Source organism: Nothobranchius furzeri, chromosome 4, assembly GCF_043380555.1.
Source record: "Nothobranchius furzeri strain GRZ-AD chromosome 4, NfurGRZ-RIMD1, whole genome shotgun sequence".
Taxonomy (NCBI): domain Eukaryota; kingdom Metazoa; phylum Chordata; class Actinopteri; order Cyprinodontiformes; family Nothobranchiidae; genus Nothobranchius; species Nothobranchius furzeri.
The window spans coordinates 71,832,348-71,966,916 of record NC_091744.1 but is presented as its reverse complement, the minus strand read 5'-3'; the positions used below and the strand labels follow the sequence as shown (position 1 = coordinate 71,966,916).

Genomic DNA, 134,569 nt, shown 5'->3' with positions numbered 1-134,569 from the left:
CAGACTGCACAAAGATGAATCCTCTTCTTCCAGTTCTTTGATCTTAAAGAAAATACCCCTCTTTCACTCCTTTTTTTCACTTTTAAAACACTCCCTGTAGTCCCTCCTCTCCAGACCCCTGCGACCGGCGCTCCTCTCCCTCTGTTGTTGCTCTCTGCTCTCTTTCCCAATCTACTATCTTCACAGCACAAAGCACGTGCAGTCATGCACGTGGTTTTCCAGCCTAGCTGCTTTCTTCCAAGGTTGCCCTTCACCACTTCAGAGGATGTAACCTGTCTGCATTAGTGATGCTGCTCTTGTTTCAGCGCGGTGGAAAGACAGACGCTTGCCTCAGATCCAGCACAGATCCCTATGTATCAATAACATGAAACATCGTCAGATGATGAAGCAAATGAAGGAGAGTGTAAAATACAGTTTTGACGAAGCAGCGAAAGATGGAAAAGACAGAGAGGAGAGGTGTGGTGCTGCGAGCAGCCTCTGGTGAAAGGTCCACGCTAAAGTGAGCGTAAATGAAGGTGGGTGGGGAAGAGGGAGGGGAGAGGGATGGAAATGCAGAGAGCAGACTGCGCCTATCGATGCCGGCTGAGGGAACAAGGCAGAATGAGATGTTCACAGGATTTTTAATGAAAGGCTTTTACAGCTTTCATTTTTACACCATAAATGCATGGTGTTAACTGGAAATGGGCTGTTTTCTTTTTTTTCAGGTCAGTTTTGACCTACGAGGCACAAAAAGAGACATTTAAATGGACACTGCAAAGATGCAATAAAAAATAACTCGTTAATTTCCTATTTTTAACCAGTCTAATAAAATATTTGTAATTCTTTCAAAGGATTATGAAAAAAATCTTAAAATGCACAATTAAAGATAATATTCTAAAATAAAACAGCACTATACTCCACGTTTAGTTTTTTAAGCTGCTTTTGGTGCAGATGTAACATTTACATTACCGTTAGGTCACTTTCTACAACAGTCAGTCATTTGTGCACATCATAGCCACTTCTGCAAATGCATCAGTCGCATCCATACAAATATTTACTGTTCTTTAACATTACTATTTGTCATGTTGTGAGGGTGGAGATGGTGGACCAAGTGTGGTGGAGGGTTCCAGGAGGCAGAAGAGCAGGCACGGATTAAATAAAAATGGATTTAATAGCAGGATACGGCAGGAACAACACAACAAACAACAACAATGATCTGACAAAGGACAGGGGCAAAACAGGTGGTATAAACACAGAGGGCTAATTAGGGAAACATGGGCAGGTTAACGAGGGACAGGTGAGAACACTAAGGGTGATCAAGGCAGGAGAGGAACACAGTCAGGAGGGCAGGGGCAGATCGTGACAGTACCCCCCCCCATCCCCTTAGGGGCGGATACCAGACGCCCACAAGGCTACACAACACAGGAGATGGGGACTCGAAGACTTGACAGGAGATGGGGACTGGACATGAGACTTGGACTGGACACGAGACTTGGACTGGAACGAGACTTGGACTGGACGTGAAGACTTGACGTGAAGACTGGACGTGAGCAGGCGTGGGACCCAGGCAGAGAACTGCAGGAGCAGGCGTGGGACCCAGGCAGAGAACTGCAGGAGCAGGCGTGGGACCCAGGCAGAGAACTGCAGGAGCAGGCGTGGGACCCAGCAGGGGCTGCAGCAGTAGGCGTGGGACCCAGGCAGAGAACTGCAGGAGCAGGCGTGGGACCCAGCAGGGGCTGCAGCAGTAGGCGTGGGACCCAGGCAGAGAACTGCAGGAGCAGGCATGGGACCCAGCAGGGGCTGCAGCAGTAGGCGTGGGACCCAGCAGAGGCTGCAGCAGCATGAGACCTGCAGGCATAAGCCCCACAGCGTGGACCAGGAAGTGGATGAACAGCAGGAGCGACGCGAGGAAACCCAGCTCGGCGGCAGGTACTCGACAATCGGTCTGAGCAGGTGCACAGCACGATTCGCTGGGTCTCAGGCAGAGGCTTGGGTGCAGGGAAGCAGGAGAAGAGCGGGGAGACCAGCCCTACCACCCCGGAGAATGATGGCGTGCGTAGGGGGTGTAACTCCCTCAAAGCTCCAGGATCCGCAGCTTCCATGAGAAAAACAGGACGGGGGCAGAAAGCAGGAGAGGAGAAGGGCTCGACCACCACAGGAAATGAACTGGATGCGCCGAAACCCACCCAGAGACTTGACCACCCCGGAGAACAGGTAGGATGCGCCAACAACCTGGGCCAGAATCTCCTTCTGCTAAAGGAAGAAAGTAAAAATAAATCCTCCAGGGAGATGTAGAAGTGCTCATCACAGGTCCAGGTTGAGGTCAGATCATTCTGTTACGTTGTAGGTGTGGATGACGGCGGACCATGTGTGGTAGAGCTGACCAGGAGGTAAACAATGCAGGCTTCAGTAAAAGTAAAATGGTTTTAATGGAGGACTGGGAACGACAGGAACCAACCACAAGGACTACAAGCAACAATTATCCAACAAAGGACAGCAACAAGGAGGGAGGTATAAATACACGGGGAAAATGAGGAACACATGGGCAGGCTAATGAGGGACAGGTGAGAACAATATGGGTAATCAAGGCAGGAGAGGAACACAGTCAGGAAGGAAGGGGCAGATCGTGACACTATTCAAAATGAACTACACGTGTGAGGGCTGAAGAGTTATTCCCAATAAAACTAACAGTTCTCATTTCATTGTTAAAGTCATTAACAATAAGTAAGTGGTCAAGATCTGTCAATTTTATGCATTTTCTCTTAATTTGTTTCTGAAAATGTCTCCCAAGTTAAGCATGCTGTACAACAATGTCATGTGAAAATGAAACGTGTAGAAAAATGTGACACTGGTAGTCAGTAATAAAGATGAGCAGATTCAGAACTGACTCGTTCTGCAGTTGCATTCAGGACATCAGTGAAAAGAAAATGTAAAAAGAATTCTCCTCACGGGATGGGTGTTACTGTAAGCGCAAAAAGGAAAGCAGGTCAGCTTTTACGACCAAACACGGTGGCAAAAATGGTGCAAAGTTCTTTTCTAGTTTATGATGTGAAGTCCATCCATCCATCCTTGGTCTGAACCCGCTTCGTCCATGTAGGGTCGCGGGGGGGGGGGGGGGGGGGGGCTATCTCCAGCGGTCAATGGGCAATCAGGTGGGGCACACCCTGGACAGAGAGCCAGTCCATCGCAGGGCAACACAGAGACACACAGGACAAACAACCATGCACACACACACTCACACCTAAGGACAATTTAGACAGACCAATTAACATAACAGTCATGTTTTTGGACTGTGGGAGGAAGCCGGAGTACCCGGAGAGAACCCACGCATGCACAGGGAGAACATGCTAACTCCATGCAGAAAGATCCCAGGCTGAGAAGCGAACCCAGGACCTTCTTGCTGCAAGGCAACAGCTCTAACCACTGCGCTACTGCGCAGCCTGATGTGAAGTCCTGTAGCTTTAAATTCTGTAAACAACCATTCCTTTCTAGACATTACAGCCTAACACGTGAGTCATATAACAGGAAGGAGGGGGAGGGATTTATTTTTTTTATGTTTGGTGTTCACTGATCTACATGACGGTTGAAGTCCCGCCCGTCTGCTACAACTTCAGTCTGCACACGGAACAGAAACAGGAAGCTGAGACTTGCAGCGTCTTTTTCTCTCATGTTTGGGCTCAACTTTTTAAACCTTCAGTGGTTTCATTTGAGTGGATATTAGGTAGGTAGAAGCCATGAAACTAAATTAAATACAAAGTGCATGTGGAGACTGTATACATACATACATACATATATATATATATATATATATATATATATATATATATATATATATATATATATATATACATGTACATATTTATTTTTTTATGTATTATTCACAGTCATAATCTTTGCATTGCAGAAATCAAGGAATTAAGCAATTTTATTAATGTTAAATGCAAAAATAAACCAAATGCTCCTTCATTTTCACTAGATTTTGAGGTTAAAAGCTGCCTCCTTAAGTGTAAAGGAGGATGTCACAGATGAGCAGTGAAGTGATTAAAGACACAGATTTGGACGAATGGAGACCGATCGGATCTGGTGGATTTGGAAGTGTCTGGAAGGTCAGACACAAAACATGGCGGCTTGATTTGGCCGTTAAGCTGCTTCATAATACTTCAAGGTAATTTAACAGTGTGTTGACCGTTGCTGAAGACTTGTGTCATTTTCCTGCTGGTTTAAATTTGTAACTTCAAGTTCTCGTTACAGCCCAGCTGAGATCAAGGATCTAAACACGGAGGCTAACCACATGAAAAGTTTATTTTTTGAGTTTGTGGTGAGACTTTATGGAACTTATGATGGAACGCCATCTTCTGAAGAGTACAGGCGGCGGGGTTTAGTCATGGAGTACATGAGAAGGGGATCGATTGAGACCCTGCAGAAGGAAATGGCCGGCCCTCCTCCTCTGCCTCTGGCGTTCCGTTTGGCTCATCAAGTGGCTCTAGGAATGAACTTCCTCCACTCCAAGGGAGTTTTGCACTGTGATCTAAAACCAAGCAATGTGCTGCTGACTGATGAATTCAACGCAAAGGTAAGGTGTTGCTTAAGTTCAGTCAGTTCCAAAACTCTAAACCCAGTGTATTGTTTGCTGTTGCAGCTGGCAGACTTTGGTCTGTCGAGGGTTTCCGCCAGTGTTTTGGACAAACGTAAAATCCCATCAGAAGAGGTTGGAGGCACTTATAAATACATGCCACCCGAAGCTTTTGATTTATCCTATGAACCAGTTCGTTCTTTTGACATATACAGGTAAACTAAACACTTGCATTGATGTAAATCCTAGTTCAAAAAAATTGAAATATTCTAAAATGTTCTCCTTTTTTAAGTTATGGCATCCTCCTCTGGTCCATCGTTACTGGTCAAGAACCATACAGAGGTAAAGTTGGGTTTATTGTGATCTGCTTACCCATAAGTGAAACTGCCACAACTGTTTGAGCTGTTTTCACAGGACTTTCCATTACATTTTATCTATATTTTACCTTCACATAAAGCTTCATTACTAAGTTTTAACTAAATCTCTTTTAGGCAAATTCTATTCCCTCGTAGAAATGTTGATTCGAAGAGGAGGAAGACCAAAAGTTGATTTTTTCCAGAAACAGGAACAAGGGATGAAGGAGCTAGTTACCCTTATGACACAGTGCTGGGATGGGAACCCAAAGAATAGGCCAAAATCTGAAGGTAAGAATGTTTAAGACCATTCCTGCTTTTTGCAAATAAAATGGACTTCGGTGATGTTTTTTGTCATGACCTAATCTCTGGAATAAAACTGTTGGGTCTCTTCCAGACATCACAAAAGACACTGAAGGGTTGTTCTTAAAGCACAAGTGCAAAGTTGATGTTGCTGTTCATAAAGTCTTATTAGAGTTGGTATGAAACATCTTTATGAAATCTGGGACAGCTGATTCCATTTTCTCCCTTTTATAAAGAAAATCTAATATTTGCTTCTCTCTATAGGATTCCCAAAGTGGAAATTCTCAGGCAAATGAAGCAGCAGGAGCCAGTCCACGTACTCCAGGTAGATTTTCTTAAGCATGTTTAATGAGCTGAATAATTAAGTAGCTAAGTATCATAATGCAAATAGTTTTTTTCTGTTTCAGAAAATGCATTGTTGAACGATGTTGTGGATAATTCAAGGGTTTTCACGCAGGTATTCTTGAAATTTTGGCTAATGAAATTTCAAAAGGTATGATAATCATTATTCATTAGCTTGTTTTTAGCATGTTCAGGGTTTTGGAGGAGCTAGCACCTTTCCTGGCTGTCAACCAATAAGAAATGTGATACGCTCTGAGCAGATGATTGGTCCGTCACAGGTCCAACACGTAGAAACTCTTGTTCAACCACCAGGCATGGACGCAGTCACTCCAATGGTCAGTTTAGACTCATGAAATTAGCTGACATTATTATATTTAACAGTTATTTTGATGCATATTTACTATGATAGGAATTGTTTGTCTGGTCACAGAGTAAAAATAAAACAAAAAAAAAAGTCAAATGTTTTTAACCCTAAAGTCTTTTTACCAACAGACATCTGACAGAGTTTGTCTGACACAGAGCGAGAAAGGTTTGTAATTTTAGTCACCTTTCAAATTTAATTGAACCCATGATTAACAAAGGGTCTTGTTCTATTAGTTTCTGTTTTTGTTCTTTTCCATTTAAATCAGCAAAGTTTGTTGATGACAAGAAGCCAGTGATAGTACAGCGAGCTTCCCGAGTGATGGCCGTGGTTGAAGTGCTTGGAAACAAAGTCCATCAAGAAAGTTACTCCGAGATTCGAGCTGAAATAACTTCCCAGGACCAAATGAGAGCTCTTTATGATGGGCCGCTGCGATCAGGCGGGGAGCCAGTCAAAGCTGCCTTCTATGATTTTCTTAAAATTCACGAGCAAAATTTGATGGAGGACCTTGGTACGGTTTGCCATTTTTACTCACACAAGTTTTCATACGTCATTCAGGATTTTAAGTTCATGTTCTTTCCCTTCAGGTGGCTAATTCCTGCAGAGGTCAACAAAGCCCTTTCCCTACCTATATTCTTTTTCGTCTGTCCCTCCGCCTGTCCATCCATCCATCTTTTGATCAATCCATTTTGTATTATCCAAGCTCAGAGGATAATACATGAGGATAACAGGCTCATGAGGGAAGCCCAGGCATTCATCCTCCCTGTGACATTCCCCAGCTTCCTCTGGGGATCCCCAGGCACTTCCAGGCTAGAGAGGATACATAATCCCACCAGCGGTCTTCCCAGAGGTCTCCTCCCAGTGGGACATGCCTGGAAAACCTCTAGAGGGAGGTGACCAAGCTTCCCAATCAGCCTCCTCAGCTAAATGGTGATATATTTATTTGATATAGTGCCTTCTAGAGTTCTAGAACCCCCCCAAGGAGCTTTACAACCCCCCCCCCCCCCCAACACACACACACACCCTGGTGTTGGTGAGCTACAGTGTAGCCACAGCTGCCCTGTACTGACAGAAGCAAGGCACATTGGTTCCTCTGACCACCACTAGCACGCAAGACGGGTGTCTCGCCTAATGACACAACAGTGACAGAATGAGTGGGGTTCAAACCTGAAACCTTTTGATAACAGGCAGACATTTAACTTCTCTGCCAGCATAGGATGCCAGACTCCCTAACTTTATCTCTGAGGCTCAACCCGGCCACCTTGTGAAGGAATCTCATTGTAGCTGCATGTATCCGCTACACAAATCATTTGTTGCCAAGTAGTTTTTTATTTATGGAGAATAATCAATGTTTCCAGGACTGGTTTAAAGAAACTTCCATTTCTCTGACCCTGAAAGACTACCTCCAGGACAGAGAGTAGAAGAGTATTTTTAGATCATTTTGGCCCAATCTCACATTTGGTCATTCAGTCAAGAACACAAAATTTTTGATTTTGCATATTTTATACTGCAGTTTCTGTCCATGGTGTTACAATACTTCATAATTATAAACAATGATCCATGTGTGTGACATATATTTTCATTTCTTTCATTTTGTCTTTAATTCCCAGTTTATTAGCCCTAATCCTCTTTTATTGTAAAGTTGGGGGACGCATGGATTCCACTCAGTAGCAGCAGATTCTGGAGACCAATGTCCAGGAATCCGTGACAAAACTGAAGCTGCACCGGGGCTGGATCTTTCAACAAGACAACGACTCTAAGCACTGCTCAGTATCGACTAAGGCATTTATGCAGAGGAACAAGTACAATGTTCTGGAATGGCCATCTCAGTCCCCAGACCTGAATATTATTGAAAATATGTGTGACATAAAGAGAGTTGTCCACGCGTGGAAGCCATCAAACCTGGATGAACCAGAGACGTTTTGTAAAGAAGAATGGTCCAAAATACCTTCAACCAGAATCCAGACTCTCATTGGAACCTATAGGAAGCATTTATAGGATGTTATTTTTGCAAAAGGAGGATCCAGGTTTCTGTCTTGGGGCCCCTTCTCTTCATTATCTACCTCATTCCACTTGGTCATATCCTTCACAAATTTAACATTAATTTTCACTGCTAAGCAGATGACACCTAGCTTTACTTTAACTTAAAACCCCAATCTCCACTTCCACTCCCCTCCCTCTCTTCCTGTCTAGCTGAAATTAAATCTTGGTTCACCACAAATTTTCTAAACCTTGACAGTGACAAAACAGAAATCCTTTTAATTGGCACCAAATCCACCTTATCCAAAGCTCCAAGATTTTCTCTTACTGTTGATTCCTCCTCTGTTTCTCTTTCCCTGCGGGTTAAGAGCCTGGTTGTCATCTTGACATCACTCTTTCATTTCAATCCCACATCAATAACATCACTTGGTCTGCCTACTTCCACCTCCTCAATATTAATCGCCGTCGCCCCTCTCTAACCCCCCACTCTGCTTCTATACTTGTTCACAGCCTTGTCACCTCAAGAATCGACTACAGCAATTCACTCCTATTTGGTTTACCACAAAAGTCCATCCATAAGTTCCAACTGGTCCAGAATTCTGCTGCACACATCATCCCTAAAACCCCTGTGAGTCACCATATCAGCCCTGTCCTGCAACAGCTTCAATGGCTTCCTGTTAGACAACGCATTGATTTCAAAATCCTTCTCCTCACATTTTAAGCTATCCATAACCTTCCCCCCCATACCTGTCTGACCTCATTCACATTATCTCTCCCATCCGTTCCCTCAGATCATCATCCTCTATCACTCTCTCTGTCCTACCTTTCCTTCTCAGCTCTATGGGGAGCAGAGCTTTCTGCAGCTCTGCTCGCCGTCTCTGGAATTCTCTCCCTCAAGCCATCCATAACTCTGACTTGCTCTCCTCCTTTAAATCTCGACTCAAAACCCAACTCTTTCAGACTGCATACTGCTAGTGTCACCTTTTCCATCTTCATTGATTTTATTATCGAGTTTGTATTTTTAGGCTTCTGTGTGTGATTTATGCTGTTTTTAACTTGGTTTCTTTGTTGTCATTTTATGGCTGTAACGTGTCCTTATTGTTATTATTATTATTATTATTATTATTATTATTATTATTATTATTATTATTAGTAGTAGTAGTAGTAGTAGTAGTAGTAGTAGTAGTAGTAGTAGTATTACATTTTTCGTATATTTGTATGCTTTCACTGAAGTGCCAGAATCAATCCATGCTTCTAAGACAGTTTCATGGTTAGTTTATGGAAAGTGTCCTTCTGATGATGTGGGCACTTCCGAGAAGAACATTCTTCTGGATTTCTTGGACTGCTGGGTTTCCAGGAATCTGTTTTGTTCTCTTTTCCAGTCCCTTCTTGATGAGGCCAAGTGCACCCACTACGACGGGTATTGTTGTTGTCTTCATCCCCCACATTCTTGTGACTTCTATTTCCAGGTCCTTGCACTTTGATAGCTTTTCAAGCTCCTTGGTGGTGACATATTTTTCAGATGGGATGGTCATGTCAATCATGAGGCAAGTCTTCTCTTCTTTGTTTTTGATGATTATGTCTGGTCTGTTGGCCATGATTTCTCTGTCTGTGTTGATTGGCATGTCCCACAACACTGTGATGTTGTTGTTTTCAGTCACTGTTGGTGGTTGGTGGACTTTCCTGCAGTTTATCCATGCTGTACTCAGGTTTTTCTTCTTCCCCTTGCTGTCTTCCAGTATCATCTTGTTGATCAGGAGTTGGTCTTTGCTTCCATAACTTCCTCTCTTACAGCCTTTTTGTTCTAGTGGTAGCATGTTGTTGTTGTTGTTGTCGAGGAAGGTGCATCTTCTCTCTGTGATGATAATTGTGAGGATCTTGCACATCGTTGGTAATGTAACAGAATGAAATGACTGTTTTCCACCAAAAGTCATTTTCCCCCTCTCCTTTGACACAGAACTAATCTGCACGAGACTGCCTCAAGGTCATGCATTTGCTTCAAAACTGCTTCTTTCCAGCTCAAGAGAAGAATGAAGACAAAGGACTCTCTCCTTTTAATAAATCAAAGAACTCTATTTTTAATAAAGCTACTCAAACAAAGTTTTAGTCATTAATAAGATGTGACTAATCTGTGAAATCAAAGTATTAATTACTTTATTATAATCCTATAGAATATAATAAGTAATATGACTTTAAATGATTCCACTAGGACTGATCTCACGCAGCATTAAGACATGACACATTGCTTTTACTGATCCAATCAGAATCTGCCAGATCTGACGGAGGCGTGGTTTTGGTGGTGCTTGGTAAATCTGTCATCTTTTCATTCGACCATAAACCAAAACATCTGAAGTATAAAATTATGCCCAGATCATCTTTAACGCCAGTCCAAGCGTTTGAGAGAAGTTGATGGAATGGCCAATCCGTAACTTTCATCTTCAGCCGAAAGAGCCAACGACAAGCTGGATAAACACTGTTGCTGTTCCAACTGCTGCAACGGTTCCTTTCAGAATAAAAGCTGAACTATCACGACCCCATTTTGGGTCTTGTTTGATGCCGATAAACTGTCATGACCCGGAAGTATCTCAAGACTCGTGGTCGGCTGCCGCGGCTGTTTCTACAGGCTTCGGCTCCACAAAGGTCAAGCTGGACCTCTACACCTCCTGATCTAGACGGGGACTTCCGCTAAAGGTACGTAGACTGACAGAATGGCATCGAATGTGTTTATGAATCTCCTAACCAACGCTTAGCGCGAAGACATCACCTTCATTTCCCACCAGAACTAATCGTTCCTTCAGATTTGCTGGTTCTGAGCAACGTTCCACACTACACCATTCTCCGTCTCATTCACCTTAGTTACACCATACATTTAGTGTTAAAGTTAGTCTAGTTTAATTTGTTTAGTAATAAATCTTTAAACTTTCAAAACTTGACTCTCTCTTCTGTTGTTTCTGAGTTAATACGGAGCTGTAATCTAATCTCTGCAATTAAAAGTTCCAATCTTCTGGTAAAAACAGTACCCACAGATCCATAAGGTTGATTTCATATTTACTATGGAATCTTATGTCTTATGGCTCATTAAATAAAATGTAAATTAAACCATTACAGTAAGCATGTGATTGGTCTGTAGTTCTTAGGGTTTTTTGTGTCATTGGTCTTGGGTAGCAGATACTGCATGTTAGACCCTGTGTTAGCCAGGTTGGGCTCTTTATTGGTGTTTTAATGATTTCTGTGTATTCTCTTGCAAGATCTTCATGTATGATTATTATTATTTATTATTATTATTATCTACTAAATACTGAGTAAATCTATTTTTTGTGGTGCCCACATTTATTCACCTGCCTAATTTTGGTTACACAATTATTGCACACTTTCTGTAAATCCTATAAACTTTGTTTCACTTCTCAACTATAAGTGTGTGTGTCTCCTATATGATATATTTAACACAGGCTGATGTAGTGTGAATATGATCAGCCACCACCAGCGGATCAAGGAACTCATACTCTTTACTAGCTGGGGTATGTATGTCGCTTAATGTGCTGACGTAAGTTAAAGACCCACCCTGGCAACTTGATCCTGCGCAGACTCAGAAACAGGAAACAGGAAGTCACCGTCTTTGTCACCGCTTTGGACAAAACTTAGTCTTCAAACCTCTGGTGGATACAGCCGAGTGGATTTACAGTGAGTGGAGTTTAATCATCTAACATACTTATGAAAAACATTATGTGAAATTGTTTCTTTTCAATTCAAATTCAAAGATACTTTTTTAATCCCAGAGGGAAATTAGAGTTTCAGTACACACAATTCTGAGATCAGACATACATACATAGACACATGACAAGAATTGGTGACTATGGTCATTCGCAACCGGAGTTGCACTACCTTAATAGAAATCAGAGAGGTTTTATATGAGGATTGAGGCAGGTGGATGAAAAAATTAAAACTTTACTCCAAAGAAGAAGATGAGCTAAAAGTTAAAGCTCTCAATTTATTTTTATGCCTGTTCCAATCCTCACCTGAGGTCATGATATTTGGATTGTGTCAGAAAAGAGGAGGTTCTCGACCCAAGTAGCTGAATTTAACCTCCTCTCTTGGCTGGTTAGGCTTAGCTTTAAATGTTAGATAAGGACCTCCATCGTACAAAATGGCCTCGAAGGAGAGTAAGTAGAAAGTAAATTTTATTTAGATAACACTTATCGCAGACATAGAATCACAAAGTGCTTCACATAGATGAGGAGTGCTGTAAAGTCACTGACACTAGTCAGTGACTTGATGCAATTTGCTGGGTTCCTTATATAGGAAACATTATTTCTGATTGGCTTAATGAACTGTGAATTGGAATGTTTATTATGTGAAGTGCCTTGAGACGACTTGTCGTGATTTGGCGCTATATAAATAAACTTGAATTGAATTTAATTGAATAGATCAAAACAGAAATAGGTTAACTTTGGAAAAAATAAAGTCATAAAATTATAAAATTTCATAAAACAAATGAAAGCTGATCACAAATTTGAGTTAAAAATAGGAAAAATAAAAGTAAAAGCAGCTTTGAATAAAAGGGTCTTTAGGTGTTTTTTAAAAGTATCCAGACTGTCAATGTTACGTAAGGATAAAGGAAGATAATTCCAAAGTCGGGGTGCAACAGTCTAGAAGGAGCGATCACCTCGACTTATATATCTGGTCTCTGGAACTTCTAGAAGGTTCTGGTGTGTGGACCTTAGGGCTCGGGTTGGAGCAGAAGGCTTTAACAGTTCAGTAATATAGGGAGGAGCTTGACCATGTAGAGCATGAAAGTTATAATCAGGATTCTAAAATGAACTCTAAAGTTAACGGGTAACCAGTGCAGAGACATTAGAATAGAAGTGATTTGTGCTCTTCTGTTTGCTCCAGTTAGAAGCCTCGCTGCAGAGTTCGGGGCCAACTGACGGTGATCAAGCGCTTTTGTTAAAACATGTTTCTTAGTTTATTACAGTAATCTAGATGGGAGGAGATAAAGGCATGGATAGCCATTTCAAAATCATATTTTGACACCAACCTTCAAAGTTTGGAGATATTTCTTAAATGACAAAAACTGTTTCGGACCAACATTTTTGAGTGACCTTCAAGAGACATTGATTGGTCAAAAACAAAACCCAAATTCCTTAAGTTTGTCTTGATGGCAGAGGATAAATGACCAAGTCTTAGACTAATCAGGGGAACCATGCTCTCAGGGGGAATGATCAGAAATTCAGTCTTTTCATGGTTTAACTGGAGGATGTCATCTTCTAGCCAGATGGTGATCGCTGATAGACACTCGAGTAGTTCAGACATTTTATAGAACTCAGAATCCTTAAAGGAGCAGTACAGCTGAATATCATCTGCATATAGGTGATAAGAGACATTATCTGTCCAACAGGGTATATGTGCAAAGTTGCTCAGTAAAACATAGAAGTAACAATTCAGCATTTTAACACATGTTGCTCTTTCTCTTGTTATAGATTTTGAGGTTGCTCACTTTCTGCTAGAGTTCAGCAAAAGATGGCTCAGGTAAGTTGTGATGAGTGACTCGGATTGCCTCTGACTGATGTGGAGTTGCCTGTAAGACACAATTACAGCAACTTGATGTAAACAATGATCGAAAACATTTTTAAAAACAGTTATGTTCTGCATTCAACAGCACTTCAATGATCAACAGAAAGGTGTGTATCTGTTTGTCTGCACCATTTCTTTCTGTTGTAAAAATAAGGCGAAAAGTGATAAAACATTTAATTTTGCTTTCTACCCATTTTTCTTCGCTCTCCTCAAAAACAGCAAAGTTTGTCGACGACATGAGAGCAACTTTAATACAAAGAAACACCGTGGTGATGCCGATTCTTGATGAGCTTGGAAACATGGTCCACCGAGAAACTTACTCAAGCATTAAAGCTGAAAAAACTCACCAGGGTCAAATGAGAAAGCTGTATGAGACAAGTTTATCTTCCACGGCGGTCAAAGCTGCTTTCTTTGATTCCCTTAAAAAAAATAATCCGTATTTACTAGAAGACCTTGGTAATTTTTGCATCTTCTTTTTTTTTAATAATACAAAGTTTAATTTGTGCCTTTTAAGTTTTGACATTTCATTTTCCTTCCCACTAGGTGGCTGATTTTGCTGCAATTGGAGCTCCTCACATTTTTATATTTCATAATCTCTTCACGTTTTATCAATTTGATGAAATTTTTGATCCTTTTTATCCCATTTGTGCACATAAAATCCAAACATGCTGTTGATTACTCAGATATATGTTGCATGACATTAAAATAAAAATTTAACCAGTCAAATTGATTTTGTTTTTATTTTGCATCTGAAACTCAGGTAATTAAAATTAATATTTGCACCCCAGAGCAGCTGTAGCTACATCATAGCTCATCCTCACCAGAGTGTGGATGTGTGTGTGAATGGGTGGATGACTGATTGTGTATTGAGGCACCTTGGGGGGTTGTAGAACTCTAAGAAGGTGCTATACAAATACAGGCCATCCAATGGTAAATGGCCTGTATTTGTATAGCGTCTTCTTAAAGTTCTACAACCCCCCAAGGCGCTTAAATAAATCTTGTTTTTTAAATTTTTGGTTTCACCAGAAGTGACACTAATTGTTTATCTTGTTATTTATCCACCTAAAGGGGGAGCCGTGGATCCAGAGAGACACAGAGACAGAATAAGAGGATTTTCTGGTTCAATCCCATAAACATAAACAGTCACCTGCACAAACTAAACCACTCTCCTGTACTATCAAATATATTAATCATTTATTGCAACACTGGAAAAAACACAACTTGTCCAATTGGTTCCTTGTGTTTCTCTTTCATGTTGCTAAAACTGATAATATATTGTGATTTTTAGCACTTTTTTTTCATAGTTAATAAATATAATCAAGCCTCCTTTGAGTTGCGGATTAGTTCCAGATGCCTCTTGTAAGAGTTTGTAAGCCATCTATGCTGTGTGACATCGTCCCAAGGTTTGACCTTTGTTCCATTCACAGCTCCGTGTCCTTGACACGCACACACTGACACTAACGTAATCCTTCGAGGTAAAAGTGTTTAAGTGTCATGTTGTGCCATCCCTTCTTCCGCAGCCCTACTTCCTCACTCCACCCTACACACCCATGTCACTCCACCCCTTCCTGCTTTAATGCTCCCAATCCTCTTTGTGAGATGGGAGAGTGACGTCTGCCACTGTCAGAAACAGAGTTAAGCCGAGCAGCCTGCAGGAGAACAGAGTGGAGAGAAGCACCTATGGGATGTGAGAATGTCGGGCAGGAAACAAATATCTGACAACTAAACTAGACCTCGCCAAAATCTTTATTTCTTTTTTATTTCAAGCTGAAGAAAAGGCAAATCTGACATTCAATCCTTTCCTTGACTTTAAGGATTAGAGTTTCAAACAGGAGCAGGATTTTCTCTTGAGGCGAATATTTTTAAAGCAACTTTTTATTGCTGCAGAATCTCCCTTTTTAAACAGGTGGTTCCTACCTTCAAGATTTTCCCTGCAAACCTAAGGTTGCCATGTTTTGTTCCTGACTATTTACTTTCAAGCATTTAAGAGACGTGAGGCTGAACTCCAAGCCTGAGCGTGTAAGTGAACAGCAAAGTGAGTGTGTCTCTCAGGACCTGCTGATCCCTGTGTTTACGTGGAGTGGAAGGTGTGATCCTGCTTGTTGATATGCAGTGAGATAAAAGTGCTTGATTGCTAGACAGAAAGGAGCCGGTGGAGGTCAGAATCCTGGATTCCCCAGAGATGGAAGGACAGGTTTATGACCGATTTGCAGACGGTGACAGGGACAGCTACCAGATTGACTACAGGAGGATCGTGGGAGACATGGAACCAGCACGGCCTTGCGTCCCAAACAGAGACGGGGAGCAGCCACTTCCCTTTCTGGGTCATGCCCACCCATCATCACACGGACATGGGCATGAGACGGCAGCCCAGCGTTACAGCGCCACGAGAATCCAAGCTGGATACGAACCAGAGAAGTTTGTCTCCTTATTCTGTAACATTTCTGCCTGGGTCACATGAAAACTCATAACTTTTAAACATTGTGGCCCTGGTACCAGCAAAGGTGTTTTTATTCTCTAGTAGCAACAACTGATGGTTTTTGAAAGCCCGTTTACTGGCAGCCTGGCAGCTGACCAAATCCTCTTAACGACTGTACTGCTGCAGACGTATATATAGTTTCCATTGATGCTCCTTTTGTTGGCAGTTGTCTGCTTTTCCGATCTGAACCCAGCAGATGTCAAACAGAGGTCAAAAGTGAGATAAACAACGTGATTTGCTCATCAAATTTAAGAAACTGACAAATCACATAACATGTGTTATTAAGACAACACATGTTCTATATGGACTCCAGCATTAAACACAAAGGGTTTGTTACTTGCAAAAAATAGATAAATATTTATGCAAGTATGAAAAATTGTCAAGATTCCCCTAAACCTCAAGTTTATAACAATATATTATTTTTATTGTTTACTTTATTCATTTGTTAAATATGTATGTACGCATTATACACACACTCACATGCACACACGTAGAAAAATAAAAAATAAAATGCTTAGCACACACATTTAGGAATGTATATACCTTAAATACTACATATATTATTACTTAGATCAGCCATTTTTATATTTTGCTTGTTTTTACGTTATTGTATTTTGCACAACTGTTGCTGTGAAGCTCGCACACAAGAATTTCACTCACATGTACTGTACCAGTGTACCTGCACATGTGACGTGACAATAAAAGCGATTTGATTTTATTTGATTTGAACAATTCTGAACTTTTGTTTCATTTCAGCATGGCTGACTACTTGATCAGTGGGGGCACAGGTTATGTTCCTGAAGATGGACTCACAGCACAGCAGCTGTTTGCTATCGGCGACGGACTGACGTACAAGTAAGAAAACTCATTGTAATTATCTGCTAAGCAGGAAAAGGTGTTTTTACATCATGCACAGTTTAATTTTCAAGAGAAAAGCAGCGTTGATTCCAACAACATCTCTCAATCTAAAATGGCATTGCTAACATGCTGTAACAGATTTAATTCATTTCAGTTTAGTGCCAATTAACAAGTCATCTCAAGATACTTTACAAGCACGCGTTCCAATCAAACCCACTAATCAATGCATTGAATTCAGTTCATTATTCAAATTAGTACAAAGTTTTGTAAGGAATACCAGCAGATTGTATCAAGTCACTGACTTTCAGTGACTTTACAACTATTCCCAAGCATGTAGCGACAGTGGAGAGGAAAACTCTTTTAACAGGAAGGGTTGGGGTTTGAAAAGACAGAGCAAAACACAAAATAAACAGATGAAATAGTAGTAGCAGTACTGTCTAAGTTGAAGATTTAAAAAAAATAATATTGATAGCTATGCTATGCTAGAACGTTGCTAGAGACAAGAAAAAATTGCCAGCTTGTTTTCAGTGTTCGGTAGCAGTAAAGCAGCCGAGGGCCACTTCCAGGAAGGTATCACAGCTCAGCAGAACTCTAGCCCTGGTGTAGCTTCTCTGGAGAGAAAAATACTAAAAGAGAACAAAAAGTTAGCAGCTGACATAACAGGAAATAATGTTATTGGAGAATAGTGGTAGAGTGGAAAACTGGTCAGTATGTCTTCCAGCAAATGCACGGATATCAGATGCGCACTTAAAAAAAACACTTTCATCTCTGTTGATAGTTACACCAAAGAGACATCACATCAGCTTAGCTTTTAAATGGAGGATTATTATGAGTAATACTTTCTACGAGTGTGTGTGTGTGTGTGTGTGTGTGTAGAAAGAGAGGGGTGGGGGTTGGATGAGCAACATAAGAGGGTGCTGTTAGTGTTAATAGGTGTCAAAGCAGTTTTCATAACAGATGGGATGTTTGGGGTTTATCTGGGTGAATTTCAGTTTGTTGAACTGCTGAGAGATAATTTAAAGGTGCAGTATGTAAGAATATATTGAGAATTTTACAGTGAGAAAATTCCAAAAGTGTTAGTGTTTCAGTCATTTCAAAAGGAAGGTTAAAATGAAACATGTTTAATGTCCAGCTGGCTTTGGGGATTCTCCTTTTTGATCCTTTAAAAACAAAAGAAGGAGGGACGCAACTATTGATTAACATCAGTGAGTGTGAGGTTGCCGTATCTGAAGCAAGTTAATACTGCAGTGCGGACAATTGTAATTTGACGACGGCCAGCAAAAAGCTCCAGATTTCTTTAAAAAGATTGCAGTGACCAAATTTTACCACAGGATGTCATTTTCACTTCATTTCTACACAATGCACCTTTAACCCCATCGTTGCAAAAGAACCACATCCCTCAGTAAAACTGTACTCATCTGAGAGTGTCATAGTAGTCGATTCAGATTTAGAAAAAAAGGACTGGCAGGATTTAGGAAGGACCCTTTCTTAGATTAAGAAAGTGTTGCCACAGCAAAACTTTTTTTTAAATATAGGTTTAGTTCTCTGTATAAAATGACAAATGTTAAGAATTTAGGACATCAAAAATGTTTGATAATTTAATTAAAAATTGGAAATCCATGAGATTTTAAAACCCATTTTAATCTTGAAAATAAAAATGTCCTAACTTTATCAAAATGCATGCATTCACATTTACTTTCAAATATCATGCTATAATATATATATATATATATATATATATATATATATATATATATATATATATATATATATGTGTGTGTGTGTGTGTGTGTGTGTGTGTGTGTGTGTGTGTGTGTGTGTGCGTTAATCTGTGGCACACTTTTTATTTCTGGCAAACACATACTTTATATTGTTTTCTGTGTTTAATAAATACAGTAATTTAAAGTTTTGGAAGGAAATTACATTCTTGTTTCCTCTCTCCTTCCAGTGACTTCCTTATTCTCCCTGGTTTCATAGATTTCACTTCTGAAGAAGTTGTAAGTATTACCACAATGCATGCTTGTGCGTGTGTGTGTGTGTGTGTGTGTGTGTGTGTGTGTGTGTGTGTGTGTGTGTGTGTGTGTGTTATATTTAAAGGAGACGTGTTATGGCTTTTTTTTCTTAAGTTATACTTGTTCTATAGTCGATACAAAACCTGTTTATGACATTTTTTCACACAAAATCCCTCTCACATAAAGCAGTCTCAGCTGTTTTATTCTTGACACTGTCAGTAACATCCAGAATGAGTGTTTCAGGGTTCTGTCACTTTAAGAAAAAAAGCTGGATCTGGCCACGCCCACCCCTCCCCCGCTCAGGCTGCTATGAGCTAAGAAGCTCTGATATCTGAGAGGGGCTCAGACTAGATCCGCTGCTCCTCCAGCAGCAGATCTCTGACACGTGAGAGGTGATTTTATTCTACTTTCCCCATTCGTGACATCACAAATGGGGACTTGTTGAAGAGGCTTGTTTAAGGCTCATAGTTCCTTAAACCAAACACTGACAGAAAGCAGACTGATGGATTTTTATTCACGTCTGGAGTGCTTAGAGACGCAGTAGAGATGCACATGGCAGCACAAAATATGCAAAAGGGGAATTTTGCACAATAAGTCCCCTTTAAACATTCATGGTATTTTTATTACAAGCCAAGTTAAAGCTACAATCTCATTCATGGCTGCAATTTTATTACCAAAAAATCACGAGACTTTTTGTGTCTTTTATGACATTGAAGAGAATGTTTTAGACCATACTTAAATGAGCAGAGGATTGTTTGTCTGCCTCGCTCTGCTTTTTAAACTCTGCTGGGACAATAAATTAATTTGTAGCCTTGGCCACATGGGTGTTTGCTTGTTAGCCGGTGTTCAAAAACAGACCTGCAGCTTTTACACTCAGCAGGCAAAGCCAGCCACTAATGCAGCCAAACTGGCTTTAAGATTTATTTGCATGGTATAGAATAAGAAAAACACTGTTAAGAACACTGCCTTCGCTTGGCTGTTTTTCGATTTATCTCGTTATGTTGCACCTTTTATAATAAATGATGTCGCCCAGCATTAGGCTGATGCTTTTATTTCCACCTGCATTCTGCTTCAAAGGATCTGACCTCTGCTCTGACAAGAAAAATCACCCTGAAAACCCCTCTCATTTCATCTCCCATGGACACAGTCACAGAGTCATCCATGGCGATCGCCATGGCAGTAAGTATAGAAATTTAACAGGCACACATCATTACTAATCAGCTCTGTAAAGTCTCAGTTAGATAAACTAGTTGGAGAAAAAGCCCCCTGTTAATGATATCTGTTGGGAAATATCTTTTTTTTATCATTTTGCTGACTTCAGTTGATGGGTGGGATTGGAATAATCCATCACAACTGCCCTGCTGAGTTTCAGGCCAATGAAGTGCGAAAAGTCAAGGTCAGATAGAAAAAGTCAAGATAATTACTAAGCTGAAATGTCTTCATCACTCATGGCTTCTGTTTTTGTTTTGGTCAGAAATTTGAGCAGGGCTTCATCACAGACCCCGTGGTAATGAGTCCTCATCACACAGTCAGGGACGTGTTTGAAGCCAAGAGACGCCATGGTTTCTCCGGAATCCCAGTGACCGAGACCGGGAAGATGGGCAGCAAACTGGTCGGCATCGTGACCTCCAGGGATATCGATTTTTTGTCTGAAAAGGACTATGATAGACCTCTAGAAGAGGTGTGTGGGGTGGTAACACTTATCTAGTAGAAAATCTGTCTGTAAAAACCAAAGCTGCGGAAATACCAAACTTTTAATCAGTTGTTTCTTAAAACAAAAAGTGCACTTTGTGTTACAGACCATGACCAGAAGAGACGACTTGGTGGTTGCACCAGCTGGAGTCACACTAAAGGAGGCTAATGATATACTGCAGCGAAGCAAAAAAGGTATTAATACTTCCAGAAGGCTCTGCTGTGGTTAAAAAAGTAAGTGTAATTTTCCGTATGATCTTTCCTTCGCTAGGTAAGCTCCCCATTGTTAATGATGATGATGAGCTCGTTGCCATCATTGCTAGAACTGACTTGAAGAAGAACAGGGATTATCCTCTGGCCTCCAAGGATTCTCGCAAACAGCTGCTGTGTGGAGCTGCCATCGGAACCAGGGAGGATGACAAGTACAGACTGGACCTCCTCATCCAGGCTGGGGTGGACGTAGTGGTCCTGGTGAGCTTCATGCGTGGCATGAACATGCTTTTTGATTTCTGTTGAACATCCTACCGTATTTACGCTCTGAGTCCATTAGCAACATTTTCTCAATGTGTCATCAAGTTTTTGTCTTTGTCTTCAAGACACTGTAAATGAAAGAAACCTGCAAACTCTTATTTAAATAATAAAAAAATTACACAGTGTTTCAGTTCAATTTATTCATAGAATGGTAAATTGATGTTTATTTCAGTGGAATCATGCATTTCGTTCTCAACACAGCTTATTCACATGACCAATTACTATTATTATTATTATTTATTAATTTTAAAATTATATAATGTACTCTTGATATCAGCCAAAAAGACCCTTTAATGAATAATTTATCAAATGTATTTGATTACAGGACTCTTCCCAAGGAAACTCTGTGTATCAAATCAACATGATAAACTGTATTAAACAGAAGTATCCTGATCTACAAGTGATTGGAGGTAACGGTGAGTCTGTGCCCTCCTTGAAAAACAAAAAAATGTTGTTGGACATAAAACATCCAATTGTCTTCATCACTCTACTCTTCTCTGTGCCTCTGTCACTCTCTAGTGGTGACAGCTGCTCAGGCTAAAAACCTCATAGATGCTGGTGTGGATGCACTAAGGGTTGGCATGGGCAGTGGCTCCATCTGCATCACTCAGGAAGGTATGAATAAGAAACCAATAGTTTTTACAAATTTGCCCAAAATAAATAAAAAAAAAAAACACCACAATTTTGTTTACATGGAATGAAATGGTGTGCAGGACAGTTTCATCCGGCTTTATTGTTCCATAGTGATGGCATGCGGACGGCCCCAAGGTACATCCGTTTACAAAGTTGCCGAGTATGCCAGACGTTTTGGAGTCCCAGTTATCGCTGACGGAGGCGTTCAGACAGTCGGGCACGTGGTCAAAGCTCTTGCTCTTGGGGCATCTACAGGTTTGAATACAGAGATACTCATTTTAATTTCAGTCATAAGAAATGGCCTTCCTTTATTAACAAATTTTAAAGTCGCTCTGAGATTTTCATGTAGGTTAAACATGAAACTAGTCCCCTACACCGATGTCTTGCAGCAGCTTCTGATAGAAAATTGACAGTGAAACTCTAGGATTTGAAAAGCCTGACAGATCTACGTCACACTGTTTAATAACATTCATGAACTCACCCATCTTGACGAATCTTGTTTTTTTTATGTCCGGGAATCTGCAGAGAACATCTTGGCTAGTCGATACTGACCGTTAGCATTAGCAATTCTACCACACAGCAGAAGCTCCTCCAGGCTTGTGTAATTTGTGGAGATAAAACATCAGCGTTGCAAGTCAGTGGTAGAGATGCATTGTTGTTATCAATCTGAGGTGAGATGTCGTAATATCAGGAAATAAGACTCCAAAACCTGCCATCTGAAGCTTAGCTGTGAAGTGGGCAACTTTTATGTCTGAGAAATGGTGCACCGGTATAGTCCCCCACCCCGAGAATGACTTACAAGACATTCATTCCTACTGGAGACCACTGCAAATGCAATAATTAAACAAGTCAACCACTACTTTAATAACAAAACTATTTCAACTGTTGTCTCATAACTATTTTCTTTTCAGTGATGATGGGTTCTTTGCTAGCTGCAACTACCGAGGCGCCAGGAGAATATTTCTTTTCAGATGGGGTGCGTCTCAAAAAGTACAGAGGAATGGGGTCTCTGGATGCCATGGAGAAGAACAACAGTCAAAAACGATATTTTAGGTATACATAAAGTCTGTATTGTTCTTTAAAAAAACATAACAAACTAAACATGGATTTTGTTTTTCTAGCGAGGGAGATAAAGTAAAAGTGGCTCAAGGAGTCTCAGGATCAGTACAAGATAAAGGCTCCATCCAAAAGTTTGTTCCTTACCTGATCGCTGGGATACAACATGGCTGCCAGGACATAGGAGCCAGGAGTTTGTCCATCTTGAGGTAAGTATGAACTATTGTATGTGTGTTTACTAAAAAGGCTTTTGAAGTTTGAGTTCTTTTGAAAGTCTGTAATTTTTGTTTGTCTCTAGGTCAATGATGTACTCAGGGGAGTTGAAGTTTGAGAAGAGAACCATGTCTGCACAAATGGAAGGGGGAATTCATGGTCTCCATTCGTAAGCATTACGTTTATATTTTAAAGGACCGAGTTCATGGAGAAACCAGTTTTACTTGCTATTTTCTAAATATATGTCCCTCTATGTTTAACATACAAGCTAAATGGAAAAACGGTCTTCTAACTCTTTTTCCGGCATTAGCTGCCGATAGAAAATGAGCAGGGAAATGCTCAGATTAGAAAAGCGACAGTAACAATTGAGCATCACATTGAAAAAAATTGCATTCATGGACTCACCCGTTTTGGCTTGTGATGGGGGAGGTTGTTGTTGATTTAGTGTCCAGGAGAGAGCAGAGCGCGTCTCAGCTAGTGGAAGCCAACTGTTAGCATTAGCAACTACACAACACAGCAGAACTCCTTAAAGCTTATGTTATTTGTGGAAATCAAACATCAACGTTGCAAACCAATCAGAGTCACTGGTAGAGTTGCATTGCTGTTAGCCAATCAGAGGTGAGATGTCCAAATTTCAGGAAATAGGAATTTTGTCTTTTGCTCATCTCTTCTTAGCTCAGGTCGAGTTCCTGAAACGGGAGCGCCAGTGCTTTTTTTCCCACAGAGATCAACTCACAGGTCATTAATTTTTACAAGAGACTTCTGCACAAGTGTTGAAAAAAAAATCAAGTGAACTTGGCCTTTTAATTTCCCATCACACCATCCTGTTGGGTATTTTTATTTAATCAATCCAGGTGTACCTCAAAACAAAGTCCAACACACGCAAAGGGGTTAGAGATATTAGGTTTTATTTGTCAATAAACAACCAATAATAAACAACCAGATTTTGCAAAACCGGAGAGAAAATAAAGACACGCACCAATGGGATAGCTGTATGGTCTCTCATGGAGCCGAAGCTCTCAAAAGGTTTTATTCACAAGTAACATAGCACACACACATTAAAGATAAACACACCCGCCCCCTTCAGAGAAAGCCAACTTTCCGAGGTTCCTGATATAACAGAGAAACGCTCCGTCTGGACGTAACTAGGGAGCTTTTTTGTGATAACAGGACTGCAGACTTACAAGGTCGAACTTCCCTGTCGGAGGTGCAGAATAATAACAAAATATGTACAAGGGATGAACCTTCGTTTGAATTAACAAACACCAGATGGTACCCAGACAAAATCATTTCCATACATCCAATACTGTTTTTATCCAACAGTCAGGACGAGTTCCTGAAACGGGAGCGCCAGTGCTTTTTTTCCCCCACAGAGATCAACTCACAGGTCATTCATTTTTACAAGAGACTGCTGCACAAGTGTTGAAAAAAAATCAAGTGAACTTGGCCTTTTAATTTCCCATCACACCATCCCATGTTATTTATAGTTTCCATTCTCCTATAAATGTTAGCATGTTTGTTAAAGTGATCAGTTCCTTATTGCCTATCCAGTCAGCATTTATTTAGTAAACAATTTGTTTTTCACTTGGAATTTATCTGCCTGTCCAAAGCATCAAATTTTTCCTTTTCCTCATTTTCCCACTCATGCTTTCATATTAGATATTCATTTGTGCCATGTAAGTACACTTGCTTTATCATCTTTTTTATTTGGCTGATCTCCGGTGAAAATTGCTCTTTTACTGATAAGATGACTCTCTCATTTCAAATGTAGTTACAAGAAGTGGCTTTACTGAAGCAGGAGGAAGAGGAAACACACGATCTGGACCTAACGTCCCATCTCCAGCTGCTATGAGCAGATGCAATGGACGCATGTGACCAAACTGCTAAGCACAACGCTGCTACCGGGTGGCAGAAGGCAGTCAAATTAACAGACACAATAACACAAACACTTGTTTATCATCTTACAGTAGGCGTGAGAATATATCATTCATTAAAGAGCAAGTCACCCCCTACAAGAAACTTACTTCACTCCCACTTCATGTTTGAAAAATGCAACAAATGCTGTTGCTTGGCAGACCGAGAGGGCGGAGCCGCTAACAAATACACACACACATAGGCTCACAATGGCATTATGACATCGTAATATACCAGATGACATCATAGCATACCTCTTAGCCAATAGCGGTGGCAGATTTAAATTCAAATACAGTGCAGAATTTTTCCCTGACGACGGTGCAACACTGACAGTTTTAGGCAGAATATTTTAATTTTAACCAAGATGCAATGAACTGCCAAATTATTGACTACACGTGTCTGTAGCATGATTAGACATTCCTTTATATAGTTTTATCAGCAAAAAAATGTGATTTGGGGGTGACTTGCTCTTTAAGCAGAACATTGATGAAGGAAAGGGTAGATTTTCTTTTTAATTTAACATTTTATACATATAGTTTAAATTTCTCCATGTGCATTTATTATAGATGCAATAATTCTAAATAATTCGTTTAAATTCTGTTAAGTTTCTATTTATTATCTCTGTGTTATTTCTACTCTTAAAACATTTGATTTTGCAAAGTCTGCATTTCTTAAGGATTCTTCCCTTTTTCCTAGGCACAATAAAAAGCAGGAGTCTTGTTCACACCTTCTAAAGAGAGCTTTTAGGCAACAACAAATCATCTCAACTTGAAATATAATTAGCTTTTGCCACTTCATTTAATCTAACAAAGTTTTATTCAGCTAAAGATCAATATCAACTTAATACAGGGGCACAGAATTAAATTGATTTAAAAAGAATGATTTAGTTTTTCTCCAAAGTGCTCATAGAGATGTTTGTAGTAGTCGTTTGTAAAATTTGGAGCAGCTGTAAAAAAGTCAAATGTGAGCTTTACAAAGATGCTAAGTGGACTTTTCCCTAACTTAGCCTCGTGTGTGTAAACAGCAGATTAAATAAAAAAAAACATGAAATTTGGAGTCTAACCTGAGCACATAGAAAGTCAAACGCCTTTCAGATCACAGATGTGGGAAGCTAGTGTCGATCTCAGTGAGGGGAAGAAACCCTGGACAAATCTCCAGTCCATCACAGGGGCACATGTAGAGACACTCACTCACTCACTCACTCACTCACTCACATCTAGAATCACAAAATAACCTAGTCATGCATGTATATTTTTAATTTATTTATTTGTGGTTTTAATGATCTTCTCTGGAAGATTTTGAGGTTTAGACCAAGAAGCATTTCCACAGCAGACGGGCACCTTAACTCACTGAAAACGTCCATGCCTTCCAGAGTGATTCTAGGTTGTCGGGGTCATGATTGGGTTCTGCACCTGCATGTTGAGATCCAAAGATACCAAGGCCCGTCTGTCATGCTCTTTTGAATGCTTTGGTCATCACTCTGACATAAAGTCAGACTGAATAACAAAGAAAGTGTTGTTGTAAGTTTTCAGAGTTTATTCCTCTTTTTCCAACGTCAGGTAATAAAAGTACAACTACTGTGACTGATTTACCTCAAAAAGTTCAAACATTAAATTTTGTGTAAATGATATTGTAACAAAAATGTTAATGTTCATGTTCGTACATTTGGCAAACGTTCAACTTACAGATGAGAATACATTTATTTTTATGACTAGCTATTGTTTACAGTGTTCATTATGTAAAGCATTTATAGAAATAAAGAAGGACAAACTGTCATTTTAATTCTGATGAAAGTTGTTTCTCTGGAAGCCAATGTTTCACAACAGGCTAAAAAAGTACCTTTGTTTTTATTTTCCACTTTTCTTGACCTTCACTTATTCAATGAGATGGTAGCGTTTCTACACTATTTGCAACCCACTGTAAAAACTTCAACAGGAAGTTTTTTCTAACTACAATGTAATTTAAAAAAGCAAAGGGTCATTATTGTTATTCAGTCCTAAAAAAGACCTTATTAATTTGAAAAGATCATCAAGGATTTAAAAGGTTTTTGTTGTCCATACATAAAACTGAGACAATTTCAGGAGAAAATTAGATGACGACTTTAAATCATCAGACTCGGGTTAACAATCAGCATTGGACTATTACTCTCCCCCAGCACTAAAAGTTTTTGCAGACAATTGATTTTAATACCCCCTTGATTCAGAATCGGGTAGAATACCTTCTCCAGGTCAGGGATGTGGTCCTGCCCCAAGTGGAGGAGTTTAAGTATCTCGGGGTCTTGTTCATGAGTGAGCGAAAACTGGAGCGTGAGATCGATCGGCGGATTGGTGCTGCATCTGCAGTGATGTGGGCGTTGTACGGTCGATCGACGTTCCTACCCTCACCTATGGTCATGAGATTTGGGTAGTGACCGAAAGAACGAGATCGCGGATACAAGCGTCCAAAATGAGTTTTCTCCGAAGAGTGGCTGGGCTCTCCCTTAGAGATAGAGTGAAAAGCTCAGTCATCCAGGAGGGGCTCGGAGTAGACCCGCTGCTCCTCCATATCGAGAGGAGCCAGTTGAGGTGGCTCGGGCATCTGGTCAGGGTGCCTCCTGGACGCCTCCATGGTGAGATTTTCGGGGTACATCCAACCGGGAGGAGACCTAAAGGTAGACCCAGGACACGGTGGAGGGACTATGTCTCTCACCTGCAGGGAACACCTTGGGATTCCCCTGGAGGAGCTGACCCAAGTGGCTGGGGAGATGGAAGTCTGGGCCTCTTACCTTAGGCTGCTGCCCCCGCGACCCGACTCCGGACAAGCGGATGAAAATGGATGGATGGACCCTGTTGAAAACTAGTGATTATAATCCTGAGAGAAATTAAAACTACCAACTTATTTTTATTGTTTATCATTGCTAACTAAAGTCCTCCAGTGACTTTGTGGCATATTTTTTCTATGTTGAGAGTCCCCTTAAAACTTGTGGTATAATTACTTACCGGTTATTCTAAACATCACAGTAGTCCATTCATAACAATATACCAGCTCTCTGAATTAGGAGCTGAACCTGTACCAGGATCACACAATCAGCCAGAGGAAAATGATTTTGAATTCCTTTGTTAATAATTAGGTTTAGTTCTCCTTTCAGGTGATTTCTTGTCTGTGATGTACGCTTTACTTCATCCATCAAAGTCCTGTGATCCAAATATTCTATTTTTCACCATTTTAGTTATATTCTTATTTTTTGACAAAAACATTTTCTACAAGTCAATGGTATCACTGCAAACACTCAGGGCATCAATTTGCTTGCACACATGAACAAACTCTGCTTGGACAGCCGTATCCCATTCCAGCTGCTTGCTTTCACTGAGGTGTTTAGTCCCTGCTAACCGGCAAGACCCCTGACTGTCCTTGGAGGCCAAGCTCAGGGTTCGGTATCGCCTATGGTAAGACAGGTGGGGGATTCCTCGCGGGAAGTTGCTTTGAGAAAAGTTTTGCCCCCTATTAGTCCATGAATTTGAACGCAACTTTCCAGTTTCTTTGGGGAAAGTGCACAAACCCTGGGTTGAGCCACTGATGCTCCCTTTCCAATCATGTTGCTCTGGTGGCATTGGTGGATTGGAACGAGAAGCCAAACTTCCATATGGTTTGGAGGCTCTGAAATTGGACATGCATTTCTCCTGATCCACTTTTCCACATGAAGAGGTTCTGAAAAGGGAATCTCCAACAGAGCTAGGTCCTTCTATCACTGTAGCTTTAGGAGAGCTCAAAGAGACACTTGATGAACCTTGGGACAGTCTTTGTGGACCAAATATACTGTGAGAAAATAAAGATTCATTGAACAGAGCTTGGTCAATACTGCGGGACAAATCTATTGGAGATGGAGGTCGAAAGTCGCTGGTTGAGTCTGCACCCACGCTATTCAGTGATTGCTGAGACACATCCATGGTTTTAGATTTTTTGGGGGGGTTTGGTGTAAGTGTGGGAATAGTACTTTGTTTTTCACCAAGCTTGTGATCAACGTTTATTCCATTTGCTGGAGGTTCCACCAGTGAACAAAGTGGAAGAACCTCTGATTGCCTCTTGGTGACATCTTCACAGACAACCAACTTCTCCTCCTTACTTTGGGGCCAGGTTTCATGAGAAGAAAGTACCGGAGAATGTGGTTCATCTTCAGAGGGAACATTGAGCTCTCGTAAAGGGGAACTGTAAGACAGACGGGACCATGATCCTGGTCGGGGATTGGTCAAGGTCTTGATAGAAGAGTTGTTGCTGCAGAATATTGGATATGTGCCAATAATGGACAAACCTAGACACACCCCAGCCTCACAGAATCTGCAACCTATCTGATAGCCCCACCAAGGCCATGGTTGGAACCCGTAACCATCTACCCCACCAAAACCAAGCACATGAAGAATCCCGTAAAGCTGAAGACCTCCACATCCAAGCAAGCACAGTGAGCTTCCTAATCCAGCTCCTGCTGCCCTTTCCCAGTCCTCTACTTTGGGAAAGGGACATCTTGTTTGTCGTGTTACTTCAGGGGATCCTCCAGTCTCTCCACTGTCATTCAGCCTATAAATATGCTTATTGTTTACAAGCCTTAAGCAATAGAAGATAAGGTAGGAGAATGATAAAAAGATGGTGAGGAAGACAAATATAACATGTGGGAAAAGAAGAATCACAATAGGGAGACCTTGGAAAAGCTGGAGAAGACCAAAACATCCAAGTGAAAGCATAAAATACAACAGACACATGAATAGTAAAAGGTAAGGTTTGGGCAAGGCTGAGCAAGAGGTAGAAATAGCATGTGGGAGTGAAAGATGGCTGCGTGTGTGCAAGGAAAGGAGAAGAAAGGCAAAGGAGAATGTTGAAATCAAACATGGCAATGGCAGTTCAGAAATCAGCTGAGTCGCCAGAAGTGGGAGTCGATCTTGAGAGCTGTAAGCATCGTAGACCAAAGTAAAAGCTTGGATCCCAGCAAACCCCAAAATGAAGAAGTGCAGCATTGTGAAATACTGAAATCCTGGAGGACACCGTATGGGTAAGCCCAACAGACAGATTCCAGAGTTTAGGCCAAACAGAGTGAAGATTGCCCCCAGACCATAGATGTGTGCTTCCCATGCAAACCCCCAAGTTGCAAAGGCAGAGTTCCAGTCTGAATAAAGAGGGACTAGAAGAGCAGGGTTGAGAGTCAGGGAGGGGCTCAAGGGCTCGCCGGGAGTAAAATCATCTGAGTAGGTGGGGGTCCAGGTCTGATCGGAGGTCTTGCAGGTTGTGGTGGACGTATCTGTGTTACTCCCAGATAAAGAGGTACCACTGGTCTTGGAGAAGTTCAGGCTGGTTTTCCTGGAGTCATCTGTAAAGCAAAACACACAAAACATTTTTATTTGGATTGTTTCATGAAGGAGATTAAAAGAACATCAGCATCATGAACTGACATTTAACCCTGTGTATGCTAATGGGCATTTAGCATTGCTTTCTCATATCACTGCTTGGGTCATTGAATTCTTATTGTTTTCATTCTTGCTATTGCAGGGGTGCCAAATCCTGGTCCCGCAAGGCCGGTATATAGCATGTTTTTGTTGTTTCAACACACCTGATTTCAATCAGCAGTTAATTGGCAGGCTTTTGCAGAACTTGATGAGCTGCTGAACAGGTGATTCAACCATCAAGTGTGTTGAAGCAGAGAAACAACTAAAACATGCTGGATAGGATACCTAAACCTTAAGCCACCCCTGTACCATTGCCAATCAGAAAAATTGTTGTTCTCATAAAATTAAGAAAGCTATCCAAGCAAATCAGGCTAACTGCAGTTTTTAGCTCTGAAAAGAGATCAGGATGGAAACGTGTGTGTGTGTGTGTGTGTGTGTGTGTGTGTGTGTGTGTGTGTGTGTGTGTGTGTGTGTGTGTGTGTGTGTGTGTGTGTGTGTGTGTGTGTGTGTGTGTGTGTGTGTGTGTGTGTGAAGTTAATCCATAATGAAACAGAGCTGGCTTGCAACTGGGAAGCTCTATCTGGGTCACACAGCGAAAAATGGGAGCAAGAACAAGTTGTGTGCATATGTGTTCATGTGAATGAGAGACAGAGAGACGGACAGAGAGAGAGAGAGAGAGAGAGAGAGAGAGAGAGAGAGAGAGAGAGAGAGAGAGATGTGCTGATTAGCCAGTGTTGACCCCATTGCTGTTTTTATTTTGTGATGCTCTTATGAAAACATAGCCAAAAGGTTAGCTTGGTTAAAAATGGAATGTGTCCTATTTCTGGACATTCATTTGAAGTGAAGCCCCATTGTCAATAAAGATTCAGCAAAGCTAAAAACAAACATGCGATGCTAAACTTGTTAAAATCATGGTGGTATGTACATTTACCTCTTTTGATCTGTCAACTAAACTTTCTTCACCTGTATCAACTCAACTGATCAACATGGTTGCAGTGGCATGTTCAGTAGCTCTGAAATGAAGGATAATCACTCCAGCTTTGTTAACATCGACCTCCTTCAACGTTTATGAACACAACACGGCTTGATTTTAAGACTTGTGATATGAATTGTAGCCAATAAAGCAAATCTGTTTGAAATCAGTGCCCAACTTTTTTTTAAATCTAGTGTGATGTCCTAATATTTTGGACAGTGCAGCATATGACTCGTACCTGTGGTTGTTTTTGTGTGTCTCTGATCTGTTCCATCATCTGATACATTTGGCTTTCCTCGTGTGGAAGCAGGTGAGCCTTTAGTCCATTCCCAGTTGTTGCTGACTGCTGTTGGGGAATGCTGCCCAGACTTACCCCCAGATCCAGCAGACTCTACAGGACTTGGAAATGATCCATGTAGAAGAAAAGGTAATTGACTCTCAATTATCTCATTTTGGAGTGTTGTGATTGCTGGCTCATTCTCTGTGCTCTGATTTAAATCAGATACATTGATCTTCTCGGACGATGGAAAATTAAATGTTTGCCAGTGATTAAGTTTCTGTGGCTGATTTCCTAATGAAGACTGTGATGTCTGGTCAATCTCCTTGAGGGTAGTATCCTCTCTCGTTGTCGATCCTCTGTCTGGGTAAGTCTCGGTGCTCTCCTCGCTGTATTCACCAAGCACGCCTTGTCTGTCCGTATCCTCAGATGACGATGAGGGCCAGCTCACAAGTTGACTCAGGAAGTCAGTGTTCTCCAGTCCAAACATAGCATTACCTTGAGCCAAGTTTGATTCCCGAGCTTTATGAGAGGGTGGTGTGAGGAACTGTGTTGTGTCTCTTTCACTGACATTTCCTACAGTCAAAGCCATGGCATGAAGTGACAGAGATGAAACAAGGAGTAAAATATTTCCCAGAAATCCCATGACGAGGGTCGACTCTCTTGATGGAAATGTCTGTAATCCAATCACATGTTTGGTAGTTCAAAAATATCCAGTTCCAAGGATTTTATTTGGGAACCAGCCTGGAAAAAATTGAAAGATTAACTATGTATTGGGACACAAATGATACCAACACTCTTTAATTACTGCGAGTTAAAGTCATTTGCAATGTGGAGGTTAAACAGCATGCAGAGCAAGTATATTTAGTACTCTGAAAGATTTACAGTGACTATACCCGAGGACAGTCTTGACATACATTCACTGTAAAATTAGAATGCAAACATCTATTAATATAACAGCAACGTAAAGAGACATTACTGCTCTCTTGTTGCACCAGTTTAGCTTTCTTACCTCATCAGTAGTCCATTCTGCTGCAGCTTTTTAACACATTCAAGTCGCTCTGTGCTGGATGTCTGCAGTCTCTAGACTGCACAGCACCGTGTCTTTTCATTCCCACCGTGCCGTTCCCCTCTTCTCTCCATCAGGCGGCCGACACATGGGACAGACCCCACCTCCTCCGGACAACCCCCACCATTCCACATGCTGCCACTGGACTGATCTGACAGTCAGCTTGTTTGCTGCAGCATGATTACAGATTTAGATAAAGTGACAGAAATGCTCAGATGAAGAAAGACAAAAGTCACGTAGAAACCTAAACGTGGTCCTTTAACCAACAGCTAACCTGCTATTGAGCAGCATTTAGAGCTACTGGTTAAAATAACTATTGCGGTTCAGCTCGTAAATGCAGTATATCAGAATAATTCATTTGAACAGCAGACATTCATTATATATCATGAAAACAAATGATTAATGCATGGAACTAAAACATGTCTAAAAATAGGTCACAGCAAATTTTGAATTCTTAGTTATCTAAGCATACTGCTTGCGCACCTTATTGCGTTTATCATGTGTATTATGTGCAAACATTACTTACAAAGGGAGAATTTAATTGTAAAACTGACATTTTTACATTTTCTAGTCATTTAATCTTTGTTTTATGAATTGTATAATTAGTCAGAAAAAGAAAAACACAAGTTATGCAGGGAATCTGTTCCCATACACCAAGTAACAAGTGACATGTTGGGTCTAAGTGGCTTTAAGATGACAATTTCTCATTTTCTTTTAAAACCACACCAATTCATTATTTTTCTATTTACCAAAAATTAGAAATGAAAATTATTTTATATCAAATTAATATAAAACACACAAAAGGATAATTTCCTCTTGAATGTGATTTGAAAAAAATCTGACCTTTAAATTTTAGTCAATAAATCAAGTCAATCAGTCAGACCAGAGTGGTTCAGGTGTGGCTGGAGGGAGCATTAGAATAGTTACAAGACTGCTTTGACAGTACCAACTGTTCCATTTTCAGAGATGAAAACATTCAGACCCACGCTTCCACGGTTCTCTCTTACATAAAACATTGCACAGATACTGCTACAACAACAAAGACCAGCAAGCCATGGATGACCAAAGACGTCAAGTTCCTCCTTAAGGCCCGTGACAAAGCTTTCAGGTCTGGCGATGCTCAACAATACAGCACTGCCAGGTCAGAGCAGAAGAGGGGCATCGGAGAGGCCAAGGTGGCTTACAGGAGAAGGATTGAGAGCCACTTTGACAACTCAGACCCAGGACGTGCATAGCAATGGATATGGCACATCACAAATCAGACCAGCACCAACTCACCATCCAACAACAACGCCAGAGTGGCTGAAGAGCTCAACAGCTTCTTTGGCCGTCATGAGGCGAAGACTGCTGGAACCATGACCCCAGCTCCAACACCAGCGAGCAACAGCTAAGTGATCATCCTGCAGATCGCTGAGGTAAAGTGTACACTCAGAGGAGTTAACAGGAGGAAAGCAGCTGGTCCAGATGGCATTCCAGGAAGGGAACTGGCTGAGGTTTTCAAAGAAATCTTCATTATGTTGCTGTCCCAGCGCTCTGTCCCCACCTGTCTAAAAATATCCACAATGGTACCTATACCCAAAAAGTCTTCAACAAGCCACAACAACTACATGCCTGTAGCAGTAAAACCTCTCATTTTGAAGTGCATGGAGAGATTAGTGCTGCAACACATCAACACCAGCGCCATCATTAAATTTGCTGATGACACAACCATGGTGGGCTTAACCTCGTTTTCACACTGGAAGCGTTGGCGGCACAAAATGGCAGCGGAACGATTTACTAGCAAACTTCAAAGCTGTCTTTTTCAAGCCGGGAGCGTCTTGGCAGCGGCACGACTTCCTCACTGTGCTTTTCGCTGGACTCGCAAGATCATATGATCCCTCGAGACTTCAGGTCACGATGTGTTTATGCAATTCGCCACTAAACCAAAAAGAAGGAAATATATATATCGCAGTTTGATGTCATATATGATGTTCCTCTCCACTGCTGGAAACTGTAAAACACACTTCTGTGAGTAAATAAACCATTGAGTCACACGTAAGCTTCATACCGTAAATCCTCTAATATTAGCCTGTATTTAATTAACTGCCGGGTATCGCATTTTGGCCAGTGTCGGAGTTGGCAGAGGTGAATAATGGCCGTTTTTTTATTGTGGCCGAGTGGAATGTGGTAACAAGCAAGTACGGGGGCGGTTGTGTCATCCATCTCACTTTTGATTTGCCAGTGACAGACCACGAGGGTAACTTTAAATGTGCGGAGACGAAGAGGAGGCGAAAATTTGATATCAAGTTCAAAGAGAGCGTGCTGATTATGCTGCAGAAAACTCTGGGGAGCAGTAGGGGTTGTATGAACTAGTCACTAGTCGACTTCACCGCTCTATAGTGACTTTTTATGCCTGTCATAGACTAGTCGCTGTCACGTGATAATGACAGGCAAGATGCAGTCCACGGAAAAGACAGCAGCCTGCTGTCAGCAGGTGACGAGCTCCTGCACGTCGGGAGGCAACGCGATGTGCCAGAGCGTCGGTACTGACACCCGCCGTAAAACGGACACTTAACCAAATTGTGACGTTTACCCTCTTGCAATTTAACCTTCCCCTCACCCCCATCCTAATCTTAACCAGCTTGCACATGCAAAGCTCTGATTGTTGACGCGCTCCAGACATCTGCGTCCTGAGCACGGCCACAGTAACATTATCAAATCAGGTGTCACCAACTCAAAAACTAATTTAACACGCAATCGTTCAAGTCGGCTCATTTCCTTTTATGTTTTCTGTCTTTTATTCTTTTATTTGTGCCTGATGCTTTTCACTGCTGTGGATCGGGCGCATCACCTGTTTTGTCCTCGGTGACGCACCTAACTGATGTGGCCGGCGAGCAGCGCGCACTCCGCTGTTTTCGCGGTCGGTAGATCTTTTAGAACTGCAGTTCAAAGGTAACTCATAAGGTGACAGTGTTGGGCAAGTTACTTCAAAACTGTAATGCATTATTTATTACTTATTACCCTCATTTTAAAGTAATTCATTACATTACAATATTACTGATTTTAAAATGTAAGGCATTACACTACTTTTGCATTACTTTGTTACTTTCACCAATACAACTTCAATATGAATCTGGTAATCTGACGCTCAGTGAGCTCATGACATATATGTGGAAGGTGATGTGGTGTCTGAGCTAGAATTGCTGTTAAAAACAGTCAGATATAATAACAGTGCTTTAAAATGATTGTTTATTAAATGAAAGCAACAACAATCTGTACTCTCAGCACGCAGCCATCTTATATTAACTGAGCAGGGAGTGAGGTGGTGGGGGCTCCAAGCCTATATTTGCCTTGGTTCCCAAATGCCTTGATACGGCCCTGGATGTGGGACTGACTTCTGGGGTGATCTGATTCTATCACATTTATTAATATTAAATGCTTATATATTATTGCTTTTCACTGGTAAAAATGTGTATTGGGGATAAATCTACCTACTTTATTTCTTTTTTTCTTGATTTTATTTGAATAATTTCCTGCCCTTTCTCTCTCTAACCTTCCTGCATGCTGCGTGTTTTCTCCATCTTCCAGAAAAACTGTTTCCTAGATTTCCTACTTTCTAACTAATCAGCCAAAGGGATCTACCGTTTGCAAAAAAATAAAAAATGAAAAGCTTAAGATGCGCTGCGCTCTGGCAGCAATGACTTGAAACCACTGGGGCACAGATTATGAACTCAGCTGAAAAGTACATGAAGTACCAGAGAATATGGGCTGATATAAATGATCGTAAACGAATTGCTTTGTTTTGGTGGAGCGATTTTGTGAATATAACAGCGGCCGCACGCAGGACACAGCTGGAGTATTTGAGCCAATACCGCTGCGTCCTCTCTGCTCATAGAATGCCCGCAAAGCTGAGTCCATAAATGACGTAATATATGTGGATACTGGATCTTTTTTCAGGCTTCCCGCAATTTGAATTTTTAGGAAACCCACATCTTGATTCTGGGTTTAAAAATGCATTGTAATTACCACGGTACTGACAATTGTACCGAGTAAATATTACCATTTTGTTTCCCTGCAATGCCTTACATTACCACATTACAGCAAAAAGCAATGCATTACAGTAATTAGTTACTTTTGTACCGCGTTACTCCCAACACTGTAAGGTGAATATATATGAACCCATGTAGAGTTTTTCTTTAGGATTGAGAGGAGACGCAGGACAGAAAAATAGTCAAATAAAAACAAGTTAGTTTTTGTACCTGGTGGTTGCAACAAACAGACACCATTGAAAGTAATCAGAAGTGAGGAACAGAAACTGAAATAATTATTTTAATGTTTAGAGCAGCAGGAACTCTGAGAGGCTGCAGGCGCATCAGTGAGTTTGCGGCCGCTGCGCAGGGGGAGGCGGGAGAGGGCTGAAGCAGAAACTACCATTGTTAAAAGAAATGTGTTTAACTTTGAAAATGTGGGCGCAATTTTAATTGTCAAAAACTCCAGCGAACCATTAGTTCATTTTGCTCAAATAGAAATTGAGGTTTGCCTCTAATTCTGGCCCTCCTTCCAATAAAGGCCTGGAGCTTGATGAGCTTAAGTAAAATACAGGCCCGGGCCTGTATTAGAGGATTTACGGTATACGTATATGAAATTGCATCACTGCAGTGCTTTTATTTTGAAAGTTACCAGGGATTTTACACTGAAACAGTGTGCGATTTCCTGTCTAGCTTTATGTTAACAGCAGAAAATTGACGTTTCCCAGAAGCAGCTTGCAGCAAAATGAGAACCCGATCCTATATTTAGCGGTGCGGCATGCCGCTTCTGGGACACGCCCGGAAATGTCCACGTCGCTGCTGGTTTGAAACAGTCCATAGACTATAATGGATTCTATTTGAAGCTGTTCTGTTCTGCACTGCTGATGCTTTCAGTGTGAAACCAGGGTAATCAGCCAGGGGAATGAGTCGGCGTATAGGAAAGAAGTGCAGTAGCTGGCGGACTGATGTACAGCTAACAATCTGACCCTGAACACCAATAAAACCAAAGAAATCATCATTCACCCAAGAAGGAAAAAGGTGGAGCACCAGAAAGCTCTCAGGAATATTCACCTGCCACAAGAACTGCTGATGTGGTTTTATCACTGCTCCATAGAGAGTGTCCTGACCAACAGTATCCTGGTGTGGTACAGCAGCAGCTCTGCAGCTGACAGGAAGGCCCTGCAGAGAGTAATCAAAACTGCAGAGAACATAACAAACACACATCTGCGTGCCCTGGATGACATTTTCACCACTCACTGCCTTTGAAAAACCACAAATATCCTAAAGGACTAAACCCACCCTGATAACCATGCCGTCAAACTTCTTCATCTGGTAAATGATACAGGGCAATAAAAACATCCACCACCAGGCTGTTGAACAGCTTTTATACAAGAGCCATCACTGAACTGAATGTTGCTGCTAGGAGGTCAGTAACAGTGATTCTGCTGGACAAAGCATTAAGCTAGTTCTTCCTGATACCTCAACATGTGACTGTTTATGTTTATATTATGTTTACTTTATATTTCACTTTATAGTTTTAGACTTGTCTCATTACCATGTATACATTTATACTTTTAATTTTTTTTGCACCTTAAACTGACTGTATGTGCGAATAAACATATGTGTGCGTATGCGTGCGTGTGTGTGAGTGTGTATGTGTGGGTGAGAGAAAGAGAAACTTCTATTTTAGCCTTGGTTTTTTTTTTCACTTACCTCCCTATGTGAGCTGTCTTTAATGAGTGCAAAGTCAATTTTGTTGTACACCTGTGCAATGACAATAAAAAGTAATAAAAATTTAATATTAAATAAATATCTTTGAGGTTATATTTTCTCTTGCATGCATTATTGTCAAGTTTGATTTTACAAAAATGAACCAATGCAAACGAAAAGAAGGCTGCTGTAGTCTTTGATAGTGTCACCTTTATGTGTATACAGAATTTGGTCACGAGTACCCAGTGGTGGGGGTCTAGTAACCTCATGCACTAATTTAATTCCACAGATATTTCTAAAATAGACGCTGATCCACATACCTTTGGCACAATCTGGAAAAAGCAACTCTGAAGTACAGACAGCTGTTGTATACTTGCTCTGTTTGGCTGACGAAGGGCTAAATATTGACTTTTTATGTCTTCATATTGGCTAATTTCCATGGAAAGACTTTCTACCAAAAATGTGTAAATTCTTCTTTTATTTTGAAAAGACCAAAATACTGTGGACTTGAGCCACATGACTTGGACTCGAGCCAGACTCGAGTCATTATTTTAATGACATCTGACTTGACTTGATAAAATCTATAAAGACTTACGACTTGACTCAGATTTGAACGCCAATGACTTGCGACTTGAATCGACTTACATCTGTTGACTTGATGATGACTTGAGCATATTTGATATTTTAGCACAAAAATGGCACGACATGGACAAAAATCAAATCATTCTTCATTCTGGGTGTGATCTTGTACGGCTAAATGCAGCAGCACTTTGTCTATAATCTATTTCAGTTGCACTTTCTGCTTGTTTGAGCAAATAAATTAAGCTTTAAGAAGCTTTATTTCTGGAATTTATTTATTCTCGACTTGGACGTCTTTGACTTGGACTTGACTCGAGAATTGAATGGAAAGACTTGTGATTTACTTGTGACTTGCAAAGGAGTGACTTGGTCACACCTCTGCAAAACGCATTCTGAAAACTTTGTGGAAACCAAGCGCAGAATGTAACATAAAAAGTAAAGATTTGCTTTGTCATGCAAGTTGTCATAGCACACACTTTGCTTTTCTTATAACCTTTGCCAATGAAATATTATTTCATTTATACGAGTACAGCTTGAGAAGCGGATGCTCAGAGATGGAGAGATAGGAACTTCCACTCCAAACAGGAAAATGCCAAGTCAGCCGTTAATAAAAGGACTGAAGAAGAACAATGACAGCCCAAACACATGAGCTCAGTCAGGGACATGGCCAAATTACTCACACTTGCTATCGGAATATGTTGAGCAACTCATCTCTGTTTGGACAAATCGTCCAGCAACAAAGTCAGCAGGAACTGGGTTCCAGCTGGGAGTAAAGACAGTCAGGATGAGGCACGGAGACAAAGCTGCACAAGCAAACGGGAGGGCTAAAGTATACCACGCTCTAGGAAGAGATGAAGCGTGCGGGCTTAAGATGAAACATGCTGATTTACAAATTCTCTTTTTCAAGACTGATGTTAAATCAGATTGTTTCAATTAAATGAAAGAGATCCCAGTACTAAATGGGACAGAACATAGAACACTGGTTTTAGATTTAAGCTGCAAGAAAACAATAACATTTAGAACTTTTGTTTGTTTTGTATGAAACAGTTAACAATGTTCTAAATATTCATCAAATATAAAATACAGAAATTCCATGACTTGGTAGATTGAAACATATTGCAAACAATGTACAGAGAAAACACAAGTATTTTACCAACTAATATTCAGAAAATGTTTCAAAAGAGAGTCAGTGTTTACATGTTGAAAGAGATTCACAACTAAAATGTGTCACACCCTGTCCTGTCTCCCTTTTGGTTCAGCCTGTGTCTCTGTTGATTGCTCCCGCCTGCCTCTCGTTTCCCAATCACCCAAGCTCCCAGCCCTCTTGTATTTAAACCCCTCCAGTTCTGTGTCTCTTGTTGCCTCACTGTTTCCATGTCCTGTGTCCAGAGAGCATTAAATGACTGTGGTGAAAAAATATTCTGTGTATGTCTGACAATTAAAATTTAGAATGTGTTAATAATTTCCCTTTTTTTAAAGAGGCAGAAATTATACATGTATTTGTTCTATTTGTTCCTTTTCATTCAAATTTGTTTTGTGTTATGTATTTGTATACATTGTGTTCATTTTTTATATATTTTTTTCATTTTAATTAAATAAATTAGACACGTTTTAGTTTATTTTTACGTGTTCATCAGTTACTGTGTTGGCGTCTAGTGGGCCTTGAAAACAAAGAAAAAAGACAAATGGAGGAAAGTAGGAGCCTCACATATTAAACCCAAATCAGACGGACAGTTTCTGTAAGTTATCTCATAACAAGAAATCTAGATTGGTGGCTAGAGCATTTCTGCCACCACCTGGTATAGAATGGATTTGGTGGTGTTTGCCTGATTCATTAATTCAAGAATAAAAAAAATCTCCTAATCCCAAGTGATGAACAAATGATCAGCTGAAGGTTTCTTATAACATGACAGATCAAAGATACAATAGCAATGGATTGTTTAGTTTAGTACTGGCTACATTAAATTACAGAAGAACACATTCTAAAGTACATTTCTAAAATTTTAAATATTTTTTGCATTATCAGAATATTTGCAGCTTGAAGTAACTGAGGGCCATCTTTATTTTCATTTATCATAATACATTTTCATGTCACATAAAAAGCTTGTGTCTTACACAGGAAGTAAAGGAGTTTAATTGTTATGCCTCACTTTTCTTGTTTTCAATTTTTTTAAATGGGTAAGAACTGACAAAAAGCTAATGCTGGGAGGAAATGTAGAAAATAATATATTTTACTTCAGCATTTCTTCTGGAATCCTCCTGGGACAATACAGATCCCTGTTACCGGCTTTTGTCCAATAGGTGGCACTATGTTTTTAGGCTGTTTTGGAGCTGCAATCTAAAAGTTGAATGCGCAAGATGAACTGATATTACGGTGTCCTCAGCAATGAGGGGCTTTCAAAACAAAAGCAGCATTCAGAGATGTGTGTTCTAATAATAATAGAAACAACAACAACAACAATAATAATAATAATAATAATAATAATAACAATGAAGATGATACTGATCAGTTAGTACTGTTGTTGGTGGATGTAACTTCATTTTAATAGCAATAATAAAACTTGTGAAGTTGTTCATTAGTAAATCTAAAATAGCAGTCCTGGTCTGAAATAAAACAAAACTAAATAACTTCTCATTCTTTTATTTAATTAAATATGACCTATGTGTGCAATTTTAATTGAGAGTCACTCTCGCAATTTATTGATTTAAAAATATTGAGCTCCACGGACAAGTAAATAAATAAATAAATCTGTGAGCTTTCGTGAACGTTTGGCTGCAGACCCGGAAGTTGCCTATTATTTTGAAAGCTGCTCAAAGTACGAATACCGTAATAACCAGTATTTGTGCGCGCGCTTTATAAAAGCCGTGGGAGCTGGCTTTACAGTGTTTTCGGAAGTGTAGGCTGTTTCAACTGCAGAGAAAGACCACACAGTCTTTAATTTGACTCATTCTTGTTGTTAGGAACGCGCTGAACCTAAACTTAAATCTTTTCATTGTTGGTGAAGATTTAGTCCCCGGATGAACGCTCCGTGAGTTAGCGTCTTTCGGCCAAACTTGCTTAACAGGTCAGTTTTACTCGACTGGAGTTCTGGTCTGAAACTAGAACTCAGCAGATGATTTGAGCTAATTTTAGCTAACGTACTTTTATAACATGGTACTTTCAGACACACATGAAGTTTTCCCTAAACAACGCACGCGCTTCTTTTTCTCCTTTTTCTGTCTTGCAGGAGTGACTCCATCTTGGCCCACATCTGTAGTCCACAAACCTAAATCTGCAGGAAGGAATAACAGAAATGATACCCAGGCCTGCCCTGAGCAGTGGTATTACTGCCCATCGCCTCTATAAGAACATCACCCTGTACATGAATGAACCGAAGCCTCCAGTGGCCGGAAGGTCGAGCCTGACTTCCTGGGATCACAAACCTCTCACGTTGATGCTGCCCTGGTTAGGGTCACGACCTCAAGCTGTGGCAAAGTACTGTGATATCTACTTCCGCTCTGGCTTTGATGTACTCGTTGTAGAGAGCGAGGTAAGACCTATTAGAGAAAATCACAACACAAACCTACAATAACTACACAATCTGTAAATGTCAATCTTATTTACAGCACACGTTATTTAAATTTTAGAGAAAACTACATATAGCTTGGTTTTGTGTAAGTAATACAAGTCGTTTTGGTGAAGGCAGAGATGCAGCCTCAGGGCCAGTTCTAGACTGACATTTGAGGGGGCAGACAGACTTGTGAAGGGGGCAGACTGTGCAACGGAAGAGAAAAAAAAAAGCATATTTTGGTGCTGGAGGGGCTCTGGATGTTTTTATCGTGTGATGGAATAGCATTTTGTTAGACTCTGATCTTCCCTTTTCATCTCTGTCCCTGAAACTCATTCATCACATTGCTAATCAACTACAGCAAGGGTTCCCAAATTGGGGGTCCCCACAATTTAGTCTTTGCTGAGGTTAGCAAGATTTTATTTGTAAAAATTACATTTATGTTCCAATAGGACATCCTACAGTAAAAGTTATAACTGCATGTGTGCAATAAAAATGATAAAGTATCACATTTAATGTGCATACGCCTGTAGGGGTTGGGGGTCCTGGCTTGTCTTGGGAACAAGAAAGGAGGTCCCCAAAGAAAAAAACTAGGTAACCACTGGACTACAGCATTTTTTATGGTATCCCATCCAAAACCCTCACCAGACTTCCAAGACATCCAGAATTCTGCTGCTGTCTCCTAACCCACACCCACTCCTGTGACCTCATCGCTTTGTGATTTATATCCGTGAAAGGCGCTATATAAATAAACTTTTACTTACTTACTTACTTGTCTCTTCGTGACCTCCATTGGCTTCCTCTTCCTCAGGGCATCACACTCAAGGTCCTCCATAACCCAGCCCCCTCCTACTTCTCTGCCCTGCTCTACCACTCTGCTACATCCCTCTCCCTCCTCTTCCTCCCCCACATGGACTTGGAGAGACTCGGTTTCTCCATTGATGCCCCCCCCAACACACACATCCCCTCTGACCTCTTTACCTTGTTGGATAATCTGCTTGTTTTAACTTGACTTTTTACAGCGTCTCTGAGTGTCTAGAAAAGTGATTTATGAATAAAAGGTAATAGTATACCATACCATATTTATAAAGCACCATTTCAAAATAGCATGGCAGCTAACCAAAGTGTTGTACATAAAAAAGTAAAATGCTTGAACAAGAAACAATAAGAACAGGCAAAATACATAAGAAAAAAAACATAAATACTCTGAGATAAAAATCCCTACTAAAAACTAAATAGAACAGTTAATGGCACTATAAAAATAAAATAATGCAACGAGTGATAAAAACATTTGAAATGGCACAAATAAAACAAAATAAGCTACCAGATGGTGCGAGGTGCCAAAAGTGTGTAACTGAATCATAAAAGCGGAATTAAAAAATCAAATCTGGTGCTAGATTTTCATGAAAAGTGTCACGGAGGGAAGGCAATACTGAAGAAGTAGCGTTTTCAGGGCCGACTTGAAACTTCTAACAGAGGGAGCCAGACGCACACGGAGGGGCAGTGAGTTCCAGAGTTTTGGGGCTGCATAAGAGAAGGCACGCTCCCCCGTGATTTGTACCGAACCTTCGGAACAACAAGCAGCAGATGATCTGCTGACCGAAGTGCACGGTTGGGAACATATGGGGTCAGCAGGTCCATCAGATAGGATGTGGATGGGCAGTACAAAGCCTTGTAAACGTATTCTATATGATGACCCCCATACCTGTCCTACAATGGTGCCCCACCTTAAGGCTGAGCTTCTGCTGGTGCAGCTCCTGAGCTCACTGAGGCATGTAAACCCCCAGACCAAAAGATATATATGTTTGTAGATTACCAGGAACTTCATTTGAGGGTCAATGCCCCCTGTTGCCCCACCGTAGGGCAGGCCTTGTGCAGCCTCCTTTGTTACATTTAATCTGTAAATTAAACTAAACGTTGTTAACCCCATGAGAAAAGCTCCGTATTTATCTGGACACCCTGGTGACCTTTGCATCCTGACCTGTACAGAAGATGTTTGCCATTGTTTTCCAAAGATTACTTTTCTATGGGTAATTTGTAGGGGTGTGTGTGAGTGTGTGTGTGTTTACTGATGCCTTGTGAAGGAATCAGCGCAGCGTGTAGTCACATGGGTCTGCTTTAAAAGACTTTTGTACAGCCTCCCGGGATCCTGGACCGTGTGACTCAGCTCACCAAAATGGGTGAACATTTTCAACTCTGAGCTGAATCTGAACCACCTCAGAGATTCTCAGCAGCTTGGCTGCCACTAACCCACCTTAGACAGCACACTATAAATAACCAAAACTCAAGCTGATAATGTGAGAAAATACTAGTTTAAAACTTAGCAGAATTTAAACCCCCCCCCCCCCCTTTTAGACCCTGTAAACAAGTGTCCTGAGTAACCACATGTGATCTGAACTCGTTTGCCTGCTTTATTTGCTTATTCTACATGACACCGGCAAGCAGAGCAACAAAATAGAACATCTCCAAGGATTACCCACACAATCGGTGACCTTAAATGTGTCCTTACAGGCATAAACTCATCTCCACCAGCTCATAAGAGATATTTAACGCTATTTTAACACATATTTGCTGTTACTACACACTCTGTTAGACATTTGTAATATGATTAACAGAGAGCGTATTCTCTGTACATCTGCTTGTTTTGGGTCAATATCAGGTTCTTTGTTGTGGTGTAGATTTGAGTCCACACACTGCTTAAAAGATACCAGAGAAATACGACCCAAACCACCTCAGCATGTTGAAGGTCGGATCTAAATATATTTTCCGCCTGTCTTGTTGTACGCTATCACCTAAAGGTTTGATTATTAGTTAGCGATGCAGCTTTTTACACGTTTTATGTCCCGTTACTCGGCTCAGTGGCCCAGTGGTAGAGTGTCCACCCTGAGACTGGGAGATCAGGGTTCAATTCCTGGTCGGGTCATACCAAAGACTTAGAAAAAAATGGGACCCAATGCCTCCCTGCTTGTCACTCAGCATTACGGGGTTGGATTGGGGGGTTAAACCACCAAATAGTTCCCAAGCGCGACTGTGTCTGCAGCTCACCGCTCCCCCAGGGGATGGGTTAAATGCGGAGAACACATTTCGCACACACATCAGTGTGTGTGACAACTAATGGGACTTTAACTTTAACTTTTAACTTTACTTTGCACCAGTCATTTTGAACACATTGTACCGCGTTACAAAAGAAACCAATGGCTCATATTTGTTTTCCTGGATCAAGTTGTGCAGGACAGGACCTCGAGGGCAACTGCCTGCATATTTTTCATTTCCTGGACCAACACTCTTTTACTTAATAGATGATTAATTAAACAGGCCTTTACAGAATTTGAGGACATGCTGTGATTCAGTCATCTGATCACTTGAGATGGAGCATCTAAAACATGCATGGTGGTGTGGTCCTCCAGAACCAGAAGACTGGGTTAAAGGGTGAAAACACAAGTTGTCTAATCAGACACGGAGAGATCTGTTTCACTCCTACTTAGGGCTGCACAAGATATCACAGATTAATCGTTATTGCGATATCAGCATGCGCAATATGCATATCGCAAAGAACAGATAAATATTGCGATAGTCAGCTCAACTGTTTGCTGCACATAATGCATTCTGTCAATCAAACAAAAGCATGGTGTTTTTTTTAACAAATCAAATCGAGCTCTTCACCCATTTGGCCAATTGGGTGGGTTCTCATAGGTTAGATGCCCGCCCCCGGCACTTAATTTCCATGGTTAGCAAACACCCGAGTTAGCTTTGTTCCGCTCTTTCTGCTGATTCTGCTTTTCCCGGGATCCACTGATTGCCTTTTCTTGTTCATTTTCTTTTTCCCTTTCCTCGCATCTTTTGCTTTTCTCATTTTAATCATTTTTTTTGTCATTTAAAAAATGTATTTTTAATCATTTTTGTTCCTGAGTTGAGTTTTTATTTATCACAAGTAATATCGTGTTTGCAATATTAATCACTGTTATTGCACATCGTGGGCTTTCCTAATATCGTGCAGCCCTACTCCTACTGTTCTGTGACTTTTAAGCAAAAATGAGACTGAAATATGCAATAAATGGCTCATTTCAAAGCAGAAGTATTGATAAGGTCTTGTTTAACACAAGGCCAGCAGTCTAAATATTAAAGTGCACGTTGATAATTGGGATTTTATTTATTCATGAAATGTGCTCTCAGAAACTGGCTACATTCTGTTATATCTAAACTTTTTGACAGGAACAAAGCATGGTAAATTAAAATTCTAAAATGAATTAAACTTTTTCCCCTATTTTAGTATTTTAGAATTGATTCGGATCAAAAGGCGTCTCTTTTTAGTTTGGATCAGTCCCACAACAGATTCACTAGTAATAGTTTCAATAATTGCACTTTGTTGTTTAGCTCCTTACCGAAATTTGCATTTATGATGATTTAACTTCCAGATTCTTTATTTCAAATAAGGTGAAGGACTTCCTGTGGCCTCGCTGGGGACTGGACCACGGAAAAACCTTGCTGGATCTGCTCCAGAGTGAGCGTTTCACCACCCGCCCCCTGCTTGTTCATGCCTTCTCTATCGGTGGTTACACGTTTGCTCAGCTGCTGGTTCACATTTCCAAGGACGAACATAAATATGAGGCAGTGACTAAAAGGATTAAAGGTCAAGTGTATGACAGCTTGGTGGTGGGGACACTGGATCACATGGCCGTCGGTACGTCAACATTCATCTGATGTAATGCTTTAATAATGATGATGATGTAATGCTTTAATAATGTTTTATACTATCACTAAATGTAAATATTTCTTCTTCTTGTGTTTAGGTCTCAGCAAAACGATGTTTCCTCGTTGGGAGACTCTGGTAAAGGAAATCAGCCTGCTCTACTTCAACATCTTTAAACGCCAAACCGTGGACTACTTCAACGCAAGCATCGATGTGTTCTGGAACACTCCGGTCACGGCCCCCGCTCTGTTTTACTTTTGTGAAAACGATCTGATGAGTGATGCACAAACTGTGGAGAGGCTGTCTGGTTACTGGCAGAAGAACGGGATCGAAATAACGACAAAGAAGTGGGAAGTTTCAAAACATGCAGGTCATCTAAAGATGCACCCAGAGGAATATCTGAGCACCTTTAATTCGTTCCTACAGTCACTCCAACTCGTCCCTCTGAAGGCCAAGATGTGAGACGGTTTAATGTGTTTAGATTCAGCTGGCCCAACACCTAGCTCCAGTTTTTTTACTCTTGTATGTCAGTAGCTGCTCTGAAAAAACTACCAACATCTTAATGCAAGTAAACAATGCAGTTGGCTCAAAACCTTGGCTAAATCACAAAACCAAACTTCTTTCACGGGTTTGATGAACTGGCTTTAATGAATTGATAAAATGACGTAAGCGAAACGTTCCTGCGTCCATTTGAAAGTGTGTTTTTCTCATAAACTAACATCATTTGCAATGTCAAATGATTTATGGACATAGGCTTAGTTTCTTTCAGTCAGAGGACTCCAAACGCACTTTACACTACAGTGTGTGTTTACAGTGACCAGATCTTCTACTCACTGTTAAGTTTTACTTTTTTTTATAAATGCACCTGCACAGACTTCATCTAGCCAAAATGACTTTAGAATGATTATTCATATGTTGACTACCTCTCTTATTGAAGTTTTTCCAGAGAAGTTTTCTTATGTGTTCATCTTTATACTATACTAAAAACTGGCTCAACAATCAATGTGACATTTTGTTTTAAGACTGTTTGATTCTTCTTTTTTTGGTTATGTTAGAAGGTGGACATAAAGAGGATTACTATACATTTAAAAACATAGATTTTGAAATTCATTTTTGGGAAATTGCACATTTTTCATTTCTGTTTTGGACTTATGTGACATTATTTGCAAGGAAGCTACTTAAAAAAGAGACAAAAAGACTAACCAAGCTCTTCATGCAGCTATATTTTTATTTTAAATGTGTTGTCATGTAGTTAAACCTACCTAAAACCTGAAGATTTGTACTAGTCTTTACAATACCAGGTACACTTGAAAGGCTTTGTGAAGTATAACTGGAATACATTCAGAATTTGGCAAAACCATGCTTTTTATCATATGCTTCACATCATTAAAATGCCATAACCTTTGTGTCATCTTTCTCTATTAATACTTCAAAATGTCATCCAAGAAGAGCAAAAAAGATTGAAATGTTGCTTATTTGTTTCCTTAGATGGTGAAGTGTGTTTGAATTAGATTTATTTGCATGACTAAACTTTTGTTTAACCTTAAATTCTTTTTTTTAACATGCAGGCAGTAATTGTAATGTTTTTTTCTGTGTTTATGTTGCCATCTTGACCTTGACTTACGGGCAGTAGAGTTATATCTTGTAGAGAGACCAATAAAAGCAATAGAAAAAGGAACAAAGCTTCGAATGGTATTTAGCAGACAGATACACTCACACACATGCAGATGCATGCACGTGAGTGTGTGTGAGCGTGTGAGAGAGTCAATCGGACATAGGAGTAGATGCATACATGGAGGATTTTTGTAAAAGGTGACTACTCACCTTAACTTACTTGCTTATGATTCCACCTAGTGGTGGAGGTTATTAATTAGGCAGAATTCCAGTTTCTTATACTTAAAAAACTTTCTGAAAAAAAACCTTCCAAAATGCACCTGTACATTTTTATTGTAAAAATAAGCGAATGTTTCTTTTCTTTATTAACCATAGTTATTAATTATGCCGATGATAAATAATTTACAACAGGTCTCATTATGAATGTAACAAATGCGTCACTTTTTTCCAGTATGCAGGTTTGATCCATTGACTAAATGATGAAATTAAAACTAACAATATAAAACAGCTTCTCTAACGAAGAGAAGTTGTCGAACAAATCTGCTTAAAACAAGTATATGAGGGTAACACAGGCAGATAAACATCCAGGACGCACGGTGGCGCTACAGGTAAACACTACTACACTATAGTTACCACATCCGGGTACTTCGTCCCTAATTTCCTGTTGTCTCGTGAAACATGGCTGCTCTCGCATGTAAACATGCGACTTATTGTAGCAGTTGATGATTCTCCTATAAAACCTTGTAATAACGTTTGTTTGGTTCGTGAGTTGTACTTGTAATATCGAGTTGTTGACAGCAGCTTCCAGAGTTGACGTTTTTCCTTCGTTAGTTAGCAGTTAGCTAGCTGTCAACAGAGAAGCATGCCAGTGCAGACGCTGTACGTCGCTTCTTTGCCTGATTCAGCCACGAACGAGCGCCTTGAAGAAATCTTCTCCGAAATCGGCCCGATAAAACAATGCTTCGTGGTCAGAGAAAAGGGTACTTTGTCACTCACATGCATATCTGGTTTACCGAAGTAAAATAACAGTAAACATCTATGTAAATCCTCCATAATCTGTTTTGTTCATAATTTAGGCTCAGACAAATGCCGAGGCTTTGGCTATGTCACATATTCCATGGAAGAAGATGCCCAACGAGCCATAAAGGAGATAAAAGATTATGATGGCAAAAGGCTCTCTGTGATGGTGGCGAAGAGGAAAATCAGAGACAAAAAGAAATCAGGTTGTTATAAAATCCCAACTTAAAAATATTTAACAGAATTTTCCCTCCAATAACTCAAAACATTTTCAGATAAAGAAGCACCTAAAGAAGCTGAGCAGAATCCCAAAGACCTCAGAAAAAAACGATCCAAGAAATCCAGACTAATCATCAGGAATCTCAGTTTCAAGGTTTGCTGAATAGTTTTGTATTACTGCAATAATGTGTGTCTGCACAGATATGTTTTAATATGTTTTATGTCTCAGTGCACAGAAGATGATCTTAAAGAACTATTTGGAAAGTTTGGAACAGTGGTTGAAGCCACCATTCCCCTCAAACCTGGTACATACTATTGAAAAGTTTCACTCTGTATGATTAATTTAGATATTGTTTGTATTTTGGGTTAACTTATCTGTAGTTTGTTGTTTATGTGCTTCTAAATAGATGGGAAAATGCGTGGATTTGCATTTGTTCAGTTGAAGACCGTTTTTAGTGCCCAAAAGGCGCTTCAAGCTATGAACCTAAAGGAGATCAAAGGTTTGTGAGTGAGACAGTAAATTTAGTTTAATTGTAGTCATGTTTGTGATAAATAAATTGTTTTGTTTAAAGGTCGACCGGTAGCTGTAGACTGGGCTGTGCCAAAAGAAAAATATGTCACAGCACAGCAGTCCTCAAGTTCAGGTAATCAAATTCACCAAATGTCACTTGTGATTTATAAACTCAGCCAATGTTGTATGCATGCCTTCCTTGGACTGGGTTGGACCTCCTTTTACATTCAGAGCTACCTTAATTCTCTGTGGCATGCATTCATCAATATAGGACTAAACATTCTTAAGTGGTTTTTGTCCATATGGATGTAATAGCATCACTCATTTGAACGCTGCACATCCTGCTTGTGAATCTCCAAATCCAGCACATTGTATAGAGCTCTGTGGAGGTCGTTGTCCGTTGATCTCATTGTCGTGTTCAATAAACCAGTTTAAGAGGATTTGACCTTTGTGACATGATGCATCTTCCTGCTGCCAGCAAAATAGTCACTTTTGGTCTTTTCAGTCTTCCTCTATGGTAATAAAAAAACATCAAAAACAAGTGTTTGCAGAAAACTTTTGTTTGAGTTTGAAAAGATGGGAATTAGTGTCATCGCATGTCCACAGATCTTTGCACACATTCATCCCAGAAGCACCGACTGCACCTAAAACTGTTTTCTCATTTCTTTTCTAAGGCAAAACCGCTTCAAAAGAAGCTCAAGCAGAAAGTGACTCAGAAGATGGTGAGGAAGATGTGAAGCAAGCTCCACCTGAGGAGAAAAGGTATGAATTTATTTATTTGTTGCTTGTTTGTTCTGTTACCAAACTCTGCTGTTATCCTCACAGAGCTGGGTTTAAAGCAGCCCTGCAGCAAGAGGAGGCTCAGGAAAGTGATGAAGATGATGACAATGAGGAGCAAGAGAGTGAAAGCGATGATGATGAAGATGAAAGTGAAACTCACAATGAAGATGATGATGAGGAGCGTAATAGTGAGGATGAAGATTGTGGGGATAGCCTTGATTCAAATGATGATTTTGATGAGAGTGAAGATGAAGAAGAAAATGAAGAATCTCAGTCAGGTTAGAATTTTTTTTATATTGCTTTTGTCAGAAATATTTAATCACTAATGAAAACAGTCGTCGTACATTTCCCGTCTCATCTGTAGCTCGACAGAAAAAGTCTAAAAAACTTCTGCCTTCAGACGTGAAAGATGGTCGAACGCTTTTCATCAGGTGGATGCCTTTGCTCTTTACTTCTGTTGCTCATGGAAACCATGACTACCATTCCTCTGAGCACATTCATCATGTCATAATTAAAATCACATTCAGGAACTTGTCCTTTGACACGGATGAAGAAGGTCTTGAGGAAGTTCTCCTTCGGTTCGGAGAGCTGAACTACGTAAAGATCGTTCTCCACCCAGATACAGAACATTCAAAAGGTGAGTCAGCAGTACTTGAGCTGTTGCCTTTCTCTTTGTTTTTTTTTTTAAAGAAAATAGCTCATTGACTTATATCGGCCTATTAACATTTTTTCAGGTTGTGCGTTTGCTCAGTTTAAGTCTAAAGAAGCTGCAGATGGTTGCATCGCTGCAGCACAGGATGAAGCGGAGGTAGGAAATCTAATATAGATTCATTTGTAACCTTTTCCTTTGTTTTCTGTTACTCTTTGACATAATTGGTTGAGTTGATGTTGCATCTTTGTTCTAATGTAGAAGGGTGGCATTCGTGTGAACGGCAGAAAGCTGTTGATCGTCACAGCCGTGAGCAGAGACGACGCCACGAAGCTGAAGGTGGATCAGAAGAAAGTACAGACGGGCAGCAGGAACCTGTACCTGGCCCGAGAGGGATGTGCGTGTGTCATGCTGCTTGTTTTTCACTCATCTCTCTGATAATGTGACACTATTTTAATCTGATTAACAGTTATGCTGAAATGCTTCAAAATTTTTTTTTACGTTCTTGTCTGAATCCTCAGTGATCCGTGCTGGAACCAAGGCAGCAGAGGGCGTATCTGAGTTAGACATGATTAAAAGAACCAGAGTGAGTACATGCCACACATCATTTCTTGATATGAACGATCAGTTTCAGTCTTAAATTCCCCCTTTTTCCTAATTGTTGGTGCTTTTTTGTTTAGTTTGAGGAAGTAAAGAGGGCTAAGCTTCGGGACATTAACGTGTTTGTGTCGAAGACTCGTCTGTGCATCCATAACCTGCCCAAGTCGGTGGACAATAAAAAACTCAAAGCGCTCTGCCTCCAAGCTCTGAAAGGTGTCAAAGGAGCGTGGATCACAGAGGTGAAATTACGGAATGTATTTAAATTTTAAATATAGATTTGTGATCTTGGGCTGATCCTGTGCTGCTTCTTTTAGTGCCGAGTCATGTACGACAAGAAGCCAGAGAAGGGTCAGGTGACGGGACAGTCGTTAGGCTACGGGTTTGTTCAGTTCCGGGACCATGAGCAGGCTCTGTGCACTCTGCGCTACCTGAACAACAACCCTAATATCTTTGGCCCTCAAAAGGTAGGTTTGTATCATTTTTAAATTACGTGTTTAGGCTTAAATTATTCAATTTTTTTAAAACATCATAGCGATTAATTTGCAAAGTCAAAATATGTCATTTTTCCTCCTTATTGTAAATCAAAGATACAAGAACTTGTGGATCTACCCATGAAATCAGCATCGTTAGTCTAAAACAACTTCATGTTTTGTGTTTTCCTACAGAGACCAATTGTTGAGTTTTCCCTGGAGGATTCAAGGAAGCTCAAACTCAAAGATATCCGAAAACAAAAACAGAAGGTATGTTTTTAAAGTTGTTTTGGGATGGTTTACAGCTTCAAATCTCAGTTTCTCAATAGAAACATTTATGTTTGCAGGATTTCCTAAAAACTCGGTCTCTTAAGGGGGAAACAAAGAAGTCCCAAATATCTGCAGAGGTCAAAACACAAACAAAAGGTGGAAATAAAGCACAGTCAGAGCACACAGGTAAGGCAGGAAGTGGAACAGAGGAATTGTCCAGTGACGTTTGTGCTTCGGTGACATAACATTCCTAATATTTGCATAAGATAATAAATCCATTCAGTCGTTGTGCAAAAACTGTTGAAGTGGTTTGAAATTAAAGCTCTTGGTCATCGTTGTCTAAAATCAGTTTAAAATAAAAAGTTGGTAAACCCTTATTATGTTTTGCTCACTTTTGCAAATTTTTTACAAGTGTGCACGTCACATGCAACTCGTCTTTTTAATAATGAGATAAATAAGAGTCCACATGGCATTAGTAATAATTATATATTGTTTATTTTCTTTAACAGAAGAAGAGAAACAAATGAAAAAGTTTTCAGGTTTTCAGACCAAACCTGAGGTCGAGCATGTGGATTTACAAAATGGAAAGAAGCGCAGGAGGGTTCTGCCTTTTCCTTCTCACCGGGGACCAAAGATCAGGTACATAATTTCTAAACTCTTTATAAGTTTGTGTTTATCTTTATAAAACTCTCAATAAATACTATAATTGAACAGCTTTTATGAAGATTTTACTAAGATAAATCTGTTTTATGTGTTGTTCTCTCTTTTGGTCTACATGCTGATTACAACAGACTAATGCATTCTAAAGTCAAAAGTAAACCGTTGATTTTTATTCTTTGCAGAAAACGTGACAAAGACAGGAAACAGGCCCCACCTGCTAAGAGTCCAAAGCCTGGAGCTAAAAAGAACAAACAACCAAGACAACAAACAGAAAAGCCGAAGCAACCCAGAAACCAGGTTGAAATCATTTCTATTGTGTGATTTATGTTTAGTTTTTTTCTGAGAGCGTCATAACAAAACATGTAACGCACAGGTTTTCCAACAGTACATTTACCAGGTATCAAATCATAAATGCTTTTTGGCTTTTAATGTTCAGATTAGAGTTTAAAATTGAAATATAGTTTGTGACGGTTTTTTGCTTCCAATCCGAGTCGTTTGATTTTGAGTCTCTGCCCCTACCGAGTCCCGATGCGATACTTTTCAGCAAAGCATTAAAATAAGAAGTAAAGAGGTTTTTTTAGGAGTTACACTGATAGACAAACATGTTAATATTATGAATATATTTAAAAGTAGCAGCATTGCTCATATTTCAAGTTGTTTAATCCCTCAATATATGGATGTACTGAGCGATGCACGTTTTCATAATGGCGCAGGAGCCCGGCGCCATGCCAGCAGGGTAACGTTTTCCTGCAGAACATTTGTAACCACCGTGGGCATCTCAGGTGCTACAGGGGACTGGGAAAACACAATGCTTAACAGCCTGTTGGCAATTGTTCTTTGATTATTAGCGTGTCTTTCACTGTCGGCTGGCTCCACGTTCATCGCAGTGAACTGGGACTGTTATTGGGAAACTGGGACTTAATGGAGACTGGTGATTTTCTTTGGTGACACCTAAAGGGAAAAGCTTAAAGGGAAAGTAGTTTGTTTTGAAGGCGGCGTATCAGATTCATAGTGTTGAACGCAGCTCTACATTTTCACCAAATTAAATGCTCAGATTGCACACATCACAAGTGTCTGTGACACTTCATCTGAGGCCAGTTTAAAACGCCACCAGAATAAAGACATTTTCACGCTGCTGAGGAGACACGTTAGCTCTGCGTTAGCCAGCTAACAAGCAACTACATGTTATGGTGTCTGAATCCCTGTTTGCTGTAATCGTGTGATGTTACAGTGTTGTTTTCGTCTAAGAAACAAATAATATTCATGTAGAGGAACTTGTTGGAAATAAAACTAAATCTTTGTTATTCAGTTTGAAAATCTCTTAATCAGGATGAGTTTTAAAAGTCATGTTTGTTGTTTTAAAAGCTCAAATACAATCGTTTAAAATCTCACGATCGGATCTGAGCATCCCAAGTTCAAGATGTTACATAGATTAAGCCTTAAACACACACCACTAGTCATTAATTACAGGTAGTTATCCACTAACTGTTTGACGGGTTTATAGAAGTTATTCATTTAACTGAAAATCACGGATAAAATAAAAATCTGGAATTAAAAAGTACAGAAAATGTTTCTTTGAAGTTTTTTCCTTTTCTCTTGAATCATCTTTAAAAATATTGAACAGCAAAATTAATCTTGAACTTTCTATGGACGAGTTATCTGATAAAAGTAAGCTTAGCCATGAGAAGTTTTGTTTTTCAGATTGGTTGTGTGATGCCATAAGAATGTAAATATTCAACAACTAGACCATTTTAATGGATAATTTTCAAGATTAAAAAATTGGCAATTAAGTAGATTTTTAGTTAATTTAATTCCTTAAGTGTGAAACCTTCTTATTTCTTCTGTTTTGTGTGTTTTCAGGTCAAAGTTGCTAGGAAGCAGTTTAAGAGGAGGGATGGAGACCGTTTTGAGTCTCTGGTGGAGCAGTACAAAAAGAAACTGATGGGCAGCAGCAGCCAAAACAACACAGTTAAAAGAAACAAGTGGTTTGATAACTAAATACCAGAGTTTGAGTGAGAATAGTGGTCTGTAACTTTAAGATTTAACAACACAAAACCGCTTTTATGTGATAAACTGTACAGGAAGTTATCTCCATATGTTATGTTTCATTCAGATCTTTTCAGTGATTTTTAAAGCAGTGTCAGTGTTTTACCCGTCACTGCAACAAGTAGATCATGTAAAAATGAGTTTTTGTGTACATGTCTTTTTAAAATATATATAAATGAGAAAAAAAAGTCATTTGTTTCCAGGTATTCACGTCATTTATTATTCACGTTATTCTATTGATCCGTTTACGTGGACGTTTTCTACACAACACCGACAACGAGGGTTAATATTGCATCAGTTTTGTTGCAAAAGTTACATAAAACAGAACCAATTGAAGAAAAACATATTTAACCTCTTTGGTTTTAAATAGTCAGTTTGGAGCACATTGTTATTGCACAATAGGGAAAGTTGCCCTTTATCCGACTGGTTCCTTTGGCTCTATACAAACACATCTGCTGATAATAAAACATTCCCACCTGGATCACTGGAAAGTCCAGGGATGAGAGTCCTGCTCACATAATTTCCTCTGCGGTCAGTCTTCTTAGTGCTGAATCATCTCAAGTTGACTCAACAGAGGTAACATAAGACATATTCACAAATATCCTTATGTGCAAAATATATATTAAACAGATTAAATATTGCAGTTATGTAGCTAAAAAACAGTTAGGTGTTAAAATACACAGAATAAATAATTTATGTATGAAAATAAGTGCATGTTTTTCCAAAACCTTGTAAAAATATCACTAAACTCAATTCAGACGTTGATCTGTGTCCATTTTTCAGCATATTTCTAGAAGATCCGGGTTTTTGCGTAGCTGACCGAGGACCTCCTTCACTCTCATAAGAGCCACGATGCTCACAGTGTGAACGAATCGTTTTTGGTTCTGCAGGTGCTGAACGTTGGTCGTGCTGTCCGTTGGTACCAGAGGCTTACTTGGCTGGTTCCTGCAGTGCTCCAGTCTCCACTGATTGATGTAATTTGTCAGATCGGAGATTTCAGATTTGACTTGGGCGACGCCATCAAAAGTGTCAGAGATCAGGTTGTTGTAACCCTTCAGGGTGGCTACTATGGAGGCAAGTCCTGCCAGTTCTGTACTGGGTGGGCTGAGTGTCAGGTTGGGAGGCATCTGCAAAAACGAGCATTATTTAGTCCAAAACAAAGCTTCTTTTTATAAAAAAGCACAATTTTATTCATGAATACCTGGAAGTTTTGGGTCAGCCTGATTATCAGGGTATCCGCATCTTTGCCCACTTTCACTTTAAGCTGATCTCCCCTCAGAGGAGCTCCCATCCCCACTCTTAGGACATGGAAAAAGGAAAACAGGAGCACCAGAGTGTGGTCCATGATCAGAGGATTCTCCTGGATTTACTAAAGAAGAGTTCCTCTAGAAAAACTATTTAAAAAGACAAAATCAGATTTAAATATTTAAAATGATACATTTTTCATTTGTTTTGATAAAAAAAAGGCCAGACGTTCATGTCTGAATTTACACAGGTGCGGTTAAACCTCCCACTACTAATTTACTCGTTTTGTTTGATTAATCCAACAAATATTTGCGATCAACTCAACTGTAGATGTACAAACAACAGACTGTGGTTAACATTCTTTATCTTTTACTCCTATCAGTGAATAATTCTCATAATCAGTAAAACAAACTGGATTTTATTTTTCAACATTCACATAATTACTAAGTGATAAATGAGAATCTGTATTAAAACAGATTAAATGTGGAAGTGAACACGTAAAAACAAGAGATGAAGAACTGACCTTACCCTGGATGGTGTCTGGATGTTTGACACTGTTGGGCTCCATCAGGGTATCTTATAGTAGAGGGCTGTTGAGTCATCTGTTACTCACCCTGAGCCCCCCCCCCCCCCCCCCCATCCCAGAAGCCTCTGATCAGATATATTTTGTTCATACAGTAGAGATGTATTGTCACGCTGCCTCATTCAAGACTTTTTTTTTCTTTTCCTTGTTTGGTGGGGATTTTAAAGCCACACTATGCAACTTTTTCATAGCTTTAAAGAATTTTCTTGAGCCATTATGTGATAAAACAACCCTTTACAGGGTTAATTAAATTAGACCCCCACAGCCCCACGTGGCCAGAATACCACATTTGCAACTTCAGAGTAGCGGGCTGCTCTTTCTACAGCTGAATGAAGATAAGACTGAGATCCTCATCTGTGCCCCAGACAAGCTGGTTCCCAAAGTCAGAGACTCTCTTGGTCAGCTTGCTTCTCACACCAAACCTTCTGTCAGGAATCTTGGCGTGACCTTTGACCCAGCTCTCACCCTGGATTCTCATGTCAGTTCTCTTGTTCGCTCTTCCTTCTTCCATCTCAGGAACATTGCTAAGCTGAGTCCCATTCTGTCCTGCTCTGAACTTGAAACAGTTATCCACACCTTCATCTCCTCACGCTTAGACTACTGTAACTCTCTTTTCACGTGTCTGAGCAGAGCATCCCTGAACCACTTACATTTGGCTCAGAATGCCTGTGCTCGGCTTTTGACCAAGTCCTCCAAACACACCCACATCACCCCGCTTCTCCTCCAGCTTCATTGGCTGCCAGTCAACTTCAGGGTTCATTTCAAGATCCTGGTTCTGGTCTATAGGGCCTTACATGGACAAGCACCATCTTACATTGGTCATCTTCTTAGGGCCTGTCCACACGTAGCCGGGGATCTGCCAAAACGTAGATATTTTTTTATGTTTTGGCCTGTCATCCACACGAAAACTGAGTTTTTTCACACAAAAACGGATCTTTTTTAAAAACTCCGGCAAAAGTGAAGATCTGCGTTTTCTCCGTTTTGGGTGTCTGCGTGTGGACAGACAAAACCGGAGTTTTAAGGTCTGCAACGTCACTTTCCGCGACAAAAAAATGCTGACATCACGTGTGCGACCTGTGTTTACACTAGCCGACAGCATGGATACTCTCTGAGCTGCGCTTGCTTTATCAATTGTCCAAGCGCTTTTTGCTTGTTTGTTTTTGCAAGTGGAATTACTGCTCCTTGCGGAAGACCACAGACGAAGGACGAGGTTAAGAACAGGGGAAGTACTGCCGCCTACAGGTCTGGCATGTCCTTAACAACGTATTTATCCGGGTACGTGTGGACAGTTTTTTTTTTAAACGAGGTGGTGTGGATGCAAGTTTTTGGAGGGGCGGATATTCGTTTAAAAAAAACCCGGCTACGTGTGGACTAGGCCTTAGTCCCTACACCCCCAGCAGGTCCCTGAGGTCCAGTGATCAAAGCCTACTGGCTGTGCAGCACCAGGCTTAAGACCAAAGGTGACAGATCATTTGCTGCTGTGGCCCCCAGACTCTGGAACTCTCTCCTCCTGAGATCAGTGGACTCAGTGGTCTCCTTCAGAAAGCAGCTGAAGACTCACCTGTTCAAAGTGGCTTTTGTATGACCTTCTTCACCACTCTCTCTTTATTCTTCTCTCCCCACCTACAGTGGGGCAAAAAAGTATTTAGTCAGCCACCGATTGTGCAAGTTCTCCCACTTAAAATGATGACAGAGGTCAGTAATTTACATCATAGGTACACTTCAACTGTGAGAGACAGAATGTGAAAAAAAAATCCATGGATTCACATGGCAGGATTTTTAAAGAATTTATTTGTAAATCAGGGTGGAAAATAAGTATTTGGTCACTTCAAACAAGGAAAATCTCTGGCTCTCACAGACCTGTAACGTCTTCTTTAAGAAGCTTTTCTGTCCTCCACTCGTTACCTGTATTAATGGCACCTGTTTGAACTCATTATCTGTATAAAAGACACCTGTCCACAGCCTCAAACATTCAGACTCCAAACTCCACTATGGCCAAGACCAAAGAGCTTTCGAAGGACACCAGGAAAAGAATTGTAGACCTGCACCAGATTGGGAAGAGTGAATCTACAATAGGCAAGCAGCTTGGTGTGAAAAAATCAACTGTGGGAGCAATTATCAGAAAATGGAAGCCATACAAGACCACTGATAATCTCCCTCGATCTGGGGCTCCACGCAAGATCTCATCCTGTGGGGTCAAAATGATCATGAGAACGGTGAGCAAGAATCCCAGAACCACACGGGGGGGCTGGTGAATGACCTGCAGAGAGCTGGGACCACAGTAACAAAGGTCACCATCAGTAACACACTACAACGGCAGGGAATCAAATCCTGCAGTGCCAGACGTGTTCCGCTGCTGAAGCCAGTGCATGCCCAGGCCCATCTGAAGTTTGCCAGAGAGCACATGGATGATACAGCAGAGGATTGGGAGAATGTCAAGTGGTCAGATGAAACCAAAGTAGAACTTTTTGGTATAAACTCAACTCGTCGTGTTTGGAGGAAGAAGAATACTGAGTTGCATCCCAAGAACACCATACCTACTGTGAAGCATGGGGGTGGGAACATCATGCTTTGGGGCTGTTTTTCTGCTAAGGGGACAGGACGACTGATCCGTGTTAAGGACAGAATGAATGGGGCCATGTATCATGAGATTCTGAGCCAAAACCTCCTTCCATCAGTGAGAGCTTTGAAGATGAAACGTGGCTGGGTCTTCCAACACGACAGTGATCCCAAACACAGCGCCCGGGCAACAAATGGAGTGGCTCCGTAAGAAGCATTTGAAAGTCCTGGAGTGGCCTAGCCAGTCTCCAGACCTCAACCCCATAGAAAATCTGTGGAGGGAGTTGAAAGTCTGTGTTGCTCGGCGACAGCCCCAAAACATCACTGCTCTCGAGAAGATCTGCATGGAGGAATGGGCCAAAATACCAGCTACTGTGAGTACAAACCTGGTAAAGACCTATAGTGATCGTTTGACCTCTGTTATTGCCAACAAAGATTATGTTACAAAGTATTGAGTTGAATTTTTGTTATTGACCAAATACTTATTTTCCACCCTGATTTACAAATAAATTCTTTAAAAATCCTGCCATATGAATTCATGGATTTTTTTTCACATTCTGTCTCTCACAGTTGAAGTGTACCTATGATGTAAATTACTGACCTCTGTCATCATTTTAAGTGGGAGAACTTGCACAATCGGTGGCTGACTAAATACTTTTTTTTTTACCGTGTCCTGTCTGGCTGTGAAGCAAGCAGAATTGATGTCTGAATACTGGTGACAAGCCTTACAGATTTACTCTCAGGTGGAGCATCAAAGCGTTTGCTTTTAATGTCACGCCTGATACTTAAAACTTTGTTATTGTTGTTGAATGCATTGTAATTCCGACCAGACACGGAGACAGAGGTGAAAGAGAAAGGAAATGAAAAGGTGGGGAGGGAGGAAGGGGGGGGGGGGGGGTTCCACAAAAATGAACAATGAACAAGAGTCTGCTTCTAGACCTGCAGAAAAAGGCAAAAAAAAAAGGGACACAACAACAATACAACAAGATCTAGCTATCACTGCGTCAACATGATGAAGAAAATATATAATCAACATTGCTTAACTGAAGAATCACGATAATAAATCACAGTGCATTAAGTGCCCACCATAGTCTTAAGACCTGTGTTTAACGTGCCCAAGCCCATACTTTTGAGAGCACCATGTGAGCACCTGTGTGTGTACATGCGCTTGTTTATGTAAGGTTTCTCTATAGGAACGTCCAACAGAGAGTGCGAGGGACCACAGATCCGCCCCCCAAAGATGCGCAGGAGACGGGGGGAGCTCAAAGGCCCAGAGATCCAGGTGCTGCCCCAGAACACAGGAACCCCAAGGAGACTGCAACCAGGAAAGCCCCCCCCCCCCCCCCCCCCGAGAGGCACAGAGGATCGCCCCGGGGGGCCACAACCAGCAGCCGGCAGAGTCCCGGGAGATATCAGCGGCAAGCCCACAGGCCCGCCCGCAGCCTCCCACCCCCTAGCCGGCCGAGCCCGGGACCCAGCGACCCGGGACCCAGGGGTGACCACCCCCGCCGGGGACCCAGCAGAGCCCAGGGACCCAGACCCCACCAGGCAGCCACCGGGATCTATCAGGCAGATGCCTGAATCTTAAACCCCCAGACCCGGTTGCCACGAACACTCAGGCAGACCATGGCACAACCCCTCACACCAGGTGTGGCAGGGGGAGGGGGGACAAAGATCTATATCATCAAGAAAGGTTCCAGGAGAGGGGAGGAGTCAAAGGCCCCACCTGACATATACAATCATACACAAACACAGTCACACACTCCCTCCCTCATGCTCACACATGCACATACAACCCAAGACTTACAAAAATGCACGCCGGACACCCACTCATGCTCCCCATACACACCCTATTCACTCTGGTCCCGGTACTGCTGCACACTGGGTACAACCATCACCGGTAACCAGAGTTTGACCCTTTCTGCTGGGGTGCTGATGAGCAGGCTCCCCCGCCCAATGCCGAGCACAGCAACCCACCACCCCAAACCCCAACCAGACGGCCAGATCTCCCTCCTAGCCTCCAGCCCCAGGAGGCCTAGCAACAACAGAGGTGGCTAAGACCCCTAGTCTCCCTCAGCCTGCTCCAATATAGTGTTGTGTGATCATGAGATGTATTCCATGGCTGTGGTGAGTGGGCAGTGCGGGCATCATCCGGCCTATGCCAGCTGGTGCCCCCGCACCACCCCACTTACACCCTCAGCCATCAGTGTCTAAGTGCGGTTTAAAATTGGAAGTGGGCACCGGCACCCGGGAGGAGGCTGAAATATCCCCCTGCCAAATGCCGTTGAATGTGCTCACTCCCAAGGCCCTAAGTGTGTGTTTGTGTGGAATGTCGTCAGTGGAAGTGTATAAGGTGCAAATAAAATTGGGGGGTAGGTTGCCACAGGAATGCGGAAATGGGGTCCATACCCGCACTCCCTGACTTGCCCACCCCCCAAGATCCTATGTGTATGTTTGTGTGACGATGTGAGGAAGCAGGAGGAGAGAAATATGCGGGGATGGGGAGGAATGGCTGGCTGGGTTTAGCCCTCCAGGGAGCCAGCACCCCTACTGGCCCCAATAGGCACCTCTGTTGTCAAACTGCCACCCAGGGCATGGAGACCCCAGCCCATCCTGCCAGGGTCCAAAGCAGCGGCATTACTGAGCCCCACGGAGTCCGAGGGCACCAACCCAGCCCCACCCCAGCAGAATATCTATGCCCATCCCTGCATTTGCACAACTTCCAGAATATATAAGACATGGGACATCCAGGTAAGGTTGGGTCCTCCCCCTCCTGAACCTCCCCCCTCCCCTGTGATGGAACGGCAGAGGAGCCAAGGTCTACCTGAGGCCCCCGAACCCGGGCCAGGCACTGCTGCGTGTTCCTGCCTTCTTCCCGGCAGCATATATGTCAGGACCCGACCCCCAAGGCCCCGCCCAGATCCCCACCCGGGGCCGGCCACCCCCAAACCCCGAGCCCCCAGGCCCCCACCCAGACCTGCCCAGGGGCATTGCAGCCGCCATGCAGTGACCCATGGCCGCCACCAAGCCCCCCCAAGGGGCCCCACTCACAACTACCAGTAGTCCACCCCCCGAGGCAACCCAAGCACATCCAGAGGGGGGGCAACTGCCCCCCAGTCCCAGACACCCCCAGTGAACCCACCTCCAGGGAACATCCGGATACTCCAAACTCAGAGCCCACCCCCCACCCCCACCCCCCCACCTACACCATCTCGTAGGACAACATCAACGGCCCCCCACCCTCGCTATGTGATGGAAGCGATCAAAGGGGCCCAGAGAGATTCATCTGAAGTGGAAGCAGAGGCTATATCAAGTGCAATATGATCTAACAAAAGATTTCTATACTGGTTAATGCAGAGAGTTTCTCTGTTTTTCCAATTCAAGAGGATAGTTTTCTTAGCGATGCATATGGCAGTCAGAACCACGTGAACCAAAGATGTTTCAATCGGGACATCGTCCAGGTTTCCCAGTAAACAAAGAGAGGGGGAAGTTGGGATATGACATTTCAGACATTTTGACAGATCCTCACATACTCTACCCCAAAATTCCTGGACAGGTGGGCAGCACCACAGTGCATGAATGTAATTGTCAGGAATGTTGTTTGTGCAGTGTGTACAGGTGTCAGACGACACAAACCCCATCTTGAACATCCGATGACCTGTATAGTGTACTCTGTGTAGAATTTTGTACTGAATTAGTTGTAAATTGGGGTGTCTGATCATTTTAAAAGTTTTTAAACAAGTTTGGGACCAGAAGTCCTGGTCAAAGCTAACTGATAGATCCACCTCCCATTTTTCAATAGGGATTGCAATTTTATCGTCTATTTTGGACAGTGTCTTATATACTTTAGACAGTAGTTTGGGGGGTTTGAGATTATAAAAGTCTAATACCCTTGGTGGTGTTTGTAATTCTATTTTACTGAGCTTAAATTTTTGTTTAACTACAGATTTAATTTGGTGATATTCTAAAAAGCTATTCTTATCCATTCCAAATTGGGAGACTATTTGATTAAATGGAATGAAGTCCAATCCTTCATATATGTGTTCCAGGTATAGGATTCCTTTATTTTTCCAGTCCCGAAGGTTCATCATTTTGTTGTTTTGCAAAATGTCAGGATTATTCCAGATAGGTGTGCATCTGCATGGTAAATACTTTTTTGCCCCACTGTATTCCACCTTCCTCAGGATCCCTCTTTTCTGTTCACTCTCTCTCTTAACAATTTTTAATCACAATTGCCTATTTTTGCTCATTTAAAATATATTTTTAAACATTTTCTAAATTCTTTTTTATATTTTTACATTTTTTGTTTTTGGGAGGCGCCTCGTGATTTTTATCTTGAGAGGCGCTATATAAAGGACATTTTCTTCATCTTCTTCTCTGTTGGGACTTGGGAAAAATTGAGCTGACCCGTTGTTGCAGTTCGGTTCCAGCACGTTTCTTGCATAAAACAGTGAAGCATAAAATATATGTAAAAAAACAACTAACAAGTAAAATCGCTATAGTAGGTAAGAGAAAAACTGAATGAAACCCGCTGAACACAGTGCGCCCATCTCCTTACCTTAATCTAACAGCTGAAATGTCTCCCCAGAGATTCATCACTAAATTAAACAAATCAGGTGTGTTCATGATCTAAAACATGCAGGAGATGTACTGAATGCAGACTGCAGCACCAGTTTTTCAGCTCAATTTTTTCCAAGTCCCAGCAGAGCGGCCAGCCAGTCTGAAGTGGCAAAAGTGGTATTCTGGCCACAGGGGACTAATGGGGCTGGGTGGCCTTTCTTTGACCTTGTAATTGGTCATTTTAGTGCACACTGGCTCAAGAAAATTATTTAAAAAATTGAAAATTTTCTCCAAGTACTCTACATTCACAATAACTTGTGTTTTCTGAGTTCTAACGAAAAACTTCAAGTAAACAAAATACTGCATTTTTCCTGCGTTATTTCTACAGACGCTGTGCTGCTCCTGAATTGTTTGAAACTTTAAAATGTCCCACATCCTCTTTTCCTGAAAAAACAAAAAACAAACAAAATAAATAAATAAATAAAAAATGATCCTGAAGGTAAGACTGATTGCTAGCAGCAGGGTCACACTTCCCTGCAAACAGTCAACGTCGCACAGACGTGCAGATCGTAACTGTATCGAGTCCGTCAGTCCAGATCACGTCTGTCGGATGTCCAAACTAGGTCTTTGCACACTGGGTTACAGCAGACAGGATAAAAACAGACCACATTCTTTTATTATAAGCTCAAGATGAGCAGCAGTGATGATGAAGAGCAAGATTCTCTTCCTCAGACGCAACACTGGGCCCGATGGCCAAGAATCACAGAGGGTGAAGAGTCCCTACGTGACAGCTGAAAGGAAATCTGGGAAGTTCTCCTTCCTCTCAAAGCAACTTACAGTAACTCCTGTTTACCACTTCATGCATGTGAAACTTCATAAAGCAACAAGTAACATGGGCAGGATGAGGAGAGGTAGCAGAAGGTAAAATGTGTGAAAAGAAATGAAACTGACACGTTTTTTGAGAAAAAGAGAAGAACAGTTGGTCATTACAATTATTCATGATTAAAAAAGTTCATAAATCACAGAAAATAAGCAAGCGCTCCATTTTCCTTGGTCCTCAGTGATGTGTAGATGTGTTTTCTCACTGCAGCTCTACCATAATTCTTGAATGTTCTCGTCAATAACGATGCATGTTTCGATATTTTTTCCTCACATCTGGAATGAATTTTACTCGCACGTTGTTTTTCTTTGCAGGTTGACTAAAAAGATGGAAACAACAATCACACATAACTGTGGAGGTGTTTTTTTCACTGGTCTTGATGGAATTAACATCTGTAGGCCTCTTTGTCGTTGCAAATCAAAAGATTCTCAAACATAAGTAGGGATTCGTGTGTTCTTTTCCTTTGGTTTGTCTTAACTAGTTCTGAGCAGCAACACATGCACTGCAACGATCCACCTCCGTGTGTTTCCTGAAAAAAAAAAAACTCCCAATCTGCTGGACCAGAAGTTTGTCGAGACAGGGCAAGGCAAGGCCTCATTATTATTCCATGAGCTCTTTGTGTCACATGACTTATTGGAGCCCATGAGTCATATCCGCAGAGGTGTGTGTGTGTGTGTGTGTTCTGTCTCCATAAAGTTCCTGCACTTCTGCACACTGTAAAAAATCAGACACATCTATTAGACATTAGGGGAAATAAGGAATTACCAGTAAATGGCAGTTAAACAAGCAAGCTGAGAGGTTGACCAGGTGTTACTGATCCGTTGCAGCAGCTGACTGAGCCATTCTGGCTCTTACGCAATTTCATATCGCATGTCCATGTGGGACGCTGAAGCCAGGAATTTCACTTGGCGGGATTTGTCTTAGTGAGTCACAGGAATGATGGGAATTCAAATTCACTGATCCGGCTGGGGCTGCCATTCAGGTCAGTGCACCAATTTATTATCCAGACCCTCGAATGGCGTCAACGTTTGGAAACAGGGCTGAGAAGTCCTGAATCAGCACGCACAAGTCGAATCTGCCTGACTCTGAGATCAGCAGGAGCAAGTGTTTACGAAGTGAACATCTGATTTTACTCATGAAAAACAAAACTTGGGACATGTTGTGCAATATCCAAAATGACTTGAAACTTGGAGTGTCCGATAGGCTTTTTCATCAGAGTTTTACAACCATGTTTTAGAATGTTGAATAAAATATTTGGAGCCTTTTTTGGAGAAAATATGTCTCATGCCAGCTAGTTTCTGGCAAGATAAGTAATCGTCAAAAACCTGAATTGCTCATGGAATAAAACTCTGTCTAAACACAGCATGGTTATAAAACAAAGTCCAGTTTTCATAATGTTCTTTGTTTCTGAGTTTTTTGCGCCAAAATAAATAACACTTTGCAGACTAAAACATGCCTCCACAGTTCTTGACAGACACAGGTAGAAACACATTAAATCTACCAAAAAAAATAAATAAAAATAATAAATAAATACAAAAAAACTACCCAAGCAAGTAAAGCCATAAAATAAAATAAAATATCAGCAGAATAGAGAAAATGTGCTGATTGTGATGGAGAGCATAAACTTGTTTTACGGGCAAAAGATGATTATTCTTCATTTATTTAAAAATCAGTTTCCATAAAGAGTAAATTCCAGTTATACCAACATACGAATAATGTTGATCTGAATCTACAGCAAAGAAAACCATCAATCTGTATCAGAGAGAAAAGGGTAGTAGCAGCATTATCCATAATGAGAAAACCACATCGCAGAAGAAATTGACAGCATTAAAAGTTATAATAATCATTTGGATATTTGTTGGATCTCAAGCGTTAGATCCCTTCTGCAAAATCCTTTAATATATCTACAGAATGTTTACACATCATCGTCCAACTTTGAAGTGAAGATGGGAACTCAAATAAACAGGATGGATGCTAAAATGCAAACCACTGAAAAGAAAAGTCAAATTCAATTCAACGATAATTTATTAATCCCAGAGGAAAATTAGAGTTTCAGTACACACAATTCTGAGATCAGACATACATAGGCATATAAGACTTGATTTTCAAAACGGCATTCTTTAAACAACAAATCACATATCTGTCCATTTTCTTCTGCTAATGAAAGATCGGGCTACACGTGTCTCATTTCTAAAAGGTAAACCCCGTCAGCTTCTCCTGAGGGATACAACCACGATATGACTCCTAGAACACACAGAATGTCCCCAAAAGCCTGTCTTCCTCAGATCTCCTTCAGATGTCAACTACTTGGAAAACCTTCAGAGGAAGGAAAAACATTCCAATCAGTTGGTCCAACCTCACATAACTCGTTTCAATGCAAAGAGCCAGACCACTCAATGTAGAATTCTCAGTTTCTCAAATGTACGTAGAACAATCAACAGAGCTCATCTTTTTGGCTCAGCTTCTGTTGTAAGTCATAAAAGCAAGACCCATCTGTCCATCTCTTACCCAACCATCACTCACAAACAAAAACACAAAGGTTTTATATTACTTGAACTGAATAGATATGTGATCTTTCAAAGTTGTGTGTAGACAGATTTCTGGGTTTCTGAAATCCACAGGGAGCTGTCCTGGGATCAGGGTTTCTATCAGGATCCAAACAACCTTAGAAAAACGACCCATGTTCCTGTACCATTAGAAGGTCCTGTAGTTTGTTCACATTCATTTTTGCAAACTTAGTAAACTAAGATCTTTTTATTTATTTATTTTTAGTCTTCCTGCACAAAACTTTAACTTCAACCTGCTAACAGAGGAATAGGACATAACTATGTCCATGGCTTTTTGCAATGACAATGGCCTTGGGGGGAATTTGCTGGGATCTACACATCAGGGCAAACTGGAAACTTTTATCCTCTTAGTTCTGTGGAAACAAAAATCGACCTATAAACTTCACTTCTGTGTTTCTGTGTTTGATCAGTTCAACAGAGGTGTGACCAAGTCAATGCTTTGCAAGTCACAAGTAACTTACAAGTCTTTCCAGTCAAGTCTGGAGTCAAGTCCAAGTCGAGTCCAAAGTCAATGATGTGGAAGTCCAAGCCAAGTCCAAGTCCTTAACTTTGAATTTTTAAGTCGTAATCAAGTCATCTGTCCTACTTCAAGTTAAGGACGACGATAATAAATAAACTCTAGAAATAAAGCTTCTTAAAGATTAATTGATTTGCTCAAACAAGCAGAAAGTGCAACTGAAACTGATAATAAACAAGTGCCGCTGCATTTAGCATCAGAAGATCAAACCCAGAACGAAGAATGATTTAGCATTTTTGCCCATGTCGGGCCACCTCTGTGCTAAAATATCAAATAAGCTCAAGTCATCATCAAGTCTACAGATGCAAGTCGATTCAAGTCGCAAGTCACTGGCGTTCAAGTACGAGTCAAGTTACAAATCTTTATAGATTTTATCAAGTCAAGTCAAAAATCATTAAAATAATGACTCGAGTCCAAGTCATGCGACTCGATTCCACACTTCTGAGTTTTAATGAATAAAGCCAAAGATGACTTAAAGGAGCATGGGGCAGGATGAAGAAACAAAACTCATTAGCGACGCACTCGGCGCTGTGAGTAACTGCAGCCCGGCACGAGAGCGCGCACAAACTCTTCACTAGAAAAAAAAAAGTTACAGTGATGTACGGCCAGAGCGCGGCTCAAACAAGACACCGTGTCGAGCGATGAAGTAAGTAACATTGTTACTTTAGTCTAATATTTGTAAAGTTCCATGTCAACATTAGGATTTCAATTTAGCCATGACACTCGTGATGTAAAGCAAGTGCTCCTTCCTATGAAATATTCATAAGCCAGTTTTGTGACTGGTTAGCAAGACAGTAACATGATGCTACTTTATCAGCATAAGGCTTTGTGGCTGCAGGTGATTTCTGATGTTTTTAGACCAATTACAGTTATTATTTTGCACTAAGCTTACTAACAAGCTAATGTTATTGTTTATACATCATGTAAGAACATCCAATTTCAAGTCACTGACATCATTTGTGAAACCAATTTCATTACAGGACAGGCATCACAACAATGTAAATAAGAACATAAATATCAATGTTTAGTTCAAAAATGCATCAAAATAAAATCATAATATCAACAAGACCTACAGGGTAATAGTCATTAGTCATTTTTATCATTACTGTCATTGATTTTCAGGAATTCATATTGGAAGCAGTGATGGAAGACAGTTCAGATGGAGTGTGCCCGAGCCTGCCACAGACTTTGATGTGTCGTGGGAAAGTCTGAGACCAGGGGCTAAAGGAAAAGGGAGAAGAAAAGGTCGCTCCGAGGGTCGGGGAAGGACACGCTCAAGGGGTGAGGGCAGCAGGTTGAGGTCCAGAGCGGTGTATGCAATAAACTCTTTTGTTATGGTTATTATTTTAAAAAAATCAATGATCACATCTAGACAAGGAGGAAATGCAGTCCCATAAAAACAAATCAAAGAACTGCTTTGTCATTGTTTTACTCACATTTCACCACTGGTGGAATCACAAACACATGTTTAACCATCATGACTCATGTTACCTTAGTAACATCTCTCAAATTAAAACTGCAGCATGTCACATAGCTGGACTGTGGATTTTCTCTTGAAAAACGTTCAGTGTTGCATCTTACGACTTTCTCACATGTTACCAACTTATTTAAAACACATAAAACAAGGGGAAACAAGGAGGTCAGATCATCACATTCTAATTCTGACACTTTACTTTATTTTTTTTTTTATTTTATTTTCCTGTGTCCTGTCTGGCTGTGAAGCAAACAGATTTGATGTCTGAATGCTGGTGACAAGCCTTACAGATTTACTCTCAGGTGCAGCATCAAAGCTTCTGCTTTAATGTCACGCCTGATACTTAAAACGTTATAGTTACTGTTTTTTGAATGCTTTGTAATTCTGACCAGACACGGAGACAGAGGTGAACGAGAAACGAAGAAACAAAAGGAGGGGGGGTTCCACAAAACTGAACAATCAGTGATGAACAAGAGTCTGCTTCTACACCTGCAGAAAGAGAAAAGCAAACAAAAAAGAGGCACACAACAATACAACAAGAGCAAACTATCACTGCGTCAACCTGATGAGGAAATATAAAATCAACATCGTTTAACTGAACAATCACACGATGATAAATCACAGTGCATTTAGTGCCAACCACAACGTTAAGACATGTGTTGAAATCGCCCAAGTCCATACTTATGAGAGCACCATGTGAGCACCTGTGTGCGTTCACACACTTGTATATGTAAGGTTTCTCTATAGGAGCGTCCAATAGAGAGTGTGAGGGGCCACAGATCTGTCCCCCAAAGAGGTGTAGATGGAGGGAGCTCCAAGTCCCAGAGATCCAGGAGCTGCCCCAGAGCGCAGGGACCCCAGGGAGACTGTAGCCTGCTCCAGTATAGTGTTAGTGCGTGTTGATGAGGTGTATTCCATGGCTGTGGTGAGCGGGTAGTGCAATCATTGTCTGGCCTACACACATCGTCTGGCCTACGCCAGCTGATGCAACCACGCAACCACACTTCCCCCCACAGTCCTCTGGGTCTAAGTGCAGTTTAAAATTGGAAGTGGGCACCGGCACCGGGGATGAGGCTGAAAGATCCCCTTGCCAAATGCTGTTGAATGTGCTCACGTTCAAGGCCCTAAGTGTGTGTTTGCGTGGAATGTCGTTGGTGGAAGAGTTTAATGTGCAAATAAAATTGGGGGGCAGGCTGCCACAGGAATGCAGAAATGGGATCCATACTCACACTCCTGACTTGCCCACCCCCCAGGGTCCTCTGTTCATGATTGTGTGATGATGTGAAGGAGCAGGGGGAAAAAAGTGTATGGGGATGGGGAGGAATGGCTGTTTGGCCTAAGCCCTCCAGGGAGCCAGACCCCCCCCCCCCCCCCCCCCCCCGGCCCCAATAGGCACCTCCGTTCCCAAAAGCCATCTAGCCAGGGCCCAAAGCAGCAGCATCGCAGAGCCCCACGGAGTCCGAGGGCACCAACTCAGCACCAACTCAGCCCCACCCCAGCAGAATATCTACTCCCATCCTTGCGTTTGCACTTCCTGAATATGTAAGACATGAGACATCCAGGTAAGGTTGGGTCCTCCTCCTCCTGGACATCCCCCTCCCCAGTGATGGGACAGACTTGTTATTATTTCAGAGGAACCAAGGTCCACCTGAGGCCCTTGTGCCTGGGCCATGCACTGCCACTTGTTCCTGCCTTCTTCCTGGCAGCTTACGAGTCAGGACCCCATCCCCAAGTCCCCGCCCAGATCCCCACACGGGCCCCGCCGCCCCCACACCCCACACCCCGAGCCCCCAGGCCCCCACCCAGACCTACTCAGGGGCGATGCAGCTGCCAGGCAGCAACACATGGCTGCCGCCAAGACCCCTCAAGGGGCCCCACTCACAACTGCCAGTAGTCAACCCCCCAAGGCAACCCAAGTACCTCCAGAGGGGGGCAGCAGCCCCCCAAACCCAGACACCCCAAGAGAACCCACCTCCAGAGAACGTCTGGATACTCCAAACTCAGACCCTCTGCCCCATCACCCACATCATCTCGCAGGACAATATCAATGACCCCCCATCATCGCCATGTGATGGAACCGGTCAAAGGAGCCCAGAGAGATTGACTTGAAGCAGAGGCTTGAGCTAATAAATGGTACGTCTGAAAGCTCTATCGTATTGCAAAGTGTCTGTTCTACAGCTAACCAGGACACATCTGGTGGGTTATGTTGCAACCATCTTGGTATATATTGGCAGATTTGCAATGTTAAAACCTACCTACCAGGTTACGCCACATACATATTTCATGAGCATTTTTTAACTCAGAAGTACCCCTGAAGGACTTAGTTGTTCGTCCTTTTATCAAAACTTATTTTGAGCCTGAGAGGGTTAATGTAACGCAGTTTGTGGAATATATACTGTTTTACTGCTGGTTTCCGTACAGATAAGCTGATTTGATATCACAGGCATGTTATTACGTTGACCCCATGATTAAAATACAAACATGTCATCATTTAATTCACTAAGACTGTTGTTGAATAAAGGTAGAGACAAAAGTGGCTTTTGCTTTAATATGACATACAAATACAGTCATATCTTAAACAAAAAGCTCTAAGGCCCTGTCCACACGTAGCCGGGGATCTGCCAAAACGTAGATATTTTTCTACGTTTTGGCCTGTCATCCACACGAAAACGGAGTTTTTTCACACGAAAACGGATCTTTTTAAAAACTCCGGCCAAAGTGAAGATCTGCGTTTTCTCCGCTTTGGGTGTCTGCGTGTGGACAGACAAACGCAGAGTTTTAAGGTCCGCAACGTCACTTTCCGCGACAAAAAATGATATTCGTTTAAAAAAAAACCCCGGCTACGTGTGGACTAGGCCTAAATTATAGTATGACACAGATTCTAAAGTACCAATAATCTTGTGTTAAACAATTTGATAAAAATCTGAGCTGTCCCAGTTGTTTTTCGTCTCGTAACCATAAAAAAAATTGTAATTTTCAAGACTACTTGCTCGAGAGGAGCGAGTTGAGGTGGCTCGGGCATCTGATTAGGATGCCTCCTGGACGCCTCTCTGGTGAGGTTTTCCGGGCACGTCCAACCAAGATGAGACCTAAATGGAGACCTAGGACATGTTGGAGGGACAGTGTCTATCACCTGGCCAGAGAACACCTTGGGCTTCCTCTGGAAGAGCTGGCCCAAGGGGCTGGGGAGAGGGATGTCTGGGCTTCTTGACTTAGGCTGTTGCCCTCGCGCCCGACTCCAGAGAAGCAGAAGAGAAGGAACAGATGGATGGATGGATGGATGGATGGATGGATGGAAGGAAGGAAGACTACTTGCTTTTCTGGTGGTCAGAGAGTGTTCTGTAGCAGTCCGGTTGTCTGTTTTGGATCTGTCATGCAGGAAAGTGGATTAAGAGCCCATCAGGCACCTTTCTTGTTTTCTGGCTCATCCAAGTACAATTTGAGCTCATCGAGGGGGTTTATGATGTACAATCACATTTTTTAAGTGGAGACTTTATATATTTTGAAAAGTAGATAAAATAAACCAGTATTATCATAGAAAAAACACACACTTTCTCTTTAGAAAAAAAATGAAACTACCAGGTGGGGATAATCTACGTGAATCATGAAAGCAGCAGAAAATGAAAGATTGTTTTTTTAATAGCCAAGATTAAAGATAAAACCCACCAGTGTGTCACTAGAAGCAAAAGTGCGTCAAAAGAGTCAAGCAGCTACCAAACAACAGATGTGTTTAGCCTTTTATCTTGTGCAGGGCAGAAATCATTACGTACATTTCGTATGGAAAAAGAAATGAGTAATGCAGCACATCTCGAGATTCTGCAAAAACAATTTAATTGAGTTGGAAATTTTTACCAGATGTCATTATTCACTTTTATTCTGATGCAAAGCAACAACTTCCTGTGAAATTGTGTGCAAAATTCCCAGTGTTGCATGCACAATCTTCTACAAGTAATACTCATTAAATGAGCAAAATAAAAACATTAAATAGGTGTAAAGTCACTTTATACACACAAAATGGTTCTGTGTGTTGATTTAAAAACTGATAAATCAAACTACGTAGGATTGCTGCCACCTTCTGGGGAAACTACAAACTGCTGCAAACACATTTACAGCTGCAAATTTGTTTTTTGAGTAAAAATTAAAGTTACTGATTTTTATTCATATCTACACATCAGGTAGTGATGTAGAAATTAGATAAACATTTTGATCTTGTTAGTTTTGGGGGAAAACAGAAGCATCAATGCTTAGAGTGATTTCTTATTGGGAAAAGTTTCTGATTCAGTACCAACTTTAGTCATGATTCATTTTATGTATTGCACAACCATAAAATGACTGTTTTATGCCCCCCACACTGTCCAGTAAGACAAATAAAAATGCACAGTATCATATTATCCACTTGCAGTTCATGAGTTTAAAGGTCAGATGTGAACTTTCTCCAAATCGCTCCTGTTGTAAGGATCCCTCGCAGATGCTTTTTGGGGTAAGGGCTTCCTGGATGTTCACCTGACAGCAAGCCCAGACCGCAAAAAGACCCGAAAAGGACAAGATTGTACTCATGAAGTCACGACTGACATCTTTAATGGTCCAGCATCTGAAAAACATTTACACATGCGTGAGTCTGGATGGACACTTGGAATCAAAGCAGTTTGTGTACATTTCATTTACGTTGCTCTGTTTGTATATAGGGAATAGAACACAAAGGCAAAGTGAACCATATACTTAAATTTACTATAGAAAGAACAAAAGATAAGAGATTGATCTATCCTGGAAGAGAAACAAAAATATAAAATAGCATGTGTATTTATCCTCAGTGTGTCCTACAATCATCATGTGATATGATCAGCTTTTTAACAAATGTTGAAGACATAAAGTTGAGCATAAAAGCATTCCATATAATATTGCTGGAGAAAACTTCATTAAGGGCTCACTGGGAGTAATTCACAATTTACTTCTATCGGTCATTACTTGACACTGATTTCTTCCTAATTGGACCCAAAACAATTCAATTTTTAAGTGGTTCCAATGAGAAGGAGCCTTTTGAAATGTATACAATTTTAATTCTCAGACAGCAGTAGTTCAGGAGGTAGAGCAGTTTGTCCAGTAATCAGAAGGTTTTACGTTTGATCCTGGGTCCTGCCAGAGAATGCTGCTGTTGTGTCCTCTGGCAAGACACTTAACCTGCCTTGCTTGCTGGTGGTGGTCAGAGGGACCAGAGGCGCCAGTGTTTGGCAGGCCTCACCCCTGTCAGTGTGCCCTAGAGCAGCTGTGGCTACATTGTAGCTCATGATCACCAGTGTGTGGATGGGGGAATGACTAATTGTGTTGTAAAATGTCTTGGGGGATTGTAGAGCCCTAACAAGATGCTATACAAATACAGGCCATTTAAAGGGGAACTAGACAGTTTAGGCTTGCTTTTAGCACCCCCTATGTGTCCATTTGTAGAATCTCCTCCACCTTAATCTAACAACTGACATGTCTCTCCAGCCTTCCTTAGTGTCTACAGGAGTGGTTTATCACTAAATTAAATGAATCAGCTGTGTTCATGATCTAAAACATCCAGGAAACTTACTAGATGTGGACTGCAATGCCAGGTATGTCAGCTGAATTTTGTCCCAACAAAGCAGCAGGCCAATCTGACTTTGTGAGTGAAATATTCTGGCCACAAGGGGCCTTTCATTAGCTTGTAAAGGGTCATTTTAGCACAAGCTGGCTCAAGAAATGGATTTCAAAATACGAAAAAGTTGCAAAGTATCCCTTTAATATAAATTATTTGTTTTCACTGTAAATCAAACAGAAATTGACTGTCAAAAACATGACAAATTATCACATGGAAAAGTAAATGTGTGGACATGTCCCTCAGTTTAAAATCATCATCCAAAAATAAACGAAAAATAAAGAAAAGGAAATAAACTAAGATAAAAATCTTCAGTACTATTGACTGATTGACCAACAAAGCATCCTGTCAACCAGTTAACTTTATTTTTCTTTTGAAATTACTTTCTAGTACACCTTCCATTCCACAAAATCAAACTAAACTATAAGTTTGAATGACCCATTGCTGTTTTCTTTTCTGGTGTATAAAACTGAAAACTTCTCATATGAAAACACAACTGAAAATCATCATTTGAAAAATTTATCCATCTATAATGAAAACAAAAAAAAACAACCTTTCTGACCACAAAACTGAAAAACAAGAAAAAAACAAAACTAAACAAAAAACAGGAAGTTGTGAAATTGTGTGTTAATTTTTAAGAGAGAGCAAAGCTCCCACTGTGCAAAGACCTACAGACGTGGTCTGGACCGACGGACTCAATACAGCCATGATGTGTACATCCATGCAACGTTCACTCTTTGCAGGGCTGGAGGGAATTTTGTACATCAGACGATAGAAAACAAAATATGGACAAGTGTAAAGTAGCTAGAAATGTAAATCCCAGTGTGACCTGATGAATGATATTATAGTATTTACAGTAAACCCAAAATAATACTCAACTACTATAGTACTAAAGATCAAGATGTTACAACATCCTGTAACGTAGAAGCCAATTTGGTGAAAAACGTGACGTCTGCTGGAAAAAAGGTCAAATGAGATATTTTGCGCGGGCCTGTAATCGAACCAGATGTGAAACATTAAATCGTGGAGTAGATGCTATGTTTATCAGTGACAGCTGGGTGAATTTAGGCTGTTTAAAGTGTTGCTGCTGCAGAAGAAAGCACACCCCACCGGCTGCGCTTCATGTGAGCTGTCCGTGGTGCTGAAAGCCTCCCCAGCCCTGCCGGTAAACGCCCTAAGCGCCACGACAACCCCACACCCTCTCACAGCTGTGTGCATCTGTTGAAGTCGGACATAAATCAATTACTTCTTTAAGAGTGCATTTTCTCTGGAGGTTTTTATTGTAGCCATGGGGTTGCACTGTCAATTCCTGCTGCCTACACCCACACGTCACCTGGCTAGAAGCCTACTTTACTACATCCTCCGACAAACAAGTCCCCACTGACGTGACTCTCTGGAACAAACGCACGGAAATTACCAAACGAACACCTGACAGACGCCTTCTAAACTTAAGTTTAGTAAATTCGTACAAAATCTCTACTCACCACAAGCGTTTTGATTGTGCGCGTCGGCAGGTCGCCAAGCTGCGAGCAACCATGACGCGCACATTTTTTAAAATAATATCCACCACACAAATACCGATCAACAATTTGCAGGAAAAAAAAAGTCGGCACACGGACAAAAACTGAGTAAATCTAAGCGTAAATGCCTTGCAAAAAGCGACGTAATCTAATGAAATGTAAGATGAGGGCGAGAGGGTCGTTACCTCAGTGCGCCAGGATGCGAGGACCTGGAATTGGTTGGAATTTTGTAAAGCCCTTGGGAGGTTAAATAAAATAAAAGAGAGAATGGGAAATGGGACAGAGCATAGCTGTTGGTAGAGTAGCGTTACGTATGGAAAAACATACGCACACAAAGATCACACGAAGAACAAACAGCCGGTGAGGCTTCATCATGTCAAATAAATACACAAATGTTCTTCCGAGGCTAATCACCGGTAGGTAACATCCCACAGATGCGCTGTGGATGAGTAGGGAAAAAAAGCTCAAATACATACATACACACCTCCCTTACTACCGCTGATGCTTGAAGGGTTGGGGCGACGTGATGGCACCGGGATCGTTTTCACGTTTGAATTTTCAAACGTTCACGTCTATTTTCGATGCATGTTTTCAGGAGAACATGCATCAGTTTTGCACCCGTTGCCATCCATTCTGTAGGAAACACCGCAAAAGCTCCAAATGGAAGCCACTCAATTCCTCCAGTCTGCGATTGACCCGCATTGACGTCATTGCGTCATTAGGTCTCCCCTGGAAACACGGGGCTCCCAAAAATAGCAACACATTAATTTAGCCTGAGCTGGGGTTGGCTTGGCGGGGGCGACTATTTGTATCAATCCATAACCCCTCCTCTGATTCTAAGCAATAATACAGTCCTCCCTCTCACTACTTCACTCTCAAGGACGAGCCGATCACGACTCACGGCTATTTTTGGAAACACACACACACACACACACACACACACACACACACACACACACACAGAGGGAGAGAGAGAGAGAGAGAGAGAGAGAGAGAGAGAGAGAGAGAGAGAGAGAGAGAGAGAGAGAGAGAGAGAGAGAGAGAGAGAGAGAGAGAGAGAGAGAGAGAGAGAGAGAGAGAGAGAGAGACACCCGCACCTCTGCTCTCCTCTCTGTTGGCTAGCTGGGAAACAGAAACAGCACCACGGGGATAAAAATAGCAGAAAGTGAGGTCAGCCATTAGTGGGGGTGTGGAAGGAGACCTGAACCCAGTTAACGGACACAAGAAAAAAGGAAGGCTGACTGAATCTTACAGTGGTGGGTCAGTTTGTCACTCAAAGCTCAGCTTTTAGCATTTTATTAATAACAACAACAACAACAATAACAATAATAATAATAATAATGATAATATCAGGCCTATTTAGGCCTTTTTTGTGCATTATGTGTAATTTTGGCTCCAAAATGTTCATTATTTGCATAATGACTTAGAAATAGTATTGTCAAAAATTATCCTTCTCCTCCTTTTTATCACCACCACCATCATCCCCCTCCTCCTCCTCCTCCTCCCCCTCATACCATACCACACCATACCATACCATACCACACCACACCACACCACACCACACCACACCATACCATACCATATCATACCACACCACACCACACCACACCACACCACACCACACCATACCATACCATACCATACCATACCAGACCAGACCAGACCAGACCAGACCATACCAGACCAGACCAGACCATACCAGCTTATTTGTAACACACAGCAAGAGAGCTGACCAAAGTGCTTCCCATACAATACATTGCAAAACAATTAAGTAAAAATGGAATAAAACAAACACTAAGATCAACTAATAAATATAATCACAGGCATGGTCATAAATTCACAGGTCAAAGGCCAAATTAAAAAATGTGTTTTAAACGAGATTTAAAAGAGGCTAGAGATGGAGCCTGTCTAACAGTGGAAGTGCATTCCAAAGAGTAGGGTCAGAACACATAAATGCCCACTCCCCCATGCCTTATATGTCGACCGGGGCGTGGACAGCAATAAGAGATCAGCTGACCTCAGTGCTCGCCCAGGGACATACGGAGCAAGCAGCTCAGAGAGATACAGTGGTGCCAGGCCATTGAGGGGTTTGAACGTGAAAATTAAAACCTTAAAACTAATCCTTAAAGCAACAGGAAGCCAATGAAGCCATGCAAGGACAGGAGCAATATGCATCTTCATCATCATTCTCCTCATCCTCATTCAATTTGACCCACAGATTACAAAGGAGAGACACAAGTCTTCTCAACACACCTCCACCATGTTGTGGTTTTAATTTTTACAAAATACACATTTAATATTTTTTATTTGCTAATCCAGACACACGACGTTCACAACGTGTTATTTTTTAAATGTCCCCTTCTAACTATTGCTACTGTTTTCAATCAATGCATTTCAATAGACAAGTGGTAATTAGGTAAATGTAATAATTTAAGCCCTTGATGCATTTTATTTGAACGTGCAGCAGCATCATTTTATGTATTTATTTTTGTTTTATATTACAAGTGAGATTCTTCCACTGGAAGCCCAGAAGTGTTTATCTTAAACAACTGATGCCATCTACTGGTTATTTAACAGATCTGCACTGCAACAGGGTTGCATCATTTTTGCATGAAAACAGGTAGAAAGGTCTTTCTCATTTTCAAATCTGCTGGTCATGGGGTTAGGGTTAGCGTTATGTTATGCATGGTCTTTACTGGTTTGTCCAAAACAAAATACACACATGTGCATTTGGTGAAGTTACACCCTCACCTCAGTTTTTGCACATTGCTTCATGCAGTCAAAAATAATTCAGAACAATTTTCTCAAAGTGGAGCGAATAAAATCAGAAGAGATTGGGATTATTTGGGGGTAGATTTCTGTGTGTGTGTGTGTGTGTGTGTGTGTGTGTGTGTGTGTGTGCAGCATGCTTCCTGAACAGCAGGTGGCAGAAAAGAAACACAATCTGAGGTCAACCTGTTGAACCACATCTATAAATTATAATGTGACTCTAGCAGAGACTTAACTGATTTGCTTGCAAAGCTTGAGTCCTACAAATGGTAAATCACTCTGTTACCAATTTAGTTCATTTTATTAGCAATCTGGAAAAGAACACATTTCTGTTTCTTCAATACAGAAACAAGAAATTTGTGCATTTCCAAATGTTTTATAACCAACACTGTCCTAATGAGACCTACAATTTCACCTCAAGGATCTTCAGATTTTAATGTCCCAATTACAACCTCCACCAGGTCTCCTAAAGATTCTTCTACATTAATATTCTCTTGTGTTTGTTCCCTCATATCACACCTCTGCAGAGTCATCATAAACCTACAGTAGAAAACAGTGAACATTGCGTATTTTACAGTGTTTATGTCCCTCAAATTGCCTGTCTTAGTTATCAGTTTCAGGGCTTTGCATTTTAATTGCACTATTTTGCTTCCATATGGTTCGAATAGAACACAGCAGGGGACCTTGAGGCATCAGTGAACTCGCCGTGGGAGAAAATAACAGCCGCAATATCTATCCCCGGTCTCAGAAATTAAGAGCAGACGCTGGCATCCATTACAGCTCCTGACGGTAAGCAGTTTAGCTCAGCCTGCTGTAAATCACTGCCACTGAAGATGTGTGCTCTGCATCAGCTTTACGTAGGGTTTCGTCTCCACACACCCCTGATTTATCAGCTGTTACTCGTTTTATTTTTTTGTGTGTGTGAGAAATAGCCGCATCACAACTTCACCTCATGGTCCATGCAAAAATATAAGTAATAATAATAATAATAATAATAATAATAATAATAATAATAATAATAATAATAATAAAAATAATAATAATAAAGGACAGCATTCATTCATTAAAGTACATTTTTCATGTAGTTGGAGATGTATGATGTTTTTCCCTCTTCAAAAAAATGTGTGCGTGTGTGCATTTGTGTGTGTGTGTGTGTGTGTGTGTGTGTATGTGTGTGTGTCTTTAAACAGCTTTGTGAAGGCTCTGCAGGGAGGCATACTCTGGTTCATTTTCAATTAGCTTGAGACCCACATTAACTGAAGATATTAAAGAGGAGTGTAATGCTGTTGTACAAACCAATAGTCTGTGAAGACTTGGATCTGCTGAGTTTGCATTGTCTCTCTCTCTCTCTCTCTCTCTCTCTCTCTCTCTCTCTCACACACACACACACACACACACACACACACACACACACACACACACACACACACACACACACACACACACACACACACACACACACACACACACACACACACACACACACACACACACACACACACACACACACACACACACACACAGATTTACCAAAACTCAAATGAGCTATCCCTGATGCATGTTGGGCGAGGGACACAACTGCCAAAATGGCTTAATAATTGCATTTGACGGCTCTTTGCGTTGCTTTTCCGCATTTCTCTCTGAAGGTTTCCAAGCATAGCATTGTGTTTTCAATGGGGAACACAATTTAACATCCACAGCACACAGGCAGGATGCCCTCTCTGCAGACTCACATATGAGATGCTGAAAACAAAACACTCAAAAAACAATTCTTTAGAGACCTGCAGTCCTATAATGTAGAGTAACAACAACTGTGAATTGTTTTAAAGCAGCTCAGCCAGTAGAGGCGGTAAAATCTGCAGGAAACCATGACATACAATCGTCTTCACGCTGTTTTTTCCTCAGAAAAGATGGGAAATGGCCCTTTATGGAGTTTTACCCAGCTTTCTCTGTTGCTAAAACCTAACAAAACTTTCATTAAAAGGCTCTTACTCCAAGTTTAACACAGTACAGCATGATTTTTAAATACAAGGTTAATCTCAAATGTGCTTTTGTAGGAAGACCGAACAAAAAGGTTGTAAGCAGGGAGGAGTTGTGGCAGTTTGATAGACCTTTTAATAGACTCGTATAAAAATTCATTATACAATTAGTGATTGGGGTCAACTATGAAAAGGTTCCCAATATTAAATTCTAAACGAATCTCATAAACAATGGCAGGCAATACTACGTGCTGCAAGACAGGTAATCTAACAGCGTGCTTCAGACATGGCGCTCGAGGCAGATAAGGGACATAATTATTGTTGCGGATCATTTGATGTCAAAGCAGTCCTCTTTTTTTTAAACACAGATAGGTAGACATGCCAAAGTGGCAATTTCTTGTGATGTCATCCAATTAATCTCTTTTTTTTTTGATGAAGCAGACACATAACTGGCCCTTCTAGTGCACCAAACCGCGCTGAGAAAAATGTAAAAAAGACTGAGTGAATTACAAGATCGCAGCACTGAATGTACAAATGTGCTGGAACTAATCTAGTAATTTAATCAATAAATTGACCTGCAGGAATGCTTTCAGGAGCATGATTCTGTCTGAATTATAAACCTTTTCTACATGCTGAGTAAAGAAAGTAAAAACAGCAACTGCTTTGAAGCATACATCCCTTTTCAGCAATATTGTGGCAATATCATCTATCACCCCATGTACGAGCATCCGCCGTCCTGCTGTTCCACAAATATGGATAAAGTTGCATCACTCAGAAAAAAAATGAAGTTCTGAGTCAAGCAGAGGATGGAATGATTTTATATTCTTCCCAGTAGCTTGATGAATGATGAAATACTAGCCTCAAAAACAAAAGTGAGCAAACGGAAAACTGCAAACTCGGCTAGAATACCCAAATGATGGTAACTGTAAAAGAGAGAGAAAACAAAGAAATGGATATTCTCTCAAAAGTGTTTGTTTGTTTTTCTTCGAATCTATTGAGAATATTCCTGCTTGTATTAAGAGAAGGAAAAACCCATATACATGTCAGCGCATTGCTCCCTAGAAACCACCCCTACGTGCTTTATTTATGTTGCAGATCAGATGTTTGCTTTTATGTGAGGGAATACATGATGCACATCTTCAAAGGGCACATGATGTAGTGTACGCTCCACGGTGGTGCTGATGCTGTCATGGCTAATTTATGTAGGCGGTGATAGGTTTTTACGACGACCAGAGAAAACAGCTGATGGAATTTTCTGAAAACTATACCATTACCTTGGGTGGAACTCAAATTTTCCAAGTGGAAGAAAAAACATTGTGAACTTAGGGCATCATCACAGGGAAAAAGAAGAAATGGGAATGGGATGCATGAAAAAAAAAACATGATGTATTTTACATAGCTGGGAGGACATTTTTCTTACTATGGCACTTCTTTTTCTGACTTTATGTGAACACATAAAGTGCTTCCACAAGCCTCATTCACAAAGATATCAGCAAATTGGAGGAGCTCCAGTGTCTTTGTCATTTGGACAACTGCTAGAGGAGACTGGTAGGCCATATGGAAAGTATCAAGAGAGTGCATGAGTTAGGAGGAAGTAATTGCAACACTTGGTGACAGCAGATAGTGTAATCCAGGATGTATGACAGTGAACAAGTGAATCAGAGCACATGATGTTAGATTGTTAGCTGTGGATTTCAGCAGCAGGGAGTGCTTCCTTTTCCTGATGCAGGCTCCGACTTCACCAAAGAGTCCAAGCATGTCTATTTCATTGCTGTGCCACCAGGTTGTCATCATGTTTATCAAATAAACAACCTGGACACAGATTCTACCGAAATCATCTGATTCTTTCCAAAAGAAGGAGGCGCAGACAGTCTTTTAAGGCAATTCATGTCTTGAAGCATTTGCAGCAAGGTGTTGCATATTCTGTTTAGATTTCTGGGGAACTGTGCAATCTTCTGTTCAGCTACCGATTGTGTTGGAACGTGTCAGAGCCACCGGCACAAATGAACTGAACAAACTGATAAAGAAAGCTGCAGCTCCTTGCTGGGGACTGATCTGAAGCTCTTAGAGTTGATTGTTGAAAACAGACTGCTGCACAAGCAGCTCAGTACACAGGACTGCACCGTGAACTCTCTGAAGGAACAATGAAGCATCTTCAGTTAGGCACTTTTTCAGCACCAAGGCAATTAGAAGCATAACAGGGCCTCGTTCCGGCCCATAACAACAACCCTTTATGCTGACTCTGTGGCTCTGGAGGGGGACTTCTGCTGTCAAAAAGACTTTCTTCCTTTAGCTTTTTCCTTTATTGCACAGCACCAGAGGAACTCTCCCTCACTGTTATTAAATTATTCACAGACTGATTCACTTCATTCAGTTCTGAATGACTAAACAAAAAAATTAAGTTTTCTTTGACTTTACAGCTAAAACATTGACAGACAAAATACTTTGCAAATGAGACTAATAGGATGCACCTTTTTTTCCCCACATCAAAAAACATTTTTTTTTCGCTTTTTCCATTTTGAATAAACTTTGTCAACTGGATGCTACTGATCACTCATCAGAACCTTTACTTCATGCTCAAGAATAAGCAGAAATTTCCTGAAGAAATCAGGAGTTTTAGGTGGTGTTCTGTGCATTCTTGTTGGTTGAGTCTCATTTTTCATCTTACCTTGTGTTCATGCTTCAGTCCTGGCTTAAGGATTAACAGCATATTGGCTTTTTGTTAATGTACGGTGGTATTTGTAAAAACAAAATGGTTTTCTTTTAAGTCATTTAAACTCACTTGTTTGCTATGTTTGACAAACTAGACACGAATTTTCCACCCCCCAAAAATAAAAATAAATATCACCTTAATCCAGAGCCGGATTAAATAAATGGACTAAACTAGGCAGGCAGCATTCCCCCCCCCCCCCCCCCCCCCCCCAGCACATCACTCCAATTTTAGCAAGACTTCACTGGCTTCCTGTGCACTACCGTATACATTTAAAAAAATTTCATTGATGTTATTTTATGAAATGAATTCTGAAACTTACCAAAGTTACTAATAACTGTTAAAATGGATGTGGCACTAAAAATGGACCCTCACGTTAATCACATGGTTAAATCATGTTTTTATCAGCTGAGACGTCTTTCCAAACTAAAACCCATTCTGAATCGGCGCCACCTCGAGACAACCATTCACGCTTTTATCACCTCAAGGTTGGACTACTCCAATGCAATTCTGTTTGTCATTTCAAAAGCCGCATTATCTCGCCTTCAGCACATCACTCCAATTTTAGCAAGACTTCACTGGCTTCCTGTGCACTACCGTATATGTTTTAAAATTTTATTGTTTGTTTTTAAGGCGCTGAATGGCTTAGCACCACCCTACATATCCGAGTTACTCACTCCTTATGCCAGGCAGGACTCTCCGTTCAGGTGACCTACACCTACTACAGATTCCCCGTCAACGCTGCAAAACCCGTGGTGAACGAGCTTTTTCTGTCTGCGCTCCAAAACTCTGGAATGATCTCCCACTGAATATCAAAATCTCCTCCTCCATTGGGGATTTTAAGTCTCACTTAAAGACTTACTTTTATTCTCTTGCTTTTACTACCTAGCTATTTTATCGATGGTTTATTTACACTGTTCTTTTACTGATTTTATTGACTTCTCATGGTTGGTTCTTTGTGTTTTGCTCTAGTTGTTTTATTCTTTTATATTTTTCTTTTAACCTTATATGTTTTTACCCCTGTACAGCACTTTGGTCAGCTCACATGCTGTTTCTAAATGTGCTTTATCAAATAAATGGAATGGAATGGAATGGAACAGTTCATTCACATTTTACATAGCCTAGTCTTTGGTTACAAATTGGTTGTTTGTATGCCAAAATAAGTCATGTGTTGTATGTAAAACATTCTATCAGACTATTTTTTGATATTAATAATTTATACGTCATTACACAGCTGTATTAAATGCTAATAAATTATCCTCATCTCATCCATTGTGAGTGCCATTGTTAAGGCAGTAGTACCAGTGTTGTGATTAGAAGTTTGTATATTTATATACTGTAATTAGATAATTTAATTACCTGATTTTGTATATTCATACAATCTAAGTAATCAATCAGAAGGTTGTTTTTATCATCAGGGAGTTTACTTAAACACTTTGTATTGACTGAGAGACAAGAAAGAGAGAGAGTTGGGATCGTTTAAGAATCTTTAATTTCTATAATTATAAATTCTTACAATCTACCAGGACTATCTCAATGATGGATGCATATGGATGTAGATGTTTCGTGTTGGTGTGTGTGTGTGTGTTTTGTTCAGAATCTCTAAGCTGCCGTAGCGAGTCTGGTTTGTTATGACTAGGCTACCACGAGGCTTCGGAAGCTGATGACATGAGCCGCCATTTTGTGCCGTGACCACGTACCGTAGGGAGTCTCCCGTGTAGATCAGGAATTGTCAGGTCCTCGGACCTTCATGGGTACTGGAGCTGGTTGAAACAGCGGTCGCAGCACACAACGCCCATCTGAGGATAACTCCGGTCGTAGTCGGCAGGCGTCAGCAAGTTCAACCTTATTTTGAAGGAAAGTCGTTTCGTTGGTACAAACGAAGGAAAATCTCCAGCTTGACAGATTTCAGCTCAAAGTAGGAAGTCCAGCTGGCCAGTCTGAACTTCTTAATGATGACGATGGAAATCCTTAGGAACTCGGATGTCCTGGAGCTGAGTTAATACGTAACTGCTGGAAGTGGAACGTAACGTGGAACTGACTTAAAATGGCATTGCCTTCTTTTTATATCTCCCAGTTGTTTGAGAATCTTAGTAAACCGGATTGGACTACTTTCATAAACAAACCAGATTCTGCCCTACCACAGAGGAAAGTTCTGATTGGTTGAAAACAATGTGTCATGCGTTTCCATGGTAATGCATATCAGTGTGTCTGGTGCCGCCCTGTTTATTCATTTAAACACATAACTCATGACATCTTTATTTCACAGATCATTCACCTGATTATTAATGATCAACAAATGCTTTGATTAGCTTATCACAAATAAAGTACTTTGATTAATCCATGAAAAGCGTTCTTCTTCTGTTCTTCTGTCTCTTCTCCTGGAATGTAAACATACTGAACCAAGCGTCCGACCTTGGCGGTGTTACTGTGTGAAGGGGCAGCTGTTAAGGGCAGACCATTATAAACTCTCTAACGCTACACCAGTAAATAACCACTAGGTGTCATTAAATTAATCAACACATTTAATTAAAAATATTTTCTGCAACTATACTGGGCTCACTTCTGTCTGGCTGCTGTTCTTCCAGTTCGTCCTTCTGTGACAGCATTGATGTTGACGGCGTTGGCGCCACAGTCTTCTGCCGCATTTCCCGCCGCATCTTCGGGCTGTGTCTGCTCCGGGTCTGGCTCGGGCCCGGCCCCTGGCTCTGCTGACTCGAGCAGGTTCACAGCTGTCAGACGGCTGCCCGAGCAGCCCGACAGAAACTTCTGTAAAGCCCCCCGCTGTCTCTTCTTTTGTTACTCTTCTTTTTTTTTTTTATGTTTTGCCGCACCCGAAAGAATCGTGAAAGTTAGCCTACTCAAAAACACCTGCTAGCTTTGTTGTGTCCCGCTCTGACTCTGACCGCTTCTCTGACGTCCTTAATTGGGTGGCACCCAAGTTGTAGGCTACAGTCATGGGCTGGCGTCAATGTGACGTAGCTAATGTAACAGTCTATGGTTAAGATAAACAATGTCACTATTTTTAGTTAATTAATAAATATTAAAATAAATTGTAGATAGGAGTCCTATCCACAAATTCTGTCATAGGACACTTGTACATTTTATTTTAATTTATTTATTTTTAATTTTGTCCCTCTGTCTGGGCCCCATCCAGCCAATCAGGCCCTAGGCACGTGCCTACTTTGCCTTTGCGTTAACCCGGCTCTGCCTTAATCCACACTAGTTTAGAAAAAAAAACAAGGAGGCTTTATTTGTAAAGCACATTTTATACATTTAGCAATTCAATGTGCTTTCCAGGAGCAAGAACAGCAAGAATATCAGCACAACATAAAACAAATTTAAAATCTAATTTTAAAATAAACACATAAAATTGTTAAGAATAACATAAAAGCCAAAGTTAAAGGCTGAGCAGTTACAGTGCAGGAAGTGCAGCATAAGAAACATTCATTCAAAGGCTGATGAAAGAGTTGGGGCATGTGCGAGGTCATAAGGAAGCAGATTCTGTGTGCAGCAAAAGGAGCTTCACCCTGTTTGGTTCTGACCTGGGGTTCTAGCTGACTAGCTGGGCATACATACAGGAAGGAGATTCCACATGTATTTTTGCCCCATGCCACTGAGTGATGTAAATATTAGTAACGATTAGCACTTTGAAATTGATTCTGTAGTTCACTGGTAACCAGTGTAGTTATTCAAGAACAGGACTGATGTGCTTAAAACTAGCAGCAGCACTCTGGATAAGCTGCAGTTGCTTCACAGCTCTTGGGGGAAGACCAGACAAAAGAGCTGCTTTAGCACATACATCACTTTAGGTTAACACAAGAAAAAAACAGCTGTTTTGGGAAGATATTTGCCTTCTGAATTTGTTGAAATTGTTTAAAATGACATTCACAAAAATTGGGAAACTAAGAAAAATCTGTTCATAAACAACATTTTAAGACATTTTGGAGCCTATAGAGGTTTTTTAAAAATGATCTCAGTGACTTGCTATCTGTCCTTTCATAAATGCAATGTGCCTGACCACCGTTACCATTCAGGGAGTAGTTGATGGTATTGTGCATATAGTCTTCTTCCTATTTTGTCCCACATTAACTCCCCGATTCTAATCCTCGTCCTCGAGGGACATTGTTCTGTATGCTTATCTCATTTATTTTTTGTTCAACACACCTGGTTTAATTTGATGCACCACTGACAGACTTCAGTGGAACTTGATGACATGTCGTTGGAGTAATTGCTTCTGTGGAATCAGGAGTGTTGGAGGAGAGACACATCTGAAACAGGCAGGACAGATGTGCCCCGAGGACTAGGATTAGGAAACACTGATCTAAATGGGGCAGAAAATTCCCCGTCTATTTCTCTACATCTCTGACTTAACACACTTCCTGTTGGTATGTGCCTCTTTACTTACGTCCAATGAATTCATGCAGGATATTTTAAAAAATAGGTTAGGATTTATGTCTTGGAAACAAAAATCTAAAATAGACATTTTAAACTGAAAAGTGGCAACCTGCCACCCATCAAGACGATTCCTATTTCAAATCTTGGCAGAGCACTTTCTGCGTGGAGTATCCATGATTCCCTAGTGAATGTGTAGATTTTCTTTGGGTAATCTAGGTTCCTCTCACTATCCAAAAACATGTTACGTTAAACAATTGATTCAGCGCAGTTACATGTGAAAATCTAAACATATAAAATTTATAGGTGTGAAACACTGAAAAATTTTTTTAATGATTATTTCTGATTATGATGGGTCACTCTGAGCTTGTCAAGCAGGCTGAACATGAAAATAGTCTCCTACACCTATCTCCTGCATTAGCTTCTGATAGAAAATAGATGGTGACACTCAAGAATTAAAAAATCCTGACAGATCTTTGTTACACTGTCGCTTAACATTCATGGTCTCACCCATCTTGACTCACGATGGGGAAGGTTGTTGTTGGTTTAGCATCAGGAAACAGCAGAGAACGTCTCAGCTAGTAGAAGCTAACTGTTAGCATTAGCAACTCCACAACACGGCAGAACTCCTTCAGGCTTGTGTTATTTGTGGAGATAAAACATCAACATTGCAGAGCTAATGGAGTCAGTGGTCGATTTGCTTTGCTGTTAGCCAATCAGAGGTGAGATGTCCAAATATCAGGAAATGTTGAGCTCTCCACTGATGTGGCTTACTTCTAGTTCCTGAAACTGGATTTAAATTGTTTTTTTTTTAGATATTCACTAATTTTAACTTCAAATGGAGTCTCAGATGTTAGATATGAAATTTTTCATCTTGCTTTTACTTTACAGGACCATTGCCACTGCAAGTTAGCTAAACATTTAGATTTGTTCAATATTTCGTGTTACATTTTATGTTTTAGATTTAATTCAAAATGTTTTTTTATCATTTGGTTGAAGCTAAATACTATTGAATTTATACTTCTTATTAACCGTTGTCCCATTCTATGCCACATAACCTCAAAAACTGTTGTGGTAGGCTTCAGTGGGTGAGGACAGATCATGTTAGACCAGATGGGCTCAGACAGGGATCACCTCCAAGCCTCAAGGGCTGCCATCCTGCAGGTTTACATGTTTCCTGCTCCACCTCCTCACTGTGTGGAGTTCTGCAGAAGCTTTTTAATAATTCATTCCTTTGAATCAGGTGTGTTGGAGCAAGGAAACAGCTAAAATCTGAATTATGGTTGCCCAATAAAACTGGAATGGGTCAGACTACACAGACTCGTACTTTCATAAAATATAGTGTTACGGCACGAAAAAAAAAAACTTCTACACACTTGTAAATTAGCTCTTGGAAAATGTGCTTTAAATATAAATGTGAACTCTGCTTAGCTTTGATTAGTGAGGGAAAACTGCTGCAAATGTCTTGTTTGTTTCAAACCCAATAAGTCTGCTGTAAAATGAAAATAAGTAAAAAAAACATGTATATTTGAACTTTATCATCAGGAAAATATGTTTCTTTCTAGCAGAATAACTCTAAACACATCTAAACCCACAGTTTGAGCCTAATCAAGCATTATAATACAGTCACAGGCCAGCGAGTAGTTTATTTACATTTTATCATTGCACTGGGGAACAAAACCCCTCACCATAGATGCTGCACTTGAAATCAATGCAGAATCCCAAAATGATTTGTAGCTGCTGTATATATTTACCCAAGTCTTTAAAGCTAAGCCTCTTCTGTCAGCCCACCACAAGAGGCATAAGCGGCAGAATTTTAAGCTTTATGATAGGCTGTCGCTCACTGCAGTACTGTTTTAGGCACACAGCCTCTGCTATACTTAGGATTTAGAGCCAAAAGAACTCACCTTTGACATATTTTTTTCTGGGGAGCCTTTTAAAAGTTTTAAATGCTGTCATGACCAGAAACCTTAAAGATCTGCCCTGATGTGTTCTTTTCCAAAACATCCTGACTTCATTTTACACAGCAATGTGTTTCCCTCTCAAGAGGAGAACTGCAGCAGTGACCTAACTGAGACTGCCAAGAGAGAAACTGTCAGTGTAATCGTCTCATTCTCCACCTTCTCAGCAGGGAGTCTGGGGTCTGTTAGTGTGTGTGTGTCTGTGTGTGTGTGTGTGTGTGTGTGTGTGTGTGTGTGTGTGTGTGTGTGTGTGCTCGCACACAGTGGTGTCCATGCATGGTAAGCATAAGTGAAAACACAGCTGTTGTCCTACCACTGTGATCAGCCATCTCGGGAGACAGGGAGGGAATGCCTGAGATCTGCTTGTGCAAGATTCATTCTTACACGTGTCGGGTGTGATGGAGGAGATGAGGCTGCCTGCAGTTGCAGCCTTGGTCCTGTGTGAGGCAGAAGAGATACAGCCCTCTATTCCTCCATGACACACACTGCCGCATCACTGACACACGTGAAGGCTTACACACACACACACACACACACACACACACACACACACACACACACACACACACACACACACACACACGCACACACACACACATGCACACGCACACACACACACACACACACACACACACACACACACACACACACACACACACACACATGCTCACACACACACACACCTACGCAGACACACACACACCAACACTCCCAGTGGGACGCTCACTAGGGCCAACATGTTGGGCACAGATTTAGAATGGACGCAACAGATCACTGGCTCGTCAAGTCACTTCATTTCAAACAAGCGCAGATGGTGCATAAAGTGTGTGCACGGTGAAGCACTGGGATTTGTTATAAATCCCTGTCTTGTATGAAACAACGAGATTTCATCCTACACCAACAGGCAAATGCTGCTTGTAACACCTTTGTGAGTGGGGACTAATGTGTGTGTGTGTGTGTGTGTGTGTGTGTGTGTGTGTGTGTGTGTGCTTGATTGATGGGCAGGTTTTGCTTGAAGAGATGGAAATAGGGTTAGGAAACGCATCGAGGCAAGACGGAGTGGGCATGAAGCAATCTCCGTCTTGAAGCTATCCTTAAAGGATAAATATGTTTTTGTCCTTGAGGAGAAAAAGGAAATAAGGCAGAATTCGGTTTCATTCCTAAAGAGGTTGAATGGAGGCTGTTCTGTGAAACCATTCATACAGTCATTCTTCAAGCATTTATCACAGAGGTCGTGACTGTCAAGACATTTTCACTTCATTTTGGATCCATTCCTGTCCTCCAAATGGCCCAGTGATGAGTGACAGGCCACACACTGCTGCCTCTCGCCATAACAGGTGGCGAATGATGATGTGCTTGGGCCACACGTGCACACTAAAACGTGCACAATGTAATGGAAAACACCTGCAGCCTTGACAGCTGACACCTAAATCATAAATATTAAATAGTAAACAGCGTATGCTAAACATGCAGCATGCTAATTACCTGAAGCAAAAGTGGTGACAGGGAAACTCACTGTTTTTTGGCATTGTGTCCTCGCAAATAGATTCAAGAGGTAATGTTAAGTGTCTGCTCAAAGTCTGTTAACCAGGGTGTGTGTGGCAATCAACAAGATGCAGTCTGACCATCATTAACAAGTAGCTGTAGGTTTTATTCTGCCCTCCACAGCGCAGCATGCCTATTGTTACAGTAGGATGTTAATCCTCATAATTTTCCTGTAAAAATAGTTGGTTGTCACAATAAAAAACAAAACAAAACAAAAAACAGTTAAATATATAATTTAAGAGACACACCCAGTGGTATTTGAGAAGTTAAATGACGTTTTATGGGATTACTAGAAAGTGTGCAATAATTGTTTAAACAACATTAGGCAGGTGCTTAAATTTGAGCACTTACGTTATTTTATTGATTCCCAAACCTTTAGAACTAATTATTGGAACTCAAAATTGGTCTGGTAAGCTCAGCGACCCTTGACCTCCATACACAGATGAATCCTGCATATGTCTCGGCAGTGCTCTGAGGAAAGATAGAGCATTAGCCGTTACCTTTTAATAACTGTAGACTCAGGTAATTCTACCGTTTTATTACTTTTGGACCCACCTGTTGGCTTTAATACAGCTGAACATGTTGGTAGGTTTTGACATGGTTGATGTCCTACCTGATAAACAGGAAATTCCCACTTCAGTCAGAGAAATCTTCTTTGGCTCCCCAAGGACCTGTACTGGGATTGTGTATTTTGAAGCTGTTGCCTTTGGGGTCGATCTTTAGATAATATGTTTCTTAAAAAAGAAACTGGAGAAAATTATTCATGCTTTAAGACCTTCCCAGTAATGGTCAGACCATTCATCTCTGCTTTGTCCAAATATACATCAGCTCATCGTTTGTTACACAAAGCTCCAGTTTTTGTATCGCTCCATTGGCTTTATAGATATGGATTTAAAGTTTTTACCAACTTTTAAAACATTTATACACACAATGCAGACAGAAACAGTGTCATGTTCTGTGTGTTTCCCAACCCCTCTAGGTTTTCCTCTTGTGTCCCATTATTATATCCAGCCCTCTGTAGACTTCCCTCAGGTGCCCTTCTAATCATTCCCCATTCCTAATCAATCTTTATTTAATCCTCCTCATCCGTCTAGTTATTAGTTGTTTGTTTTGGCCCTCAGTCTTCAGGTTTAGTTTTGTGTTTATAGGTTTATGTTTATCTGCCCTCTGGTCAAGCTCCTTCCCTTCCCATTTTGTTAATTGATTCCACCAGTTTCTCCTCAGCTCACACTCCTCACACCTGTCACCTGTTTCCCTGATTACCTCCCTCCTGTTCATAACCCCCAAATTCCACTACCTCCGCTCCGCTCCAGTCCACCCCCGCCTTCCGCAGCCGCTCACTTCCGAACTCAAATTTTACTGGTACCCGCTCTACAACGGCTCCGCTCCGGTGCGGAGACCTGAGGTGGGCAAACAAGCATGCGCGGGATTTTCGAGATCTTGCGATACAGTCCGAGCAATAAACGCGGAAGTTAGATCCAAACACCCGTTGTGTGGGAGAAGCATCGGCATGAGCTGTTTAATCTGCCCATCATTTGTGTTGAGAGATCAGCAGTGTTTGGATCAACAAAGGGTGACTACTTTGATAGTAGAAACTGTATTTTTGGCTTACTTTTGTGCATTTAAACTTCAGCCGCCAATGATAGTTGTTAAAAGTTGTTAAACCTGTGCATATGAAACAAAAAACGCCTTTCTTTTATCGATTTAATGTGAAAAACGGAAGTTGTGCTTGCTCCTTTTCCTGTTAGGTGGTTGTGATTTCTGTCCATTTACTGCGGAGGTGTTCCGGCGTCCGGCGAAAATAGGATCGATTCTATTTTTGCTGGACGCCGGAACAGAGAGCGGCGCACGGCGCCGCACTGCCGGAGCACGGCCGGAGCACGGCCGCAAAAGTGGAATAGCTCTGATTGACTACAACGGTACCGATTTTGCTCCGGCGTTCGTGTCGGAGCGGAGCGGAGGTAGTGGAATTTGGGGGTAAGCCTTGTCTTGTCACTCTGTGTTTGTCGGTCCATTGTTGCTGTCAGTGTGTTTGTTGTTTTTATGTCAGCGTTTTCTGATGCTCTGTTTGAGCTTTGTTCACTCGTCCCAGTCCTGTGCTCTAAGTGAGCTTTGGTTCTTCTGGACTTTGGATTTTTGGCTCGCTGCCATTTGAATTTATTTTTGTTCTTCCTCCAAATAAAGGATTTTTACTTTACATATCAACTCCTGCCTCGTGTCATCCTGGGTTCTGAGATTTGGATTCCAACATCCCTCCAAAACGTGACAAACAGAACAGTGCAACGACTGCCCTGAATCTTATAGGAACCATTTATCCGTCTTTATGTACATTACACAGACCAGAGAAGTATTCTGACATTAAATCTGTTGCTTTGTTGGCCATTGAATGCATTTGATTATGAAGTTATCATATTTTTTCCATTTAGATTTTAAATATCCTTAAGAATATGCCAGTTAAACTGTGTAACTGAACCAATGACTTAATTTGAAATCATTTGAATATACTTCAGTTTAGTAGTATCTATCTATCTATCTATCTATCTATCTATCTATCTATCTATCTATCTATCTATCTATCTATCTATCTATCTATCTATCTATCTATCTATCTATCTATCTATCTATCTATCTATCTATCTATCGAGAGAGTATCTATCTATCTATCTATCTATCTATCTATCTATCTATCTATCTATCTATCTATCTATCTATCTATCTAGAGAGAGAGAGAGAGAGAGAGAGTGAGAGTATCTATCTATCTATCTATCTATCTATCTATCTATCTATCTATCTATCTATCTATCTATCTATCTATCTATCGAGAGAGAGAGAGTGAGAGTATCTATCATCTATCTATCTATCTATCTATCTATCTATCTATCTATCTATCTATCTATCTATCTATCTATCTATCTATCTATCTATCTATCTATCTATCTATCTATCTATCTATCTATCTATCTATCTATCTATCTATCTATCTATCTATCTATCTATCGAGAGAGAGAGAGAGAGAGAGAGAGAGAGAGAGAGAGAGAGACTGATAATAAAAACAATCAAGGTGCAGACTGAATTCATAACACCAGTTGCTAAGTTAGTCCAAATGAGATTGCGTTGCTTGCTCCTCAACTACATATTTAACACCCAGAAATTGCTTAACTAAATTAGTAGCAGCTTTAAAACACACAAATGAATGTAAAGCATGTTTAAAACTAGTTTCTGTGTCAGAAACCAAGCAAATTAAGTCTTGGAAGTCTAAACGCAAACTCGTTGGCATTCTTCCCCATGCTCAGGCTTGTGGGATGTTTAGTTTAGTGACTTACCAGCCTCCACCCAAAATCCCAGGGAAGCTCGGTTTCCCCTCTCAGCAGTCAAACTTGTGCTCAGAGCCGCATGATTCAAGATGGCATCCCATTATTGTAGACAGCTAGAGACTTAGCAGTGAGGGATTACAAAGAGCGTTCCAACAGGATAGCATCTTCATCAAATATAATTAACATGACTCCAACTTTTGCAAAGCTGGTGATGAGGGCTGTGATTAACGCAAGCTGTGTCAAATGCCAAATGTGCACTGGATGCTGAAGCTCTTGAAGCACATTATTAACTCACTGTGTAATTTTAATTTTCAAACTTACAATACCAATTTGGCATTCACATGCAGGGTGACAGTCTTTGTAAGGACGTTAGGAGATTTTAACCCCTCCCTCAGTCTTTAATGCTCATCTGAGGTGGACCAATTCTGCATTTCCCCGGATCCCGTATTATTTCTTTTTATTCATTTTCCTTCTCATTTTTTTTCATTTCATATTTTCCCCAATGTACGTATATATATATATATATATATATATATATATATATATATATATATATATATATATATATATATAGTAGCCTATATGTGTCAGGTTATAAAATTAAAATCCACACATTTCTACTACAGCCTAATGCAACAAGACCACTGTTATCTGAAGCACATCAGAGGACAAAAAAAATAAAAACACAAGAAACACAAAAATTACACTTTTGCAATTTTTGTTATTTACAAGCTAGTAGTAAACCTAGTTTATACTTCTTCTCCAGCACACACGCACACACACACACACACACACACACACACACACACACACACACACACACACACACACACACACACACACACACACACACACACACACACACACACACACACACACACACACACACACACACACACCACACACACACACACACACACACACACACACACACACACACACACACACACACACACACACACACACACACACACACACACACACACACACACACACACACACACACACACACACACACACACACACACACACACACACACACACACACACACACACACACAAAGTATTGACAAAGACAGTTTCCTTTTTATACCTCTCCATTGTTGTGTCAGTTTTACGATGCAATACTCCAGAACAGCAGGGGGCGAAGACCTTTTCTGGCAAGTCTGCCTACAATTGCAGTGATGTTTCTCAACAAGGGTATTTACTTCAGCTTGTAAATGAAAATATCTTGAACGAGGTGTAAATTTCAATTTCAATTGTAGATAGATTCTTGTGTTGATATTGGAATTGGTCATTGCTTCTATTTTATAAAAAAAAAAAGAAGAAACAAAAGCTTGTAAATGCCATTCCACTCGAGGAGCAATGGCTGACAGAGCAAGTTTTCATGGAGCTGGAACTGCTTGATTTTGAGGAACAAAAACTTTTGTTACAAAGAACGGAACAGTAACGTAGACAGCGGTGTTGATGGAATGTTCATCCACCACCTAGGTTCAATCCCAGCTCCGGACAGAGAATTCTGCTGTTGTGTCCCACCTTGTCTGCTGGCTGTGGTTAGCCTCACCTCCATCAGTGTGCCCCAGGGCAGTTGTGACTACATTGTAGCTTATCACCACCAATGTGTGAATGTGTGTGTGAATGGATGATTGATACACTGTATTGTAAGGTGCTTTGGAGTCCTCTGATTCAGAAAGACGCTATACAAGTGTGGGTCCTTATCATTATCTCAATCTTTTCCAACAGACCGGACCGGCAACTCTGAAGTTGAAAGAGGAATTTTCTGGCCACCGCGGGCAGTAGGGGCTGAGTGGCCTTTCATTAACCAATAAAGGGTAATTTTATCACATACTGGCTCAAGAAAATGAAATAAAAATATGAACAATTTGCAAAGCATCCCTTGAAAACTTATGACGAGTCATTTGCAAACAAATCATTTATGCAAAAAGTCAGCTGCTATCTAGGTTTTCCTTTTTCTTTTCTTACCCATCCTGTGCTTGAGCTTGGCCATACTGCTTGTAACTAGTCAGATGAGGTATTCTTGAATTTCATCCCACCGGCATACTTAAGAAAAAAGAGCAGAAAAAAGAAAGAAAGAAAAAAGTTAGTTGTTAGACAAGGGCTAGTTCTCCTCTCTTGCTCATATGAGCCAGATCATTGAACCAGTTCACCCATCACTATGTGCTACAGTTTTCATTTTGGTTTTTAAGACTATACAAATAAATAAATAAATAAAAATAAACAAATGAACGAATAAATAAATAAATAAATAAATAAATACTTTCATGGAAGAGCTATGTTTTTTAAAATCAACATTGAACTGAAGAATTTGCTTCCAGCTCATTCCACTATAAACATCTAAATTTAAAACCCGCCTCACTTTCCAGACTGTCATTATTCAAAACACCAGCACTTTAAATATTTCAACAGAAAACTTCTCGGGTGTCTCTCAGGTTCACAATTCATTTTTGAGATGTTTCTCATCTGTTTTTCAGGACCACACTGAAATTACAGCCATACAACCAAATATGCAAGTTATGTGTAATTACAATTAAAATGCATTAAAATAAACTTGATTAGTAAACTATTTGTGTTTGTTGTATGATAAAATAGGCCATTTGAAACATATAGGAATGCTATGAAACATTAGGCTTTGTTTATTTACTGTGAATCTCTGATGGGAATGTCTTTCCTACCAACACAAAGGAATGTTTGATGCATACCAAGATGTTTATTGTCATTCATCTATATTACTGACATACCTGAAATGCCATCCATCTTTTTCATGACGTTTCCAGAGTAAAACGATTAGAGGCAGGCTTGTGTTCAGCACTCGCCGGCCCACTAACTTTAACTTCAAAGAGAACATTAACAAGCAGAGTGGTAATATATCCAAAGTCATTCCATAAAACGTTTGAACATGCCATCATTCTCTTGGTCTGCTCTTTGAAAATGGTTGCTGATTATTTCCAGACCATTATGACTAGCTGATTAAACTTCCCAAGGCTAATAAAAGATCTGACATTTAAAAAAAAAAAAAAAAAAACTAAGACGTTTTTATGCATTGATGACTGATTCTAATGTTTAAAGAGAGATCATAGCTTCATTGCTCTGAGTGAACTATGGAACTGTATTTATTACTGCTACCAGTTAGTTTGAAGCTGCAATAGCAAGTTTAGAAAACCAATTAGCTTAAAACATTTTTCTTCCTACTAGCAACACTCTAACGTCATATAGCTACAAATATATTGGACATTAAAAAAATATATCAAAGCGGTTCTCATTTTTCTAAAATTCTCTGCTAATAACAACATGCTTCAAAGGGAACTATTGGACCATCCAGTTGTCAGTCTTGCAGGGCCGCCAAACCTCCGCACTTCCCTGGGTCCTCCATTCATTATGCGCTCACAAATATAGCAACTTGGGCATCTAATTAGGATGCCTTCTGAACGCCTCCTTGGTGAGGTTTTCCAGGCACATCCAACAGGGGGGAGACCTAAAGAAAGACCCAGGGCACACTGGAGGGACTGTTTCTCAACTGACCAGGGAACACCTTGGGATTCCCCAAGTGGCTGGAGAGGGGGAAGTCTGGGCCTCCCTGCTTAGGCTACCGTCCCCATGACCCGACGCCGGACAACCGGACAAAAATGGATGGATGGTATTTAGCAACAGAACATCACCAGTATGAAAGGGTCTCTGCTCAGTAACATCAAAGAAGTAACAGCCAGCTCTCAGCACTTCAACTTTAGGACAAATTACCAGATGCCCATGGAGAAAAAGACCATTTGAAGTCACAGACAACAAAAGACGTTTGGACCTAGAAAACAGTGACTGGTGTTAAGCTTCATCTCATATTCTCTTGAAGTGCGAGTTTCCTGTGCCGTGGATGCGGATCAAGGAAGATACCCGAGTGGAGGGGTGAGTGTTCTGTGACCATGGGTGTTTCTCAACGTCAAGTCACCTGGCCTTGCGAGGCGATGACTTGTGAGACCAGGTGCCTTGCTTACGAGAACACTGTCCTTCCTTGGTCAAAGAAAACGGTTAAATGGAACAGACTTGCATCACGTGATCACGCCTTCCGCAGCAGTCACGTAACGTCACGTGACACGAGAGATAATGTTATATTTTATACATATAAGTTTCAATATAAATACTTTTTATATTGTGTATATAGTTGTTAAATAAATATGTAAGTGAGTTACTACCCGCTTGCCACTGATGCTGCAACTACTAAGCAACTAACCAACCATAGAGACTTCTTTGGATCTAAAAATAAATAAATAAATAAAATATTTTATTAGTTGACTTACAATTAAACTTGAAATTTGCCCCCAAAGTAGCTGCCGGCTCCTGAACCGCCATCCTTTTGAAAACACAGCGGTGTATTCTGGGAAATTTTTGACCAAGGCTAGGCTGCAAGACACCTCCCATGTATCCTTGATCAGCTAGCTAAACGGCTAACAAACGGAGAACTTACGCCTCGATAGAACATGAACATTGGAACACGCCTTGGCGGTTCCTGTTGTTGTATCTCCTAGGCAACCGGGGCCAAGACATCAAGGCAAGGTTCCTTGGCATTGAGAAACACCACCTGTTTGTGTTGAAAACTTAGCGTGTTTGCACATTCTCTACAGCAGCTTTGATAGCTTAAGGAGGAAGTTACTTAAAGGAGAAGTTTACAAATAATTTAGAGTAAGGTGAAATATCTAACTATGTGATAAAAAAGTAAAATTAAATATTGGTTTTGTAAAAGCTGAACTAAACTGCACATAAAGTTGTACACTTTTTTTTTTTGACAGGTACAAAATTAGATTATCTGGATGATAGGTTGAGGTAATTGGTGATTGTGCTTGTACAACAAGCAGAGGGCTTTTTGTTCATTTTTACTTCAGTGACTTCACAAAAGTGCAATCCATCATCTCATGTATGGACTAGTGAATGTGAAGCAAGAGTGATATGCCTTTCTATTAATGGGATAATGATGGTGATGGACAGGCTGTGAGGTGGTGTGGTGGTTAGCGCCGCGGAATACCAACCTGTCCTGGATGCACAACACTTCTTTCTCAGCTGACAGCTAGAGTAGAATCCAGCCCCCACTTACCCCCCTACCCCGCCTCATCCTGCAGCCCAGAAGAAGATGAAGAGTGTAGAAAATAAATGAAAATAGTCTGCACGATGCTGTCATAGCTTGTTGCTGAGATGGCAGCCTGCCCACAACAAAAACACATGCAGCCTGCAAAAGCATTCCCACACTCTCATGCACGGATGTGCGGTGTCACAGGCAAGCGATCAAAAGGAAGAGGCAGTGTGCTTTTGGGAACCTTGCCTGGACGAGGATGAAATTAAAGAAGGTGATTAATTTAGTGCCACACATTCATTACACGAAGTAAATGCCTATTAGTCATGTGTAGACGGACCTTGGAACTCACTGCTTACAATCCTTTGCTGGTTGATAGAACAGATCATGAATGTGATCAGTAACATGTAACCCAGTTGTAGCTTAAATCTGCCATTGATTGCAGGGTTGCTTGACCAAATTTAGCTTGAAAACAGGTTTGATAAAAAGAAAATCAAGTTGCTTTGAGCACAAATAGCTCACTCTGAATTTCAGCTTTTTTTTAAACACACTGACATCATTCAACCCTTTAACGTTTCAAATAACAATGCTAAACTCTTGTTTTTTGTTATTGATGGACATTAAACAGACGTCTTCTGTGACATTTAGTTGCTTTGTTCTGATTAACAGCCACTCTGTCCTTTATTCTCATAGATTTCCTCTGGCTCTTAAGCCTATCGTGTCCTTGGGGAGGCAGAACATTTGTCACTGTGGACAGAATCATGAGGAACACATCAGTTCTCTGGAAATTATTCGGTGTTTGAGCGACAGGGGCAGATGATGTTTTCACAAAATAATGTTTAGTGGAAATAAAAATATATTAAGAATGTTAGAGTAATCAAGATTATTTCAACTGACTTCTTCAAAGTGTTTTCTTTCTTGGTATCCGGAGGCAAGGCAAGGCAAGAGGAGAATGTTAAAGCCTCTAAAATGTTACTTTGGTTTTCCCTTTCTGCTTAAACGCAAGAACATTTTTCAAATAAGAAGTTTCCATGAAGCATTCTTTAACCCCTTATCTAACCTTTAGATGCTAAGATGTGGTGGCTCAGACTTTGGCCTGCTGCTTGTGTGCCCAACCATTAGATGAACCACCTTTATATGACATGGTGCATGTGCTTTGTTACCAAAACAACCATAAATCTTACTGTTTGTATTAATAACACTTTCAAAATACAATCCTTTTATTTTCAACAAAACAGCACTTGAAATAAGATCAGTATTCTTAAATACTATTCAATTGTCTTGTTTGAGTAAAAAATCTGCCAATGTAAAGGTTACTTGGCCAGAATTCTCCAATCTAGCAAATTAATCTGCTTTGTGCCTTTAAACTAGACACAATTGTCCAAAATCAAAAAAAAAAAAATCTGCTTCTAACAAACATTTCTTTCCTTAATGCTTTCCTAGAATGCATAAGCATGCTTGAACAGGCAGACTTCAATAATTAGTTGCTTACTTTACAGGTCTAAGATTTTCACATAAAATAAAAGCTCATCAGGACAAATATTGGGAAAACTTAATTGTTTTCTCTTGATTGCACCAAATTATTCATTAGCAAAAGTAGATGACACCATTTGTTCATACAATAAGATTTATAATCTTAAATCAAGATTATTTAATCAGAACTTGTTGGGTGTTGCGTGCATGGTGGCACCATGATTGTGCCAGTGAATAATTTATATAACCAGTGAATTTAAAAGGACTTGCTGAAGCAAACAAGCTCAGAACCAAAATGAACAATTGCTTGTCAAGAAGAAATACAGAACCAAGATAAATTGTTTAGTTTAATCAGCAGTTAAAACACAAAAATCTGAGTAATGAACCAGGGAGCTTTTAAACTGTGGGATGGTGATTGCAAAGTTAGAACAGGTGAACACATTACCTGATGAGAAGCAGGTGTACAGCGACTTGAGAGCTGAGGCAGAATTAAGCTAACCTAACTCATCTAATGTTTCTTATTATAGTATTTTATGAGTATGTTGTTTTTGGACTCTACTTATAGAAATGTGTGTATTTTGTTGTACCATGAGTTAAAGGTATGGTTCACTGAAAAAAACATTTGAACATTTTCATTTTTGATTATAATCGGTCCTTCTGAGATTTTCATGCAGGCTGAAAATGAAAATAGTCCCCTACGCCTATCTCCTGCATTAGCTTCTGATAAAAAAAATAGGCGATGCAACTCTAGGATTTGAAAAGCCTGAAAGATCTACGTCACACTGTCACTTAACATTCATGGAGTCACCCATGTTGACTCATAACTATGAAGGCTGTTGTTGGTTTAGCGTCCAAGTTTACTTTCTAAACCTTTGTAATGCCTCTCATTTATCCGAGCTACACTATAAAGAAAAAAAAAAACATGAATTTAAACCTAAAAGAATGGCAACTAATATTTTGATAATTAAGCTTTATATTTATTCATTTTTTCACTAAAAATCACATTATTATCAATTTATCCATAGCAAACAAACAAAAACAAAAAAGAAACTAAAGTCACACACACCCGTCCACACATATCCGTCATCTCCTTCAGGCTGTCATTCTACTTTATAAGTCATTTTATTTCACTTCTAATCCCTTGTTCAGCGTGAGACATTTTATTCTTTTGCCTGTCAGCAGTTTGAAACAGCAGGCTCGTACCCATTCATGGCATTGTGTTGTACAATTACACTGACAAATGCTTGAGTGATTTTCTTGCTGGTGGTTTATTAGAAAAAGGAAGAAAAAGATTATACAAGTGGCTAAAAGAAATAGCTAGAGAGTGAAACAATGTCTTTCCGCTACGGGAGTCCCTCTCATAAATATTGTAATTGTCCAGTGACAGAAAGAGAAAAAAATCCACTGATAATGTCAGTCTCTGGACAGTAAAACAAGCCGAAACTTGTCTACAACAGAGGTTTGAACTGGATAAAGAAATGCATCAATGGTATCTTGCTCATTATGCTGCCCCATTAAGGGAAGATAACAGTTGAAAAATGTGGACTTCATTGGGAAAATAACAGTTTTGTCAACAATTTTATAAAGAGTCCACCGTGAAGGAATTATGGAGTACTTCCTGATGTCAAAGTTATACATTTTTAATGATTAAGGTTCACTTGCAGTCATGACTCATTTAAATGGTTTTCATTGTTTCAGCAGAAATACAATTTGGTGTAGCAGTGATGATTGTGAGTTTATGTCTTTTTCAGTGATTATATGTGCTTAATAAATAAAGGTTGATTATATTAACAGTAATCAATAAAAAAACTCTGAATTTCACTTCAGTTACAGAAACAAAATCAATTAAAAAGAAAAGAAAACCTTTGATATTTATAAATATGTTCATCTACCGAGTTGTATTGGGCTAACGGTGAGAAAATCTGCAAGTTTTTGCATTTATCTCATTATATTAGGTTTTCCCTTCATTTTTATTTTTTTGAGTGGTGCATATATGTGATAATATACTACTATATGTGATATAATACACTTACTACCCTCACAAATGAGGGAAAGATGGAGCGCGAGATTATCAGGTGGATTGGTGCTGCATCTGCAGTGATGCGGTCGTTGTACTGATCTGTCTTGGTGAAGAGAGAGCTGAGCCGGAAGGCAAAGTTCTTGATTATACCTGCTGATATTCGTTCCAACACTCATGCATCTAGTTAGAATGCCTCCTGAATGCCTGCTAGTGAAGTTTTCCATGCACATCTTAATGGAGAGAAGACCAAAAGGAAGACCCAGGACATGCTGGAGGGACTATGTCTTTCGGCTGGGCAGGGAACGCCTTGGGATGTCCCAGGAGGAGCTGGCCCAAGAGGCTGGGGAAAAGGAAGTCTGGGTCTCTCTGCTTACCCTGGGTAAGTGGCTGAAAATGGATGGATGGATGGATGGATGGATGGATGGATCGATGTTCGATGGATGGATACTCTTGCACAGTTCGATTGTTAGAAAAATAGCTTATGGAATAAATAAAATTGTTTTAACTCAGTGGGTTTTTTACAGTCCGAAACACAATTGAATGTGATTGTAGCTGAGAGTAAATTGTGACAAATAATCAACATTTGGACAGATTGGGTGACATGTAGCCATTTCATGTTGTGCATGTTATTTTCAACATTCAGCCAAAACAGCTAAACCGTTATCATTTGCAAACATAAGATGATCACACGTTAAATTGGCAGAGTGTAGTTTCCTGGTGCCAGGGGGCAGTACATACATTTCAGGGTAGTTTTACACCCTGTCGCCATGACCATCGCTAATTTAACAAACATGACGTTAAATGTTACCTGTGGAGCAGAAAGCATGCAACCTCAACGTGATTTTGATGGTCCTTCAGTGAATCCATTATTTTCCTTTGCATTTTTTTGTGCAGACAGGTGTGTTTTTGTGAATTATTTTGGCTATGCTAATGCAGTTTATTTAATTTATTGGGAAGTTTTGTTTATTGTTTTAGGGGAGGGATTACGAAAAAAAATAGCTGTACGCATTCAAGATTACAGTTAAATCATTCTGTAACGTTAATGTTCTCGGTGCTTTTTTTGTGCCTTTGATTTCCATGTAAATCTTTTTTTTCTACTAAACCAAAATGTCAGCCCTTTTTTTATCATTCTGTCCAGGTTCCCAGGCCAGTTGCAGACTCAGTTTTGACATATAATGTTTTCCACTAGATTGCACATTTTCCCTGTGTAAACTGGGACAATAACTAAAGCTGCATTCAAATAAAAATAATTAAATGAAAATATTTTTATACCCATTTATGACACTCCAATATGTTAAAAATTCACCCACAAAACAAATCATCTGGACATTACACACACAATGTATATTTTTTTATTTCTGGTTATGATCATGCACCTGACAATAAAGTGGGAAATAAAAGGGTTAAATCTCAGGGACACATAAATATTTTATTAAGTTTTGTGAGGACTGAAACCAAGGACAAAATTCATGTAAAAAATCGGGAGTTATGAAATATTATACAAGGGTGTATTGTGTCTGCATTTTTTTTGCGCACTAAGCTTATAATCGAGACTTTAAAAAAAAATGAAATGACATAAAAACCATAAAGTGAGCAAAAAAATACTTGTATGCCTATTCGTGACACTCCAAGATTGTGACAGTTTAACCACAAAACAGGTAATCTGAACCTAAAATACAAACATTTATTGAATTTGTAAATTTTTTACTTTTTTTTCATTATTCAGGTATTGATCATAGTCCTGGCAATAAAGAGGTTAAATCTCAGAAACACACAAAAAATGTTTTATTATATTTTGTTAGGGCTGAAGCCAAGGATGAAATTTATGCAAAAAATTGGGACATATTAATCATTACATAATATTTCTAAAGGAAGTTTTGCATGTGCATTATTTTGTGCACTAAAAGGTAATATAAGGCTTAATTCAATTAAGAGAATGCAACACTGATGGTAGTTTTCTGGTGCTGCAGTTTCAGGATCTGCCCGGGGTCCTGCACCTGCGCCTGCCGATGACATCATTAAACAACAGCAATATCGCTCGGCCAAAATATATTGCATCTCTTTTTCGATTATTTTCTTTCACAAAGGTTTTGGAAAGAGTTTAGCAGTTTTGTCATTATATTCATGCTTCTTACTGCCTAAATGTTTTTGAGTATGGTAACGTAACTTATGTAAGTGGTACTTCCAGCCTATCATCTAGTGTGACATCATCAAAAGGCGCAGGAGCCTAAGCTGGCCAGTAGAAAATCCGGTGTCCCCCAAAGATGCTAGACCTACAAGAGATTTTATGCAAAGAACTTCACAAACATGTTTTGTTTGGCCCATAAAGTTATTATATCGTTTTTTACAAAAAGTCACAATATTTTAAATCTCTAGCATGAAAAACAGCAGGTCATATGCATTCCTTCAGTCGATGGTGTAGAGAAGATATTCTTACATTTACTTAGAAACCATAGAATGTGAAATATCATGAAATATGTTATATCACCTCAATGGATCTTTGAATAAATTTAACCAGAAGATCGGATCTTTTTATTGCAGGGATTGAGCAACACTTCGTATCAACTCTGTAATGAAATGAGAACACAGTCTTCGTTCCGTTACAACTCCAAGAAAGAGAGAGTCAGGTTTAAAAAGTTAAAATATTTATTTCTAAACAATTTGAACAGGACTAACTTTAAACACTATGTGTATGATGAACTAAGGTGGAGTAAGGCTGAGGATTGTGTGTGTGTGAAATATGTTCAGAACCAGCAAATCTGGAGAAACGATTAGTTCTGATGGGAGTGAAATGGTGTTTCGCTCTAAGCTTTGGTTTGGAGATTATAACACACATTGAGACGCCATCTGTCGGTCTACGTACCCCAACGGAAGTCCCCGTTTAGATCCGGAATGTCGGGGGTCCAGCTTTAGACCCTCTTGGAATCGACGCCTGTAGATATGCAGCGGTTGCCGACCCTTCCAGTCTTAAGTTACTCCCAGGTCACGACAGTTTATTGGCATCAGCGAGACACTGAAGGGGGCCGTGATGGTTCAGCTTTTATTCTGAAGGAACCGTTGCAGCAGGTGGAACATGCAACAGATTTAATCCAGCTTGTCGTCAGGTTCTTTCGACTTCAAGCGGAAAGTTACGGATTGGCCACTCTGACAACTTCTCTAGAACGCTTTGAACTCTAGTTAAGATGAGGTGGGGCATAGTTTTATAATTTGGATGTTTTGATTTATGGTCGAATCAGGTCGAATCAGGATTTGACACAAAAGGGGATTTAACAAACACCAACAAAACCATGCCTCACGTCAGATCTGGAAGGTTCTGATTGGATCAGAAAAAGGAATGTGTCATGTGATTTTTAGCATTACGTGTGATCAGTCTAGTGTCTAGTTTAAAGTTATATTACTTATTAAAATACTATCATAGGATTACAATATCAAGTAATTAATATTCTCATTTCACAGATTGATTGAATATTGAGTTTCACATGATTATTTGGACTAACTAAGTTATTTGATTATTATTTAAAGAGAAATAGTTCTGTTTCTGAAAAAGTTCTTTCTTCTTTCTTCTTTCTTGTGCTGTCCGGGGAAGCAACAGTTTTGATAAGAGCACAGAGCATCAGTGGCCTTGGCCTAGCGATGGGTACCGAATTCGGTGCTTTTTAAGGTACCGACCGAATTCCATAGAACCGACTGAGCACCGATTCACGTCATTTGAAACGGTGCCTCGTTTCGGTAACAGTCCAAAATGAGAACTTGCCTAGACAGCTGCGCATGCGCAAGAGCGTTATGTCATCGGTCGCTGCAAGCCAGTTGTAAACAGAGCAGCATTGGTTGGAAGAACGCACGGTAAAGCTTGGGTCCACTTCACTAAATGTGATGGGTAACTGGGTGAAGATGAAACCAGCAACAACGAACTAAGTGAGACATCCTCATCTTTATCTGCTCCGGTAGGTAAATAAAATGTTTAAGATAGCATTACCTTGATATGTTAGCTTCCGTTTCGCTAATGGTGCATTCACTTTCTCCTTGGAACTCTGAATTTCCGACTAGAAGAACATGAACACGCTCTAAAGTTTGGCTTCACTTTACTAAATGCGACAGGTGATTGGGTGAAGATGAAACCAGCGACAACGACCTAAGTGTGAGGCATCATCGTTTTAATCTGCTCCAGCAGCTAAATACACTGTTTAAGATAATGTTAGCTTGATAAATTAGCTTCCATTGCCACCATTGTTATCAGCTAATGGTGCGTTAGCTTTCTCCTCGGATATTCTAACTTCCCAGTAGGAAAAATCGATTGAAAAAGGACGGTAAAAGGAATGAAGATACACAGTAAATTTAGTTCACAGTAAAGCTGTTTGCTTCAGTTTAATTATCAGCTTATAAAACTACAAGGACAATGTTAAAATACAAACAGTTGTATGCTATTTATCAAATATGGTTATATATTGAGAAAAATATGTATTTAATTATGAAAGAGAATTAAAATATTAAACACTCAAAAGTATCTAAAATTGGTACCGTTAAGTACCGGTATCGATTCTTAGGTACCGGGAATTAGTACCAAATTGATTCAAATGTCAAAGGTACCCATCCCTACCTTGGCCCATATCTTGTAGAATAGGCTTGTGTCAGAAACTTATGGTTTTGCTTGGGCAGAGCAAATAGAGCAGGGCCTTTCGGTCAGAAATGGACAATTCATCACGCTACAATGGTAAATCACTATCTTGTTAATTGTCATCTTCTAACATGAGCCCAAGTTTCCAATATATTACCCACAAACATCACAGGAAAAGCTACTAATTTGCAATACCAGTGCAGTGCAGACTTGATAATTATTTAATAACATTTCCATATGATTGTAGCACAGCCCATTGAGATGCAAGGCAGCATGCTATAAATGTTACATGATTAGTTGAGATGCCAGATAGATGGTTATCATGGTTTGAGCTGATTAGCGGGGTCAGAGGCTTCTGGATGCTGCTGGTCTACTGAACAGCAAAGCGTCAGAAGAGCTAGACATATAATGAAGCAATGACACACACACACACACACACACACACACACACACACACACACACACACACACACACACACACACACACACACACACACACGAAATGCCATAAGCAGAGTCAGAGAAGCTGAGATTGAAACACAGGTGGACGACTGGCAGATGTATAAATGAACTTCAGGAGAGGCAGAATCTTTACTTGTCATGGTAATTAGCTGTCTGATCAAGTGGCTGAGAGAAGCAGGATAGGCAAGAGCACTGGTAGCTCCTTTGAGGTATTCAGCTGAAATGCTTTTCTTCTTTTAGTATAAATGTATTTGCAGAACTTAGGCGGTGAATAAGTAACATTCTATTCTATTCTATTCTAGTTTCCTGACTCAAATTTTGACCAGATCTCCTTGTCAGAACATGGAACCATAGGCACTAGTCAGATGAATACTAACTAGAACAAAATTGTGTTTTTATGTAAAAAAGAAAATCAACAGTCCATGTTTAATGTATATGAAATGAAAGCTCTTACAACCATAAGCAAACCCGTAAAATACAGAATATGCAATCTGGGAAAAAAGTAGACAATACAGTTTTTACATAATTATTAAGAAAAACCATCTACAATTAACCAAATAGTAATAAAAACAATAAAATAATAACTTGTTTAACACTGCAATGACAAATATGGAAAACCAATTAGCAGAAAACCAATTAGCTCAAAACATTTTTTCATGCCTCTTAACAACATTCTAACATTGTATAGCTGTACATATATTGTGGAAATAAAAAAAAATAATAAAAGTGGTTCTTTCACAATGGTCTAAAAACCTCAACCAATAACACGTTTCAGACCAAAAGCAACCATTGGACCATCCAGTTGTTGGTCTCACACGCCATTGCACTTCCTTGGGTCCTCCACTCATTACACACTTGCATATTTAGCAACAGAACACCGCTGGTGTGAGAGGGTCTCAGCTCAGTGATATCAGAAGGAGAAACAGCAGGCTGCTACCACTTCAACTTTAGGACAAACTATCAGAGTCCCCAAAACACCATATGAAGTCATGGCAACACGAGTTTTCAGATCTGGCAGAAGCGTCTCAGGGGAGACACCTTGTATCTCTGGAGCTTGGAACTCCATCTTCCGCACGTCTTTGAGGGCAGGTCTATGTTCCCTCACACTCACAATTGGACGCTCCTATAGAGACACCTTACATATAGAAGCTCGTGTACGCACACAGGTGATCACATGGTGCTCTCACAAAAATGGACATTGTGCATTTTCAACACATCACCTAAGGCTGTGATTCACACTAGATGCACTATGGATTATTGCCGTGTGCTTCTCAGCAAAAAATGTTACTTTTATTTATCCTCAGGTTGTTGGTGCAGTGATATTTTGGTCTTGTTGTGTTTTTGTGTGTGTGTCCCCCTCTTTTTCAATTCTGTCTCTGTGTCCGTTGGGATTTAAAACAACTGAAAAGATTTCTAATAAAGTTTTGGTATCAGTAGTGGTATTATAGCTGAAGCTATGATGCTCCACCTGAGAGAGTAAAACTGTAAGGCTTGCCTTCTGCATTCAGACATCAATTCTGACTGGTTCACAGCTGGACAGGACACGGTAAAACAATAAAATAAAATAAAATAAAGCGTCTCAGGGAAGATACATGAGGGAAGGGGTGAGTGTTCCATGAGTGTTTGCGTTCGAAACCTAACTTGTTCTGTAGATATGCTATAACAGCTTTAACACTGAAAAGGCCATGGCAGTCGTTCAGATCCTGGTGTCCAAGTCTGAGATAAAGCTCAGACTTTCTCATGGGAATCTTTTCTTGATAGATTTTGTTGCCTCTGAGATGTTCTCTGTGCATGATATTTAAAATGTCTGTACACCTATCGGGTTAATTCCAGTCTGTCAGAATGACCAACAGCTTTGAGATTTTTCAAAAAAAGTCAAATACGGAAAATATCCAGTTAACATGATCCCTGCCCACATTTAACTTTTTTGCCTTCTTGTCAAGATGGCATGGCAGCCCTTCACACAGGACGTGTTAAATGAAAGAAAGTCTATAGTAGGTAAGACCAAACTGCAGCCCGGGGGCCATTTGCGGCCCTATGAGTGATTTTGCATGGCCCTCGCTAGCGTTTTTAGAATTGTGGAATTAAGTTGATCTAAATTCAAATTATTTAATATTTTTCATTTGTTTGGCTCAAAATGGTCTAAAATAGGTAGTATATCGGTAAAATTTTAACACAAAATATTAAAATATGTTTGCATTCATAATATATATATATATATATATATATATATATATATATATATTTGTGGCCCATGAGGAGTTTAAATTCATGGTTTTGGCCATCATCTTGAAAAGTTTGGACGTAAATGTTCTATTGGGTGTTATTTTGATAAACAAAACATTATTTAGCTAATTAAACAAAAAATCATCAGAGTTATGAATATACAAGATTAATTTATTGACCTTTAAATGCAGCAAAATGACTGCTCAGGTTCGTTTCTAGTGTTAATGTATTATGAATCCTGAATGTGAACCTTAAGAACCACAAACACTTTTAACAAATGAACTTATATATCCTGTCAGGTGTATTCTTACAGTTTAGCATCATTTAAATGCTGAACAATGTTGCTGCTGTCATTTTGGGTGTCAGTTTGGCTGTGCTTCCCTTTTCTCTGTCATTTCTGTGCCTGCTGTCTGTGGCAGAAGTGGATGTTTAGATTGTTCTACTAGCACAAGTGCAGTCTGATGCAAAAAGGGTGCAAATAGCTCACACCTGTTCAGTTTGATGCAAGTGTTGCACCATCATTTCATTAGGACAATGTGGTTTGTGAATGTGAGCTGATACACAGCAATAGATGGAGCTAAACGTGGCCACAAGTTAGTCTTAGAGGCCTAGAGTGTTTTCAGATTTCAGTCGAGAGCAATAGGTTCCACTCTCTCAAATATAAAGAAGTGGTGCCAGTCCTATTTTGTGATTTGTGCTGGCACTGTGAAATTGCGTAAAGAGCCACATGTTACCTCTACTTTAAGTAGAAAGCATCACAAATAAGCCTACATGTGTTTTATATCTTCACACAGTTATAAATAAATCAGAAAATTTAGTGTATGAGAACCAAAAAGTGGAACAATTTGAGCCAAAACATCTGTTTATGCTTGTAGGGAGCCTAAGTCTCCATCCCTTCCAGTCAGGTCAGGTCTCTCAACAAAGAAAAATGAATACAAGTGAACAGGGCCATAAAAGCTATTTTGTAATCTGCTTTGACGTACACCCTGAATCGCACTTATGTTGTACTTCACTTGAAATGAAACATCCTTGTGTGTTTTCACTACGTCTGTCACACAGTTTAAGATTTATTAGCTTATTAAAAACTGTAATTTAAGTGACTACAAATTAGACGTCACATTTATGACGTCATCGCAAAATCTTTTCTTCGCCAGCGTAGCTGCTTCTTACCACATGGCTAGATATATGGTGGTTTTTCCACATTTAGTGTTCCCTATTTCATCCTGGAAGAAGGAAACAAAGCTAGCTAAGCTATGTTTCTTCTCCACTTACAATTTAATGAGATGAGCATTTGTAGTCCACTACATTTTTTAACACAAAACCTACTATAACTGTTGCTGCCTTAAGCGCTTTCTTGGCATCAAAATGTGTCTTTAGAGGTTTTGAACACTTGTTTAATACATTTGCAGTGGTCTCTAGTATGAATGAACGCTTGGTTGGAGGGTCCTGGTGCACCATTTTAAGGATTTAGAAGTGAGCCACATCACAGCTTAGCTTCAGACGGCAGGTTTCAGAGTCTTATTTCCTGATATTTGGACATCTCGCCTCTGATTGGCTAACAGTGACGTGACTCTACCACTCTGGTTTGCAATGTTGATATCTTATCGCCTCAAATAACAGAATCCAAAAGGAGTTCTGCTGTGTGGTGAAGTTCCTAATGCTAATGGTTAGCTTTTGCTAGCTGAGAGATTATCTGCTGTTCCCTGGATGCTAAACCAACAACAGCCTTCCCTGTCACAAGTCACAGGGAGTGAGTCCATGAATGTGAAGTGACAATGTGACATAGATCTGTCAGACTTTTCAAATCCTAGAGTTTCACCGTCTGTTTTCTATGATAAACTAATGCAGGAGGTAATACGTGTAGGAGACTATTTTCATGTTCAACCTGCATGAAAAACTCAGTGACTGATTATAATCTGAAATAAAATAAAAAAAAAATGTTTTTTTCAGTGAACCACACCTTTAAAATTTACAGACACCATTTGTGAAATTCATGGCACATATGAAACATGATCAAAAAATAACTTTTATCGGCTCGTAGACTCCCTTTCATTTGTTTGGCAGTTTGGGGCCCATGGTCCAGAAGCAGATGGGCGTGACGGAAGCTCCCTATATTCTTAAACATCCTCCTCCTTTTTTGTGATATATTCCCTCTGTTCTCGACTGAGCCTATTTTAAAACTGTAGCGTGCGTGTGTGCACGTGTGTTTGTGTGTGTGCGTGTGTGCATGTGTGTGTGTGTGTGTGTGTGTGTGTGTGTGTGTGTGTGTAAGTGGGGGCAACTGAGGGGTTAGAATCTAGGACACATGAAAAATTGAAGTCCTTCTCTGGGTGTCCTCATCATCAGCATATGTTGCTCTCATCTCCACTTTGCACCCCCCCCCCCCCCCTACATTATTTTAGCAGCTCCTCCTCCTCCAACTCAATATGACAAAGTTTCTCTTCTCCACATTCCTCTCATTCATTCATCCATTTAGTCATTCAAAAATTCACTCAGTCATTCAAGATGAGGATCCGAAATAAGCCCTCACCTTAGAATGACTCTTTGCCTCTTACTCTGACAAAGCATTGGTTTACATGAGTGGCCTTGTTCCCCTGAGATCTATTTGGCACCATTAAGCATTTGGCCTATTCAGCAATACCACCCCCTCACTGGCAAACTGTATATGTGCCTGTGTTTATTCTAATAGCTGTTACTAATTTGTGCAAGAAATACAGTAGTTTTTTTTTTCTGTGCTACAGAAAACCCCAAAGCAAATATAGCAATTAGAGTTCCAGAGATATTGCAATTTTTTTGTGCAATTACCCCATCTTGCCATTCTACTCACGAGGATCTTACACTTTTGTTCTCAGGTTCCCTTTCTCTACTTTTTTTTTAAGTCGTCATCCTTTCTACCTTGTTATTTCCAGACGGCTCCAGGAGTGAAGAATTTTCGCTGCTTTGAAGTACTGAATCACCCACCTGGGAAATGAAAAGGAGATGATAGAAAAAGAGAGATGAGAGCAAGAGATGGTCTATAAAGGTAAACTGGGCAAATGGCCAGGTATTTAAAGCCTTCCTTTACAAGAAAATAGCCTAATCAGATAAACAGGTGTGCTGAAGTGGAATCCCTATAGGCAACCCATCAGACCAGAGGGATTAATGGACAGAGGGCATTTACTGCAGGTACCATCTGACCTTCAGGAGCTATTTGGGAGTCTGTAAAACCTGCCCCACTTAAGTTCATTTGGCATTAATTAGCTTAAGAGTAAACAGGAAAACTTTTCTGCTAAAAATAAACTCATTCTTTCAGGATTTGCTGCTTGGCTGAGAGGGAAATCTCAACATCACGGGATGGGGATGGAAAGCGTGTCGCTGTTTGTTTGTGAAAAAAAGTTATTTTTCCTCTCCGGGGGCAGAGCAGTTTCCTAAACACATTTGGAGTGTTTTTCTCAAGTGGCTCCGCAGCAATCTGTGAGAATGTGTGTGTGCGTGTGTGTGTGCATGTTCCACAGCTACATTTTGTTGATGATGCTGTCAGTGCTGCTGGCATCTTGGATGTGTCCCAGAGTCTCTCTAGGCAAAAGAGAGGGACAATATATCTCTTTTTACATCAGACACACATACATACATATACCGTACATCCTCCATCCCCATCCTCTTCTCCCATGTGTGGCCTTGTTGCGTTATATGTCCTAGGAACAAACGTGTGTAATTAAACGCAACCTGTCAAACAGTCATGGTTTCTTCCCCTGGTCCAGACCTTGCCTTCCCTTCATGCTCCGTTTACCTGTTATCCTCGGGGAGTGGCTGCTATGAATAAGGGGCCCTGCAGTAAACCAAAGAAGCTGTGTTACAATACACACAGAAGGATTCTGGTTAGGTCATGAGGTGAACTGTAAAAATGACAAAAATTGTTGTTTAAATGTGTGCAAAGCAAGCAGGAAGTGGCCATTTTACATCATGGGTTAACTAATACCAGAATAACAAATATCTATTAAATATACATTTATTAGCTAACACATTATGATCGATAAACCAGAACTTGTGGTGGTACAGTGGTTAGCAATGTTGCATCGCAGCACGAAGGTCGCAGGTTCGAAACTCGGCTGTGGCCTTTATGCGTGAAGTTGCGTGTTTCCCCATGCATGCATGGGTTTCCTCCGGGTACTCCGGTTTCCCCCACAGATCGCAACATGCCCTATAGGTTATAAATTGTAAGTCGCTTTGGATAAAAGCATTGCTAAATAAATAAACATAAGCATAAACTCTTTATGTTGTTGTTCTCCCTATTTAAGGACCTGAAACTAAATAATGGTGCACCATTTTGTCCTGTAGATCTAGTACGTCTGATCAAACTGTCTGTCAGTTCCTCCGCCCCAGACTATGGTGGCCGCATTAAAGAAAACAATAAAACCCAAAGCCTGAAAATACTGCAAATGACAAGTAAAGCTCCGGTGTGCCCGTTTCAGGAACCATGAGTGCACCACATCAGAGTTGAGCTGAATGCAAGGATTAGAGTCTTATTCATATTTAGACATCTTACCTCTGATTGGCTAAGAGCAACACAACTCTACCACTGACTGCTTTGCAACATTGATGTTTTCTCTCCACAAATGACTCAAGCCTGAAGAAGTTCTGCTGTGTGGTAGAGTTGCTAATGCTAATGGTTAGCTTCTACTAGCCGAGAAATTCTCTTCTGTTTCCTGGACGCTAAACCAGATACGGCCTGCCCCGTCACAAGTCATAATGGGTGAGTCCATGAATGTTAAAGTGACAGTGTGACAGATCTGTCAGACTTTTTTAATCCTAGAGTTTCACCATCTAGTTTCTGTCAGAAGCTAATGCAGGAGAAAGGTGAAGGAGACTTTTTTCATGTTTAGCCTGCATGAAAAACTCAGAGTGACTAGTTATACTAAGAAATAACAATTAAAAATGTTTTTCAAAGAAAATACCACTTCAAGTTCTAAGAATTATAACAATTAGGCTACAGACACTCAAAACACACAGTAAACTGCTATTTTAGATTCCCTCTGACTTTAACTGTAATTTACAAAACAGTCAAAACAATGCTACACATTGCTGTTGCTGTTTACCTCCAATTCACACTGCATGATTTATTAAGCACACTGTTCCATTCATTTCTTTGTCTAAATACAGTAACTCTTTTTCTTTTTGTTTGACACTCACAATACCAAGAATAGTGAAGGGAATTCATTTTCTTCTGGTGAGCATTGTTTAACACTTTGGAAAATTTCTTCTCACATCTGGATGTTTGTTTTTATCTGTTTCTTCTTCTTTTCCTTTGCAATTCCAGATCCAAAGGTCCAATCTATTGTCTAGTAACTTGCAGGTCCAATGTGTTTCTTACCACACCTACTGAGTGAGCGGTCAGGTCACATCTGAGCATAGAGTCCGTACATTACGTGCACATTTAAATTGAGCTTTCACAATTATCGAGCTAATTCCTCAACTGGACTGGAAGCCTTTGTCCTCGTTCACTTGTCAGTTAGAAAATCAAATTACTGAATTAAGTGCATTAAACTCCACAAAGATATGCAACTTTTAGTGTCATTTTGGTTGACCAGTAGTGTAACACAATAAACAAATGCTAGTGGGAGTGAAGCAGACTGATGAAAAGCAGGATATAGAGGAAGATGTGCAGTAATAAACTGCATCATATTATATCTATTCTGTACTTTTTGATACTTTTTCGCATAAGCTGCACAAATTATGTACATAAGTTATAGCTATTTTTCAGAAGCCCTTGCAGAATTTTATGAGAGGGACCATCCAACTGAAAGAAACTATAATTAAAAGTATGTGCTTCTCAGGGTTTATTACTACAGATGGCAGGGATAGCAGCATATGTTAACATCCAGAAAGCTTATTTTATTTGCAGAAATCCTTGCAAATTTTAGCCTGGCGGCACTTAATCAAATCGTCTTCTTAGTAAAACAACAGGGATCTGAAATGCTAGAATGGAGCCAGATCCAAAAAAGAAACTCTGCACAAAATGTTGCTAACGAAAAGTGCTGTGTGCAGTGTGTCAGTTTTAATCTTTTAGGGATTTTTAAAGAAGAGGCTAACATTTAGTGTTCTCTATATTAGTATCAAAGCCTGTTCAAAACATGAATACTTTGTGTTTGGGTTAAAGGAACACTTGGCAGTTTTGTCTTGCTTTTAGCACCCCCTAAGGTCAGTTTAAATACACTGTCGTAAAAATGAAACTGTTATACTGTTCTCCTCGCGGTGTGCTTGTTTTTTTAACACCTTTATTAGTTTCTACAGAGGAGGTTTATCCGTGAATCCAAAACTGGTCTGTGTTCATGATCTAAGAATGCACGAAACGTGCTGGAAACAGATTCCAGCACTAGTATGTCAGCTAGACACTTTACTATTAACTAACAGAGTTCCTGTAAATTCAATGACCAAGATCCTGAGAGGAGACATCATGTGATCACAGGGAAAGGCTGTAGCATGATGGGAAACCCAAACCCAAATTAATTGTGCTGGATGATCAAGCAAGCAAGTTACTGTAAACTAGCTGACAGGACTGGGCTGGGAATGCCGGCCAGAGGTACCAGCTGGCTGGCAGAGGTTCATAATGGCAGCTGAGGGCTATGCGACGAGCTGAGGATTTAATGTGTGTGAGGATACATGAACCTCAGGTAGAGGCGAGAAAGAATCAATGACTAAGCATTTACGAGATAAGAACTTATGTGGGTCAGGGTGAGTGTATGATCGGTGACCGTATTAGGAAGTCATCACTACTGCCTGATGTAAGGGGTTCATTTACATCTATTTAAGGGACCGTAAGACATAAGATTCCATAGTAAATATGAAATCAATCTTACAGATCTTTGGGTATTTTTAACCAGAAGATTGGAACTTTTTATTGCAGGGATTATGTATCACCTCTTATTAACTGCGAGACAAAAGAAGAGAGAGTCACCTTTAAAATGTTTAAGAAGATTTATTTATAAACAATTTTAAACAATATTAACTCTAAATTCTAAATGAATGGATGGATCTTGGTGTGAATGAGACGTGAGATGAATGGTGTATGTGTGAGTGATGTTGTAATCAGAACTCTCGTATCCAGAGAAGCAGGTCTGTTTTGCTCTTAAGCTATGATCTGAGTTTCCAAAACACATGAGACGCCATACTGTCGCTCTACACATACCCTTCAGGATGAGACCTCCGTACAGATCCAGAATGCCAAGTTCTTGAACCCCCTTTCGGTACTGGAGCCGATGAAACAGCGTCAGCAGTATGACAGACTAGTCTTTGGATTGTCTCCAGGTAAAAAGCAGCAGTTGGTTGACAGCGTCAGATGAACCTCCTTTGGGTCAGTGAGTTCAGCTTTTATTCTGAAAGGAACCATTGCTTGGTTGGTAAAATGCAACAGAATTTATCCAGCGTGTTGGTTCCTTGCTTAAAAAGAAAGTCCGGGTGGCCGGTCCGATACTTCTCTTAGAATGCGGTGAACTGCAGAGAACTGCAGAGAACTCCAGTGAACTCTTGAGAACTGAACTAAGATGGCGTGGGAACTGGTTTTATTAATTTGGATGTTTTGATTTCTGGTCGAATCAAAGTTGGCAGATTTATAAACACCACAGAGACTATGCCACGCTTCAGAAAGGAAGGTTCTGATTGGATGAGTAAAAGCAATGTGTCATGCGTTTACAATTAAAGTCATATTACTTATTAAAGCATAGTAATGTAACGTCATGAATGGCCTCTAATTTGTGAACCAAAGGTCACATTTTCCCAGCTGGGTCAAGCTGGGTCGAACTGTAACTTTTCCCCACAGATTAACCCGCCAGGAGCCGTGATGTCTGCTGAAACACCATCTTTATCTGCTGCTGTTCCGTCCCAAGATGAAGGACACGTCAATATTTCACAATAATAATTTTAAATAATATTTTTAATAAACTCTTTGACTTTATTACGGTTTATTACAACCATCATAAATCTTGGTTCAGTATAAATGTATTTTAATTACTGAAATGACTTATTATGCTTTGGGTAAAAATAATAATCAAGTAATGTGTGTTCAGTAAACCAGAAGGTCATCTTGCACGTTAACCACCTCATGCAGAGGGTGTATCCGGGTAGAGCCCTGCACGGGTCTAAAATCTGAGCCTGTGTCCAGCCCGGCCGGAGGGGGTGGAGCCCCAGCCCGACCCGGTCCGGAAAGGTTTTCAGGATTCTCTGGCCCGACCCGAGCCCGATTTGTTTTTAACCTTTCATAATGTTTAAAGCCGGGCGTACACTGTGCGACTTTTTCACTTTTTTGAGCCGATTTTCCACTCGTGCGAGAATACAGAAGATCGGGGCGAGTTTTGCGCTGAGCGTCGTGTAGTGTACAGGGGGTTACGAGAGGCGATTAACACCACGTGACCAGCTACCGATCAGCAATCGTGAGCTCACACGGACTTCTGGCGTGTTTGTTATTTTGCTCGTCCCTCGTAAGGGTATTGCACTGTTGAAGCAGCGCTGCGAGCAGCTGCGACCCAAAAAGTATTAGAACCGCTCACGGCGCATGCGCAATCATGCATCAACACCGCTCGCCTGCTATTTCCCTAATAACACACGTTGTTCGTTTTTATTTCTACACGTTTTTTATTCACAAAGATTGTCAAGAAAGTGTATTTGTCATGTTCATGTCAAATTAAACTGATCACAAAACACAGATTTACTTTCTTTTTTTCGTTTTCCTCATCCAACCCCCATAAATCCCTGTGTGTCCTCCCGCAGCACTCCCGAAGGACAACAGGCAAGACAAGAAAGTTTGACGTGTTGTGTAAAAACTGCTATTTTTAGCATATTTTTAGGTCCGACGTGTTGCTACCAGACGTACATTGTGAGCAGTCAGGTCGCATCCGAGAACTGGGTCGTACAGTGTGAGCACATGACTCGTGAGATCTGCCCTGTGAGGAAGTCGTACAGTTTGAGCTGAAGTTGAGTGCTACGAGTGGAAAAGTCACACAGTGTCCGCCCAGCTTAATGGCTGCTGGTGCGTGAGAAGCAGGCAGGTGCTACTGCGTTTAAGTGTTTCAGTTTTTTTTTTTATGAATTTGATTCTAAATAAAGGCGCCCGGCCCGTGTCCGAGGTAATTACACAGTCGTTGGCCCGAAGCCCGGCCGTCGGGTCGTCGGGCCGGGCCGACCCGAGGACCTAGGGCTACAGTGCAGGGCTCTAATCCAGGGTAAAGTTAAAACACCTCACGTCTTTACTCATAACATCAACCTTTCTGACGCTGAGAGGTCATGTTCTGAGTTTTGTTAAAACCAAAATCTCCGCAGCTGTAAGTTCATTTCTTGAACCATACCAGGGGACGAGGGACGGCCACCCAAGTCTCTATTAAGCATTCTGTCACGCCAGTAGTCTTGCTTTGAATAAACACAACTGTAACCAGCTGACGTAAAACTCCTTCAGAGTTATTGATTTTGAGACGCAAATAGTTTTATCAGTCGTGTGACTCACGGAGACATCTGAGGACCGATTTGGTCGCACTAAGGTCCTTCTACCAACCTCGTGCCCGGAGGACATCATCTCCACCTGATCCAGAAGAGGGTCTCCTGATCTGGGTGAGGTAGACACTTTTGACAGATGGCGTCTGTATGCTGTTTCTCTAAGTAACATCAGTTAGCTGCAAAACAACTTTCCACCCAGAAGGCTTCTCTCGCTGAAAGAAACCATCTGAGTTTCATTCACACTTCCAAAACCTCACATTTCATTTTAGTTTCCATTCAATCACAGGTTTGCTTTTAAAAACAAGTTTTAATATCAAAGCTGTTAAAAATTGTCATTTCTAAATTGCCATTTCAATTTGTCATTTTTAAAAGTGTTAGCAATAAATTCTTAACTTTAAAAACCTGACCCTTCTGTGAAATTAAACACATAATGGTTTATATATTTGGTTATTGAATAAGCAAAGATTCCTAACTTCTGATTCAATAAATAAACCTTTGCTATTAAATTTAATTATCTTAAAATTAAACATTAATCGTTGAATTAAAAATAGACCAAGCTCGTTGGCATATGAACTTCTATCGAATATATAATATCCTAGATATTTATATATGACAGAAGCTTCACTTGTTAACTTGTTTGATCTTTTCTCAGGATCTAACCAAACTGATAGCAAGCAATGTGAAATCCTAGTATGTAGTTAACCATGCTACACTAATCATAACATTGTCATTTCACAGATTGGTCAACATTATATTATTGACTAACACTTTGTTTGATTAGCTTTATTAAAAATAGAGTTCTTTGATTTATTAAAAGGAAAGAGTCCTTTGTCTTCATTCTTCTCTTGAGCTGGAAAGAAAGCAGTTTAGAAGCAAATGCATGACCTTGAGGCAGCCTCATGCAGATTAGTTCTGTGTCAGAGACATCTGTGTGGAGAGGGTAAATAACCTTCAGTGGAATAGCACCTTCATCACGTTACACTGATTAACATATTTAGAAATAAATACAAACCCAGGGAAAGCTAAAACATACAGAAACTTATGAAAGTTGTAAGCGCTTGTTAGACTCTATATGTGATCGGATGTTCTTTTTCTTTTTTAGCTCCATAAGATAAATGTTTGTTTCTTCTGAGGCTCCACCACAATAAACACGTTACAATAAATGCTAACCAGATACAGCTCGTCTCTTCTGAGGTGTAAACACAAATTGCTGTAAAGTGTTACTACTTCTGACTTCAGGGAAAAGATCTGGAGACTCTAAAGTTGCGAGATTAGTATTCTGGCCACAAGGTGACTTTTTAATTAACCCTGCAAAGGGCCATTTAGCACACACTGGCTCAGGAACATGACTTAAAATTAATAAAAATAAAAAAACGGACTTAGTTTCCCCTTATGTTTATAGTAATGTGTGCTAAAATTTTTATTTGAGTATTTATTATTTGATTTGCACTTCTGTATCTGCATTTAGTCACTTGTCTTGAGTTTTCTGTAAATAACAGGTCTGTAAATTAAACAGATTTATTTTTTTAAAAATCAGACAACTGACACCGACATAATTCTCTTGAATGGATTCACACGAAAGCATGATTTGAATAATATCAGTGAATTTATTGTAGCCATCTCTGTTCTTGACATTTTCTTGGGCTGAATTGAGATTGGTGAAAATGCAGAACAGGGGTAATTTCCACTTATGATCTATCACCTTTTCATTTCAAAAGTTGTAGAGATGTATTGCCTTGGTCAAAACCACATCCAAAGTAACAAAACCCGCCTGAGCCTAAATATATTTTATATAAAATGATGTCAGTCAAGAAAATGAATGTGCCACACATTTCTCCTACATTTACTTTAGAATAATGTCAGAATGTTAATGTATTCCTATCATTAATCTATGTCAGTAATTTTAATTAGCTGCCTTGCACGAATACCAACAGACAGAAGCAGTAATAAGCAGATCATGTAGTGAAAATGCACCTTTGACTAAATAAAGGCAGGTGATGGTACTTTCTTGTTTTAATGAGTTTTCTTTAATTATCTGTCCGACAACTTTACTAATGTTGAATGTTGGTTTAAAAAATGTCTTTCAATCTTGTTAATTAAATAGTCTCACCACTCAGGTTGGATTTTCATTTAATCTGATACCATTTAGAATAATTTAATGTGTGCTGCTTCTTTTCGTGTTAGAAGAAAGTCAGTTCTTCTGGACCTCATACCAAGTGGCTCATTAGGTTCAGAATGATTCTGAGGCCTTCCATTAAAATGTATTTGCATTTATTTGTATTGTTTGTGTTAACTGATATGTGCCATTAGGCTACTTTGTGAGTTCATATGGAAACTGATTCTCTCAAATGCACCCTGAGGAATGCTCGGTCACAAATAGGGGCAAGATTACCCTGGCAAGCCAAATGTGTGAATATAGTCTGTCCACGGACCATAAACAGATCTCAATTGAAGGCAGAACCTACAGCTGTCTTTCAAACTGTCTCTATGTGCTACTGGACGATGAACAATACCCATAGCTAAAGATCACTTCTTCTGTGTTGTGGAGTTGCTAATGCAAACGGTTAGCTTCTACTACCCGATACATTCTCTGCAGGGGCGCCTCCAGAAAATTTTGATAGGGGTGGCCCAAAGACATTTTACATATAATAACACACACATACATATAATAACACACACACACACACAAACAGTACTTATCCGAAACATTTTAAATTTTACAAACACTAATATTTCAGAAAAATTTCAGTTATTTAAAATGTTTTTCAAATTTTATTTTAAAATGCATTTTTTAATTTAATTCACCTGTTGCTCTATTCACACAAAAAAATGTGGACGTTAAAACTTTTTTTAAATGGCGAGCAGCAGAAACACATATTATTTTTTTTATTCTGATAAATTCTTTACTCATTATTTGCATTATTTTTTATTTTAGTTTTACAATTATGCCTTGAATAAACATGATCAATTTATGGTTTGAGTGAACATTAATATGATTTATTAACACTGACTTTTGATGGTGGTGGTGGTGGGGGGATGGATTCTCTGCCGTTTTTCTTGGACTTTAAAACAACAGCCTTGGCCAAGCTCTGCACTGGTGGTGCTCCTATAGCAGCTAGATCCATTTTAGAAGGTTGTCCTCTTGCTAACTAGAACTTATTTTTGCCTCAACTCCTTCTTAACAATGCATTTAGGTATTTTGGGATCAGATTCATTTTTGGGATTAAATACATTTTCATGGCAAAAAGGAAATTGGTATTTCCTTGTAATTCATCTGATCTTTTCTTATAAAGCCTGGTTTATGCTTCTCCGTCAGCTCCGCAAGGGACAGACACGCACGGATCGACGGAAGCGTTTTGCTCTTTTTCTTCTCCGTCTCCTGGAGAGTGTTGCAAAGCAATTGCCCGGCAGGACAACAGAGGGCGTAGTGCTGTTCTGTGGTATCCTGTCATGTATCGGTCCAAGATCGTGTGTTTATATTGTGTTTTTTGTGTATTTAAGAGACTTTTAACACGGACATATTTGTCTCTCATTCTCCCACCGCTTCATGCACTCCCCGCCTCTAAACCCACGTTTCCTGTCATTTCCGTCAACAAATAAAATGCTTGCTGCGTATCTTTTCACTCCTCCAGTCACGGGAGAATCAAACGTTCATATTTTTAGAGTTTTTTCGCGAGGTATTCTTCAAGCTTCTCCGTGTCTGCCACTAGTTATCCTCGGCTCTCTTTGCAATGGCGGCGCTGTAAACAACAGCGGCGTCCTGACCAATCACAAGCTTGCGTAATCTGTTTCATTCGACGGATGTTTAAAAAAGTGGGCTCGACTCCGTACGTACTTGCGTGCCTGCCGGAGCCCTACGCAAGGACGGATAATGGCGTTGCGTGTCTCCGCACTGACGCAGACGGAGAAGCATAAATCAGGCTTAACTGAAGCATTACACTTTGATAACATTTTAATTGTTCTAAGAATGTCTGTCTATGTCTGTAGGTAGAAATCCCAGACCGATCAGACACACTAGCAGGATTTCCTTTTACCCTTCAGGTGAAGATTTCTTCAGAGGAGTTTCAGCTTGTGTCTTCAATTTTTGCAACCAAAAAACATCCTGGATTCAACGGTTATGATGGTGTCTTCTCTCGTCCTCTGAGATGCATACTGAATTACTCGTAGGAATGCGAAGAAATAATTTACATTTAGGAAATCTATGCAGTGATACAAAAACAGATACAGGCTATCAAATAATTACTCAGAAAGTGGTTTTCATGAAATATTTTTTTCTTTTCTCAATTTATTCTTTACAGTCTGTTAAAGTCGTCTACAGGCAAAAGAAAAAAAGGCAAACAAGCCTCAATCATGCATCAAAGCAAAAGTCATAATAGTCTTGAATGGACATGAGTGAGTTGCCCAAGGCCTGTAAAAGTAATGGAGTGTGTAACATTATTCCTAACATCCTAAATGGAAACACCCTTAAGGGGAAATATCTAGCATTAGACAGCTCCACTCATCCTTGCACAGCAAGGAACGCGGGCAAAGAGGGTGCAACGTAACACTTAAATGTGTCAGGAGGCTACCAGGTTTACAAAATTAGAGAGATTTTCTTTTTTAAAGTTCACCTTTCATTTTTAAACTTCCCTCTTACTGCATAGATATAAATGCTTTTGTGTACATCACCATTTGTGTGTGTGTTAAAACAAATTTTCTTTTCCCCCTGCTGAGCCAACACTATTCTTCAAATCAGCATGCATCGTGGCTCCTCAAACAAAGACATCAGCGCTCACCTCCAAACAGAACAGAAAACAGTGTGTGCCATGTTAGTCAAATACTGCTCAAAATGTGAATGCCAAGATTTTGCATGCGGGTTTCCTGTTCCACAAGGACCACCTCATCTCTTAAGTGTGTTATAATATACTCAGTCCAACGACAGGTCTGGTGTTTCTGTGAAGAGTAACATGTTATTAACGTCTGTGTCTAGAGGTAGTGTGTGTTTTAGAATCAGTGTGAGAAGGGGTTTCACAAGTCAAAGTGAAACCATGCATTATGCTTTTGTTCTGTTGAAAAGTGATACTTAAACTCAAAGTACTATACTTATAGTAATGTGATTCCTGTTGTTAGTATAATGTCTCTGAGTGATGGTGATCACTTATAAAATCCATATGGACTACGTAAATTTTTACACACAGAGTTAATTTCCAGAAACAGACAATTCTTTTACATTTTTCAAACCGCATCGTTTCATTATTTACTTCAGATGGTATCAGTCAAAATTAGGTTTGGTGGTTTTTCAACTTTTTAAACAAAAAGGCTGTTTTCTGATTTGCAAATAAATTCTTCACTTGTTCCACCAAGTTGCTATCTTACCCTGACTTTTCTAACAAACTGGGGTCTAATTGATCAAACATTGTGTAGAATCCTTACTAAAACCGTACTTAAGCTAAGCAAAGAAATTGTACTAATGCCAAGCAGGTTTGTGATCTATCAAACATGGAGTACGCACAGCTAAACAAAATCTCCGCTTCATAAATCGGAGACTAACGAGAACGTTTCTCAGCTGCATTTTAGTCACATCCCGCCCTCACCACGCCCACTTACTGCCATGAATAGTCAATGCAAAGTGCCTTGTGGATCTCATGCATATACATACGCCGGCTGTTGCAGCGCTCCGCCAATGACGATGGCGACCGTAGATCAAGGCAGATCAAGGAAGCGCAATTTCACAGAAGCAGAAATTGAGGTACCTGTGGGTGAGATGGAGAAATGAAAGGAAATAAGAGAAAATCCACGGAGTGGCACAGCGTTGCTGAAGCCGTCAATGTTGTGAATTCTTCAGAGAGATCTGTGGTGGATGTAAAAAAAAAAAGTCCAATCAGGATTCAATCCCCAGACTCCCGGGTGAAAGTCATGCACGTTAACCAGCCAGCCAAACGGAGATGTCCCTTGTACAAGTAGACAGGGCGGATGATCAATCGGCTCACAGTGACAGGACACACACTGTTACAGATGCATGACATTCTGTCTCAATCTGTCCCCCTGCTGATATTCTGCATTCCGTATTCTGCGCTTCAGGCTGTGTGTGTGCGTTTCCGCGCATGTGTGTGCGTGTGGGGGGTCTTGTTATGTGTAAAAACGAAGCAGTACAAGTGATAATGCTGCAGGATTTCATAATTTTATCCTCAGCAGCAGAACTGCAGGTGCTCTCCATGTTCAAAATGTGCGTAAGCAAGGTCCTTAGTCATCTTAAAGTTGTGCACATTTTTCCGCTAAGTTTTCTTTCATAAATCCCAAAGTTTGCATGGAAAGTTGCTTACGCAGTTTTCCGACCCCGTTTTGTGAGTAAGCAAGCTTGATAAATGAGGCCCCTGGGCTGTAACACAGATGAGGAGATGCCTGAGATGGGTATAGAGTTAACTGATTAGAAAGGTGTTTACTTTAGAGCGCTGTGGCTGGAGCATTGATTGAGCAACTAGTGTGATTGTCTTTAACAAGTCCCTTTATTGACAGAAATTATTAATTCCAAAAAAAAAAAAAAAACTGAATAAAGGAAGAAAACAAAAAAATGGTCATTGTAATCTACAATTTGAATAAATTAATGCAAAAGCACTAAATGGATGATATAAATTAATTAAAAAGAGTAGGACAAACACCTTTGGGGTAATCAGGGTCAACATTTTGTCACTCTTGGATTGCCCAAGATTAGCTGTGGCAACCATCTTAAGTTGGAATAACTCCAAAAATTATATAGTTGAAGCTGTACATTTAATGAAGACTTGTTTAGTTGATTAAAATTGAGATTCTGCCCCATGTGGAGGAGTATTGTGGGGTCTTGTTCATGAGTGCAGAAAAGATGGAGTGCAAGATTGATAGGCAAATTGGTGCTGCATCTGCAGTGATGCGGGCATTGTGCCGCTCTCATCTATGGTCATGAGTTTTGGGTAGTGACCAAACAAGATCACGGACACAAGTGACTGAAGTGAATTTTCTCTTCAGGGTGTCTGGGCTCTCTCTTAGGGATAGGGAAAAGAAGCTTGGTCATCTAGGAGGGGCTCAGATTAGACTCGCTGCTCCTCTACATGGAGAGGAGCCAGTTGAGGTGGCTCAGGCATCTGGTTAAGGTGCCTTCTGGATGCCTCCCTGGTGAGGTATTCCGGGCACGTCCAAATGGGAGGAGACCTAAAAAAAAACAGAACACGCTGGAGGGACTATGTTTCCTGTCTGGCTTGGGAACGCCTTGGGATTCCCATGGAGGAGCTGGCTTAAGTGGCTGGGTAGAGGGAACTCTGGGCCCCTCTGTTTGAACTGACTGCTGTTCAGAATTAGCCAGTAGTGTTAGACATTCACTTACGTGTAAATGTCAATCACAGAGCATGTGCAACTTCAGATTGTACTGCATCAACAATTAGCTAAATATCTGTAAAACTGGCAGCGTTTGATCAATTGGTTGCATTTAATGATTGCTCTCTGACAGTTTACATAATTTCGAGATAGTTGAGATACTTAAGCCTTGGAGGTACTTGTTCAACCTGGACTCATTAATACAGATTGAGTCTGAAGCTCATGGCTAAACTAGACTGAAACAACATAATAATGGCTTATTCTACAGTGCCCTAAAGCAGAACATAGGTCTTTGTGGCCAAATCCTCCTATGATTTAAAGCAGTTTTTTCATGGCTCTGTTTCAGGTTACCCTTGAAGAGACAAATGCTTTCAGTCACTGTTCTGCTCTGCATGACAAACAAATATTTGCTGAGGTCAGTGCATGGTGTCCACATCAATTCAAAACATGCCACTGGGGTCTTTATAGTCACCATACTCCCCACTCTGTTGATGAAAGTTATCACCAACAGTTGATAAACTGCAATGTGCAAAGTGACACCAAGTGTTGAAGCATCAGAATCCTACTAGTTAGTACCCTGCTGGCACTTCACTGTGGTCAAGCAGGCTCGGGTAAGCCTAGCAACGTGAATATTTGAGTTATTTTTCCCAGTGTAAGTGGTTTCCCTCAAGTGCACATGTTCAGATTTAAGTGTACTTGCTTCCTCTTGTTACTATTAGCAGGTTTTGACTTTGTCACAAAGATCTCAGTGGTCAGGACATCAGTGAGTTATAAAACTGTAACTGGAAGCACAGAGCTGTTGAGCCGTGGTGTCCAGCAGACTGAGATTGTCGGACTTACATCATGAGGTCAACTTCATGCCCTGGAAAATAAATTTCTCTTGCTTTTAGAGAGTCCTGGCGAGTGGTAGAGTATGGTAATGAGTTACATAAGAGCCCTACCAATGGCTCTCTCTGAGTAAGAGCTATCCTCTTTCTCACTCACTCCTAAAAAGCTGTTGCTTTCATTCTTTTAAATCTACCCACTGTAAAAAGTCAGTGTCTTTGTTCCTTTTATTAGTAAAACGGTCTTTGACAAATGAAAGACCCTTCAAAATCTGTGCTGGTAATATTTAAAGATGTATTAATGTCTACATTGCCTTACATTATTACATAAAAACGTGCATATATATTTTGTCTTTTGTGGAAAACCATATTTCTGTCCAAGAACACAGATTTGAATAAATGTCAATATGAGAATGCTAGGCTACTAATTGGCAACAACGCCAACAGTAATGACAACACAATACTAGATCACTCTAAGCATAAGTGTATACTCACTCAAAATAACAACTTGTTCATTATTTGATATGTTTTTTCCCCCAGTGTACTAAATATAATGGTGACAGGCGTGAAAATTCCAGCCAAATGTAGGAAAACATTTTAAAAATGGTGACATTGTTATTGTGGTTTCCAGTGCTCATTATGAAAATAAATATATAAATAAAAACAGCAACAGGTATTTGCAGAATCTTATCCCTAAAAAGACCATTTGTCTTTGACACATGGATACACGTTTTTATAATTTTCTGAAGTTTATTTCACCCATTATATAATTTGGATTTGGGTGACAGGTGCAAATGCAGCTGGAAAAAAAATGTGGACAGGATCTAAATTATTTCCCTTCTGGAAGTATAATATTGCCGGTGCTCTAGTTGTTTGCAGACATGGGAAGAATAGAGGACTTTGAACAAGGTCTGATCTCATACTTATGACTGGATCAGATAAGTAACATAAAAACAGAATCAACCGATCATTTTTCATGGTAAAGGGCTCGACACACGAGAGGCAACAAATGACTGCATTCACCGAAACTTTTTGCTATCGCCTTGATTACCTGACACAAGGGAGGCAACATGCGACAGCGGGAAAAGCCAACGATACTCTGTTCCAGGGCAGATATCTTCCATTGTTTTGATTGGCCATCAGATTGGAGGGAATGTTGCGTTATTACAGCAGTTCAGAGTTGAAAAAGCAGTAGATATGAAGTCTCACAAGGTTTTCCTAGAATTAAAGTTAGAATATGGAACATTTTATTAAAAAGATGTATTAAAAAACCTCCACGGAGCTTTTAGAGGTGTGCAATATGAATATACAGTTTCTCCTTTAAATGCAAATAAAAAAAATAAATTATAAACATTTTATTTTGACGGGCACAACATTGGGTTTATGTTTGCATCTACCAGCCACTGGGGGCACCATTGTGCTAAAAAGTCCGCTCAGCAAGATGAGGCGGGGACTGTGTAAAATGGCGGACAAGCAGATGATTCTGAGACCACAAGATGTTTAAACGGTAACAAACTTAGCAGAACATAGTCCTTATCTTGTACGATTTGGTATTGACCATGGTGCTGGAATGTGTCAGCAGTGAACCAACATCCCAACAGCTGGAAAATGAGTTCTGTTTTTGCGATACCATCTCTAAACACCAGAGTTTGCCAGAGCATTTGGCAGGGTGTGTCTGTGTTCCAAATCTCACTTCTGACTTTACTATACCAAAAAAGAAAAATACGTAAATGGTTTAATCCCACATAACAAACAGAAAAAGACATGGTGAATATGACCACACCAACTGACCAACAGTTTCCCATGCCACTGCCTTTTGTGAAGATCCCTGTATTCTTTTGTAGAAATGCTGTAAAGCTCTGGGAAATCCAACACAGCAAGTATAAACTTTTCCTCAGCTTTTCCATAATGTTTGCCCGGAGATGCTACTGAGAAGCAATCTGGTCAGTCAATGAAACATCCATTGATTGGTCCTTGTCCGAACGACAGTGACGAAAAATTTAAATGTTTTGAACTTTCTTGGATTGCATCGCTGGCTTGCCTGTACATGACACGTGCACAAGCGCAACATTTTACATGCACATTTTTCGCGTGTCGCTTAGCAGGAGGGAGACGCGCCATTATCGCTTTGCTGCGCATGTCTCATTTAAAATGAGTGGAGGAGAAGCAACTTCACTTCCCGTGTGTTGAGCCCATAAGTGTGGGGTGTCCAGTCACAGACAATTAAATGTATTAAAGTCTTCGTCTTCGTCTTCCTCCGCTTATCCGGGTCCGGGTCGCGGGGGCAGCATCCCAATTAGGGAGCTCCAGGCCGTCCTCTCCCCGGCCTTGTCCACCAGCTCCTCCGGCAGGACCCCAAGGCGTTCCCGGACCAGATTGGAGATGTAACCTCTCCAACGTGTCCTGGGTCGACCCGGGGGCCTTCTGCCGGCAGGACATGCCCGAAACACCTCCCCGGGGAGGCGTCCAGGAGGCATCCTGACCAGATGCCCAAACCACCTCAACTGGCTCCTTTCGATCCAGAGGAGCAGCGGTTCTACTCCGAGTCCCTCCCGAATGTCCGAGCTCCTCACCCTATCTCTAAGGCTGAGCCCGGCCACCCTACGGAGGAAACTCATTTCGGCCGCTTGTATCTGCGATCTCGTTCTTTCGGTCATTACCCAAAGCTCATGACCATAGGTGAGGATTGGGACGTAGATCGACCGGTAAATCGAGAGCCTGGCTTTCTGGCTCAGCTCCCTCTTCCCCACGACAGATCGGCTCAGCGTCCGCATCACTGCAGACGCCGAACCAATCCGCCTGTCGATCTCCCGATCCCTCCTACCCTCACTCGTGAACAAGACCCCGAGATACTTAAACTCCTCCACTTGAGGTAGGACCTCTCCCCCGACCCGGAGGTGGCAAGCCACCCTTTTCCGGTCGAGAACCATGGTCTCAGATTTGGAGGTGCTGATCCTCATCCCAGCCGCTTCACATTCGGCCGCGAACCTACCCAGCAAGAGCTGAAGGTCAGAGCTGGATGAAGCTAGGAGGACCACATCATCCGCAAAAAGCAGAGACGAGATTCTCCTGCCACCAAACTCGACACACTCCACACCACGGCTGCATCTAGAAATTCTGTCCATAAACGTGATGAACAGAACCGGTGACAAAGGGCAGCCCTGGCGGAGTCCAACCCTCACTGGGAACAGGTCCGACTTACTACCGGCTATGCGGACCAAACTCACGCTCCTCTGGTAAAGGGACTGAATGGCCCTTAACAGAAAGCCACCCACCCCATACTCCTGGAGCGTCCCCCACAGGGTGCCCCTGGGGACACGGTCATAAGCCTTCTCCAAATCCACAAAGCACATGTGGATTGGTTGGGCAAACTCCCATGCCCCCTCCATCACCCTCGCAAGGGTATAGAGCTGATCCACAGTTCCACGGCCAGGACGAAAACCACATTGCTCCTCCTCTATCTGAGATTCAACTATCGATCAGACCCTCCTCTCCAGTACCTTGGCGTAGACCTTTCCAGGGAGGCTGAGGAGTGTGATCCCCCTATAGTTGGAACACACCCTCAGGTCACCCTTCTTAAAGATGGGGACCACCACCCCGGTCTACCACTCCCTAGGAACTGCCCCCGATGACCACGCAATGTTGTAGAGACGTGTCAACCATGACAGCCCTACAACATCCATAGCCTTGAGATACCCAGGACGAACCTCATCCGCCCCCGGGGCTCCGCCGCTGTGTAGTTGTTTGACTACCTCAGCAACTTCTGCCCCCGAGATCGGACAGTCCATCCCCAGGCCTCCCAGCTCTGGTTCCTCCTCGGAATGCGCATTGGTGGGATTGAGGAGCTCCTCAAAGTATTCCTTCCACCGTCCGACTATAGCCTCAGTTGACGTCAGCAGCTCCCCATCCCCACTGTAAACAGTGTGAGCGAGTTGCTGCCTTCCTCTCCTGAGGCGCCGGACAGTTTGCCAGAACCTCTTTGGAGCCGATCGATAGTCTTTCTCCATGGCCTCACCAAACTCCTCCCACGCCCGAGATTTTGCCTCGGCAACTGCCACTGCTGCACCCCGCTTGGCTATCCGGACAAGAAAACTAGTTTTTGGGACATGGAATTAAATGTATTAAAGTGCATAACATAATATTTAATTGCACAAATAAAGCTTATGTATTCTGCACTGTATCTCTCGTGCATTGCAATGTGAATGTAAGAATAATATACATTTATTGATTTATTTTCAAAGTAAAACACCACACATATAATTTTATAGAGCATATTTCTAAGTATGAACATTTTTCAAGTCTTTGTTATTTCTGTGCTGTCAAAAACCGCATGATCTATAAACCATTGTGGTCTTTGACTTGACCTGGCGGTCGGGGTCGGGAAGTATGGAGATATTATGCATAATACGACAAACATCACTACTACCCATTAAAGACGCTGACAAATTTCCTTCTTGACTTCTGCATTAATTTGTCATTTGAAATAAAATTAGTAACCTGTATGGTGCGACAACTGAACAATCAGACCTGCTTCCAGGTGCTTTTGTGAAACCAGAATATTTTCACATGCACAGCAAATACTGAGGAAACAAAAACGTATCACTTCAGTCTTGTAAATGTGAACGGAGTTGGTACTTTATCATTCATCACACGTTTTTTACTCTTTAATCACTTTGGCCACTTTTTTGTTTTATTTGTGAATCATTTCCAACCAGGTCATCCTACCCTCATTAATACATATGAAAAATAACCTGCTTTTTATTTTCAAATGAGCATTTCTGCTTTATTTTGTTAGAAAAAAATGTTTGGTATTATGATTTAGTCCTCAATGCTGCTTCATTGTGTTGCATTTCATGCAGAAAGATCCAGCAGGAACATTTCTGCACTATTCTGTCCTGTTAAAACCCAGGTTTGGTTTGAATGCATCACACCTGCCTTCCAGTTA

At 40.6% G+C, this 134,569-nt stretch overlaps 7 protein-coding genes across 13 annotated transcripts in view; 4 read left to right on the top strand and 3 right to left on the bottom strand.

The window, feature by feature from the left end:
* frmd4a (FERM domain containing 4A) overlaps window positions 1-451 on the bottom strand; it is a 123,511-nt gene extending 123,060 nt beyond the window's left edge. Inside the window, exon 1 of the mRNA XM_054733628.2 lies at window positions 1-451. This exon is cut by the window's left edge and continues 271 nt beyond it. The gene's annotated coding sequence lies outside the window, so the exon portion shown is untranslated.
* Window positions 452-3,563: 3,112 nt separating this feature from the next.
* On the top strand, window positions 3,564-9,960 carry LOC107388879 (receptor-interacting serine/threonine-protein kinase 3). 5 transcript variants are annotated; one of them, XR_011520354.1, is made up of 14 exons: window positions 3,564-3,700; window positions 3,956-4,144; window positions 4,231-4,767; window positions 4,845-4,894; window positions 5,044-5,196; window positions 5,303-5,385; window positions 5,473-5,533; window positions 5,616-5,665; window positions 5,736-5,885; window positions 6,043-6,079; window positions 6,180-6,422; window positions 6,499-8,519; window positions 9,361-9,438; window positions 9,849-9,960. XR_011520354.1 is itself a non-coding variant. In XM_054732704.2 (13 exons), exons 2-13 carry the CDS (start codon window positions 3,996-3,998, stop codon window positions 6,504-6,506), a joined length of 1,455 nt encoding a protein of 484 aa, XP_054588679.2. In that variant the 5' UTR covers window positions 3,564-3,700; window positions 3,956-3,995; the 3' UTR covers window positions 6,507-8,714. The 5 variants fall into 5 exon arrangements, 1 of the variants encoding a protein (XP_054588679.2); XR_011520352.1 differs by lacking the exon at window positions 9,849-9,960 and having other exon boundaries at window positions 9,274-9,415; XR_011520353.1 differs by lacking the exons at window positions 9,361-9,438; window positions 9,849-9,960 and having other exon boundaries at window positions 6,499-6,841; window positions 8,402-8,714.
* Window positions 9,961-14,009: 4,049 nt separating this feature from the next.
* impdh1a (IMP (inosine 5'-monophosphate) dehydrogenase 1a) lies at window positions 14,010-26,709 on the top strand. Its single transcript, XM_015964651.3, has 16 exons — window positions 14,010-15,880; window positions 16,698-16,796; window positions 18,748-18,796; window positions 19,889-19,990; window positions 20,133-20,207; window positions 20,286-20,492; window positions 20,611-20,698; window positions 20,775-20,974; window positions 21,360-21,450; window positions 21,554-21,649; window positions 21,779-21,922; window positions 22,579-22,720; window positions 22,789-22,932; window positions 23,022-23,105; window positions 24,596-24,612; window positions 24,708-26,709. Exons 1-16 carry the CDS (start codon window positions 15,645-15,647, stop codon window positions 24,809-24,811), a joined length of 1,878 nt encoding a protein of 625 aa, XP_015820137.3. The 5' UTR covers window positions 14,010-15,644; the 3' UTR covers window positions 24,812-26,709.
* Window positions 26,710-28,085: 1,376 nt separating this feature from the next.
* On the bottom strand, window positions 28,086-39,938 carry prrt4a (proline rich transmembrane protein 4a). 2 transcript variants are annotated; one of them, XM_054733635.2, is made up of 4 exons: window positions 37,659-39,938; window positions 32,524-32,750; window positions 31,473-32,255; window positions 28,086-30,185 (listed from the first exon to the last, which is right to left on the bottom strand). In XM_054733635.2, the coding sequence occupies exons 3-4, from the start codon at window positions 32,155-32,157 to the stop codon at window positions 28,090-28,092; spliced, it is 2,781 nt and encodes a 926-aa protein (XP_054589610.2). In that variant the 5' UTR covers window positions 32,158-32,255; window positions 32,524-32,750; window positions 37,659-39,938; the 3' UTR covers window positions 28,086-28,089. The 2 variants fall into 2 exon arrangements, with proteins under 2 accessions (XP_054589610.2, XP_015820135.3); XM_015964649.3 differs by lacking the exon at window positions 37,659-39,938 and having other exon boundaries at window positions 32,524-33,383.
* A 1,464-nt stretch (window positions 39,939-41,402) lies between these two features.
* si:dkey-5i3.5 (transmembrane protein 53) lies at window positions 41,403-48,792 on the top strand. Its single transcript, XM_015964648.3, has 4 exons — window positions 41,403-41,941; window positions 42,104-42,406; window positions 46,859-47,105; window positions 47,215-48,792. The coding sequence occupies exons 2-4, from the start codon at window positions 42,170-42,172 to the stop codon at window positions 47,574-47,576; spliced, it is 846 nt and encodes a 281-aa protein (XP_015820134.1). The 5' UTR covers window positions 41,403-41,941; window positions 42,104-42,169; the 3' UTR covers window positions 47,577-48,792.
* A 582-nt stretch (window positions 48,793-49,374) lies between these two features.
* On the top strand, window positions 49,375-56,142 carry rbm28 (RNA binding motif protein 28). Its single transcript, XM_015964646.3, has 20 exons — window positions 49,375-49,708; window positions 49,805-49,951; window positions 50,021-50,118; window positions 50,194-50,269; window positions 50,372-50,464; window positions 50,537-50,608; window positions 51,150-51,237; window positions 51,301-51,533; window positions 51,620-51,686; window positions 51,783-51,892; window positions 51,990-52,063; window positions 52,166-52,301; window positions 52,426-52,490; window positions 52,585-52,743; window positions 52,819-52,968; window positions 53,170-53,244; window positions 53,322-53,430; window positions 53,754-53,883; window positions 54,087-54,201; window positions 55,765-56,142. The coding sequence occupies exons 1-20, from the start codon at window positions 49,591-49,593 to the stop codon at window positions 55,900-55,902; spliced, it is 2,253 nt and encodes a 750-aa protein (XP_015820132.3). The 5' UTR covers window positions 49,375-49,590; the 3' UTR covers window positions 55,903-56,142.
* Window positions 56,143-56,146: 4 nt separating this feature from the next.
* Window positions 56,147-57,753, bottom strand: LOC107388875 (leptin-like). 2 transcript variants are annotated; one of them, XM_015964647.3, is made up of 3 exons: window positions 57,719-57,753; window positions 57,152-57,344; window positions 56,147-57,077 (listed from the first exon to the last, which is right to left on the bottom strand). In XM_015964647.3, exons 2-3 carry the CDS (start codon window positions 57,293-57,295, stop codon window positions 56,730-56,732), a joined length of 492 nt encoding a protein of 163 aa, XP_015820133.3. In that variant the 5' UTR covers window positions 57,296-57,344; window positions 57,719-57,753; the 3' UTR covers window positions 56,147-56,729. The 2 variants fall into 2 exon arrangements, with proteins under 2 accessions (XP_015820133.3, XP_054589614.2); XM_054733639.2 differs by having other exon boundaries at window positions 57,724-57,753.
* Window positions 57,754-134,569: the final 76,816 nt, after the last annotated feature.

What these genes read in the sequence shown, in the direction of transcription:
- LOC107388875 (XM_015964647.3), bottom strand. Translation starts at nt 57,295, where the DNA reads ATGGACCACACTCTGGTGCTCCTGTTTTCCTTTTTCCATGTCCTAAGA. An exon ending in GGCTGACCCAAAACTTCCAG is followed by an intron (nt 57,078 to 57,151) that starts GTATTCATGAAT and finishes TCGTTTTTGCAG; the next exon opens with ATGCCTCCCAACCTGACACT.
- prrt4a (XM_054733635.2), bottom strand. Translation starts at nt 32,157, where the DNA reads ATGGGATTTCTGGGAAATATTTTACTCCTTGTTTCATCTCTGTCACTT. An exon ending in ACACACAAAAACAACCACAG is followed by an intron (nt 30,186 to 31,472) that starts GTACGAGTCATA and finishes TTTGCTTTACAG; the next exon opens with ATGACTCCAGGAAAACCAGC.
- si:dkey-5i3.5 (XM_015964648.3), top strand. Translation starts at nt 42,170, where the DNA reads ATGATACCCAGGCCTGCCCTGAGCAGTGGTATTACTGCCCATCGCCTC. An exon ending in TACTCGTTGTAGAGAGCGAG is followed by an intron (nt 42,407 to 46,858) that starts GTAAGACCTATT and finishes ATTTCAAATAAG; the next exon opens with GTGAAGGACTTCCTGTGGCC. An exon ending in ACTGGATCACATGGCCGTCG is followed by an intron (nt 47,106 to 47,214) that starts GTACGTCAACAT and finishes TCTTGTGTTTAG; the next exon opens with GTCTCAGCAAAACGATGTTT.
- LOC107388879 (XM_054732704.2), top strand. Translation starts at nt 3,996, where the DNA reads ATGTCACAGATGAGCAGTGAAGTGATTAAAGACACAGATTTGGACGAA. An exon ending in CTGATGAATTCAACGCAAAG is followed by an intron (nt 4,553 to 4,618) that starts GTAAGGTGTTGC and finishes TTGCTGTTGCAG; the next exon opens with CTGGCAGACTTTGGTCTGTC. An exon ending in ATTCAAGGGTTTTCACGCAG is followed by an intron (nt 5,666 to 5,735) that starts GTATTCTTGAAA and finishes GCTTGTTTTTAG; the next exon opens with CATGTTCAGGGTTTTGGAGG.
- rbm28 (XM_015964646.3), top strand. Translation starts at nt 49,591, where the DNA reads ATGCCAGTGCAGACGCTGTACGTCGCTTCTTTGCCTGATTCAGCCACG. An exon ending in AGCACAGTCAGAGCACACAG is followed by an intron (nt 53,431 to 53,753) that starts GTAAGGCAGGAA and finishes TTTCTTTAACAG; the next exon opens with AAGAAGAGAAACAAATGAAA. An exon ending in CGAAGCAACCCAGAAACCAG is followed by an intron (nt 54,202 to 55,764) that starts GTTGAAATCATT and finishes GTGTGTTTTCAG; the next exon opens with GTCAAAGTTGCTAGGAAGCA.
- impdh1a (XM_015964651.3), top strand. Translation starts at nt 15,645, where the DNA reads ATGGAAGGACAGGTTTATGACCGATTTGCAGACGGTGACAGGGACAGC. An exon ending in ATGATAGACCTCTAGAAGAG is followed by an intron (nt 20,493 to 20,610) that starts GTGTGTGGGGTG and finishes TTTGTGTTACAG; the next exon opens with ACCATGACCAGAAGAGACGA. An exon ending in CATCTGCATCACTCAGGAAG is followed by an intron (nt 21,650 to 21,778) that starts GTATGAATAAGA and finishes ATTGTTCCATAG; the next exon opens with TGATGGCATGCGGACGGCCC.